Here is a 129,992-nt window from a genome sequence, read left to right as displayed (position 1 = left end):
TGTTTAAATTATATCTATTCATCGCAAAGGCGTTATACATACTCTTAAACTCTATATCAGTGGTTCTCAACCTTTTTGTTCTCGCGACCCGTTTTAAGTTTTCGATAACTTGAGCGACCCCCCAATTATAGCGTGTAATACATAAACCTGAGTAAATAATAAACACACTTTAAAATTGCCAAAATTCATAAGGAAAAAATCCAGTCTAGAATTGTATCGAAATTTGGCTAAAATGCGGTATGCACAACAAGCTAAAGTTACGGCTTGAGCCAGGGTTGCCCGAAATTTGCATTTTAGATCAAATAATATTTAACATAAACCTAGTGCGAGACCAAAGGGAATCAATGGAAGTAAGCAGCCAAAATTCCTTACAATTTACAAAACGGATAGTCGGTAACAGCAGTGCAGTTATAAAGCTTTCTGTAAATTCTATTTCCGTTTGCCAAAACGGCAACACCAAAATTTTATTACCGGCATTCTGCGGGTGTTTGGAAAAGGCTATGTAAAAAGTTATGATACCGCTGAAAAGTAGAAATACTTTGCCTGCAACCTATTCTAAACCTAGCACAAATTTTATTGTTATTTGACCTAATTTTCAATTTGCAACCAATAAAGCGCCCTATACTATACCTGACGATTTTGTACTGCACAAAATTATTGTGAAAACACGCATCATATTCGCGCGAAGCGCGAACAATTTTTTGAATTTGCGTTGGTAAAGTTGGTATAAACAAAGTTTGGAGGCCTCGTGAGCACATGGTTTTACTTCATCCCACAGTGTTTCAAATAAATTCGGCCAAATTAGGACAGAAAGCTCACTGTCCTTAATGATTTACAAACCGCCGGACACAGCAGTTAAATTAAGACAATTTATTGTTTTTGGTCCAAATTTTAGGCCATCTGGCAACCAGGGCTGGGGAGCCGGAGCCGGAGCTGGAGCCCGGAGCTCGGAGCTAAGCATTTTCTCTGGAGCCAGAGCCGGAGCCGGAGCCATTGTTATTATTTTTGTGGAGCTGGAGCCGGAGCCGGAGCCATTTTTATTATTTTTGTGGAGCTGGAGCCGGAGCCGGAGCCCTTTTTATTATTTTTGTGGAGCTGGAGCCATTTTTCAATTTGTGGTGCTAAAGCTAAGAAATTATATTTTGTTCCATCTCCAATGTTAGTTAGCCAAAAGCAATTTGTAAAACTTGCCATTGAATAAGTGACTGGTGGCACCGGAGCTGGAGCCGGAGTCATTGGGTGTGTGTTTGATGGCTCCGGAGCTGGAGCCGGAGCCAAAGGATATGAGTTTTACTACTCCGGAGCTGGAGCCGGAGCCAAAGGATTATGTTTTACGACTCCGGAGCTGGAGCCGGAGCTAATGCAATTTTGCGGTGGCTCCCCAGCCCTGCTGGCAACCCTGACTTTGTGTGCCCATTCATTTTTATTAGACTTTGTTTGACTCAAGCTACGCTTGATTAATTAAGTTAAAAGTGTAATGGTGACATCATAAGTGTAATGGTGACATCTTAACATGTTCACTTCAGCAAAAGCCACACAAATATTAGCCTGGCGGTTGCTTTTGCTCCTTCTATACTGCTAAACTTTTAGTTCATATTGCCTAATTCTTTCTTAATGCAATTCTACATGGCGACCCCTCAGACAACCCCTTGCGACCCCCTTGGGGGTCGCGACCCCCAGGTTGAGAACCACTGCTCTATATAGTCTAATTTCTGTTACATTAAATACCGTTATTTCAAAGAATATTTAAATTCTTAGTGTGACGTGTGCAACCTTTATATTAAAGTTTTTCCACTTTAAAAAAAATAAACGCAATATTTTTCTCGCAATTGGCGATTACACTGCATTTCAGCTACAGATTTGCTTACAAGTTTGCTGAACAACAGTTGTTTAACAATTTTTTTTATGTTACAATATGACGTAACTTATTAAAATCATTCTAAAAAAATGTATGTGCCCAAATAAAAATCCTGGATCCACACAGGTTGGCTTAGTGGTGGAGTGGTGGTTTCTTCTAATGGGCCTTCAATAGCTCTTACAAAAGTGGTTAAAACCGGGACAAAAAACTTTGTCGACCACTGGGCTAATGTATTGTGGGCTGCTTTAAAAATTGTTTTAGCGCTGTGGTAAAATTCTAGACCAGCGCCATAGTTTGCAACTAAAAAGTACCTTCTTCTTCACAATATTTGGGTTAAGGTGTCAGTTAGTGTTTGAGAAAGGGGCGCTCTTTCACTATTGTACGTGAAAAGTTATGCAAAAAAAAAAAAATAATAATACCGCATACCACAACGCATATTGTTTGGGTTAGGGTGCTTGTTTAGGGTGGGTAAAGTAATATTTTGTTTATTATTAATAATAACTTGACCCACCCTCAACCAAACGCTAACCCACACCCTAACCCAAACAATGTGTTGTGGTATGCGGCATTTGAATAAAAAAATATTTTTATTAATTTTTACGTACAACAGTGAAAGAGCGCCGAGTAAGGGTGGTTCAAAGTACTATTTTTTTATAATCAATAATGTTTCTTAACCTACCCAAATCCAAACTCTAACCGCACCCTAACCTAAATAATGTTCGTTGTGGTAGATTCTTATAGACCAGGGCCGAAATTTTCCCAAATTCTTATTTTTGAAGGTCCGCAGATACTTTTTGGCGCGACCCAAAATTACTAGTACCGAGATCTAGCGACCCAAAAACTTGATGTTTTCAGTAATATAGCTTTGATAAAAAAAAGTGTAATTTATTGTGTTTTTATTTAATAAGACAAATCTATGTTATGAGTTTTGTACATGATTAAAGAGAAAGGGTTCTGTAACACAACTGAAAAGAGGCCTTGAGTTTTACTACTGGTGATGTGTCATTCGGATAACAAATATGATTTAGCAACCAATATGTGTTTTGGGGGTTGCAGTCCGCCATCAGTGCAATATTTACTAGCAAGGTGTGTAATGATTTTTGGTGCGACTCAATAAAAATGCCCGAATTCTTGCAATCGTTTTAGGAAACTCAACAATATAAGCTTGACATTATAAGGCGCGATTTTTTTATAAAAAAAGGCAATATAAATTTTAAGACACAGGTCGGTCACCTTTACCAAGTCGCAGGCCAAACCAAACTCAGCAAGTTCTCGGCGGTCCGTACTAACAATTTTGTTATAAAAACGTGTGGCCTTTAATCACTGTAATATAATAACTCTCGAGCAGGGACGAACCTAAATGTTCAATCCAGTTAAAATGAGTCTAGATAGAAAATGTTCAATCCATTTAAAATGAGTCTAGATAGGCTACTAGAACAGGAAGCAACGCGGGCCTTTGTTTTAAGACATAATGTAACAAGATTAAACCAGAACGCGACGTTTTAACACAAGGACGTTAAACACCCTGCTTTGTCCAGCCTAATTTAATGCTCCAAGCGCAACGAGATTGCTTGCAGTTAGCAAAACTTTTTGTCTAAAAGATGGACGACCATTGACCGTCTTATAATAGCTTAAGTTTATATCGTTAAAGTTCGTGAAAAACTGCATAACTTGGTTAAGCAGTTTTTGTTAGCAAAAATTGTATTATTAATAGAGACAATAATGCTCATTACATATCGTGTTAAGCAAAAAAATTATTTATCTGATTCAAGTTTGGATATTCTAATTTTAAGAGAACAACATGCTCATGATGCTTGGTTACAGAAATCGGACTAAAAAGTTGTAAAAGAGGGTAACACTAATTTACGGAATGATGAATGGTTGGAACGCCCACAGTATTATTATTAAATATAATAACACTTGACCCACCTTCACCCAAACGCTAACCCCCACCCTAACCCAAATATTTATGCGTTGGTTTAATAATTGTTCTAACGGGATTATTAAACCAATGCACAATATTTGGGTTAGGGTGGGGGTTGGCGTTTGGGTGAAGGTGGGTCAAGTGTTATTGTATTTAATAATAATACTGTGGGCGTTCCAACCATTCATCATTCCGTAAATTAGTATTACCCGTGAAAGAGTTTTTTTGAAAACACATAATGTACTAGGAAGTAAACCCAGATTCCAGTTTAGCAGATCCCAGGTTGGAAAGTTTGGCCTGGATAAATCCCCCGCGCAGTAGCACTTTCAGCTGCGGTCACAGCCGCGCAAATCTGACTCGAGCAAACGCGCAAACGCGCAAACTTCTGTATGAAACTTAACAAGCACAAAAAAATTGGCGGGCCACATACTGAAGTTGCATAACATTTTTCGCTAGTCTATAAGGCGTATATAATATAATGCATCATATAGAATCTCCTGCGAAACGCTAAAAATGCACAGTTCGGCGTTTTGGTCACGCATCAGTGGACAACGGTCACATGTATAGTGACGTCAAATTAGGCAATATCGAGTAATATTGCATATTAAATGCTACACTATCCAACTTTTTAAATATTTACCTGCGCACTGCACCCGCACACCAACCAAAAATTGCGCAGTGATTCAAGTATTCTATGAACGCTGTAAGTTTAATATAAATTCGCAATTTACAACTTTCGGTAGCATGATGGTTTATTTTCAGCCGCGCAAGTTCAAGTCGAAATTTTATTTTTAGCCGCGCATTTTTTTAGCTGCAAAACATCTCCCCCGTGCAATATCCAAAGTTTCCAATCTGGAGCAGATCAGTTTGGTGTTGCAGACTGCAGTAATGGCCAAAATGGGTAATACTAATTTACGGAATAATGAATGGTCGGAATGGTCGGAACGCTCACTAATTTAAGTGTTACCACGTTAAAACGATTATTAAACCAACGCACAATATTTGAGTTAGGGTGGGGGTTAGCGTTTGGATGAAGGTGGGTCAAGTGTTATTATATTTGATAATAATACTGTGTGGGTTCCAACCATTCGTCATTCCGTAAATTAGTGTTACCCGCCAAAATAGTGTTGGATTGCAATTTGCAAGTGCTATTTCCCATCACCTAGATCGAAGAAAAGTCTCACAACATCTAGTCGCGTTCAAAGTAAGATGGCTCTCTTGTATATAATTCAGTGTACTTTAAATGGCAACAATTAAAAAACTTATAGGCCGCTATTTAAATATATTAAGGCTTTGGCGACCCAAATTTGGACCCCCTATTTGCGAACCCCTGTTCTAAGGAATGAGAAAAATTCGCATATAAAATTACTACCTTAGCGGCAAATTTGTGACGTCAAATTTAGCGACAAATTTTGCGCACCCTTATGAATACAGAATGTTAGTGATGCTACGCCATACTAAAAGTTAACATTTATGATAAGGATAACTTAACGGTTGAGTCTTAACCTGACTTTTTTATTATTATCTTATCCTAGTTATGGCGGGAGTTTTATAAAATTTTAATCCGGACCAATAGTACCGGTAGTAATCTTGTTCATAGCAGTAGCATTAACTGATTTTACATATCTAGGCATAAAATTCGACGAAATCCATAACATGACAGTGAAACATGTCTAGTCATAAAATTAAAATATGAGCGTGCCTTGTGTTTTGTATTATTATTCATTAGCCTACCATTGTAGGGTGCTCGTGTCATCGAACTCTTACAGCACGATTGAAGTGCAACAAATTCATAAGACATTCGAGACTGGCGCTCCTAGAGCACGAAGCAAAATGAATGAAAAAGTCAGTTATGCACAAGCGGCAGGCGAAAGTGCAATGAGTGCACTAAAAAGGCCAAACTGTTTAAGCTTTAGCGGAGCTAACCAGCTTAAAAGAGAAGATTTATGGAATTTAATGAAAGAGGTTGATTTTCCTCAAAAGAGGTTGATTTTTCAAAATTATAGGAATTGCAGAAATGAAAGGGACTCTAGAAGTAGACGTGACGTGTACGTCCAGGGAAAATGTACTTGACCTTCATAGAAGACTACTGAATGTGTCATACATTCGGAATGCTCGTCTTTACGAGTCCGATGTGATTAATGTGGGAATTGGTTGGGTACCAATTCCACTCCCGAATGAATCTATTGAAAGCCGGATTGAAGAACAGTTTGGAGAAGTAAAAAAAATGACGCACAGAAAAGACAAACAAGGATTGTTAACCGGAATGAGAATTGCAGCAATGAACAAATTAGAAAAAAATCCAATACCAAGTTATATACGAATGAACGGTTGTGAATTTTATGTAACCTACCACGGACAAAAGATTACTTGCAAGTATTGTGGCGAAACTGGCCACAAACAAGCTGATTGCGCAAAACGAAAAGCTGATTACCCACAGCTTCACAGTAAAGCAAACCAATCAGCAATTGCGCCAGGCCAGATTACCAGCTCATAAACGCCTCTGCGCTTAAAAGCGGGTGACAAAACTGCAGCGCAAACGCACGAGAATAGAAACGAATCACTGCCCGGGGTTGATGCAATCCCCGTTGATAACCAAAACAACGCAGAATCTCCGAGCTTACAACTACAAACATCCCGAAAGCGACCCCGCACCAGTCCACCTTTTCTCCCTGACAATAAATCAAGAAGCATGAGCGAAGTTACCGTCTCACTGGATTGCCCAAATTGTCACACGGACAGTCTTCTGGATCCCCAATGCCGTCAGTTTTACTGCTGCAAATGCAAATAAGAATATAGAGTTACCAACGCATGCTGTGATGACACCGTCTTGTTTTTGGTGCCCTTGGAGGAAACAGTGGCCAACTGCCCCAAGTGCCAGGCCAAAATGAGACTTATGCCCTGCTGTGAGGAAATACAACAGGAGTTTCGAATGGACGGCGATATGTTCGAGTGCATCCAATGCAAAAGGTACGCAATAACTTGTGTGTGTAACACTGTAAATGCCCTTCCAAACATTACCATGTCCAAGGAATGTTTAAATCATTTATGCAAATATAAACTGACTGCAGTTGCGGGAAAAATTCCGCCGAGGTCATTGAACCGAGTCGGCCATATAACTGCAGTTGCGGGTTCCAATATGAATGGGATATCGAACTAGGAGTACAAATGAACAATTAGATGTATTATGGTAACTCTTTTGGTGTATATTTTTTGTTGTTGTATATTGAGCTTCAATATCGCATCATTTAATGTGGGGGGTATTCTAAATCCGCGCAAACGAAAGCCAATCTTTAACTTTCTTAGAGAGAAAAACTTTAATATTGTCCTTTTGCAGGAAACACACTCCTCAGTAAGGGACGAAAAATGATGGGAAATGGAGTGGGGATCTAAAATATTATGGGCACATGGCTCTACTCGCAGTAAAGGAGTTGCCATTCTATTGACAAAAAATACCTCGATGTCGATTAAGGAGCTAGAAATAGACCTCGAAGGGAGGTATCTAGTTGCCTAGTTAACGGTTGAAGGCAAAGAGTTTAAATTGTGCAACGTTTACGCCCCAAACAAGGACGAACCTAAGTTTTTTGATCGACTATTTTCGAAACTGGCATCTATTGACAACTCGGAGTTCATTTTGGGGGGTGATTTTAATACGATTTTGCAGGGTAACTTAGATAAAAACCAGGGTCCCTCTCATTCTAACCGAAACTCTCGTGCCAGAGTTGTATCGCACATGCAATCCTACAAGTTAAGTGATGCGTTTCGATATTTGCATCCTACGGCCCGCCAATACTCAAGGTAAACCCCATGACCGCCACTCGTATTGATTTCTTTTTAATATCGGAGTCATTATTAAATTACCTAAATTCCGGAAATATCACACCAGGCATTAAATCAGATCATAAAATAGTAACCCTTTCGATGACAGTCTCGAGTTCTTCTCGTGGCAAAGGATACTGGAAGCGACACACAAATGGCGCACAATACGTGATTATGTGGCCAACAATCCTAAACATGAGGTGAATCCACACATTCGGTGGGATGCTCTTAAAGCAGTAATCCGTGGGGAGTCCATTAAACACAGCGCCAAAGTAAAACGAGCAAACCACAGTCAACAGCAATAACTAGAACGGGCGATAGAAGACATTGAACGAGAATTAACGCTGACAAATCAACCCAACACGGTTCAAAGCGATAAGTTGGCCAAATTAAAACTGGAGTTAGATGACTTGATTGAAAGATGTACACAAGGTGCTATTATTAGAAGCAGAGCGCGTTGGGCAGAGATGGGTAAAAAAACACAAAGTACTTTCTAAACTTAGAGAAACGCCACGTCCAAAAAATACAATCAACCGCCTAAAAGTGGGCGATCAAATCCAAACAGATCCAAAGAACATTCTAAAAGAACTGGCCAATTTTTTTGAAAATCTACACAAACGATGCGATGCTAAATATACTAAGACACAAATTAACGTATACACTTATCGACATTAAATCTGCCGAGGCTAGACGCAATGCAGAAAGAATCGACCGAACGCCCAATCACGCTTGAGGAAATTCTAGCGGCAACAAGGCCTTGATGGATTGCCGGTAGAATTTTATCAGACTTTTTGGCATGAGATAAAAACCTTGTTTTACGACGCTTGGATGTATACTGAAGAAACCGGTAAATTTAGTCAAAGTCAAGCGCAAGGTGTAGTAACACTGATCCCCAAGGCACATAAAGATCCTTCGCTGATAACTAATCACCGCCCCATCTCTTTGCTTAATGTGGACTATAAAATTATGTCAAAAGTTATGAACAACAGGTTAAAAGCCAATATCGAGTTCCTAATCAGCCGAGACCAAAATGGCTTTATGAAGGGTAGATATATCGGGGATAATCTCCGCCTGCTCTTTGATATTATCGATTCCTCCGATTGTTATAAAATTCCGGGTTCCATACTATCTTTGGACATTTACAAATCGTTTGACACTGTTGGTTGGGATTTTATTTACGCAGCATTAGGAAATTTTGGCTTCGGACATAACCTAATAAACTGGATAAAATGTTGTTATGCGGAACCTATACCTGTAAAATAACCAACAACAACAACTTTTTTTCGCGCAAATTTAAAATCGAAAGAGGTGTCCGGCAAGGAGACTCATTATCTCCGACGCTTTTTTGTTATGTATCGAATGTCTAGCAACGGCATAAAAGACGAATTTGTAGGAATACAACTGAATAACGACGAATTTAAAGTATCTCTACTTGCTGATGATACGTTAGTCTTTTTAAGAGGCGAACAGAAAGATTTTGAACGAATATTTGGTGTGCTAGATAAATTTGGAGACATGTCCGGATGTAAAATCAATATGCAAAAATCGCTTGCATTCCATGTAGGAGCCAATCGCTCTTCGGCAGAAAAACCTTACGCGAACAAAGGCCTCGAGTGACCAGAACACTCATTTAAGTACTTAGGTGTAAAAATTCCACTAAAAAACCCAAAGGAACTGTTTCCGCTTAACTTTGGTGAAGTTATAAATAAAACTAGTGCAGTCCTAAACATTTGGTCCGCTCGGGGGCTAACTCATCTGGGACGAATTTGTATCCTAAAAAGCTTAGTGATTCCCACACTAATTTACAAAATTAGTGCTCTTCCGGTCAACCTGCCCGAAGCATTGATGCGTAAACTAAAAACGAAATTATTTCAGTTTATATGGGGGTCTAGATGGGAGAGAGTTAAGCGAACAAAAATATGCGCAAATACTGAACACGGAGGAGCAAATATGTTGGACGTTGACGCATATATAATGTCGCTGAATATTAAATGGGTGTCAAAACTTTTTGACGACGAGTATAATGCCCCGTGGAAAACGCTTGAAAAAAGCGTTCTAACAGACAAAGAACTCGAATGCTGGCTGCGAGGAGACTTATCCGTCGCATCGAGGCAATGTTCTAAACCAGGGGTCGGCAACCTTTTTCTAGTCGCGGGCCAAAACCAAACTCAGAAAGGTCTCTGCGGGCCGCACAAAATGTTAACTGATAATTGTGTTATAAACATGTTAGAAATGTTAATCAGGCAGGCCTCGGATCGTTTTTGCACTTAAAAACGTGTTTAATTACATTTGAGGAGGCAGTAAAGTGTTGACGCAAAGCGCAAAAAAAAGCGTTTGTTTGGTTTAAAATTAGAGTTCACACGTCGTCATCCGTGCAACGAATGAAAAGTGTATTAAAACTACTTTGATGGAACGCGATAACATTCACAGGGAATTTACAGTTCAGTGTTTGTTAACCTTTTGGGTCAAAGTAGAGCTGGCGAGCGAAGCGAGCGCGATTTTTTTTGTTGTATACGGGCATTTCTTTTAAATTTCTTGCAAGTTTTCATACATTGCCGAAAATGAAAAATAAATAAAATATTTAAAAATATATGTCCAATATTTTAGAATAAGTATGTTTTCCGTTTTTCCGCGACGCACTTGGCTGGCCGGATCCGGCCCGCGGGCCGTAGGTTGCCGACCTCTGTTCTAAACTAATACCTTTACGCACTACTAGAAAGGCAATATCAGACTGTAGGAAGTATATGACAATAACACAATTGCAAACACTCAAGGCCCGTTATGGGTAAACAAAAACGTCCGACGCAAGACAGAAACGTTTTATGTAAAGCCACTTATCAATGCGGGAGTTATTGACCACAATGACCTACTAAACCCCTCGGGACACTATATGACCTATGACCAACTGGCAGTTAAGTACAAATTCCACCCAAACAATATAGCTTTTAAAACCTTTATTAAAATGATCGCTGCTCTCCCACCTGAGTGGGACCACTCCACGGCAGGATCTCCACCCGATACTAAACTAGTCACCACTTTAAGGCAGATACTTCAGGTACATAGCTCATCAAAAACTTTATACAATGAGATAAAAACATACACTACTGATTGTCCGCATAAAGAACAACGCAAGTGGGAACGGGATTTAAATCTTGTACCAAACACAACTCCTTGGGACAGGTTATATGTAAACACTCGTAAAGCCACAATTAAAACTAAACTGCGATCCAAATTAAACTTAATCTTCGTGAGATTGTGACCAATGATGCGCTATTCTCTTTTGATATAACTGAAACCAACCGGTGTGTATTTTGCAAATTAAATGTTGAGACAATTTCTCATGTGTTTTTTTATTGCGAACATGTTGTAAAGTTTTGGGAAGAAGTCACTGCTTGGATTTCATCAAAACTTTTTATATCCATACAAACCATTCCAGTAACTGTTTTGTTTGGTACTGTAAATGAGGATGATTTGCTGAACTGTTTACTGATTTGTGCTCGCTTTGTGATTTATGGATGTAAATACGCCAAAAATTTGCCTTCTTTATTAATGTTCAATAACATGGTAAAAACAGTGAAAAAATCAGAATACCATATTGCGCTAGGAAATAAGAATCTTGCTGCTTTTCGAGTTAAATTGGCCAGTCTGTAAACGTATACCTGTCGCTTCTTATTAAGTGCTATCCATATTTTATCTCTCGTGCGTCATTTTCTTTCGCCGTGTAACTTATTATCGCGTAATAATACCAAAAAAAAAAAGAAGTGCAACAAATTCAGAGAAGGGTGAAAAGAGAGACTTTGAGTGCGAGTATTGCAAATGGGGGGACAGGCATTATCAATATAGATAATTACTTGTTAGCCTTACATACAAAATGGATCTATACACTACTCGACGAAAACGCGGAAGCGGATTGGAAACAAATCGAAGGCCCCTTTATCCAAGGTAACAGATTGGAAGCGCTTCTTAATGGAAACATAGGAACAAACAATGCAATTACAAGGCATATACTCCCCATGCGAACATTACGTTTCGCAATAACGGCGTGCAAACAACTCCTGGAAATCATAGATACAAAGTCAAACAGCCGTCCGCTTTGGCTAAACAAAAAAGTATGGCCTACAACTCAAATGTTTTTTTCATGCCATCACTTATAGATTCCAATATAATTTTTCACCAGGATGTATTGAATATAAACGGTCAATACCTACAATATGACGCATTGGTAAATAAACTTTACTCCTAACAACACAGATCTGGTAGCGCAACAAGGTCCTGATCGTATAGAACCCAAACATTAAAAGTATTTATCCAGCAGTATAACTCCACCAAATCGGTTTACGAAAAAATACAAACATCAATCCTCTTTCCTCCAAAAGCTGAATTAGAATGGCACCGGACCTTAAGTTGCGGGAGTGCACGTCTGCCATGAGAAAAAAATTACCGCAACCTCTACAATTCAACAATCGAATACAAACTAAGAAGCTTTCAGATAAAGTTTAACTTGGGCGCAATTGTTACAAATGACTCCCTTTATTCGTTTGGTAAAACCGAAACTAACCAATGTACTTTTTGCAAAAAGGCAACGGAAACCCTGTACCACTTGTTTTATTTGTGTCCTGTTACGTGTCTATACTGGGAAAACGCGAGTGCGTGGTTAAGTACTAAACTACGAATATCGTGTGTTTTTTCCCGCGAGCAATTACTCTTTGGAGTGCACAAAAACGAACCGTGCAAAACATTTGTGAATTGTGTCCTTTTATGCGCGCGATATGTTATTTATCAATGTAAATATGCCGACACTGTCCCGACTATGTTACGCTTTTTACTGTTGCTATCTTCTGTGCATACTTCCGAGCGATATTCGGCTTTAAAAAGAGGAAGTATGACAAAACACAAAAGTAAATGGTCGTTAGCTGCCTGAGAGCTTTACTATTTTGATTTGTTTTTCTTGTTCGTTATTTCGCTATTTATTTTATTAATAAAAAAAAAGTGCAACAAATTCAGATTTTGTTCTATTGAGAGTATGACGACTTATTAGGTCTAGGTATTGTCAGATAGTCAAATTGCTTTCGTACTTACGTGCATGACGTCTGTACTATTTTGCAAGTTTCGTGTTTGTGGCAGATTTATGTCTTTCGCTTTTTGCGTCGAAGCCATGTTAACCACCCTATTGTTGTTGTTGTTTAGCGTTTTCTTGTGATCATCTCTCTGTTGTCAACAGTTGAGCTTGTGTATTTAAGATATGCTTTCCGCTTAAAAACTAAACTTCCTAATTATCGACTTGCGTAGTGAAACTGTGCCGATATATTTCTAAGTGGCATCTGCTTTATGATAATAGTTTGAAACTGGTCGTTCCTGTTTAATAATTAATGCCATTCTAACAACCTTCATATACGGTATTGTGGTAGGATCGCGAGTTAGTCAAGAAAGCGTCAATTAGAACGCCCTTCTATAGAATCAACAATATAAATTTAACCAAACTAACTCCAGCCCCACACTTGTGTACAGTTAATGTACGCCATTCAAGTTAGTTTCTTGGGAAATCATAGTCAAGAACTCAGCGAAAATGCTAGTACGGTAAGGGTAATGTAAGCCAAAAAAAGTTTGGAACTTATTCAGATTATGACGAATGCGACTATTCCTGAGACAGGCAGAAGTAGAGCTGTGGAAGTTTTATTCATATGAATTGTTATGTTGCTGTTTAGATTTACTATGTCTAGCTGACTTATAGGTTATTAAAGCTTAACGTATTAGTCATACTAAAGTCTTGTCGAGAGCCAACACCCTATTACAAATAAACTATACCAATTAGCATTGAAACACCATGAGTTACGCGGTGAAGGGTACCTTGAATTATGCCTTACTTCAATTGTTGAAAATGGCATGTTCAGACCTCAATGTATCTTAGTTGTTAAATACTGTATTAACCGGGGGCGAGGCCCCCTAGGGGGGTATCTTTATTTGCTACTTTTGACGACTAACTTGGCTGTGTTTCGTCAGACAAATATGGTATGGGGGATAACGATCTTATGTTGTACACAGGGGTAAGGTACCATGCTACCCCTTGTACAAACTGTGTTTTTTTCGTAACTTTCCTATGAAATCGCCAATTTTTGTTCGCGCTTTGCGCCAAGATTTCCGTTATACTTTTTTGTCATGCTTTATTAATTTTTTTTATTAAAAAGTCTTTATAAATACACGTTTTCTGTCTAATAAAACTACACATATCACAGAACGTATAACGACTTGGGCGCCCCCAAAGGGGAGGCAAGGGGGGACACTTACCCTCTTTGGAATTTCAAAATGCGATTATTCTTTTTGTTTATGAGTGTAATATGTATTACTTATGAACGTTTGTTGATAAATTTATAGGAATGAAAATAGTGATAAATAAAATTTAAAAATACTACATACTTTAAATAATTAATTAGTATGACAGCGAGAATTAAACTAGATTTAATTTCTCTGTTCATGACGTAACAATGTAACTGTTTTCCCTTCAAGTTTCGCAAAATGTTGCTAGCGAAAAGCACATGGCGCAAGTTCTGAACATACAGTGAATATTATGATGAATTCGCTGCAGTCTTGCCACGTAGGCCTACTAAATTTTATCCCGCCATTCGCGGTGCTTTATTGATTCTGCTGACTTTACCAGCAAACTACATGCACTATATCTTAGAAAGGGTAAGAGCGTTAGCCTAAAGTCACAATGAAAACCACTAAGACAGGGGCGGGCAACATACGGCCCGCGGGCCGGATCCGGCCTGGCCGCGACGGGATTTTGAGCGGCCCGCAGACAGTTTCTGGTGTTACATGATAATGTGGCCCGCGGCCACATTTTGCCACAATCTCCCACTATTTCCTTACTACGTCAATTTATAGTGATTGGTAGTTATTCTTTAGTTCTTTGTTTTCGTTGTGTTTTTAGATTCTTAGTTTTGGGTTAAAATTTTTATCAGTTTACAATAAGAATGTTGCTATGAAACGTAAAGTTGACAAGGAGTGTCGCAAAATCAAAGGATTCCTAATGCAGGGCGTAGCGTGGGGGCGAAGTCTAGGAGTCTTGAAACTCAAACTATGTTACATAGGAAACATTGCACCTGGCATAGAAAACAAGTGGGTGCTTATCTCCGCCGCCTAATGACCACTCGTTATTGTTGTTCCAATTAGCAGTTCGCCTGTCACCGACTCAAGTAATCTCAAACAGGCCTGAAAACAAAAAAAGTTTTTGGTGAAACGAAAAGCCTTCTCAACGACGTAAAGAAACAGGCGTGTAAGCTACAGCAATGCGCATTTAAACTAAATTAATTTTAATCCAAATTTTTTTGATATGAAATCCTGAATATTATTATCAACGGAGTATTTAATTTTCCGGTGTTCGTATATTAGCGTTAAGCCGGTCAAGCGTTCTTCGCCGCATGTCGCTCTATTGAACGTTTTTATTAGCCTCTTGTAAAAAAGATTTAAAAAAAGGAGCGCTCCGCCGTCGTATAGTTGTAACAGGCAGAGTCATTGTATACGCTTCATACAACCGGCGAAATCTAACGACAAATATCACCAAAAAAAATGTTATCCTTGGATTCCAATCCAAAAGGGATTCGTATCCAATTCTGCAGTTTATTTCTAGTAATTGGAACCAATATAATTTTAAGTTTTACCGCCATGGTAACGCTTAATTGTACTTACGCGAGTGGCAAGTTTAGATAAGGCCTGTCGCTGTGGCAACACATTGAAAATGTAGTCGGGTAGTGCAGTGTCAACGTTTTTTCGGGCGACGAATTATTTTGTCTCGCAATAACATTCACCTAATAATTAGGTGTCAATCAAGTGGTATTGGGCGAGCCACTAATTTCCTTAACTGCGTTAAGTTGCAAAAGTAACATTCCCTCGTAAAACGTGCGGCCCTTCATCAAAATGCGCTACAGGGTTATTTAAGGCCACCTTTAGGCCAATATTCAGCGAGGTTACGCGCAGCGTAATCGTGACTGTGGGTCTAGTGTAGGTGTAGGATATATTTTAAAATTAATCCCTCCTTCAAACAAAATAAAGGTTAAAATATAAGAAAATAGATTTTCGAAACCTACAGTTTTTTGAACACCCAACAAAGCGCAACAGTTTCTGTTTAATACATCACAGAGGCTGTTGTGACACCGCAATTCCATAGCGTTTCGCGCGCAATTGAAATCATGTGAATTGAATGCGTCAACGAGGTGTTGCGTTTTTTTAACGTCGAACAGATAATTTTAAACAGCCGTAAGCTCCCAATAATCGCCGTTTACAGCGTCTAGACTCTAGAGCAGACCTGGACAACATACGGCCCGCGGGCCGGATCCGGCCCCGCCGAGCAGTTTAATCCGGCCGGCGGCGTATTTTCCTTGAAATACATAAGCGAAAACAAGGGTGAGTTTCTACATGTTTGGTTGTACCGTAAACACTTTTTCCAGGGACGAATCTAGTCATGACCCCGCCAAATTACATTTTTAGCCTGTTTCAAATCCTTAACGGAAATAGTTTTCGCGTGCCACGCGATTTTTAGCAACTTTACAGACAAATAGCGTCCTCTGCACTGTGACACTTCCCAACGAAAGTTTAACAAACTTAGCCTAATATTTATATATTTCTGCCCTTCGATTAACAGGATTCCGTATTTAAGATATGAACGAAATATAGACCGTTTTCTTAAACCTGAAATATACTGATTCACATTTTGTCAACCTAACTTAGTAAATGCCATTTTGTGTGTTTCTTTCGATTTATATCGTCTTTGCAGTATGGCCGTTCTACCGCAGGTGACACATTGGTAACTTACAGCTTAAAAAAAAACAGAAAATTATTTTTGTGCGAAATATTTTTACTTAAAAAAATATAATATAATATTTTTACGTATTTTAATCCTAATTTTTGGATCAACCAGCTTAATAAACGTCAATATATAAAGCAATAGATATTTCGCGAAAGCGCGAAGCGCGAAAAAAGTGTGCTTGCATTGAAATTTGTCAAACGTAATATTTTTTGGGGCATGGCCAGGTGCCCCCTCTGGATCCACCCCTGCTCTAATGCTCTTAGCCAATCTAATGACCAGCAATGATAGACGAATGTCTGGCTGGCCTATAAAAACCCCGCCTAATTTTAGACCTGTCTCAAATTCCAATTTTAGCATTTTTTTTCTATACTGGCATTTGTTTTAAATTTCGTGCAAGTTTTTATTACATTGCCAAAAATAAAAAAACAAACTAAAAATATATGTCCAATATTTTTGAATACGGTTTCCGTTTGTCCGCAACCCATTTGTCAGCATTCTATACTGTTCAACGGTAAAAAAGCGCTGATCTAGTTCAAAAGACAGCCTCAAAACGTAAACTAAGCGAACGTAGAAATATCAATCGCGCGAGGCGCGAAAAATTTTACGCAGTTACCTATAGTTAAAATAGTCAAAAAGTATTTGTAATGGACTCGTGTCTAGTTTGTCCAAAGAGGCCGCGGGCCGGATGAATTACATTAGCGAGCCGATCCGGTCCGCGGGCCGTAGGTTGCCTACCCCTGTCATACACTGATTTCTTTGTGCATCCATTAAAAAAAACTTGAATGAAATCAAGTTTTTTTAGCGCACATAAGAATTCTGTTCACTGAGAATGTAGCGAAGAGCCTAGCTCACTGATTTAACTGCAGTCCCTTAAGTCGTAAAAAATTATAATCTGCATTTATATATCAACCATTAACGCATGCCAGCACGGTCACCACATGCTTATTAAAATACGTGTTAACGGCCGCACAATTTTTCATCGACGGCCGCAGGTTGGACACCGTTGCTCTAGACTCTAGAATACACGAAACGTAAAAAAAATGAATACGGCCCGCCAAGTACTTCAAGACAATACTTCTCAGCAGCGTGATATATTTTATCGTTTATTTATTTTTTTTTCATTAATAGTAATTTATATAGGGTCATACTTTTTATTTAATGTTCATATCAAAAGACGAAAACAAAATGCAAATATAACTTATAAGTTTGCAAATCATCCATTTTAGAAAGTTACATATAGGACGCACTGCGGCTTTTCCTAAACTGGTCTAACACATACCAAAAATTAGGCGTTCTTGCCACCCCTTGGGTCCGAATTTTGTGAGCGATAGAAAACTGGTTTATTTAATGATATAACAGGAAAATGTAATCATACCCAAACAATTACAGTATGCTTACTGTTCGTTGATCACTCATATTTCTTTGAACCTTCAAAGGTATTACAAATAATTCATTACAATAATTCCGCATTACAATAATTCAACAGTGTTCGCGGGCCACGAAAAATGATGTCGCGGGCCACATGTGGGTCCTGGGTTTGGACCACCCTGCACTATAGAACGATCATTTAGTAAATTACGAAGAGTCAAGACATGGCTAAGATCAACCATGTGTTCGACTCTCTACCTTATCCTATGCGTTTTCCCAAACCGGGGTCCGTTCAGCAGTTTCAGAGGGTCCTCATGGAGAATTGGAGTTTTTCAACATTGGGATTTGGCGAATGTTTTTAAACATTATAGTCTATGTTTCAAACGGACCCCAGCCCTAAGACTGAGATAAGAACATCATCAACAACGTCGGAATAAAACAAAGTTCGGAAAAAGACCAAAATAGGACTAATAGCCTACAATCGTCGTAGTACAGTTTAAATTGGAATAAGACCTAAATGGCCAGAATCAATTAAGCCTATACAACATTTTACCTAACCCTATACCCCACCCCTAAGTACATTACTAACTCCCCTACCGGTAGCCTACTAATTTCAAGCCTAACCCTTTTCTAACCCCACACAAGGTCAAAAATCCAATGCAAAAACAGTGGCATAACGTCGCCGGTCAAACTAGGCCACTAATTGTCGTCGACATATGCCGTCGGCTGTAACATGCGGCTTCAGCAAACTTTTATGTCACGCCAGTCTAGAAAGCATTTAATTAATTCGTAGTGCAACGCTTAGCCATAAGAAAAACTGTTATGCCCTTTGAAAGCATATTTTAATATTTATTTTATTAATTTATATAAGCCAGAGTCATTCTGTAATCCATTCAAGCCTCAAAATTTGTCGAACTAAGGCCTAATTAAATGCCGAAAATAACGTCTTAAACTTTAGGGAGAGGGTATGGGACGATCGGGGGCCAACAGTCTGGCATCGTCCGTTTAGGTGTTGACGTTTGGACGCCCCTAGTTTGATCGGCGCCGTTAGGGCCCCGCTGTTTTGGCACCGGATTTTTGGCCCTATTTGTGGTTATTGATGTAACCCGGGAGCTAGCAGAGATTTAAATAGCATGTCGAGTACAAAAGGTTTGACATTTTAGAGCATATAAGGGCCCCACATGGACCCCCAAAAGGCTGGTCTTAAGTTATGAATTTGGTGCGTTTAGATAGGGGGACTGTTGAAAAAAACCCAAATTTCGGTTTAAATATCATGTCGAGTACACTGATCAAACCTATCTTAAATGTTGCGCCACATATCAGTATGGTCAATAAATAGCCGATTTTAAGTGCGGGAAATGGTGCAGAACCCATTTAAGATCACCCTTAACAGGGTCACCATGTCACGTTTAAATATCATTTCGAGTGCATTAATTGAACCGGGAGAAAAGAAACTTTATATCCCCCTGTAACAGGAATGGTAAGTCTTAAGTGGATGTTTTGGTGCAAAATACATTTAAAACCGGGTCAAATGTAGCATATGTACCTTCTCATAAATGCCGATAGAGGGCGCTATGTTTATTTTTGTATTAATTCAGATTTCCCCGTAAACTGAAATGTGGTTGTTTTTTGTCGTTCTTTTGATAAAAAAATGTTTTGAGATCGATTACACATAACTTTATTGTCATGGTAAAGAAAGAGGAATGAAATGCCAATGAAGGTGGTTGTCGAATCTTAACAAATACAAAAAGAAGAAATCTGTCTGATCAAAATGCCATCATATAACATAATTTTATTTGAACATTACATAGATTCGTTTGACTGGCAACCTGTTTAAAATATTAATTTGAATTTTAATGTCAATATTATTCATGCTATCTCCAGCAACGGGTATCTGCCAGTACCCCTTCGTAAGATCCAGTTTAGTAGAGTATTTGCTGATAGACAGTCTTTGGAAAACCTCTTCGCCTGTTGGCATCGGTTCCGGATCGAACAGGGATGTCTTGTTCAACTTTCTATAGTCGATACAAATCCGATTAGAACCTTTTTTGAATCGTCGTTTTATTCCCAGTTGTAACATCTCGTCGTTCTCGCGCTTTAATTCGTCCCTCATGTGGTAAGGAACAGTATATGGTTTTGACCGCACCGGCCGATCATCCTTGAGCTGAATACGATGTTCGAAAAAAACAAACATTTCCCGGTTGATTGCTAAAAATGTCCACGTAAGCATTTGTCGCCGCCAACGCCCCCAACAACGTAGTGTGTATCTGTGTGTTCTCTTCACTGGAAGGATGAATAGGGCCAATGAGATCCACAGCAACTCGCCGTATGCAGAGGGACCCTAATCACACTGCCTTTTTCCGCCGTCCTCTGACAAAATGTAGCACAATCGACAAAATCACTTTACATCGTCACGCATGCCAGACCAAAAGAAGTTCCTCCAAATCCTGATGAGTGTTTTTTAATACCCATATGCCCGGTCATAATGCAATCATGGGCAACCTTAATAACGCTTTCTTTTAGATTATACTTGGCACAACAAGTTGTTTTGATTCATTCACCTCCACCTCGGCAGACACGATAGAGCTGTTGACCAGCTTGATGAGGCCTGGCCTGTCAATAATTTGGTCATCTCGAACAAAAAAATTCTATCAACCAGAACACCTGTTCAACCGGGTCTCTTGATACATTCACCGTTTTATCGCCAACTAAACCTTTCGACAGAGGCAAGTTGTATCCGTGATCCGACTGTTCAACACTCCTTGGTGCGCATGCGGGTTTGGTGCGCATGCGAGTTTGAGATTCCCGTCAGCCTCGGCGACATAGCGCTCGAATTGCAACCCTTGGCTAGATGCCCTATCTTATCGTATATAAAGCACCTTCTCGTGGGTCTGGTCTGCAGTATTATACGTTTGACAATTTTCACACTGACACATGTCCTGGGCCAACTCACGGTTGTGTGCCGCCTGGAACTGCTCAGCAACACTGGTTATAGAGACTCCAAGGACTTCGGTGCTTGTTCCTTTCAGCAAGTCGACAACTCTTTAGGACACGACTTTCGAAATTGCTCTTAGACGAATAGCTCACTCACATCGAGTCAAAAATTGATTTCGATAAGTTTATCCACTTCTGCAGGTAATTCTGCAGACGCACCGCAAGCTGGGAAGGACTCTTACCTATTTCGGGTTTTGAACTGCTTCAGTAAAGTAGTCCACAGCGTCAGCGTCTGGAATTCTTGAGTATGCAACCAATGCTCGACCTTGCAAAAGGGCGCTTAGCGTAGTCGCCCACTCTAACTCATCCCACTTGCAGGTTACAGCAAAGCGCTCGAAGCGTGGCAGATAGCTATCCAACTCAGCTTCCCTGGGTATAGGCGTAGCTTTTCTTTCTCGAACGCCTGCTGTTCTTTAACGAACTTCGCCAAATCGGCTCCAGTCAAACACAGTTGCTAGCCAACTTCAGCAATCTTTTCCATCTTGTTTTTACTGCTTCACCACCATATAAAGCTAGGTCAACACCCAACACAGTTCAATACTTAGGTCAGATATCCTAAAGTTGCTTTTCTGTGATGACAAACCTAAATCTTGTACAGCAAAAACTGCAGATGTTTTCCTTAGCTTAGTTTATGTAGAATCCTACGCCACGCCTTGCCAGTGCCACAAATTGACGTCAAAACAACAGGTTACTACAGATCAGCTGGTCGCAGTGTGACAATAACTATGCGGTTATTGATAACTTTAGATAAACTTACGTATTATATGTATAATTCTAGATAGTGATCGGAATGTAAATGATATTTATCCGACTGTTTCTTGTGTTTGATTCCTTTATTTTTTATTAATAAAATAGATAGCGAAAAAAATGAACAAGAAAAACAAATCAAAATAGTGAAGCTCTCAAGCAGCTAACGACCATTTACTTTTGTGTTTTGTCATACTTCCTCTTTTTCAAGCCGAATATCGCTCGGAAGTTCGCAATAGTAAAAAGCGTAACATAGTCGGGACAGTGTCGGCATATTTACATTGATAAATAACATATCGCGCGCATAAAAGGACACAATTCACAAATGTTTTGCACGGTTCGTTTTGTGCACTCCAAAGAGTAATTGCTCGCGGGAAAAAACACACGATATTCGTAGTTTAGTACTTAACCAAGCACTCACGTTTTCCCAGTATAGACACGTAACAGGACACAAATAAAACAAGTGGTACAGGGTTTCCGCGGCCTTTTTGCAAAAAGTACATTGGTTAGATTCGGTTTTACCAAACGAATAAAGGGAGTCATTTGTAACAATTGCGCCCAAGTTAAACTTTATCCAAAAGCTTCTTTTGTTTTCGATTGTTGAATTGTAGAGGTTGCGGTAAATTTTCTCCCATGGCAGACGTGCACTCCCGCAATTCAAGGTCCAGTGCCATTTTAATTGAGCTTTTGGAGGAAAGAGAATTGTTGTTTGTATTTTTTCGTAAACCGATTTGGTGGAGTTATACTGCTGGATAAATAATTTTAATGTTTGGGTTCTATACGATCGGGACGTTGTTGCGCTACCCGAATCCCATTCTTCTGGGAGACTCGATATTCATTTTATGAATTGGACAAAATCTGTGTTGCTAGGTGTAAAGTTAAATTTATTTACTAATGTGTCATATTGTAGATACTCGCCGTTTCTATTCAATAAATCCTGGTGAAAAATTATATTGGAATCTATAAGTGATGGCATAACAAAAACATTTGAGCGAAATTTTACTTTTTTGTTTAGCCAAAGCGGACGGCTGTTTGACTTTGGATCTATAATTTCCAAGAGTTGTTTGCACGCCGTTATTGCGCAACGTAACGTTCGCATAGGAAGTATACGCCTTGTGATTGCATTGTTTGTTCCTATGTTCCCATTAAGAAGCGCTTCTAATTTGTTACCTTGGATAAAGGGGCCTTCGATTTGTTTCCAATCAGCTTCCGCGTTTTCGTCAAGTAGTTTAGAGATCCATTTCGTATGTAAGGCTAACAAGTAATTATCTATATTGATCATTCCTGCCCCCCCATTTGCAATGCTCGCACTCAAAGTCTCTCTTTTCACCCTCTCCCATTTGGACCCCCATAAGAATGTAAAGAGGATTCGTTTAACTTTTGAGATAAAGCATTTGGGTATATTAACCGGGACAACACTCATTTTAAAGGTTAAGATTGCAATCATGAGGGTCTTGATAACTGTTATTTTTCCGAGAAGAGAGAGACTCCTCGCGGACCAAATATTTGATACTATTTTAATTTTTTTCAGAAGTGGTGTGAAGTTTTTTTCAATTAGATCGGCGTCGTTACTCGAGCTAGTGGGAATTTCAACGCCTAAGTATTTGATAGTACCTGATGGCCATAGAAGGCCACTTTGTTCCATGGGTTTGTGACAGTTTTCACGATTTGTTCCGATAAAAAAGGCGTTTGATTTGGACATGTTGACCTTGCAGCCTGACATTTCGCCGAAGTCGTCGATAATCCGAAAGACTTCTGTAAAATCCTGATCACTACCCGATAGAAATATTGTAGTGTCGTCAGCAAATAGGGACACTTTAAATTCTTTGTCATTTATTATGATGCCGTTTTGGCGGCCCTGTTTTAACGCAGCGGCAAGGCATTCAATGAACAGGACAAATAAAGTTGGAGAGAGAGGGTCTCCCTGGCGTACGCCACGTTCAACGTTAAACGATTTTGATAAAAAGTTGTTGTTAACAATTACGCACGAAGGATTTTGATAAAAACATTCGATCAATTTAATAATCTTGTCCCCGAACCCGAAAGCAGCTAAGGCTGTATATATGAAGTCCCAGTTTACCGTGTCAAAGGCCTTGAACATGTCTAAAGACAGTATCGCGCCAGGTATATCGTAATAGTCGGCGTAGTCAATGATATCGAACAAAAGACGAATATTAGTGCCTATGTATCGTTTTGGAATAAAACCATTTTGCGCAGGCGAGATAATGTCGTTTAGTACCCCTCGGATCCTGGTGTTAACTACTTTTGAAGCAATTTTGTAGTCTACATTCAAAAGCGTTATCGGTCTAAAATTTCCCGGTTGAAGATGATCTTTATAAGCTTTTGGAAGTAGAGTTACCACTGCTTCTGACTGAGAAGCTGATAGCCTACCTGTATTTACTGCATGTCGCCAAGCTGCCATATTGACGCATTTGATATTGTCCCAAAAGGTGATATAAAACTCTGCTGGAAAACCGTCTAGCCCAGGGGATTTATTTTTACCCATGTTGCAGAGAGCAGTGAAGAATTCCGCTTCTGCTGTTTCCGCTTCTAATAGTTTTGATTGTTCTGCCTTAATTTTTGGGAGATTTAGTGTTTTTAATTTTGAGGCGATTAAAGTTTTGTTCAATAGATCTCCGTTTTGCTTGTAGAGTTGCTTGTAAAAGTCAACTAGACCGTCCAAAATGTTGTTTTGGTCAGTTATTATTTTATCATCTACAAAAAGTCTGTTAATACCCTTTTTTTCGCAATGTCTTTTTTCCAAATTTAAAAAGTATTTTGTATTTTTCTCGCCCTCCTCTGCCCAGCGAGCCCTACTTCGCGTTATGGCGCTTTTAGTTTGGCGCAGCATTAGTTGGTCGAGTTCCGATTTAAGTTTGGACAATTTTTCGTGCAAGGGGCCTAATTCTGTTTCAGGGTTCTTTAAAATAGCGTCTTGCGTCTCGCCAATCAGTTTTTCCAAATCGATTTGCTTAGTATTTAGCCTTCGTTTTAGTTCGGCCGCATATCTAATAGTTTCTCCCCGAACAACCGCTTTCAAGGCGTCCCATCTTACATGTGGGTCGGTTTCGCCTATATGGTTTTCTGCTTTATAATAGGTGACCTTTCTTATTTTATCCTTGTAACGCTGGTCATTTAATAGTGATGTATTAAATTTCCAGTAGCCTCTACTAGATAGTGATCGGAATGTACATGATGTTTATCTGACTGCTTCTTGTGTTTGATTCCTACATTTTACGCTATCAAAAATAAACATAGCGCCATCTATCGGCATTTATGAGAAGGTACATGTGCTACATTTGACCCGGTTTTAAATGTATTTTGCACCAAAACATCAAATTAAGACTTACCATTTCTGTTACAGGGGGATATAAAGTTTATTTGTTCTAAAAGCAGTCGTAAATCTTCCGATATGTTGGCTAATGTGGGACAAATCGAATTGCTAGAATTTAAAGGAAATGTAAGTAGGCTACTGTAACTGCTATTTCGCCTGGGGTTAGTGAATCGCATGCATTAACAGGCTCTTTTCTTAATCCTAATGACTTTAATACAGTTTCTTCGATCTACTCTTCATACCAAGTAAGTTTCGTATTTTAATGGTAGTATTTCGGCTGTTGCACCTTCGATTTACTCGCAATCTGGTTCAGCTAGCACGTTTAACCCTTTCGAGATAACAAGTTGCACGTCATCGCAGGGTACAGTTAGTTCAACTTTTACGAACATGACCCCTAATTTAACACAACAGACATGTTTGGTCAAATTAAATACACCTAAATATTATCAACAAACAACCTCTGTAGGACACAGTAGCTGGCCAATCCAAACTCAACCAACACCAAACGTTCAGCCGATTTTTCAATTGACTCCTAATCAATTTCAAACTAATTTAGGTTCCACGGCCAATGTCTTGCGCAAAGTTTTTACCTGATTTTTGGCCTCAGGATGTTAAACTTTGGCTTGCCTCAATCGAAGCAATCTTCAAAAATCATTTAATTTTTGGTGAGCATGAACGTTTCAACTTAACAATTTCGGCCTAAAAACAGCCTCAAATTACCAAAATTGGGCATGCGATTCAAAATCGCTCAACAGAAACACCGTACATTTCTCTCAAAATAGCTCTTCTTAAACAATATCAAGACAATGACATTCGTCGTCTTGACAAACTTTTACATGAGACTCAACTCGGAAGCTCCCGCCCTTCCGAATTAATGAACAAAATTAAGCAATTACTAATTAATGGTGGTGAACAAAATTCAACAACAGAAAAGGTTTTAAAAAATCTTTTTCTTGAGCGAATGCCAGAAAACTTTCGCTTGGTCCTCGCTGCTGATTACGATCTTTATTTAGACGCCTTAGCAGATAAAGCTGACAAAATCATGATGATTGGAAATCCAAATGGTTTACCTATGGCCCCCGCTGTTAACTAAGCATTAACTCAAACAAAAAATCAGGTTTGGTGAATTCTCAAACCTTAATAAACAACAATTTTCAATTACAATTAAGCAAGATAGCTGAAGACTTGGGTGCCTTACGCACATTACACACCACTCAACCAAACGAAAAACAACAAAACAGTTTCTCTAATCAAAGGCGAGATGGTTATAACAACCGCTTGTATCATAATCCTAATACTTACCGAAGAGGCAACTCTCTTTCGCCGCCAAACAATCAACAGCAACTTGGCATTCTCAACCGCCTTTTTGAAATCACAATGAAAGATCTTGGGATCACCATGACCCACCTAGGCGCTATAATTCTCAAACGTATGGCGCAAGTTAAACGCGTTTTCAACAACCGAGCTACTTTTCAAAAAACGTGTCCTTCGCGTCGGTGAAACGTTTGAAGGACAAAACAAATATTAACAATGACACGTTCACCGTATTTGACTGCTCGAATCAATTATCTCTCCTCGTGGATTCGGGAAGTGTTATAAGTTTAATTCCCAAATCAATGGTAACTGAATTTTGTCGTTCTAAGGCAGTGAATATGAAATGCGCGGCAAGAATTTTAAATCTTCTGGCGAAGTTGTTCTAAATCTGAATTTGGATGTTGGTTCGTACAAATGGAAATTTTAAATTTGTGATGTTCAGGAATGCATTATTGGTGCAGACTTTTTAGGCCGCCATTATCTTTTAGTCGACGTAAGGCTCAAGCGACTAATTAAATCTAAATCCAGTACAAACGCGTCGCGTGTTAATACTTCCGCCGTTACTAAAAAGTCACAGCCGACGCCTGATAAACCGCCGAAAAATCGTGGCAAGAGCAATTGCAAATCTGTCAAACATAGGAAATCTGAAAACCGCACAGATGTTAATTCTTCCGCCTTTTCTGACACGTCGCCTGTCAAGCCGCTTACAAAACGTGGCAAACTTATTAGCAAATCTGCGAAACGGTGGAAGTCTGTAAAACGCACAGCAACTGTTAATCTTTCCGGCAGCCAGTCGCGGAAATGCTCCATTTAGCCTGAATGCACGGCATTCGTGACATGCCTGTTCTACTTATTAAACATTGTCAGCTTGTCAATTCATTCTTTGATATTCATCGCGACTCGTTCCGTTAACTCTTTCTGCCCCAGCGCCAATTGCAAAACAATTCAGTAATTGTTGCGTTACTTTAAAAACGGCTGCTGTTTCCTTATCTGCGAACCGGACGTGCCTCTTAATCAATTCGAGAAACTCCTCGATAATTTTCCAACACTAACCCAACCGATGTCAGTCAATCGGCCGGTAAAGTATGACGTCACACATGTGATTGAAACAAAGGGTTTACCAGTTTCTTGTCGCCCGCGTCGCCTCGCGTCCGAACTGTTGGAAGTCGTTGAGAAACAGTTTGGCGATTTACTTGAAAAGGGTATTGTTGAGCCAAGCAATTCTCCTTGGGCTTCACTGCTTCACATGGTAAAAAAAAGGATGGTTCTTACAGATGCGTTGGCGATTATCGTCGCCTTAATTTAGCCACTGTTAAAGACACTTACCCAATGCCTTTCCTGCGTGACTTTTCTTACAATCTTTACGGAATGAAGTTTTTTAGCTCAATCGATTTGCTACCTGCGTACCATCAAATACCAATGCATCCAGACTCGATTGGTAAAACTAATATCACTACTCCTATTGCCGGTTTTCAATACCGTAGGATGAATTTTGGTTTATGTAACGCTTCTCAAACGTTCCAACGATTCATCAATAAAGTATTACGCGGATATGAAAGCTTTTGTTTTGCTTATGTCGATAATTTTTCGTAGCTAGTGCTGACGAGGAAGAGCACAAACGCCATCTTAACATGATTTTTCAACGGTTAACAGACTATGGCATAGTGATTAATCGTAAGAAAAGTAAGATAGGCCAAACCGAACTTGATTTCTTGGGCCACCGAGTTACTCGCGAAGGACTGCGTCCTTTAAAATGTCGAGTCGAATCTGTCAGGAATTTTTCTCGCCCTCGGACTGTTACCAACCTTGAATCATTTCCTGGTCTAATTAACTACTATAAATGGTTCCTCCCACATATATCAGAGTCGCTGCGACACCTGAACGGCATGATTTCGAAAAAAAGGGTTGCACTAAGGCCTTAGAATGGTCGTCTGACGCTGTAGATGCTTTTGATAAAGTCAAAAGTCAACTTAACGACCAAACTTTGTTGCAATTTCCTAGGCATAATGCGAGATTTTCTCTCATTTGCGATGCCAGCCAATTTGCAGTTGGTTCTGCGTTGAATCAGTTAGATAATGGGGAGTGGAAATCCATAGGTTTCTTTTCGACAGCCCTTACCGCACCCCAAAGGAAATTTTCGACTTTCGATCGCAAACTTCTCGCTATATATTTGTCCCTTAAACATTTTAAGGACATACTTCAAGGTCGATCCTTTAATTGCATATCTGACCATTTCCCTTAGTGGAAGCCTTCCGCTCAAACAGCGAAAATTTCACTCCTCGCCAAACGCGTTATATGGATTTCATTGCGCAGCATACCAACAATGTTGAATTTATGAGTGGTTTTCTGAACACCGCCTGTAATGCTCTTTCGCGCATTGAAATTAACGCTGTCTCTTTAGCTGACAAGCTACTTCCTTTTAACGGAAATTGCAGACAAACAAAAAGGTGAAATGTTTCTTAACACTCTTTCAGATGATTATGCTTCTTTGCGCCTACAAACAGATATGATTCCAGATACTTTCGTCCTGTTGTTCCCCACCAGTTGCGGAAACGCGTGTTTGACACCTTTCACTCGTTGTCACACCCAGGTAATAAAGCGACGCAGCGTCTTATCGGCGATCGTTTTGTGTGGCACGGTATGAAGGCAGACATTCAAAAGTGGTGTCAAACTTGCATTGCTTGTCAACGTTGCAAGGTCATTCGGCATAATAAGGCTCCTTTAGGTAAATTTGTCGAACCTTCTTCTCGATTTAGCGATTGTCACCTGGACATCGTTGGACCTCTTCCTCTTTCAAAGGATATTCTTATCTTTTAACATGCACTGATCGATACACGCGTTGGCTAGAAGCCATACCGTTGCGTGACATTTCAGCATCTACTTGCACCGACGCATTTTTGCTTCACTGGGTTGCGCGTTTCGGCTGTCCAACACGTTTAACTACCGATCGCGGCACACAGTTTTGCTCAGCTTTGTTTACAAACTTTTGCAACAATTTAGGCATCAAATTGCAGACTACAACCGCTTACCACCCAGCCTCAAACGGAGCGATCGAAATAACGCATAAATCCGCTCTGAAGGCTTAAGACGATCCACTTAACTGGCATTCAAACTTAGGCTTAGTTTTTGTAGGCCTACGTTCTGTTTACAAACTGGATATTGATTGTTGTTCTGCTGATTTAGTTTATGGATCAACCCTTCGTTTGCCAGGTGAATATTTCGAAACTTACGTTCCAAATGTGCCTCAACATGACTATTTGCAGCAACTGACAAGATTTATGTCGCTTCAATCTTTCATTCCTCGCAGAGAACAAAAAGATACCAACGTGTATCTCGACCCATCGTTGTCATCCTGCACTCATGCTTTTGTGAGGGTTAATGCTAACAAAGGCAGTCTTTATCCTCATTTTGACGGTCCTTATAAGATCTTAAATAAGCATCCAAAATATTTTACTCTTGCTATGCGCGGACGCAGTAACAACGTCTCCATAGACAGGATTAAGGTTGCCACTCTTTCCAGACTTTCAGATTTTGTAGCTCTTCCTGACTCGCCCAGCATTCTTCCTGAAGAAACAGATGTTGATAACTTTCCAACATCTTTTGAAACTAATGAAACAGTTTCCAACGACAAGCCTTTGCGTTATCCTAGACGAGGTCGTCCCATTCACTTGCCTTCCCGTTTCTGGGATTGATTCAGCAATTCCTTTTCTCTTGCTCCTTGCCTCTCACTACTTGTTACCGACTATTTTTCTGTTCTGTTACCTTTTTGTTTAATTTTGTTTGCATGAATTTATGTTTTGTTGTGGCACAGAATTACAGATTATAGTAGCTTAGACTTAATATTACAACCTTGTTAGAATCCGATAACTGCGTTCAAGCTTTTAATTGCAGACTCTTTTGGAAATCAACCCTCGGAGGTGTTCGACTCTTCATGTACGATAGTTGATTGATCGGAGACATCTCGACATCTGGAACATGGATTTTCGTCTCAACTGGTCATCACAGCTGTGTTCCTACATCTACATTCTCATTTTCTCATCATGGAATCCATCACTGCAAAGAGCTCACCTTACCACTTTTTCAACCTGGAATCTAAACTGGAGGAATTCATCATTTTGAACAATGGTTTTAAAAGACAAGAGGAAAAAGCAAAAGAAAAAGCAGACGAACTTCTTTCGGACATTTTTTGGACAAGGGGGATGATTTGTAGCTATTACAGCCTACAAAGCAATATAGCCTAACTATTAATTTCGTTTAGATTTAATTTCTTAAGTTTTTGGTTAAGCATATGCCTTATGTTTTAAGCTGTATGCATTTAATTAATCGCAGCTGCAAGCTAGCTTCCTGTGTAAGCTGTCACGCTTGTCAAATCGAGCGAGCGTTTGTGCCTGGTCTATTTCCTAAGCCGAAAGCCCGTGACATTTGTCAATTGAGAATAACTCCCAAACGTAAAACTTTAGGTTGCAGCAGCAATTGCTTAGACTTGCTTGATAGCGTCATGTTTAAGCAAATACATAATCCCGGTGCTAAACTGCGTCAAACGTGAGAAAAATCCTCATTGACAAACGGCTTTAAAATAAAAATTCAATTCTTCGTAAATTTGCGAACTCTACCTAAACTTTACGCGGTAACAGGCATCAATAAGTTCCTAAACATAATAGTCTTAGTTGGAAACATTAAAATTTTACTTTTTTACTAAGGAAATATACTTACTTTTATTTTTTTATTTCCCGGCAGGTAATTGCGCTTGAAAAAAAGTTTTGCGCGGATACGTTAAACTTGGACTATCTTTTACTTAAACTCTGCCTAACACAACAACTTTTAAATATACCTATATTAAATTAACTAACGCTGGGGCCTGGGATACGTGCTAAAACACAATCTTGGTAAGTGTAACGTTTTGTGAATCGCATCGAGTGTGACGTAACACTGTGATGCAACACATTGTAAAAAGAAAGTGAACATTTCAACAGTTTTCCACCAGTGAGGTTTGAACTCACGACTTTTGGTTCACGAAACCAGTTCTCTATCACTGAGCTAAATCGGGGCAAGGTTAAATTGCTCGAATTTCCTATTATAATCATCACCGACTGTGCGAACATCTTGCCACACACTTACATCTTACATCTCACAAACTTTCTCTTTTATTATGTAGATATCGGAGATCTTGTTGGAGCGAAGTTCTGTCAATCAAAGTGAGTACTGTATATTATAACGCTATTATATTGCATGAAATAAATCTGATTTTACCCCCATGTTATACGAGTCTAATTTTATTCTAAATGAGCTTAACACCTCACATCTCTTTAATACGATCTCTTACTGGTTGGCAAACTTGCCTTCAGCCCAGTGAAGCGACGAGATACTTCTTATTTTTTGTACTAGATATGCTACCCGGTAGACAGCAGTGTTCGTGCCATTCCGCGACGACTGCACAGGTGGTCCGTGGCTTTAAAAAGTTACGCATATACGTTGTACAGCAGGGGTCGACAACCTACGGCCCGCGGGCCGGATCCGGCCTGCGAATGTAATTTATCCGACCCCCAGCCTCTTTGACAAACTAGACACGAGTCCATTTCTCATACTTTTTAACTATTTTAACTATGTAAGTGCGAAAAAATTTCGCGATTTGCGTTAACGATATTATACATCAGGTTTGTTTACGTTATGATGCTGTCGTTTGAACTAGATTAGAGCTTCTTGCGCTGTGGAAGACTGACTACCAAGTGCCAAAGTGCGTCGTGTACAAACGGAAAACGTATTCAAAAATAGTGGACATACATTTTTAATTTTTATTTTTGAAATGTAATAAAAACTTGCAAGAAATTTGCCGGTATACCCCCCAAAAAAAATCACGCTCGCTTCGCTCGCCAGGTGCGTTCGAACTTAAATAGCTTAATAAACACTGAACTAGATTAACCATCAAGGTTATCGGGTTTTCTCAAAGTGGTTTTATTACACTTTTGAATATGAATAACGACGTGTGGACTCGAATTTTAAACCAAACAAACGCTTTTTGTCCCGCTTTGCGCCAACACTTACTGCCTCCTTAAAAGTAACTAAACTCTTTTTTTAAGTGCAAAAACATATCCGAAGTCCGCCTAATTTACAGTTGTTCTAACATTTTAATAACATAATTCTTAGTTAACATTTTGTGCGGCCCGCAGAGACCTTTCTGAGTTTGGTTTTAGCCCACGACTAGAAAAAGGTTGCCGACAACTGTTCTACAGTATGTGTACTCTTTCAAAGATAATTAAATTGCCGTAGTTATTCACAACTTATTGATTTTGAAAGCTTTTGCTATCCAGTATCGTAAATCTTAATGTTGCGCATTGAATTTATGATGAATTGATGATTTAAGCATAGGGAAGCAATCCCATCCGTCCCATTATTGATGTTGTCAGTTTTGTAAATATATAAAATTTGGTTTTATTTAGTTTTTGCTTTGTATAGAGGTTCGCGAAAAAACAGATTTACAAATAGTGGTCCGTGGTCCATAAAAGTTTGGGAAACCCTGCCATAGAATACTCTATGATGGTAGGGCGTTGCGTGTCATTCATGCGTTACGGAATGGGCCTATCTATATACAGGCGTTGGTGGACAGTGGTCGTGGACCTTCTGTGCAGAGAGATTTAAACCAATGAGTTTCTATGGTAAAATCAATGTATTGGTATAATTAAATTAAATATGGGTAAAATACTTTTACCAACTGTTAGTCGGGATAAAGTATGACATAATGCAATGCTTACTGCACTTATTTATTTGGGTCAGGGTGTGGGTTAGCGTTTGGGTTGGGTCACGTTAAGTATTATTTTGTTTTGGTTTTTGGGTTTGTGTCAAGCATTATTATTATTATATTCATTCTCCTAGACAACAGATGTTATTTGGGTTCCATGAGTTGTGCTAAACTCCCGAATAGGGTTCGTCTCGGGAATGTTTCGACGGAAAATTCCCGGAATTTCCTGCGAATTACCAATCCGGAATCCCGAAAAATTTTAAATCCCTTTTATTCGACAACATAGCAAAACTTAAAAACAATTGTCGTTTTTAACTGATATAAAGAAAATATTACCAACCCTGTTAAATTTGTTGCCTGAGTTGCTTTATTTGCGCTAACCAGCGGAATAACTTAATTACATTCATTCTACCAAAAAAAAATTTTTTTTTTTTAAATGAAAACAAATTAGGGTGCTGACTTTATTACCACAAGGTCTTGTAAGATTGCAAAAGCAAGACTACAGAACATAAATGAGCTTAATTAAATCTTTGGAGCTAATATTAAATAATTTTAAACGTCATAATGACGTAATTTTAGGTATAATTTTTTTGTTAGGAATCCTGGGATTCCCAGGAATTTTAATTTTTCATCCCGTTTTCTGGGAGTGAAAAAATCTTGGAAAAAGAGGAATCCTACTCCCAACGTCAGGTGTGCATAAAACCTTAATTGCACACCTCAAAAATTTCGCTTTGCACAGGCCTCACCTCGGCGTGAACTGACATGAAAATTTTATCTTTTTCCCGAATTTTTTCACTCTTTTATATATGCTCCAAAGATTTTATTAAGCTCATTTATTTTCTGTAGTTTTAATTCTGCAATCTTTCAAGACCTTCTTGTATTAAATCCTGCACCCTTTTGTTTTTGTTTAAAAAAATTGCATGCATGGCGCATTTTTATTGGTAGAATAAATTTAATTATGTTTTTTCGCTGGTAAGCACAAATAAAGCAACTCAGGCAACGACTTTAATAGTTATGTATTTTTTTCTTTATAAAAAAGGAAGTTTTTTGTTTTGCTATGTTGTCGAATAACCTGGATTATAAAACATTTCCTGAGAGGAACCCTACATGAAATGACTGGCACCTAATGTAAGTCATTTTTTGCATGTTTAATTTTTGGGGCTGACTATGACAAAATTTTTATTTTTATAAGCATTTTAATAATATTTTTCAGGAAGGTTGCTGACTAAATTTGGTGGCATTAAAGTAATGTGTAAAAAATCAAATAGTTTTTTTTTTAGGGATATTACACCATGAACTTTTAAGCTGTGTGCTTTCCTTTAGTGACTAGCGTAAAGTTTCAAGTTTGGTAGTGTGCATGTTAGACTATGTTTGTTTCAATTATGACTCCACAGCCCTGGGTTCATGCCTCCTTTTTAGAGATTTACTTATTTTGTTCCCTATTATTATGTGCATGGAAATTAAATTAATGTGAAATAACATAAACCTAACCAATTGCTGTTAACTAGGACCATGTTGTAGTTTGGATAACACAATCCTAAAATTGTCTAAAAGTTTCATAAATTACTTGAACACAAGAAAAATGGTGACGCCGGAAACACGATAACTGTCAACCAGTATGGCAGAATACTGGTGACTTGACAACTTAGTTAGCTGTTGAATCAGCCAAACACCAAAAAAATATTGCAAAAAAAATTTTAAAATAATTTTTGTTATTTTTTAATATTGAATTGCGTTGGTACACTGATTTAATTTAGGGACACGTTAAAGCAAAAAAATCTCAGATATTTGTGTGAAAATGCTTGTCACCATAAAGTTGGCAAGATTCTGCCAGCGTGCTATCAAATCAGATTCCAATGGTGTGCCACATATTGTAAGCTGTGTAGCCCTAATAAGAACTACATGTGGTATGTCCTAAAATGGTAACAGTTATAGAATATCATACTTCCAAAGTGTTAAAAGTAAAAAGCCTAATATTCACATGACCTTAGTGTTGGCACCACTTATTTATATGAAGATTATATGTTGATTATATAGCTATTCTAAAAGTGATTGAAAAATTAACTCTATATTTAAATTTATAACCCTGCTACAGTTAAGAATTTCTAATAATACTTAAAAATGTTTGCTGGGACAAATCCTCTATCGAGCAAACCAACTCCTAAAGGTTTCAAAAACTCTCTTAAAGATTGGTTTAAAAATCCAAACAAAAGGTAAATATAGACATAAAATTCTATTTATAGATGTATTGTATACCTGCATACTTTTTTTAGTTTATTGAGGAATGTATGATGCCATTGGAGCTGGTGCTATGTAGTATGTATATGCTTTTTTAGCTTTGCCTTTCTGCTATTAGAAAAATAAAATGACATCTTTAACTAAAAGGCAAAAGCAAATTATTATCCAAATACACGGCTGACATTGTCTTTGCACATTATGTTTTTTTTTCAAATGGTATTAAAATATAACACAAACTATAAGACATCTTAAAAAGCATTTAAATTGCAATGATGAAATTGTGTCAAAACTTTAACATTCTAGATGTGAAAACTTGTTTAAAATACAACACTTGTCTTACTTTAACGTTATCAACCTATTAACATATTAAAATAATTATTGAAGATGCTTGGATAACAAAGATGTTTGTATGATTTCTGTCTGATTTCTGTCATCCAACTTAAATTTTAGTAAAACCTTAATATCGTTACATCATAAATGGTTGTTTATTTAAGAGTTGGAATTACACTAAGCTTTAATGTCATATTACAAACAATTCTTAGACAGCAATACCTTAATAAAATCTTATATCATGTGCATAGCCCCCAAACTTTCGAAATTCCAGGGCCTGATTTTATACCAGTACGAAATGCTTATTAAACACCCAACACAACATAATTGTTTGGAAAACCAATTTAACATATCAGTTTATCACCCCCTTGTAATTCTGTCATTATTAAACGTTTTTATTTAAAGCAGATGCATGTTTGGTCCCGCAATTAAACAATGAAGGACTATTGTCGGGTTGTTTAACTAAATTGTGCTAAAAATGTCGTGGAGCTATGACAGTAATTTATTAATTTCTTCAAGGTGGCATGGCTGTAGATCAGTGGTTCTTAGCCTTTTTTTAGCCGCGCCCCCCTTTGGTAATTTTCTCATGCCTTGCGCCCCCCTATGAAAATATTTCTACATTTTGCAATTAAATATCACTGAGAAAACAGTGAAGGGTGTTGTTGGTCGAAAAATTTTGAGTTTTATGGGGTCGAATTGGCTAAATTGCGCGAGCTCGACACATTGATTTTATCAAGCTGATTTTGACAAACGTGTTGCGAGGGCATTTACTCTACAGTTGTAAGAGTTATGATGTCGAGCGCAAATATCAAACATTGTGTTAACGTGTTTCAAAAGATGTAACGACACACAATACAACGGCAATATTGCAAAAACAATATAGTTTCTCAACCTTTGTGGTGCATTTTTGGATCCTAAACTTTTAATTAATCCTATATGACTTATAAAAGGTATTAAAAACTTCTGGAACTTTGTTATTATTCCACAGAAAGTTGTTGATTAACATTACGCTTTTTGGAGCTGGCGTCATCCTGAGCTCAACATTTAAAGAACTGTCTTTTGAAGCTCCATCAATTCCGTAAGCTGGAGGAATTGAAAACATTGTTTTTGTTCGAAAAAACGTTGTACGGTGGTACTAGATCAACAAAAACGCGTAACACAATGGATATGTGTTTGCTCCTGTTGTTTTTCAGTGAACATATTTAACATAAAAATAAATCACAGCCTGTTGTTTGTAATTTATTCACCAGTTGGACAATGAGTCAACATAACCTGTGGTTTGAGGGGTATGAAAATATTTGACCTGATGTCACAAAACTAACTTAAATAAACCTGTAGTGTCGGTTTATGATAAGATGTCGGACTATTGGCCTTTTATTGACGATTTAAAGTAATTACCGTTACAATCAGTTTGGGTGGTTAAACAAAATGTAGGGAGCCAGGGCTTCTCAATCAGTGGATTTTTAATTTAGCAATATACCTTTATTTTAACGTTATAATTTTGTGCTAGCTAGACTCATGTGAAATTGGGTCACAAAACTGGCATACGTGCGGAGCAGTGGTGAAAATCAGCCGTTCCTGTAAAAGAATTGCTGCAGGAACGGCGTTTCCGTAAAATATTTCTTTACGTCGGTAAAAAAGCTCTATTTTTAACATATCCTGTCCTTTTTTAACTAGTCCAGCCCGCCAGCTTCTCAATATGTACTAAAACTATGTTTTAGTTGCATATTTAACCTCATCTCTGAACATTTATATGCGGTTTGCTAAAAACGTTTTTTATCGTTCCGTTTTTTTTACGTTTCAGTAGGTTCACGTATAGGTGCTCGTCAGATGTAATAGATTGTTTAGCGTGATAACGGGATACACTTCTGGGAGGTTCTCTGTGCCTATTTAAGTAATCGTCTTTAGGCTTTTGGAGAGGAGATTTGAGTAAGGGAATTCGCGATAAAGTAAATTGTATTTCTGCTACAAATTGTGGCTAAACCGTTCAAGTTCTCTTCAGATTTAGTACGCAGTAGACTGCTATGGAATTAGCATCCACAATTTTACAAATAATTGATTACAATAAATAAACAGTAAATCAGTTAACTGTTCTCACGAAATATTCAGAACGCACCCTAACTCAAAAAGAATAGAACGATAACAGCCGGTTTTACATTTTTTACTAGTTCTTATATAATGTCAAAGAAAAGTCTAGTTGTAGTTATGACGACGAGCCTAGTAGCGGTATAGAAGACTGAGATGAGGGATCATGTTGTCGTCGTGAGAAACAGTCGAACATCCTTTATGCACGTGGTTTCACGGCATATACGCTTTAGGTTGATGAGGATAATAATCGATCTGTGTAAAATACTTACACAATCAATTAACAACATATAAATACAAAAAATGTAGCTTGCAATGCAGACATATATCCGTAAGTAGCCTAACGTAAATTTAATATAGAAAGGTAAAGCTGCCAGCCATATATGCTTCGAGTCTAGTAAGCCAAAATTAAGGAAACTCAAACCAATTTAACGCCTTTCCCATATTAAATGTAACCCCTAAAATGACAGACATTTTAACTTAAGTAGTACGGGCCGTAAACTACGTCGCTGCAGGAATGTGCAGTCACTGCCTCGCCTGCCAACATCTGACAAAGCAAAAGTTATATCAAAGAGATGGTTATTACAGAATATATATTACTTGCTAAAGTATAGTAAACATTGCACGTTTTAGGTGCTTTAATTTGTATGAATTGCTGTAGTCGTACTCCCTCTCCCGCAAATTTTACGTTTCTATACCTAAAGCGTGCTTTATTTTTTAAATTTCTGATGCCTTATTCTCTTATTCATATCAAGCGTCCACGCGGTCAAAATCGTTAAAATACCAGCGCCAAGCCGTGCCTCTCTTCAGATTATAAAAGTGCCATACACAGCATTATGCGTGCCCTTTTCTTTCACAAATTCTCTCGGAAAACATGATGAACTATTTAGGTATGATTTGAGGCAGGGAGTCAAACCGGAACTTTATGAACCGGTTTTGGTCCAAATTTTTCCGAACCGTAACCGAACCTGAACCAGTTTTTTTTTTTAAGGAGCCGGAACTGAACCCAATATTTTAAAAGAACCTGAACCTTGACCGAACCTGTCAACAAAAGCGGTTCGCAGCAGCATAACGTCACAACCTCTATTTTACAGAGTCAAGTTACGCCATGTTCGAAATTTTATGAAAAGAAACGAATACTGATTAAAAAAACCGTTGTTTATAATTTTTTAGACATTTCAATAACGAGCTGCTTGTTTACGTCACGTATAACTCTACATTTATTGACCCACATTTTCATCTTATATTGCATCCGAATAAGCTGAGAAGATTTTTTATACATAAACTTTCAATCTACAGTTGAAGTCATAGGCAGACCTGTTCCAGATTTAAAAGGTTTGCATCAGATGACTGGACAAAAAAAATAACAAAACAGATTGGTAAAAAAGGAGTGGATGTGTGGCTGCCATTGGCGTAGCCAGGGGGGCACAGGGGCCTTGGCCTCCCAAAAAATTATAAATATTGTACTTTTAATAATAATTTGTTTTGTAGCATTTATGAGCAGTATCATAACGGTCGATCACAGGCATGCCGCCACACCTTCAATTGTTATACACTGTAACGTAATAAACGATGTGGTTATTATTACTTTTGCTATACCATACTTATTAAAGTAGTTTTACTAGTTTTTAGTCATTTTTTTGCTCTCTGAATGGTTTTTGAGTATTGCGCTAAAACTCAGTTAGTTGCTGCTCGAAAAGGTTTACTAGCATATTTATTTGTGTTCGATACGCAGTTCATACGATGGCAAAAGCTAAACCAAAAAGTTCTAACTTGTTGCCCCTTAAATTTTTGGCTGGCTACGCTACCGGTGGCCGTGCTTTAAAAATTGCCTTTTCTATTTTCCTTGCTTCTTGTTTTCAATTTTTTAATATGAAAAGCATGTTGCTTTTTATTTTCATTAGTACGATACCTTTTTTGTGGTTGTTAAATAAAAACGTGACTTAAAAAATTAGTGCCTCACAGCACGTCACTGCGTCGCTGTCACCCAGGGGTAAGTAGGCTATGTCACCACCACAAAGTATGTATTTTTTTATATGTCAATACAAAAATCTGTTAAATTCGCGCGAAATTCCATCCTTTTTTTTACTATGTTTTGTCCTTTTTTTTCGTAGGACCTTGAATTACACACTGAATCGGACCATAGCGTTTTGCCGTCAGTGCATGTTTTTTAATGTAGTGAGCAAAACCCCTCACTGGGTATAACACAATGACAATGCTCAAGCACAATTTTATGAACCAAATTAAGTTACGTTTACAGTCAGTATGCCAGCCCGGTTATTATTACTAAAAACACGGTGGTTTAGAATAATTAATAATAGCGGTGTTGTAAAGCATGTCGTAACTTATAGGTAACTACGAGGCTATTAATCCCGCTTTGCCAGCTGTCTGGATCTCTGAAACTATCCAAGAAAAATTTATTCTACTTTCCCACTAAAGTAGACGGTATTTAGCTAAAAATAGGTAAACATAACGATAAGTTGAATGAAATGGTTCATATCACAACTGGGGTTGCTTTGTTTTATTTCGAGGCCATACTTTGCAAAGTATAAAGTTTGGTAGTCCATATCTGATACCAAATAGTAAAATACGTCATAAGGCCCGAAATTTGATGAAATTATAACTTGGGTACGAAACTTATAAAAACAGGTTGGTAAACTACAACGTGATTTAGAATTAAAAGTTTAGTGAAGTTTCTAACAAGTAGAAAGCACTGAATGTCAAAGAATACCTAAATACCTATTTTAATACAGTTTACAATCACAACGGACTGGATACCTCTCTAGTACTAAACGAGTTAATATACTACTACCAGTATCGCTGCTTTCGTTTAAGTAATATAGACAAAACATTTTGTCAGCCAACGAAGCAAAAATTTTGGTTTTACATACAAAATGTTGTTGTTTTATATTTAAAGCAGTTAGTGCAAGTTAACATCGAAGATTTGGTTGTTTTACCATGTTTCAGTCAGCATTTAGGCTCGAGTGCCTTGTCAAAGGTAGTTGTTCATTGACGTTTGTTTGCTGCTGGTCGGATTCACCAACATTTTGTTGCAATGCAACAAGATTTATTCGTGGTATTCTGTTTTGGCTACCACCGATGGGCATTTGACGCTCATTTTGAGTCGGCTGAACTCTTGGTTGTGCTCTGGCACTTGAATTGCCATTGTTTGCATCCACTTCATCATACATCTGTGATGTACTTTGTCTTTCAGCTGATGGACTCACGGTCGCAGTATTGTTATCGCAATTGTTTTCAGGCGATATTGAAATGCCTTCATTAGCGCTATGCAGGCCTGCCACGCCCTTTTTTGGAATAGTCATCAGATCTCTTTTGATGTTTCGTTTCCTAGAAGCATGATGTCTCTGGTATTGAACTTTATTTTCAAAGTCGATCACATATACAGATCCAGCAATGAGAACATCAACAGATTTTGCCTTTTCAGTATATGCAGTCTCAAGTTCAATGCAGGTTCGATCATCATACTGCCACCAGCCGTTATATCCCTGGTAATACCAGGCATATCTAAAATGACAACATATATATTAAAATATTTATCATCTTTGACATGGAGTAAGAAATTTAAAAATAGAAAAACCATAAATCAACGAGTCTACTAAATTAAAATAAATAGACAAATTTATAAAACAACTTTCTTTGATTGTTATTTCCTTGTGCTTTGGTCTCGTGAAACCAATTAAATAACATGGACAACTGAATTCAATTCAATACATAAATACTGCCTGACAGTGCAAAACAGCGGCGCACAGACGTCAACGACAAAACGGCCACCACCAGGAAGGCAGCGCATAATCAATCAATTTTTGTAAGTCTAGTACTATAAAAAATTCTAGAAAAGTTTAACGTCATCTCACTTTACTGTGCTGTTTTATTACAGGGTTGGATTTTGCCATTTGACCGCCACTCCCCGAATGGCGAGTGCCCTTCAGTGAAAATTGATTGTTGTTTTCAGACCTAAGGTTTTAATTTACTGATCCGTAACAAATCATGTTTAACTTCAACGACGGAAGCACAATTGACTTTCAAAGAGAATTTATCGATTGTTAGAGTCTTAAAATGGGAGTGTTTTAAATGCTAATTTTAATTTTTAGTATATATGTCATGGTTTAGAAAAACGCCTAATACAGAGGTCCAAGCGAAAGACAATAGTATATTTCAAGTGCAGCGTTTCAGGTAAAAACAGCATCCTAGGCGGATTCCCTTAAAATTCCTGTTCCCGCCCCTGCTGCGCATGTTAATGACTTGCTACTAGACATTAACCAAATCATCGTTATTGGATGTAACAAACTAAGAAATATTTTTTTGCCTTAACCAACGTTTTGTTTTAACACTATTTTCTCGCCCTTGGTAGGCATTTATTGTACGTTTTGTAACAAACGAGCTTTTACATTGCTTTTTAATGTTACTGACTGCATGTTTAGTAGTTGCAGTCATCAATATCAGTTTATCTTCTGCCGTGCTAATTGTGTAAGCCTGGGTTCTTTTTGAAAAATCGGCACACGCTAAATGGAACGGAAAGGTCTTTTAGCTAAAGTTCATACTAATATTGAAGTTTCCAACCCCTAAAAAAAAAAACGGCTTCCAACCCTAAAAACATTTGCTTGGCCTCTTTAAATTCTTTTTTTTTCATAATTGTTTTTTCATTTTTATTATTGTCTTTTTCAAATAAAAATTTTGTATTAGACAGTTGACGACGCTAAATCAAGCATTCTCTCTTTTTTTGATGCAACGTTCAGTTTAGACGCAGGTAATGTATCTGGTTGTTCGCTATCCGCAATAACATCCGGTAATGGTGTAACGGCATTTGTTTTAACTAACGCTCTTAAAAAGTGGTTTGGTCTAATTTGTGTTTCTCGTGCGCGAATTGAAGTATCCATTTTTATGTAATGCTAGTTACATTTTTTTTGTTTCCTATATAAGCAATAGGCATATTTTAAGAACCCTTAATATGTGTGCAATCGACGCAAATCTTGTATTTTAGTTGACTTGCACGCTCCACGCAGATGTTGCAATAATCGTGGCATAATAACACTCGGGGAAAACTCTGTGTTTTGTATTGCAGGTGATAAAAGGCGTGCTTGCAATTTAGCGTAGTCCTAATAGTGGAATCAGCGGCGCATCCAGAAAATCAAAAAGGGGGGTCCTGAACTTTCAACTTAGGGATTTCCCCATTTTCCGTCTATCGGTAATGAATAATGATGTCATAAACTAGTGACGGGTATGACGTTATAAAATAGTGTTTCTAATGACGTCATAAAAAATAATCAGACACAGCCAATTAACGTCCAGCAAAACGAACACGTGCGTCGAAACCGCTTAAAGTGTGCAATCGTTAACTTCAGGCGAAAAACTAAACAAGACGCAGTGGCGTAGCCAGCCGAAAATTTTTTTGGGGGGGGCAAAAAAGTTTGGACTCTTTTGTTTAGCTTTTGTCATTGTATTAACTCCTGTAACGAACACAAAAACAATGCTAGCAAACCTTTTCGAGCAGCAACTGAATGAGTGTTAAACGCAATACCCAAAACCATTTAAAGAGCAAAAACTGTCTAAGGTCGTAAAACTACATTAATGTATAGCAAACTTAATATTAACTATATCGTTTGTGACGCAACAATGCATGACAATTAAAGGTGTTGTATGTCTGTGATCGAATGTTATGGTACTGCTCATAAATGCTAAAAAAAAAAATATTAAGAATACATTTTTATAAATTTTTTTGGGGGGCATGGCCCCTCAGGCCCCCCCCTGGCTACGCCTATGCTAAGACGGTAACAAGTATGTGTAATTGATTTTGGTAGAATCATGTTTAGACTATATCAGCAGCGCATTTTCCTAAGTTCCATGTAAAGGACCACGCTAAATTGCAAGCACGTCTCTCACCACCTGCAATACTATACGAAGATCGGTTTTCCCGGGTGTTATTATGCCACGATTAGCGCAACATCTGTGCCGAGCTGTGTGCCAAGTCAGCTAAAATATAAGCTGCGGTTGAGGGAAAATATGTTGTGTCAATTACACACTAAACACGTGGTCTTAGGAATAATTTTGCGGTGACAATCATTAGATAAAAAATATCACTTTGAAAGTCACAGTTAACCACCTCTTAAGAAAATCTGCTTAAGTTAAAAAAATGCCGTTGTTACATCAACATCAGATATTAGCGCGAACAGAACTCAGCGTTTTAACGATAAAATATTAAAAAAGCTTGATGTGCGTTTTCAACGCACGAAAGAGAAAAAATCTCCTGCGTTTACTGTCGACCAAACACAAACAAGCGACGAAAAACGGCTTTACGTTTGATTTTGGTTTTACACTAGCTTAAGACGCGTGACCAAATTACATTATAAAAAAGGCGTTTAGGACGCTGAACCCCAACAAAAACGATAAAATCACTAACGAAAAGGGGGGCGGGGTCCGGACACCCAACCTTGAATTCCAGGGAATCTAAAAACGCTCTGCACACCCACGTTCGGTGCCCATGTCTGGAACCAAGCATTTTCTCTGTAGCCAAGTTATTTTTGTTATGTTTATCGGAGCTGAATCATTTTTTAAATTTGTTTGGGCTAAAGCTACAATTTTTTTATCGGCCCCAGATTCCGTGTGAGGTATCCTATAGCAAACTAAATCATCATGCTTTTGGTAAAAATTAACGAAAAAATGTACAGCATCGTCATACAGCACAATTTAACAATTTTACAACAAAACATCTTTGTAGCTACTTGCATCTACAACACAATAAAGCCTATACAAATTGGATTGTTATTTGATGGTATGTTTTTAAACATTTTGAACAGTTTAGTGAATTGCGAATGTAAAAAAAAGTAAATTAAGGCCCCTGAGGAATATACATTACAGCACGTCGCTACCGAACCGCAGCAATTGAATGCTCCATATCTGGAGCCATTAGATGTGTTTAGTGGTGTATAAAACATAATATACCATAAGGCATACCTAGGCTGGGAGAAAGCTTCTTCTTTACTTGTGCCGGCCACATCTGGCTTTTTGAACATGAAAGGTTTTGTTATAAAATCATCTGGAATTGGAGCCCTGCAGAGGGCACATCGCCGACTTTGTAAAGCAGTCCCTTTAGCACACAGAAAACAAAAAATATGACAGCAAGGAAGCTCAACTGGCTGCATACACTGCTGAAGACATATGGCACACTCAAGAGAATGTTCATGGTGTAGTTTACTTTCAGAAGCCATACTGAAAACCAACTTTTTTATAGTAAGTACACCTCAAATTGTTTAAACGTTTTTTTATTTATTTTTTTTTTGTTTATATTTTTCGTGAATTCAACTGCTCTCACGACCTTTTCTTCTAAGTGCCTTTTGTCTTCTCATTTCATCCTTAAAATCCAAATGTTCATCCCTTGAAAGTAAATACAAAATTACCATTACAGTTAAAATTTAGTCATTGAACTATGAGTATGTCAACAGCAACTTACATAGAATTGGAGACTGGTAAACTTTAGTGCAAGTTTTTAGTAAGTTTAGTGCAAGTTTTTAGTAAGTTTAGTGCTAGTTTGCTTTTACCAGATAACTACTAAATAAGGTTTTTGAAAAAGTTTTGTTTCTAGTACTAACAAACTTTAATACTTTAAATACACAACTTTGTTAAATATGCAAATTTAACAAAGGAAATTACAATTCAAGTATTAGGCATACAAAGACATTTCTTTATTCATTTGCAGCATAATTTTCTTGATAGATTAATGCCTTAATTAGCATGGTCCAACTACATTTTATTGCGACCATCAGAGGCAACCCATTTCGTTTTGTGGTTGCAGAAGCTCAAATTTAAGAGGGGGGGATGAAAAAATCTAACATATGATTCACAACTGTTCCCACTCAAATGCATTTCTTTTACTTGAACACTTTTCCTCAAATGTTGTTTTTTTACAAAATTTGATTTCCACTCATCTCCTGAACCCCAAACAATTACCACTTGGCAAGGATCGTAACACCTTCAGTACCCCATGTTTATGTCACCAAAGTTTTAAAAATGCCGAAATTAATTTCATTTGAGCTCTGTGTGGACAAAAAACACCCAAATTAGCTTTATTCAAGCTACATTCCCAAATTTCTTTGTTCAAGCTTAGCTGTATGAACTAAAAAAATTTGAAAATTAGTTTTATTTGAGCTATGTACAACCAAAAAACTGCCCAATGAGTTTTATTCGAGCTACATGCCCAAATTAGTGTTTTCACCCTTACATAAGACCTAAAAAGTGCCCAAATTAGTTTTATTTGTGCTACTTACGATCAACAATTCATCTATGTAAACCAAAATTCTCATAAAAATTTCAAAAAAGATGAAAAATTTGGTGGGAAGAAAATTTGCAGACAATGCAGGGTTGTTCCTAAGCAAAAATTTACACTCGCCAGTCGGGCGAGCGGCTATCAATCAGCACTCACCCGGTCGAAATAACACTCGCCAAATATTAGCAAGCAGTCTTCGAATTTCTATCCTAGCGCAGTCATTTCTTGGGTTATCGTTATGATTTCTATACGCAAACACCAGATTGGAAACTTTTGATTTTGCGCAAGGGAGACTATTTTTCAGCTTCGAATTGCGCGGCTGTAATAACGTGATTTGTAAAATTTGCTCGACTGAAAATGGATTATTATACTGATTCGTGGATGACCGCATTTTATGTTTATTTCACCGCGGCCGAGCTAGAACTTTCCAACCTGGCGTAAACATTCGTTTTTATAAAAGTCTTGTCGTTAAGAAACATTGTTTTTTTGCCGAAATATGTTTTACAATCTTACACTTAACACGTGATCTTAGAATATGCTTATAGAGAATAATTTTGCGTTACTGATTATAACGGGCGACTTTGAAATCCGCACGAAAGTCATCATTATACCACCTTTTAAGAATCTGCTTCAGTTAAAAAAAATCCGCCAAAACCAAACAAAAACCAAAACAAGGTTTTGCGTTAGATTTTGGTTACGCATTAGCTTGAGACGCGTCATGACCCAATTACATTAAAAACATTGCCGCTTCGGACAGTTTGTTAAACCCTGACAAAAACGAACAAAACAAGATAATATCACTCACAAAATGGGGGGGGGGGGGGGTCACAAACCCCAGGCCCACTGGATACGCCACTGTGTCACATGATCAGTAGCCTAAATCACCTACATCAGTGGTTCTCAAAGTTTTTTTTGTATTCCTCCCTTAAAGACTCTAACAATGTTAATTCCTCCCAAAAAAATCTACAAAAGGAATATTGCCAAAACTGGATATGATGTGCAAGGAGCGTTTTTATGATTTATCTCAGAGATAACAGTGAACATTACAAAAGTAGGGTATAATTAAAAAAAAACAATACAAAAATGCAAAGAACAATTTTACCGAACAAAATATACATAAGGTATTTACAAAGCGTTAGTTATTGTTTATGTGAACTATGAGCTTCATGTTTAAACAAAACAATGAAAATTGAGGAGAAAAGCATATCAGTTTTGCCCGAAGATCACCGCGTTTGCCAATGTCAAGTGTTTCTGTTTTTTATAAATATCTGTAATGGCACTAAAACCACATTCAACTAAATATGTAGTCGGAAATGGAAAAAGTGTTTGCTCTGCAACCGTTAATTTGTCATACTTAGCTCAAAATTGTGGATCCAACCACATTAGCCGTTTTTTAAACGAATAAATCGGTAAAACTCGCTTTTGAGCATTTGCTTTGGAATTTTGAAGAATTTAAAATATATACCAAACCTGGATAACCTTATGTTTTTTTAACCCTTTCTTTACTTTTACGTATTTACAACAATGCTAAAACAAACAAACAGGATAAAACAGACACCTGGTGCTAGTGAACTTACTTACTGTAATGAAACAATATATATTGTAAACCAAACAGAGTCTATTATGACGTAAGTTAACACAGTTAAAGCAGCATGAATTGTCTTCGTGTATATATGCTATTCTAAGTATAGTAAGTAACCTTCCCATTTAAACATTGTGCAGTTATATAAATATAATATGCTTTAAATATCAAATAAAAAAGTGAGCCATTTTCATCCACTTTTCCTCCCCAATTCCTCCCTGGAACAAATTTCCTCCCAAAAATTTAAAATTCCCCCCAAAGTGAGGCAAGTGGCTCCCTTTGAGAACCACTGACCTAGATGGTCTGGGGTGTGTGTTATAAACACCCCTAGCGGGTACGGCGGAAACTGAATGACGCTAAAAACGGGGATTATTAGGAGCTTACGGCTGTTTAAAGTCGTCTATTTGACGTTAGAAAAATTGCAACACCTAGTCGGCTTATTAACGTCCGATTGTCAAGTGATTTCAATTGCGCGCGAAACGCTATGGAATTGCGTCATAACAGCCTCTGTGACGTATCAACCACAAACTATTGCACCAGCAAAATTAACGATGCTTATCAACAAATTTGGTGATATTTGTAGTTTAATTTCGCCGATGGTATGAAGCGTGGCTTTAAAATTGCCCTTTTTGAACTCTGTATAATTAGTAAACTATTCAGCTGAAACTGTGCAAGAAAAACACAAACATGGCTTATTACTGAAGTTAAGACGGACATTTAATATAAGTTTAGCGGGAAGCTATAGTTCGCCGACGGTTTAATCTATGTTTCAAAATGCGACGGTCAAGCGCTCGTTTTCAAGATTGAAGCTAATAAAAACATTCAATAGAGCGTGTTTGAGATTATTTGAGTCGGTGACAGGCGAACTGCTAAATTAAATAACGATAACAAGCGGTGATAAGGCGTCAGCGGCGATAAGCACCGACGTGTTTTCAATGCCAGGTGCAATGTTGCCGATGTTACATTGCAGCAATCACAGTATTAGTTTTGTGATAATTGTTTACTGAGGTTTCAAAGGGGAGTGTCAAAACTCCTAGACACCCCCGACGCTAAGCCCATGTTTACAACTAAACCATTCTTTCGCAAAGTTAACAACCATATGTACCAGAGGTTTTGTGCTGCACGGCACCCTGTAGTGGGTTGTTCCAAGGGTGTCCCCAATGGTTTCGGTTTGTATCTAAACTTCATTGCGATATAAAATATTCACAAACAGTTATTTTTTTAAGCTTTGGCTTGGTTGACTGCTATGAACTCTAAGAGGTCGCAACAACATACTTACGTAGACCAAAGCGATCATAATCTCTTTGCGTAGACTAATTGCTAATTCTCACCTGTAGGTACACAAGCAGGCGATATTCTAAAATATTGTAGCGTTCAGTTAGTGTTCACTTTCCAAAGGCGTCAACGACCGGATTAAACATTAACAACGTTTAAGTTAAACAATAAACCTCTTAACTATTTATAACTACAGCAATGACATCTTTGATTGTTTGCCGGTAAACGATTTTTTAAAATGGGATAAAAAGTCTTTATTACGATCATTGCTTCTATCATGACCTTTGATTAACCTTATTATTTGTGTAGTGTAGAATGTATTTGCGCCTTATTGTTTATGAAAAAACTGGCGCTAAGTAGTATTTCGCTTAGTAGTGGTGCTTTAAATTGTGGGCCACGTCCCGAATGTAGGCCGCAGAGCCATTTTTAGTGGGCCGCGAGTTACTTTTGATTAGTTTAGTGTTGCCAGGGTTGTGTGCCGCGTGATAGCCGTACATTGATTGCACTGTTTTTTAAAATTAGGTATGGCTAAGAATTTTTATATTGTCTCAGCGTGCTTTGGGCCCGCTCGAGAGTGCCTGTCAACTTACATTTTGTCAATTTTAAGTATATATACTAAATGCAAAAAATTTACACGCTTCGCACGTATATTATAACAAGGCGGTGTTTCGTCATAAAGGCGCCGTGTAATATTTTACCTTTTCTTGCTTAACACATGAACTTAAGACTTCCTGTAAAATGCAATTTTCTAACAAAATAATTTGCAATATGGCTTTTGTATCACGACTAACATTTATCCATATTTTAAAACAGGATTAACGTAATGGATTCCTTTTATTTTTTCAAGCAAAGGTTTTGAGTGATTGCAGGTGCCACTATTCAGCAGTAGAGATGATAATAGTGTTAATCATTTATGCATAAAGTACACGTCTAGATACTTAAACCAAAATAGACGTACAGCATTTCTTGCGTTTCGCGCAAAAAAACTTGCTTTAGTTGCAGAATACCACACAGGTCGGTTCGAGAACAACAAGTTTCTTAAGATACTTGAACTAAGACGTCAAATGCTGGATTCTTTTCTTTGTAGGTGCTATCTTTAAATATATTCAGCCCAAAAGCAATATTTCATAATTTCTAGCATGCCGTTATTTCAAGCAATATTCAAATCCTTTTATGTGCCATATGCGTCACGTATCCTCTTTGGTGAAGTTTTGCCAATTTGAAATTAAACCCATTTTTCTATACTTGAAATTTTCATATTTAATAAAACTTCATATTTGCGCAAAGAGTTCGTTCGAGTATAACAAGTATTTCTAAGTTTGTGACGTCACTCTACTGCCACCACTTTAAAACAAATATTCTGACACTGCTTTCGTGGTGGTTTTACGTAGTGGGCCTTCAATAGGTCTGAAAAGAGTACTTTGGGCCGCGACAAAAAAAGTTTGCCGACCGCTGTCATACACCAACTAATTAAATTTCTCACCGAATTATAATTCAATGCAACTCCTGATATGTGTAGTTTTTTTAGATGTTCAAATGTCAAAATCTACACTTTAACCTGTGAGCACAATGTTTTAGTGTGTGTTTTTACTGACAGTGTATACATGGCAATATTAGCAGATATTAACAAAAAAATAATAATAATAATATTATTTCATCAACATGCAATTAGCTGTATTATCCACTTGTGCATTTAAAGTTTTATTTAAGTGTGATTTCTGGTTAGTAAACATAAGATCTCGGGCCCCCCAAAATCCGTGGACCAGTAGTTGGACCATGCTGGTTTAAAGTATAACTTACACGTATAGTCCAAGGTATCTCAGTTCTTTCATCAAAATATCAATATCGTGCATTGGAGGGTAGTAGTTAACAAAGTAGTTGTTTTTGTAATATGGTTTTTGCTTCAGTTTCAACAAAATCTCTTTAGATGGCTGTTTGTAAACTGGATCAATGTTGCAAAATATCCTGGCACTCAGTCGTGCCATATTAAGGGCATATTTAGACTTTGTGTACATACCTAAAACTAATATCACTCATTACACCTAAACAAAAACAAATATTTGATAAAGAGCATTTATCCACCTATACAAGGAATGAATGGTATTTTGTTGTATTCTTTGAACACGGCAACACTTTCATTGCACAGCAAACATACTGTTTTTTGTCGAATTGAGTGAAAAAGTATTTGGGCATTCAACCCTTTTAAATAGCGACACTCCTCGTCAACTTTACGTTTCTAGCGGTGCTGGTCTAGAATCCTACCACAATGCACATTATTTGGGTTAGGGTGGGGATTATGAAATAATGAATATAATAATACTTGGACCAACAAACAAATGCTTACTCGCACCCTTAGCCAAATATTGTGCTAAATTAATAACTGTGGTAGGATTCTAGACCACCGTCAAAATAACTAATAACAACTATTATTTGACGTAGTAAGTAAGTAGTGGTGGATTGCGGCACACTGTGGCTGCGGGTATATATGTCATGAATATTTATATCGGTTTTTGCCAGATTAAACCCTTACTCCCCAACAAATTTCAACTAAGCAAAGCATATTTGGAAAGGTGAGATCAATGTCTATACAATGCTTTTTGGTTTCATCCTGGGATGAAAATTATTTGTGCCCATTTTGGTCGGATGTTTTGGGATAAAAAATCGCGATATTGGGCTATTAATAGACAAATACGAAATTTTAAAAACCTTTTTTATTTTTATTTGTTATTCGACAAATTACGCCTTTAAAAATCAACGTGTGAAAGTTTTGTTCGATTGTGGTTTTTAATGAGGGTACTAGAGACTTTGGAAAATTATCGCGATATATGTTATAAATATTAATATCGTTTTCGGCCCAATTGGCATCATTAGAAAGGTTTATTCTTGGGCTACCCAAAAAATCTAGTTTCAACCTGGGATGAAATTTTTTATTTGATTTTTATGGTGAAGATCAATATTTTTTTTAATATTATTTTTTTTCCAAACTTAAAAAATATAGACCAGAAAAAAATTATACCTAAATAAGTTTATTTTGGCATTGAAATAACCTGCCAGAAATTATTTGCTGACTAGCTTTTGGTGCCGCAGGCCACATTATTGTAAGAACGGAAACTGTCTGCGTGCTGCTCAAAATCCGGCCCGCGGGCCGTATGTTGCCCGCCCCTGCCCTAACCCCAATATTGTGCATTGCTTTATAATTGTTTCAACCCTGTGTTGGATTCTAGACCAGCGCTAAAGATATTTTTAGTATACTATGCCTGGTAGCAACAGCATATGCTAGATTTATACTAAACAGCATTAAAAAAATGTAAATAGTGTTAGCAATTGCTATTTGGTCAGGTCTCTCACAAATAAAAACCTAATCTAAATCGTAATCTAAATCTGTTTTTTTTTCGAAACTACAATTCGGTTAAGACTTACTAGTTAACAAGTTATACAATAGGATTTGCAAGAAATCACGAAAAATACCCCCAAAATCCTTAGATTTGTCCCTAAAAGTTCCAATTTGGAACTAAATCCCTAAAAGTGAGACCGCTGCATTTGGACGAAACATTGAATTTTAACAGAAAAAACATTTTATTCAAAACTTTACTTGCGCATACCACAAATAGCAGAACTTTTTTTGCCAAATATAATAGTTTAGCAAAATAACGGGTAGGTTTTCAAGTATGAGCTATTTAAACGATTATCTAACCTAGCCTTTCATTAACAATACGTGAATATGTATAAAAGAAGATACAATTATAATCAATTATTAAGCAAAAAATACAAAAAAGCCAATTTTTTAATAATAATTCTAGGAAACTCCTAGCATAACTACTAGGGATGTTCAAAGTAAAATATTGAATCCAATTCTGCCGTTTATTTCGGGTAAGTGGAACCGATATAATTTAATGTTTTACCGCCAATTGTTGCGCCTAATTATACAAACGCATGTAGTAAGTTGGCCTGTCGCTGCGGCGACCAATTTAAACAGCACACAATTGCTAAAGAGTTCTGTGTACTGTGTGCAGTGCTGCATTGTAGTCACTATTGGCAATAATATAAGTTTTGGCAACAACCTGGACAGTTGACATATTACAGTTTACAGAACTGTTTCAAATGACAGTTGTTAAGAATGTTAAATATATGGCACTTTTTTTGGTTTAGTATAATGTACACATGTTAGCAAATTGTTTGGGCGATTTATTGCTGTGATTGTGGGTCCTGTAGATCAAGGTTGCCAGACTATGAAAAGCTTTTAAGGCCAAAGTAATACAAAAAAAGGCCAAATGAATATTTACCCGTTTGTATTCAACATAAAGGGGCAAAATATAATAATAAGTAAATATAGTACACCGACACCAGCTACAAATTAAAATTACAGTAAATTTCTAGTTTTTGTGCAAGCTTGAAGTCAACTAGAATAACCACAATAATAAATATAAATTGTGCTTTTTAAATGTAGCCTATATATTAAATAGGTTAGGTTAAAATAATAGAACTAGATAACTAAACCTGCATATACATAGTTCTAATATTTATTATTATGGTTGTTATCCTAGTTAAATTCCAAAAAAAAGGAAAATAAAAAAAATGCGGTGGGAATTATCTTAGTAGGCAATATCTTAGCAAGGCCCAACAGGAAAGAGTCCTTGTGTTGAACAGAGCTGAACACTTTTATAAGAACGCCAAAGCAATCAATATTAAAATGTCATCAATGAATCAAGCTAAGTTCATCATTGTATTTAGGACTATGTGAGTAGCCTATTACCACCTTAATTAATATAATTGTTACAAACGAGATTCTTTTGTGAAAAACCAAAAAGGATTTCTCGCACTGTTGGTGTGTCCAAGAAGATGACACTGCTACACCAACAAGATTCTTTTTTAACAAGTCTATGATCATGAATGTTATTTACTCATTACAAAGCATCACAATAACGGTAATTTAAAAGGTATTGCTTAGCAACTGATTTCTGAATTTGGCCGTAAAAAGGCCAATCTGGCAACCCTGCTGTAGATTAGGATTAATCTCGTCCCCAAGCAAAATCGAGGCTAAATAATTTAATAAAAATAACTAGAATTCGCTATTCTGGATTCGTTATTCTTGATTCGAAACCAATTATTCTAGAATACCTAGGGATTCTACTTTAAACAACCCTAATAACTACAAATAAATCTCCCACTGTTAATGCAGCGATGGAGACTAGTTTTCTACCTTATCCCACTCATAGTTGCCATTTTTTTCTCACAGTAATCATTTAGATTTACCAAAAATATAATCTAAAAACATCTAGATTTTTATGGAGAAATCTAAAAATGATTTTTGAAAATATTCAATACTTAATCAACGCCTGAGGCGTTGGCTTAATGCCGTATAAAGTTGCATAAAGGGACTTGCTTGATGCTTTAGATTTAAGATTTCGGCGCTCGTCTAGAATCCTACCACAACGAACATTATTTGGGTTAGGGTGCCGGTTAGCGTTTGGGTTTGGGTGAGTCCAGTAATAGTGTTAAACAATATTACTTGACCTACCCACACCCAAACACTAACCGACACCCTAACCCACATATTATGCATTGCTTAATAATCATTTCAACGTTGTGGTAGGATTCTAGACCAGCGCCAAGATTTCTGCTTTATAAAACATTTTACTGAACTTAAGATTTCTGCTTTATAAAACATTTTACTGAACATGACGAGTTACTAAAATTTCGATTTTATATCTCATCATTTTTTTTTTCGAATTGCAAAAAAAAAATTTTGAAATTACTGAAATATTTATCGTCAATAGCGAATCTGTCACTAATTTAGATTATACAATATTTTCACCCGATCCGTTAGAAATCAGTGCATTTCTAAGCAAAAAGGTCTACGACAATCAGGGCATCCAATGGCAGAAAAGTCTAGACTTTTAGACCTTGAGGTCCTGGCAATGCACTGATTTGGACCTTTAGGTAAACTCCCGGCGTAGATTAATTAAAAATATTCATTAAAAGTTCAGAAAAGATAACAAAAAGTATGAGATAGGATTAATAACACTTGACCCACCTAAACCCTAACGCTAACCCGAATCCTAACCCAAATAATGTGCGTTATTTTAATAATTCTTTAAATGCTGGGGAAAAAAGCCCAAACTCGGATGGGCATAAGATGGTTTCTCGTCAATTGCATTTAAGATCATTACGTCACAAATTGAGGTATTGGGGCCTGAAGCGTTATAATTATTAAATTATCGCACATTATTTGGGTTAGGGCGCTGGTTAGCGTTTGGGTTTGGTTGGGTCAAGTATTGTTAAACTTAATCTTCTTATGCACATTTGTTAATGCAAATTAGTGCATTGTCCAAGACCTAAAAGTCGGACTTTTTGATCCTTTGAATGCACTGATTGTCGTATACCTTTTTGCTTAGAATTGCACTGATTTCTGACGGATGGGGTGAACGCTTACAAACCAAATCTGCATAGGGCTCACAATCAGTGCATTGTCCAAGACCTCAAGGTCTAAAAGTCTAGACTTTTCTGCCTTAGGATGCGCTGATTGTCATAGACCTTTTTGCTTAGATATGCACTGATTTCTGACGGATCGGGTGATATTTTTTTATAATAATCTAAAAAAAACATCTAACATCTAGATTGTATAATCCTACATCTAGATTTAAACCAAAACATCTAAATCTAGATTAAAATAATCTAGAATGGCAACTATGATCCCACTGCGTTGCCCAACTTGACGTCACAATGCACGTGACCACCACCCAAACCTTGCGTTCTCGGCGTTTCGCGATTTATTCTACCTTATACGGCTTGTTGTATATCTATTTGTATTTCTGTCGGGAAAATAATAAATTAGATAGGCCAGGGCCTACCCTTCACTCCCCCTGCTAGGAGGAGTATGCATGTGTGGGAGTAGTGTGCAAAAAACAAGAAGACCTTACTATTTGTTAGCTCGAAGAGCAAAATAGAAAAGAGTAACAAATAAATGACACAAGCATTTATAGGTTGGATAATTGCCAATTTACACAGCGCAGACGAATAGTAATCACCACAGGCAAAACAGTAATGAAATGCGGAACAATTAACGAATCACGTGACTGTGAAACACGAAGCGGGACCACAACAGATATTAGCGGTTTAAATCATCGTGTAACGTTATCGTGTGCACTAAGATTTGGATATATACTCAAACAAGAAATATTAACTGAGCGAAGTTATTCTGTCTATAGTTCAAGAAGTTAATGACAGGTATTTTAGCAGCCTATTCTTTGGAGTCAGATACACGGAACGTGTAACAAACTTATGCAGCCGTTGGCTCTCGCTTTAAGAGCCATCGCCCACTTACCCGTAGCAACTACTACACATCGTATGCTAAACTGGTGACCACCTCGTTCTTCAGAAAGTATCGGAGAAAAGAACTGCAGCTTAAAACAAGCAAATGCCAGAAATGCATAGGAACAAAAGTCTTCAAGATGACAGAAGGAAATTCCATGGGCAAGTTTACCCACAATAAAGTAAAGAATCGACAGCCAATTGTTTCTCTTCGAAGACGCCAGGTCGCTCTCCTATCAGCCACATGATCGAATACCTTGCAAGAACAGCCACAAATGCTCAGACCTGTTTAGCTTTTCTTAGCAATCTCGCGCCCCAAAGATATTTCACGCACCAAAGTGTTTGAATGGATTATTTCGCACCAAAGATGCCCTCGCTTTCCAGAGGTCTAGGCGAGGGACCCTGTAGGGTCGTCTTATTTGTTCTATTTTGTCGCGGTCCTGTCACCATAAATTTGGCCGCGTTAAGTAACACGAAGATGTTATTTCCATGCCGTTAAGTTAACACCAGGGGCGGATCTAGGGGGGGGGGGGACGATATGGCCATGCCCCCCCCCAAACTAAAAAAGATGTACATTTTTTTTACTTAATAGGCAGCTTATTTTCGCGGTTCCTTAGGAAGTATGGCCTATTTACGCCAAAATAAGACATATTTTTAAGCTTTGTAGTGGTATACGAGCTTATGGCGCCATATAATGAATATTTCAAAAAAAATTAAAATTCGTTTCGCGCACTCGCGCAAAGCGGCGTTTTTCAGATTTGCAGAGACGGCTTAAGTGACCGTACGCTGACCTCGACTATATAATAACTAACTTAAATCCAAGTACAATTTAAAGCTTTTTTGTTGTTAATGCAATCTGTATCAGAACCAGCCTGCCAATATACTTCATCCGGCCCGCCGCCTCTTTGACAAATTAGACACGATTCCATTTTAAATACTTTTTGACTATTTTAATTGTGTAAATGCGAAAAATTTTCGCGCTTCGCGCTAATGATCTTTATACATTCAGTGTGTTTACGTTTTGATGCTCTTTTTGAACTAAATCAGCGCTTCTTCACTGTTTCGCCGTGGAAAGCTGCCAAGTGCGTCGCGGACAAACGGAAAACGTATTCAAACATAATCGACAAATATTTTTTACCCATTTTTTTTTAAATGTAACAAAAACAAGAAATTTAAAAGAAATACCGGTATACCAAAAAAATCGCGCTCGCTTCGCTCGCCAGCTGTGCCCCGAATGGTTAACAAACACTAAAATAGATTAACTATAAAATTTATCGCGTTTTCTCAAAGTAGTTTCATTACACTTTTTCAATAGTAGTAGGGGGATGACGACGTGTGGACTCCAATTTTAAACCAAGTATACGCTTTTTTCAGCGAATTTGCGCCAAGACTTTACTGCCTCCTTAAAAGTAATTATAAACACGTTTTAAAAGTGCAAAAAAATCCGAGGCCCACCTGATTCACAATTGTTATAAAGTTGTAATAACACAAAATCTCATTTAACATATGTTGTGCGGCCCGCAGAGACCCTTTGAGTTTGGTTTTGGCCCGCGACTACTACACAAAGGTTGCCGACCCTTGTGTAAGGATTTGAATAACCTATCCAATGTTAGGATTAACTCGCTGCATAAAGTTTTGCTCATTTCAGCAATCTTATTTGGCAAAAACCAACTACAGTAACTTAAAAATTGAGAAAGTGTCATGAAAGAACCACAGCTGACCGCAGCAGACAACGCTATAGTTTTATTGCGACGTGGCCTCGGCGCTTTTCGGTGGCATGTGCGGTTGCTCTCGCCTTTTCGGGAAAAAGCAAGATGTGTAGACAATAGACATGGTAGCGTCTTTCAGCGATATTCTTCATACCGGGTCAAACTAGGAAACCGGCCCACTGTAGAGGCTAACCTTATTACTTTTTCGTGCTTTCAAAAGGTCTGTTTTTCGCGTTATTTTACAGGAGTTAGTTTATTCGTCCAGCCGATGTTATTTTTACCTGAATTATGACGTCACGCAATGGTATACTTTTGTGATGTCATATCTGAAAAAATTTTGACGTCATATCTGAAAAAAATCCATGGCCCTCCCCAAACTGAAATCCTAGATCCGCGCCTGGTTAACACGTCTCTGCTAAACAATTATATGACAAAGCTATGTGTACAAAAGCCAAACGAGACTTAGCGAAACGGATCTTAACTTAATCAACTGAACGTAACGGACATAAGTTATTAATTATTATGCTGGACCGTTAGTTCTGTGCATGGACCTTAAACTATTTCTGTAAGTTGATTGCCGTTCTGATGTTGTTAAATAAACTCAGGCACGTTTAATACCTTGCTGTGGCTAAGCTGTTGGAACACGCAATCTTCGAAGAACCTTTAACAAATGAAGTTATTATGCTAGACCGTTATTATGGACCCTTTCGCTATCAGTTTAGCCCTGCAACCCAATAGGGAACGCTTACATGGAAAAAAGCGCAAGATATCTTTCTGCGTATGGAACAGTTGGAATATAGGATTTCTACATGACAACCCAACACCCCAGTAAGACTTTTAAGTCGTTTGACACTATAAATACAATGTTTAACCGTTTAAATTTCGCGGCAAATGCTAAAGCAAAGCAACAAATCGAGATGAAATTTTCTGTTGCTAGAAAGGGACTATTTTATGTTCTCATGACGTAATATTTAATATATAATGTGCAGTGCGTTAAAACCCGACTCCGCAGCCCTGGTCCTCAGTAAACCATCCCTCATCGGATGTTCTGGTCTTAAAAGTTGGCATACTAGTATCCTTAAAATCTAAGAATATGATCACAACATGATCCAAAGTTCTTCTAATCGCCATTTCTAAGAATATCACTCGTGGCTAGCCAGTAGGCCTACGCTGAACCAAATGATTTAACTAAATTTAAACATGTACCTGTAGCTTCAAAAATGTGCGCACTTTTCTTAAACAATGTGCGCACATTTCGAACTGCCTTCAAAAATGTGAGCACTTTTTTTAACAATGTGCGCACATTTTAAACTGGCTTCAAAAATGTGCGCACATTTTAAACTGGCTTCAAAAATGTGCGCACTTTTTTTAACAATGTGCGCACATTTTTACGCTAGAGTTAGATAGGGTTAGACTTAGAGTACAGAGTTTAGCTAACTCTAACCCTAACTCAAACTCAAACTCAAACTCAAACTCAAACTCAAACTCAAACTCAAACTCAAACTCAAACTCAAACTCAAACTCTAACTCTAATTTAAAAATGGCGCACATTGTTTAAAAAGTGCGCACATTGTGAAAAAAAGTGCGCACATTTTTAAGGCAGTTCAAATGTGCGCACATTGTTGAAAAATGTGCGCACATTTTTTGCACATTTTTGCGCACATTGTGCAAAGTAACGCCACGTCCCCTGTTGCGTACCACAGGTTGAGAACCACTGCTGTAAACAGTTATTAGTGTTTGTGCGGTATATGAAAGAGAAAGAAGTACCTTGTGGAAGAATTTCAATTTTGCACTGTTTTAAATTCCAGTTTAGTTGATATTTAAGAGTTGTTGCTGAGGCATAATAATTGTCCTAAAACTTAGAAAAAAGCAGTTATGTCTAAAAAGCGTAACTGGAATGAAGACTATGTGAAATATGGGTTCACTTGCATGACGGAAAAAGATGGAACTGAGAGACCGCAGTGCATTTTATGCAGCAAAGTATTCGCAAATGCAAATCTCAATAAAAAATAATCGACATGGGGGTGAAAAGTCAGGAAATAATTTAAGTACTTTGAAGATCATAAGGGCACGTTTTCATCAGAGTGGTACCTTAGTAAAGCATGGATTTTTACCGATTGAAAAGCCATTGTTGCTAGCATCTTATCAAGTTGCGTTTTTGTGTGCCAAAAATAATAAGCCACACACAGAAACAGAAGAGTTAGTGAAACCATGTGCAATGAAAATGGCAAAAACAGTATGGGGACTGAGGCAGAAAAAAAACTAAGTTTAGTACAATTGTCAAATGACATCATTAGTTCCAGGATTCGTGATATGAGCAAACATATTTTGCAACCGGTGATTGCTGACATCAAATCCAGTCCTATCAAAGTGAGTCTATACAGTTGGATGAGTCAACAGACGTCAGTTGCTGTAGTCAGTTATTAGTTTTTGTGCGGTATGTGAAAGAGAAAGAAGTTCTGGAAGAATTTTTATTTTGTGAACCATTGACAACAACTACAAAGGCAATTGACGTATTTAATATCGTCAAGGAGTTGTTTTTGAAAAATAAAATGACTTTTGGCATGTGCGGTTCACTTTGCACCGATGGTGCACCTGCCATGCTTGGAAATAAATCAGGCTTCGCTGCCCTCGTAAAAAATGAGGTATCTTACATCACAGTCACACACTGTATGCTACATCGTCATGCACTTGCAGCCAAGTCATTACCAGAACAACTTAAAAATGTGTTATCAATTTCTGTGAGTACAGTCAAATACATCAGAGGAAATGCCTCCAATCATCGTCTGTTTAAAGTTTTTTGTAACGAGCTTGGGGCTAAGCACAACGTACTTCTATACCACACCGAGGTGAGGTGGCTTTCCCGTGGCAGAGTGCTTACTCGTGTGTTTGAACTCCACAAAGAAATTGAGCTTTTTCTTGGATAGAAGGGCTGTAGCATTCTAGAACATTTTAAAAATGAGGATTTCATTTTGTCCCTGGCCTACTTGGCAGATATATTCAGCCACCTAAACGACTTAAACACCTCCATCCAGGGTACAGGGGTAAACATGATCATTGCCAGAGAAAGGGTATCTGCCTTTACTAACAAACTTCAAATCTGGAAACATCGAATTACCTGTGGGAACTATGCAAATTTTCCGAATCTTGATAAACTTTCCAATTCAACAAATTCATTTCCTGAACATTTTGTGACTCAAATAAAAGCAGGGACTCAGAGAATCTTTCCAGGGATACTTTCATCATGGAGAGGTTTCTGTTTCTCAGGGATGGATACAAGACCCATTTATTTTCAACTATAGATGTAGTTGATAATGAGTACTCATTTAATTGCCTTTTGTGTCTCGATGTACCAAACTTACAACTACAATGTAGATACTGCATTCAAATTGAAATGTTCATCTTCTGCTTCTAACATACGAGCACTCCAATTGGTTCCTTGAGTAACAGACAAGACTTTATTCGATACTGATCTTCATAATAACGAAATCTGCTTCAGTCACAAAAGCACTCGAGTTTGATGTCTGGGTAAAAGCCCGTTGTATATTGATTGAACACGCTATTTATAGACGAGAATCAGTTAACAAAACTTCTGTGAACAAAAAAAGGATTTACGTCATTTACGTCATTAATTCTTACAATATTTAACAAAAGGTCACGTGACAAAAGGGCGTTACCAAACCTTTTTTTTACACTTTTGCCTAACGCGAATATACAATTTTTACGTCAAAATGCGATTGCGAAACGTACTCTGACTTCAGTCAAATCATAACAGTTGAATATCACACGGCCAGGGAAACTAATTTATGTTTACACCGCGGCGTGGATCGGCGTTTTGAAAACATATGCTAAAACGGATGTGGATGTTATGGAAAATGCCTTGACGCATAAAAAATGGTGTCAAAATGTATCGTTTGCACATTCGCTGCAAAAAACGCAAACATTGAAATACGGTTGCAATAAATCTAGGTAACGGAATTTTACCGAAAACTTTCCGTTAGACACAGCGATTAAAACAAAAATTCTCTGTAGCAAAACAACAATTAACGAAGTGGCTGCTATACAACCTATGTTTTATGGGTGATAATGACCAAATGAAAGATGACCTCATTGAAATGAAAGCTAGTAGTAAAATCAAAATGGAGTTTGATTTAATGCAGTTAGATGCCTTCTGGTGTGCACAACTTGACCCATTTCCCCAGTTAGCAAAAAAAGCTTTAGAAATCCTTGTGCCTTTTGCGACAACCTACCTATGTGAAACGGGGTTCTCAACTCTTGTAAACATCAAAACTAAGCCGAGAAACCGATTGGGTCCAAGAGATGATATGCGTGTGTCTATCTCAAAGAAAGAACATCGATTAAATATGATCATTTACGAAAAGCAACAGCAAAAAAGCCATTAGTAAATTGACTGATTTTTGTGTGTTGTAAATATTGTTGAACTTACAAGACTGTTTTTAATGCATGTATTCAACACGTTTTATAAAATACACTTGGTTTAATTTTTATTATTTTATTTACTTTCGACGTCCATTGTAGACAGGGGGTACGAGAAAATTTCATAAACGCTCGAGGGGTACGAGCGCTAAAAAGGTTAAGAACCACTGCATTAGACGCACTAAAAACTTGCAATACGCTTACCAACTGATTTTACCAATGATGCGTCCTCATACAATACATCATTGCTTTTTCGGCGATCCTTTACCAGTCATTAAGCATATTTTTGTTATGCTTGAGTTCCTGCGTTTAGGGTACAGCATGTTTGGTTAGCTGAATTGTTCTCCTAGGCCAGTGTTTTCTCTGGCTCTTACGGCACCCCTCAGAAATAATAAATAGGTTGCGGCGCTTGTATAAGATTTTTCCGAAGGCATTTCACTAGAATAACACAATAAACGGAACTGGAAAAACACATATTAACTCTACGAAATGTAGGAAGTTATACTTGGATTTATTCCACTTTAATCTTACACAAAAAGTTGTAAGAGTTAAGCAAAAATCAGATTCCTAAAGACTCTCAAACATGTCGCAACCCTTGAGGATTAGAAATGGCACCCCAGGGTGCCGCGGCACCTCGATTGAGAACCACTGTCCTAGGCAGATGAGAAGATCTGTAAGAATGTCCACTCTCACTTCCGGGCATTATAAGTAATGTGACTTAAGGATTAATTTCTTCAACTTTTGCAAAATTTCGAATAACGTTTACTTCCGGGTCCAATCAGGTACTCGGGTAAACTATTAAAATACTCGGTCCTCTTATCAAAAACTTCACCAAGGTATCCAACCATAGTTTATTTTTAACCACACGCTTTTAATGCTTGAATTGGCAGGACGACAAGTATGCAGGCGAGTGAGTGGTTTTCTAAAATAAACGAAATCGCAAACTAAATTTACAGTTTACAACAGCAAACAGCAGTGTTGTAAACAAGTCATTTCAAAATTCCAAGTCAAGTCATTTGTAAATTAACTCAAGTCCAAGTCAAGTCCCAGTCAAGTCATTATGCGAGTAAGTCAATTTCAAGTCATGTCATTGACTATAGTCATTAACTCAACTAAAAATAACAAAATCGAAATAACAAGCAAGCTTATTACTTAACGCACAAAATTTGAAATAAATAACCCAATTTTAACAAAAAGAGATTTAAAAAAACAACTGAAGTGTTTGACAAATGACTTAAGATTAAGTCAAGTAATTTGTCCAAAAGACTTAAGTCAAGTCATTTGAAAACAGTGACTTAATCATTACAACACTGGCAAACAACAAAAATACTACGTCTGATTAAAACGTTTGTGCCTGGGTCTTCAATTCAATTTGTGCAGTTAAAAAGTAACAATGTAATCAATATTTATAAAGTTATATCAGGCTAGTTATTGTTGGCACAATGAAAAAATCACCGTTACAATAAAAACAATAATGACAACTCTTAAAAAATTTTATATACTGAGTTAACGTATACATCAACATCTATCGCAGTTACCAAATATTATAGCTAGGGGTTCCATTAACATTTAAAGATACGGCAAATGTAACTCGGCGCAGTTAGTTATAAATTAACCTTTAGAATACTTCAGGAAAGGCATTAATATGCGCAGTGTAATACCTTGCAAAACATGTCGCCTTCGTTTGCAACTAAGTCTGAGACGACTTCGTGACCGCATGGGGCAGTGTTTTTACTAATTGAATAATACAAAAGGGGAACTCTTTACAAAATGTAGATTTGCGATCTAACAATCTGTAACATCATGTTCCCACGTAAACAATTCACAGAAAAAGAAAAACATACGTATAAAATACTGCTAGCAAATATTATTAGGGATAAATGACTTAAGCAAATCGATAAATGACGCAGACAAACCTTAACTGTAACTTTAAGTACTTCAGTAGGTTTATGCCGAAAATCCGGAAATTTATGCAAATTTTGAGACGGTCTGTTTAGAAACATATACTTCATCTATTGTAGTTAAAACAGCTCCCTTTTGCTTTTAACACTCGATCTGTGGTAACCGTTAGCTCCGCCACTAAAGTAAGAAGTGCTTCTTAATCTTTTTTATTTAAACGACACACCTGTAAAGCTTTATAATCCTGGCGGCGAACTAGCAAGCGTAGCAAGATCTTATTGTTTGGTTAGACCACTAGGCTATTTCCGTAGACTAGATATACTTAAAACACAAGTTTTATATTTTAGGATATTTTTTTCACTTGCCCGCAGCGCACCTGGCAATGTTCCAGGGGAAAAATTATAATCGTCCGATCCGTTACCAAAATACGCCATTTTGCTGTAGTCAAATAAGCAACATTGATAAAATTGAACGCATTATATTTTGGGTAGGTAATATTAGTAACATAGGAATTATCGTTTGTTGCTGTTATTAATCGATTCTATTTTTTTCTAAAAAAAGCCACCTTTGCAAGTGGAAAACGTTAAATTAGTTTGGACGCTTATTATCTATACTACTACTTGGAATCGGGAATCGTTTGTTAAAAATTGTCTAATTTGTAAAACTTACTTCTCACCACATACTTATATATCGTTTATTTTGTGTTTACACGGTGATTTTATACAATAATAACAACAGTTATGCGACACATTAACAGTGATAAGGCTGGCACTGATTGCCAAACTGGCATATAAGGAAAAGCGGAACACAAATTGATAAGGCTATTTTTAGAGGTACTTTTAGCTAATTTAAAAATATGGAAAGTTTAATTTGCGTATTTAGATGTGCTTAAAAACCAACAAGAGCTAGTATCAATATAAACTACTTAATTTGATGATAAAACACGATTTATTTAAGTTGACTGGAACTTTAAAATTGTATATCGTTTTTATCTACTGGACGGCACCGTCCGTTTTACTAGTTGGTAAAGCGATATAATGTTAGATTACTAATATTCTTATGTGTAACAAATATTGTGTTTGTGCATTTCTGACTTGCAGACAGGCTTATCCCCATAAAATCGTACAAAAACAACAAAAACAGAAATAGCAACAACAAAAAATCTCGTATGTGTATACACTTTTATAGTTTCCGAAAAAATACATCAGAAATGTTTGCGTTCATTTATTCAAAGGTACAATCATGTCAAAAGCTAAATGTCACAGATCTGGAATGTTAGAAATCCTTTTCTTTCTTGGATAAAAATGGTAATACTATATGAATTATTCCAAAATCGATAACTCTGATTGTCGGCTAGTTTTTTAGTTGAGCAAACTGAGGATGATTTAAAGCAGACTCAGTAAACAGGGCAAGGAGAGGGGCGTGAGGTTACACCTTTGTTTCACCAAGATTGTGCGAATAGCATTTTAATCTGGTTGAAGATTCGCCAAGCAAATCTCACCCGCCAAGCAAATCTCAATTTAATTGGATAGTGATTTTTCAATAAAAAGTGTGGCCTAATTTATCACGGCCTAATTTATTCTCTAAGTGTTCTGACAAAAATACTAAATATATAAAACTACTGGTGTGACAAAAACTATTGCAATACCATTAGTAAAGAAAATATTGTTGAACTTCCACGACGGTCGTCAAAGAGGACAAAAATTACTTGTTCCAAACCCTAGTTAAACTTCCAGCGAAAATATAGCGAAAAAACACCAATTAAAAAAAATTAAAATTGGTCGTGAAAAACATGGTTTTACTTGATATAGAAATAAAACGAATTTTCTGAAATTGGTACATTGATGCAATGCAACAGAAACACTTTTCATAGATACTTAATATTGGATACTGATACCCGGTTTCGTTTTCTGTCCATGTTTACATTATGTAGCAGGAGGAAAATTAAACGCGAAAGTTCGCACAACTTGGACAATTTTTTGCTGACATATTCTGATACTAAAACCACTTAGAGAACACTGATGTACAAATATAAAATAAGGCGACAAATTGAAGATAAGGTTAAGAAATAGGCAAATGTGATCAATGCACTTGCATAAAAAATAAAAAATAAAAATTGGAAACGAAGTTTTATACTCGTTGTTTTTTTTTAGCCAGAGAATATTGACAATCGTTTAAAAAGTCGTGCACTCAAAGCCTATGAGCGCCAAGCAAACTCAATAAATGTACAACACTCACTAAAAATAAAAAATAAAATATAGCAATGTAGACAAAAATCGAGGTTAGAAAAAACAACACTTATTTATTTAAAACGCACCGAAAATAAAACAGGTTTAAAAATTATACGAACACCTTTAGTGTCAGCTGACAAATTGTATTATTAAATAGAACTGAAACCACCATCACATAGAATGTTCTTTGCGCAGAAAAGCATATCGTTCTTCTATTCAAAACCCGCTTGAATATTTAATCCATTCTTGTTTTATAAACGTACCCAGACTCACTGAGCAATATAGTGATGCTGAACAAGATATGTCCAGACAACTTTAAGTTAGTTTGAGATTATATGAAATATTTTGTTTCCGTTTATATCGTCCAGAGATTTTTTGCCGAGTTTGTGTCGCCGAATATGTTTCGATTGCTCCATTGTTTCCATATCGTTGTCAGAGAAATTTTCTAGTGCTATTTTCGACAAATCAACACCCGTGTGTTTAATAGGGGTTGGTGGCGTTTCTTTGTTGCTGGCACCATTGCGCACAGGGGCGGACAGTTTCTCATGGTGAGCTAGAGAACTTTGATACAGCCTCGGGTGTCGAACACGTAACCTCAAGCGCAACATTTTAGGCCTCATTGACAAGTTATAAACTCCTTCCAGACTAACGGGGTGGTCTGGGTCGGGCAAAAACTCTACTAGACTACAAATGGTGGTAATAAAATGAACAAGAAGTAACCGGGACATTTCGCCTCCCGGACACTTTCTCATTCCGACTGAGAATGCCAGGTAGAGGTCGTGCGGTTTGTCTACCAATGATCCGTCCGGCTTCAGGAACCTTTCCGGCATGAATAGTTCCGGGCTTTCCCAAGCCTCGGGATCATGATTTGCCGCGTATTGATTCACAAAAATAATAGAACTTTTAGGTATGTGATACTGGCCGAGCGTGGTGTTCTCTAATGTGCTGTGGGGGATCGTAGTTGGAGTAAAAGAGGAGTGGCGCAAAATTTCGTGAAGTACCGCTTCTGTGTATGGAAGGCGATCGCGATCCTCGATGGTTGGTAATCGTTGACCTCTAAGCAAATCGTCGATTTCTTTCTTTACCTGAAATGTACGCATTTTCCGTAAACTTATAACATATAACCAGTGTTGTTTAAAGAAGAGGGGCGTTCTAATGAATCCACAGAATCTTTAAATATCAATTGATATAAAAGCGTTTATGTAATACAATTCATAGAAAAATGAGCGTATAAAATACCTTTTGCTGATGCTCAGTAAAAAAAGTAAGATAAAGAATGATCCACTGGATGACTGTAGAAAGAGTATCCTGGCCTGCGCCAAACACATCTGTTGTTAATGCGGTGATTACTTCCTGGTCAAGCAGTTTGTTGGGGTTGTCAATACTTTCAGTTATGTAGGTGTCAACAATATCCCGAATAACCCCATATATGTATGTTTCTCGGTGTTCATTGCTCCTGTAACGAATTACGTATTAAATTCAAATTGAGGATTGCTATTTACGAAGATAACAGTTTGCTTAGAATAATTGTATTTATGCTATATTAAATTGACAAATACTATATTATAATCCAAACAATTTGTGAAATATTGAAAAAATGTTTCCTACCTTTCTATCATCCAGTTATTGGTACGATTGTTAACAAAGTTAAAGGTTTTTATCACGTTAGCGAATTTCGGTATCACCTGAAACAACAAATCGTTAAAGTAAGTGTCTTTGCGTGGATACATTAACAAACCTACCATTATGTTACAATTATATTTAGGAATTTTGAAGGAAAAGGCTTAATTTGACCCAAAAAACCATTGCCAAGCAGACATATCAGTTGAGTATATACGAAGCTCATATTGAGGAGGATCGTTTTTAATAGTCTATTTTTTAATGATGTCACCTATGCAGATAGTTTATCGAAGTTTTCTTTCTGCTTTTTGACGTACGTGTTGCAGTCAACTATTCTGAGCCAAAAAAACGCTTCAACCTGGCAGGGACAGTCAGCGAGATTCTGGTCGCACATTAGCTTATCTTCTGGTAATTGTAATCAACTATGCCTGGTAGCAACAGTTTATATAAGGGCTTATGGATTTACTATTAGGGAGATCATCCGGGCTTCGCTGTATAGTCCGTTGAATCATTGTATAGATTCTCATTCATTGTATAGATTCTCATTCACCCAACCTTCCTTCCTGTGTGTCAACTTTACAACCTTTACATACTTTTAGGATTTCTTCTGCTATGAATTCACTGGATAAAGGTACCGACACGAAACCAACTGCAGTATTAATCTTGTCGCTTTCATAAAATTAATCACATTTGACTGGTTCTGCTGAACAGCTTCCTACCGAGTTCCAGTACAGTTTTAGTGGTGCAAGTTATATCAACGTTTTGGCAATGGCATTTCTGCAATTTCAACTAGTTCATTCAGTGGAAACTTTCAATAAGATTCAGTGTTTCATCTCTTCTCATTTCAGTTAACGGTCGTTATACTTAGGCCTTTTCGGCACTTTTATTCGCTGCCTGAGTGTAACATACACTCTGCTTGCCATTTTCGCTCCACACGCCAGTGCTCTCTATATCTTGGCACGAGAAAATTCGGAAGTTTATTTCTATGTCTTCATTCCGTTTTGTCTAAAATCCAATCATTTCCCTCTACCCGTTTATCATCTTTGCAATGTCGACGAGCCTGTTGACGTACTTCTGCGCTTTTTGTGCCTTTTCGAAATATGTTACCAACCGCTCGTATAGGATGAAGCCAGTTACGAGCGATCGTAGCAAGCATAGCAGCTTCCACGGTCCCCCGAAGAACCTTCTAAAAGACGAACCATGTGCCATTCCATGCACTTTGTTTTTTTAAATTTCCTATGAAACTTATTCGAATAGAATCAAGTTTTTCTTTGCACGCCACAATTAATCTGCGGGACAACAACATCACCTTACCAGTATATCATGAATCAAGATATTCCATTTTTCACAAATTATTTTACAAATTTTACGTCATATTGTGACGTCGTAAAACCAAAACATCCTTTTGTTTACGAGTAAACTTGTGTGGAAATATGCAATCGAATTTCATTCTAATCAGGCGAAGATTGGAAAGAAGAGGAAGACTTAAAATATTTTAATTGTGCAGGGACATGTTTATTTGCCATTGGAAGTTCATGTTTCCAAAAGCTTGATTTCAACACGTCAAAGTGGATATCGTTAGCCCTCTTCCTACATGGAAAGCTACAATACTATATTTGCTAACGATGAAAAGTGGCCTGGGACAGTTCCAATTCCCGACGCTGCCACAGTAACTCGTGCACGCGCGTTTGCTTTTTTTTATTGTCCGTTTTGGCATTCTAAATGTCGTCCGATAGAAGACTACATATTGTCCTTGTTGATATTAGGCGTAGTTTTAAAATTGTTTACCATGCCTAAGCTGATGCTCACGTCGAAAGTTTGAAAAAAAATCTATTCGCACGAATGCGTGGACCAAACTGGACAGAAGAATCGCCTTGTGTTTTCCTCAAATCGGCCAATGTCAAAAGAAGATTAAATCTTTAAGCGTGGTGTTAGTTATTTGAAAACATACTACCCTTCCTGACAATTTTGTTCTGAACGTATTTAACTGGGTCGTATTAATGATTTTTTTTAATTAGTTCGGGAACTCACTGGGTAGCCTACTTCCTACGAAAATATTTAACATTACAATGTTACCCTTAATGTACCAAGTGTCTTGTCAAATTGTGAAGATGTTTGTGTTTGCAAAGATTACCATGTTCCTCTTAATCCACCACTGTATCCATTCGCTATATGAGAGAAGATTTAAAAGTGAAGAGCGTTGCGCTTTCAGGCCTCACATAAAAATTTAACGCTACTGGTCCGAACGGCCAAGCCACGTACGAATTTTAATCCCGCTTCTGAGATGAGTTATGTTGCCATCAATTGTTTCCTAAAGGCGTTACCTCGGCATTTACGTACATGTTTGCCTATTTTCGCTAACTTTTACGACCTGAATGCACCTTTTTTGCAGTTTAATTGAATGGTTTGCCTATTTAAAGGAATTCACTGAAGTCCGAAAGTGCTGTGGTATTACCCTTTTCATCTGTTCACAACCTCGCGCTGTATGGACTTGAGTAGACGATTTAACTTACTTGAAACACAAGTTCGTCCTAGAACATCGAGCTTCTTATAATTACTTGAATTATGAAGTCACAATACAGCGTAAATGATTTTTATCCCCCCATTTTACGAAAGCCATCATTGATGGGCGCATGCGACTTGCTTTAATTCTCATTTAAATTGCAAAAAGACAGATTTTCATTGTATATATTGCCTTTGCGTTTGACTTAAGATTTTAATGAACGCTTAGATTATACGTACTTCGGGGTTTGCTTGTCGTTTGTAATTCTCATTACGACCAATGGGTCCCAGTAATGGAGTTAACAAAACTCAAATATTTTCGAAGCGTGTCGCACGCCCACAACGCGTGTCTTTATGACATGCAAGTCTCCCATGACGAACGCAAAACACAAAGTGTGGCTTTTTCCATTCGCTGTAATACAGTTGGACCCGGTAAGTGGAGTGTATAACGTGTCTGGTCGTAAATATGGTTTTGTCGCAATGAAGGGGCACTTATGTTCAACGACAATTCTTGACAAAATTTAGTGAACTAAAATACCTTTTTAAAGACAAAAACGCATCGTATATTAATTTGCTGCAAACCGCAAGTTTCGGATATCTATAGCTGTACAAGTACATACTTGAGCTGTACAAGTACATCACTTGACGGCGTAACAAACTCCTACCTTTTTGTTTTTTTATAATGGAATTAAGTAAAAATACTAAAAAATGGCAACTTTATCTTAAAGTTTAACGCTTACACTAAAATACACAGGTATGCTTGGCGACAGGTATGCTTGGGGACAAATTCCAATTGAGAGTATCATAACTAGGACAGAATTTCTTATCGATTTTCCCCGTAACCGCCTAGTGGTAGACAGTGTCACATATAGCTAAACCAGGAACTATCAAGCACACGCGCCGTGCTTTACTATTTATTGGATGACCTTGCAGCTAAGCCGTGCTTAGTTTTCGCCTGTTGACTTGTTTTCTTTTGCCTGTTGAGTTCGAAAGGCACGTCGTGTTTATATTTTATCACAATTACCACTGCCATTCAAGCTAAAGAAAAACAGCTTTGATAAGGAACCATCTGAACATATCCGCAGCGTTTGCATAATTAATGCACATCGACCACAACATTAACAACAGAGTGTAAATTGCGCGACACGAAATACATAAAGCCCTTACCTAACGAAACCAAATCTGAAAGTGGCTTCAGTAAAAATGGGTTTATTTCTAATCCGCACGAGACGCCGTTGAGCCAATGGCCGAAAAAAATAAATTGTCTATTTCAAATAGTCACGTTTAAGGCGTTTAGGTATAGGCTATATATGTTGTAATTAACAAATTTTACCCTTTATTTGAAAAGTAAACTCGAAAAGAAATATCATACTCTATTCACGGCTTTACGTTATATTACTAGTTGAGCAACCTAATTTATATTTTTATGGTAGTGTCCTAGTTTTGGGTGACAAAATTAAACTCAACATCTAATTCGAAGTATGTGTGTTAACTTGAGCACAAAGTTGTACAATTGTTACCAAAAAACAGACTTAACTTTTTAAAACAATGAAATATATCAAACTACACTATTCCTTAAAAACGAAATTAACTTTTAATTGCTGTTGAAATGGTTACGCATTTTTTTAAACATGTATTGCTAGTCATCACACATAGAAAAACTCTATCTTATTTTTTAAATGAAATTTTGAGAAATATAGCACGGTTGATGTTGTACTCTCGGGCGTAAGCTTTCGATGGACGCTGTATTAAGCAGTCATTTCTACGCGGCAATTACGCACGCGACAATCACAGAATCTGTAACTTTTAAATCACGTCGCTGGGGACAATTGGTGTCGTCCATTTTCCTCGCCCGACGCCCGTACATCCTAGTTCAGGCTATAAACGCGACCAGGGCTAACGCTGGCACTTATAATTTGCCCAACGCCACCTCGTCATAGTTAATGATAGGAAGAGACCGCCGGGCTCTTGTCACGCGATCGTGCCAGACTTTTAGAGCAGCGGAATACCAGCGCGGTGAACTCGCACAGGTTCACAGGTTTATGAACCCGATAGGTTCACCGCATGTTTCGGACGGTGACCGTTACACTTCGATAGGCAAAAGGTGGTCACGTGAACAAAGCACAGGATGAACTTATACTCGTATGTGGTTGGTTAAGGACAAAAATATTATTTTACTAAATTTAAACAGAAAACAACTAAAAAAAGGCGAATGGCGCAGCAAAGTTGCTGATGTTCGACGAAATGAGGGTTTGGTTTTCCTGTGTGTCGCTTTACATGCGCGTGGGTCACTGGAAGTTCAGCGATCCGTGAAGAGTAGCATGCTTCTGGCGATGGCAAAGTGCTATCGATTGGTGGCTTTTTCGCAGATAAGAGCGTACAGCAAATCAAGAGGAAAAGAGAGAAAAAGATTAGCATGCGATCCCGATTCGGAGAAACTATGCAAAATATTCACATCTAAAGCGCGGCGCTTTTAGACTATACAAAACACCTATGGCGGTTTAAACAAAGCTAAACTAAATGAATAGTAACTTTGACCCCTGGAATTTATTTATTTGCTTCTACGACAACGATTCCAAACTTTTAATGCCAATGTTTAGATGATATTGTTTTAAATATTGTTTTCGATTTATTTTCAGGAAAATGTAATAACGGATATGCCAAATGTCATCTAAATTGCAGAAAGTATTTTATTTAAACTAAAACGAACCTTAATCCAAGGCATGACATCAATTTGACTTCCAGCTCCAATTACTTTTCCGAATTCTCTATTGAGGCTGACGAGATTTTGAAACTCCTGAATAAAATTAAAAAATCTAGTTTTAGTTTATAATAGAGCGAAAATTAAAAAAAAATATTTTCCAAAAGTAAGATAAACAATGTTGTCTATGCTTTCTAAATTGTTGATGGTAGAACAGTATCATGTGATAAAATGCCTGACCAATGTTTTATTCTTTAAACGGACGTTTCTGCAGCTGATATTATGCAGAAGATGTGTAATTTTGTTGCGTTAAATTGTTCTCAGTAACATATGTTACTTAGAGGAGAAGCAAACTTTTAGAACAAAAAACGTTGACGACGAACAGTCATTTTCATATTGGAAAATAAACTGACAAAAAAATGGCGATAGGCAATAAAGGTAAATGTTAAGTAGTTGCTTGTAGTTTTATCAAAATTAATACTTTCAGTGTGATGATTGTTTTAGCAATAAATTCATTTGTCAAAAACAACATATTAAAACTTACTTTTCCCAGAAAAAAATTAAGCGGCACGTGGTTTGATACAAGACACACAAGTTCCACACAATATGCGTCAGAATGATTTAGCGTCAATTTGTTTATCTCCTAGACGAGGTTTATTAAAGTTTTAGTTAGCAAGAAAAATATTATAAAAGTATGAAGACATCCCAATAAGTGTTTTTTGTATGTCGATCAAAGCTGTCGTGAGTGTGGAGTATAGACTATGCTATAACACGAATAAGCCGCTATTATTAAGACGTCTATGATAGATAAGAAATAACGCTGCTTCACGTACCCTTTTCGTCAAGTAAAAATAAAAATAAAACAAGATATGTCCCGAAAATAAATTTTCGGCCCATATAATTATTATACACCTTTAAATTTTTTGGTCTGTCCACATTTACGGTGAACATAATTGCGAATTCTTCATATAGTAGGTACTAAAGTAGTGTACTTCCAATCAAAAATAAAATAATGCTTTTGTTTTCATTAGTAAAACTTTTTTATATTTGATATTCGTGTATGCTCGGTCACTATACACTTTGTTTTTTAAATTTGATATTCGTGTATAATCGGTCCTTATACACATCGATAAATCTATAGCAAGATTATAGGTATGCTTACGATGGATAAATAACAACTAGAATAAATTTAGATCATTCAATAAGCGCTGCTGTGGTCAACGGAATGACTAATCTTCACTAAATGCAGCAAGTTTTAAACCAACAAACAACTTAAAAAACGAAATTACATCAATTTGCCTAGAAACGCCAGCAGTGCTGTTTCATGAATGTGGAATCAGGACAAAAAACAGTAAAAAGCAATGGGAATCTCCCTTGTACGATTCTGCCAGTGTAAACGGGCGTATTTGCGGCCAGTAATGGTCAACATCTTGAATACGTCAATAATAAATCGGCTTAGAGGTGTTCGCGCTTTTGTCTGACTGTGCTTTGCTGTCGAAAAACGCGTACTTAACTTGGAGCAACTGTCACTGTTGTTAAAGCTTGCCTGGAGAAGCAACTGGTTGATTTTCCTACCCAGTCTAAGTTAAACGTTAACACACGTCAGGTTACACATCCCTCCCCTCCTATTCATAGTAATTTTCCGAAGTTTCCTATTGGTGTTTTAAACTAGTCCACTTGCACCAAGACGTCTTCATATAAGAAATAAGGTATTACGAGAGAGTTGCATTTTTTGCCAGTTATGTTTTTTCAAGAAGTTAATACGCAACTATACACAATGATGTTTTGCTTTGGGGAACATTATTATAACCCGTTAAGAAAAAAACGAGAATCAATCCCTTTAAATATTTATGCGTTTATCAAAAGTTAAGTTCTCCTAAACAAAATGACGGTTTATACGAATGGCTTTTGAAAGGGTGACGGATTAGAGTCACTAATACTTAAAGCCATTTATACGATTTGCATTAGCAGTCACAGCGACCTGTTACCCGCCCACGTTTGTACAGCTAGAATTGTAGATCACTGAACTGATGCGGGTGGTTGCTAGCTGCAAATCGGATAGCGTCTCATGTTAAATTAAATGACAGTTATTACTTAAGATATGTCATCGTGGAAAGTAAACTTTGCCAAATGCCTACCATAAGAGCAATGTTTATTCCTGCACCCTCATATAATTTGTATGGAAGTTAAGTACCACACGCTTTTCGGTACTTATTTTGTTAGACAGAGTTATAGTAATGATCATTGAGGAACACAAAATAAATATTATATTTTAGCTTATATTTATCAAAAATAAATATTTTTCATACAAGGAAATATTCGTTCGACTAAAGTGAAAGTGAAACGCTTTATGCCAAAAGGCTGCAAATTAGTTGAAGATTTGAAAGGGGTCGAATATTAATAAATTTTATCATGGACGTTAGATCATGGACAATTAGATCATGGACGACCAACCATGTAAACAGATGGGCCAAATATGGAGCATGTCAAACGGCTGCAAATCAGTAAGCGGTAAAAAATAAAAATAAAATAAAAATCAGTAAGCGGTTTAAAAGTCACTACTAATCGATGAAGGGATTTCGTGCACCCAATAGTTCGATAGATAAGCTCGCCGGCGTCCGTTAAAAAATCCAAATTTTACCGCCAAGGGAGTTGCCAGGCTATATATATATACTGAAGAGATTTCAAGTGATCGACAACATATCAAATTGAATTAGTGCTTCTATTCTTGGTAAATTTGCGGATGAAAGGCTTGACGATTTGATTTAGCAAAAAACACGTATTTTTATTCGGTCATAAACCACTTGTCATAGTTTTCGTCTTGCGAGCGTAAAAATCGAAGCCTGCCGCGGGCAACATATTTTTGTTCTGCGGGCTGCGATTTGCCCTCGGGCCGCAGATTCACACAGCTGTTTTAGATCAAAATTGTCCTTATCCACAGCGGCTAAGTTAAGACAAAACATAACAAAATATGGGGGCCAATTATGGTGACAAACATTTATAATTAACAGGCTATTCCCAAGTTTTGTCATTATAGATCAAGGTAAGGTGCCCGAAAGTCGGGTAGAACGGTAACGCGTGTTTGTAGAAGCGGCCAATACCTAAGTCGCTTTTTGTGCGCTATACCGCAAGATAACAACCACTCACAACAAAATTAAAAAAATATTTAAAAAAGTTACAATATTTGTGGTTTTTAATCCAAGGAACAACTAAAGTCGTGTGCATCGAGCACTAAAGAAGTTTTATCAAGTTTCGCAACGCCTCTTGCCAGGACTAACATATATTTTCTAAATGTATGATTTAATTTTTTGCAGTAGCGTCTTAAATATTTAGCCATGCACAGAAATTGTTGAAAACTGCATGTAAATAAATATGTGGATATTGGCGATCTGACGTAGCCATTATTTGTGAAAAAAATATATAGTTATAACGGTAAGTTAAGTACGTATGCTTTGCCTACTTTTGTAACCATACCATAGAATATTGATTGAAAAACACTATGGGTATCGATTACTTAACGTCATCAATTGGTTATCTCTAGGCCCAGCAGCAAAACATTGGCAACTTCAGTGATCCTTGGACACATAAATGTGTCAATATGGATAACAGGAAAAATAGCCTACATACGTGACTATGGATTTGTGACCTTTGTGCCCTTTTGTGACATCGACGTACCTTGGTAACAATCTAACTTTTTCGAAACAAAATGCCACAATAAATTCAAATAAATCCGATACTACCATTAGGCACAACTGTGGAAACAGGCTCTAATAGTCGCGAGTTCACTAAGGCCAGATAATTGGCGCAATCTTACTAAGAGCTTGCACGCAACCGAGCTATAAATAAGTTTGACAAACAATTAGAGCACAAGTTTGTCAATTTGGCTCAACATAACGGCATTCACGTTGAAAGTATCACTAAATGCATGCATACTAGCCACAATGCACAGAATAATGTTTCAATAAGCACAATAATGAAAATAACATTATTAACCTTATTTAGTCGCAAACCATGTGTATAGGGTATTGTGGTTGCATTTCAGTATTTAAAATTATGACGGCCAATGATCAACAATTTAGTTTTTTAATTGGAGCCTGTCAACAAATTTAACTATTTGGTGACCTAATCTTGGAATGTCGAAAACATCACAGACTGCAGTTGTGTGAGTACTGTTTTGAGTTAATTGTGACACCATTCTGTAAATACTATGGTCTACTGCCTAAACGTAAATGTAACAAAACAAAAAGTCAGGTTGGTTCATTTCATCCAGGGTCAATACATCAGTTTAAACATATTTCAAATGCAAGTTAGAAAATGATAAAGCTAAGTAAAAAAACTAGACAAATAACGAATTTTCATCAATAGAATTTTAACACCGCAAAACTTTCGATACCTGAAATCTGGGAAAAAAACTGTGCAATTAAATCATAAAATATTGTATCATTTGTTTGGCGAATAACAAAACTTGTTAAACAAGGGGATGGTAATGACGATAAAAGATATATATATCAATTTGTCCAATACATTACCTGGGCGAAATATATCAGTTAAAACGTTTACGATTTGTAGGAAACGGATAAATACTTTGCCATTAAACCATGAATTGTAATTAACTGAAACCAATATAATTAGTTTGGCGAAACTGTGTGTGTGCAGTTTGGAACAAATCACCTGATGGCAGATCAGGCTTTCAATTCGCGATTTTTAACGTTTTGACAACCCGAATGTGCAAAGTGTAAACCAAGACCGCGATTGATCTTTAGAATCAACGGTTGACCTTTGCCCAAACGACGCTCTCGAGGACCGAGAGCATTCTGAATCAATCTTGCCTTTTACGCGCGACGTTAAACTTTTCACGCTCGCGTCAGGTGGTTAACGACCTCGCTAAGGGTTGCATGCCAATCGTGTAACAGTAGAGCAGCCCCTAGGTACCTTGGCACGCAACCCGACCAGACCACATAAGAAGAGCGATGATAAGAAAGGCGACTCGGCGGCACTTGGCGAGAAGGGGTTCTCACTTTTCGTCTCCGCGGCTTGGTTAAGGCACACTTCAAACCACCATCGTTTGAAAGTCCTACGTTTCTGCGTAACTTTGCTTCAGTATTTTTATCGTCCATATTACGATTATTTTAAATATATACGTATTGAATTAAAAACCAGTATTTATCGTGTAACTTTTTGCTGCAATAATGTTGGTCATTTGTTTGTTTGAAGTGACAAAAAACGAATCTAAAAAGGGTATGTTTACAAATGATTTAGTCAAACTGTTGAGTTTAACTGGTAAAATATTTGGTCATTCATGCACACAAATATACATACGTACGTACTAAATAATCGCACACACTTACACCTACGCATGCCCAAACGGCAACCTCACACATTAACCTATCAGGGGGGAATCCAGGATTTTTGTGGGTGGGAACGGCTTTTATTTGGGTGAATTCGGCAAACTTTTAAATGTAAATGAGACATTACCCATTGAGCAGAAATTTTATTTTTTAAGTTTGTCAGTCAAAACAGCGCAACATAAGATAGTGTACACGGAGCTTTGTTCTAAAAAGAGTTCCAAGGTAAAATACATACTATGAAATTCAAAAAGTTCTCGATTAGAAAAGGTAGCATAAACACGAGACTAGACTAAACCAATACATGATCTAGTCCAAACAGTATGTATTTCTTTGACAGTATATCTGCATATTTAAAAATTCTGAACTGCATGGCATTATAATTTGATGTAGACAAAACCAATTACCATTTTAAAAATGTTTAGATTGGCTCGAAACACATGACACAGTGGCTTTCAGAGGACTTTGCAAAGGAACAAAACAGGTTAAAAACAGATTATTCTCGAAATATATCATTGGTTACGAAGCCCATTAACATCGTGGCAACCTAAGCGACTATTCATTATTACAGTGATACATAGGTGCAGCGATGCGAGTCCTGGCCGGAATAAAGGTCAACGAAGCAGAACGCGTAGCCCTTTATCAACAATGCAGAGTTATTCGCTATTGAATGGTGTACTTTAGTTTGTTTTAATGGGCCTTTCATTGTTCAACAACTGACCCTGTTAAAATCGGCCAGCTGCATTAATCCGCGAATGACCGTTAGCAGTACAATATAACTCGTCGGTAGTAGCAAATTCTTTGAACTTAATAAATGCTTCATGAAAAAAAAACAGTTATTAAAGTAATATGTTACAAAGAAGTATGACACTAAACCAGTGTTTTTTAAACTTTTGCATCTTGTGGCGCATTCGGCCAGCGCAATCTTTTAATGTGGCCCGTGTGCGGAGTCTGCGGACCACGACGTAATAACATTTTTCGGTTTACAAATTCTATTTTAAATAAGTGCGAACATGCTTGTGTTTTGCGAGATAATATAAACACGCCGTAATAATTGGCGAAAACAACAAAGCGCGTAGTTTGATATTGCGTATAGTAGTTAAAGTGACTATAAGCGTATACCAATTAGGTGATGGAAAGATCAATTGATGTGTGGCAAACTACTCAGCTCGCGGACGAGTACGCGGATAAGTCTGGGGCCTAAACACTGTCAGTTTGTAAAAAAAAGAATATAATTTCCTACTTTTTCAATAAAAATATTAGTTTTAAACTTCTGTTATTAATATGTTTTTCTCCGTATTAAGTTAATCTATTCAGCCCAAATGCGTTGAGGCATGTTGCATCGTATGACTCAAACTCTACAATTTCTGTAAATTTAGAATACGAGTGCGAGCAAAACGTAAATCTCTTTTATGTGCCTAATGTATCCCTAAAAAGACCGACAAAGGTTTGTTTTTGCTTGTTGCGGCCCTTGCAGTTTAGTTGTTCAGGTCTGCTCTAAAGTAATATAAATAGAAAGGGTTATCCAGTGTTGTAAACAAGTCATTTTAAAACGACTTAAGTCTAAGTCAAGTCATTTGCGAAACAACTTAAGTAAGAGTCAAGTCATTTTCAACAAACATTTTGTTTATATGTTAACACTATTTTAACCAGGGGTGAAAGTAGAATAATTTTCTTTTTGTTACGCTTAAATTATGTCACAAACTATAGGCTGAAAACATTAGCCGATAAACAACTCATACAATAAAACAAATGCAAGGAACTGATATGACATCAAATTTTACATTTTAGTAACCTTTTACTGAGCACAAAAGCGACCTTACGAAAAAGGCGATATCTCCGGATATGGAAGCATTTGAAGAAAGCAAATACGTCATAATTCTTAAAAGGCTGTTTTACGCAAATTAATAATACTTTTGAGCATAGTAAACCATGGGTTACATGGTCCGGTGACTGAACATAGAATGACCTTTGCAGCTATTTAAAAAAGTTGCGGATTTTCCTTGGCCGGATTTTGGTTGATATATAGACCCCAAAGGAAACAAATCAGTTCAGAAAACTTGGTTCTAATTTTTTTCAGATAAAGTGAAAATCAAGGATACTATAATAATATACGTTGTTTACAGAACTCAACATATATCCACATATGTTCTTTGACTGTGAAATCTACGCATTCACGTAAACAAGGTTATGATGTTGTATATTGCCAAACACCGATTTATTTTATATTGACGGACCGTAAAGTATTTACATAGAATAACTTGCAAAACATAGGTTGGGACAGCATTAATAACCGAACTTCGACGATTATTGTATCCAAAAAAGCAAACCCTTAAATAGACAAACATAACACTTAAAAATCGTGAACGCTCTCCTTCGATTGCTAACAGAGATCAACATATCGCCCGGGGCCTAAATTTAAGTGCGGAAACTAAAATGTGGCCCAAAAGTGCAGAATGGGTAACTGCTTTTTCTGCACAGTCGCTAATCCTGTAAGTGTGACTATGTTTTCTTTTATCTCGAGCAAGATTGCTTCACATCGGTCTTGTTAGCATACCTTATAGTCGCTTGTTATATCGCCAGGAGGGCTTGAAAGCGACCGCATATGCCAAGTAATAGCGACGGAAAACGTGGCAGGGCAGGAATTCCGATCAAACACGATAGCTTTAAACGTTACAAACCGTTATGATTAATAAAACGGTAACTTATGCAAATAGCACGCAATGAAAAGTAAGACGTTATGGCGGTGCTAAAAAACTTTGAGCAATCTTTATTTGCGTATTCTACAAATACGGGGATTATCGAAATCTGTGTCTGTCGACACCAAGGAACTTTTAGGGGTCCTATTTTAATGAAGAAAAAGTCTTACCCACACAACACTCAACTAAAAACAAACTAATTAAAGTAATAACCTTATATTCCAAACGTTAAGGGTTTTTTATTTCTACAAATTTTATATTTTAACTGGAAATGTAAGAACTATGTTACGAGGCGTATTTTAATTAAAAATTGAGAGTTTATATCCTACCCGGCAAAAACCAAAAATTAGAAGACAGCAGTTAACACACAATGACTCAGCGATTAACAATTAATTTAAATGAATCAAGATATCTTTGGAATCGGTAATTGATTCGAAACTCAATTCAATTTACAAAAGTAACAGTTTATAGTAGACAAATTAGTATTAGCGACCCTTTAATAATCAGACGTTACAATACACAAGTTTATGTACGATAGAGTGTTATTCAGGACTCAACTTTCTGGACGTACCTTATTTCCGTAATCGTAGCGATGTCCAAACATTATGGCGCAAACCAGGTTTGCAATGCCGACTTGAATAGTGTCTTCCGGTTCAATAGAACGTGATGGATGCAAGCTGCACAATTTAAGTAGCTCTCTCGTCATCATCAAAGTTTCCGTTCGAACATGACGACACAGCAGATTCCTTGTCCTTTGTTCAGATACAAACTTGTGCAATAGTCTGATAATAGTGTTTTTTCTCGCCTGCCACATGCCAGGTTGCGTCGCTTCGTCGTTAAATACGATTCCCTTTCCTTGGGAAATGTTACGAAACGAATTGAATTGCGGTCTGCCCGAGAATACCTTCCTCTGTCGCACAAGGGCGTCTTTGATTACCTTGTAGCTATTCAACACCACCACGTCGGCGTTGCCCATCTTCATGAGGTAAATGCTACCATACCTAGAAACAAAATATTTTGTTGTAGCATGATTTGCACTAACCGATGGTGAACCTGTCAATATTAACCGATGGTGAAAATGTCAAGATTAATGTGAACATTTGAACCGCACGGTACAATACCCCTTGTACCTTCGGAACAAAATTAGAACCTATAGAAGTCTTTGGAAGTGATCGAGCAAAGCACGCACCTTCCATTATACAGCAAATAGTAATACTAAGTGAAAGTTTAAATGTGTCCCTTCACATGCAAAACCCACCTTTTTGCCATTGCTTGCATAGAAAGTTGTGGTTGCTTTCCCAGTGATAGAACGTTACCAATGATCGGCCATGGAAAGGGCCCAGGAATTTTAGGCCGTGATTTTAAATAATACGAAAAGTGGGAAATAAGCAGCAATATAACAATAGCAATTACAGCCTCCGTCATATACGATGAAACATACCAAACCATAGCTTCGCTTAACGCCATTGCTTTGTGGTTTTGTGTAGTCAGTGGTTAATTAATTTTTTTTGATATTTCCAGCTTTACTTTCGCTATACTGTATGAATAAAAAAGAAAATAAATTTAAATCTCGTCGATTGACTTTTGAAAGATACCGTTGGAACAACAGAACATAGCGCTTAGTGTGATTTTTGTAAATCTCCATCCGCCTCTATAAAAAGTTATACTGAAGTTTTATTTAGTCGTCCCTGCATGCTGCACATAAGGTAAACGCAATTATAACTCATTGACATTATAGGAATGTGCCCACGATTGATTTCGGCGAGTGACGGACTGTTAAGAAATATATGGCATAAACCCACCAAGCCATTCAATATTACGACACAATGATCCATTAACCAAGCTGATGGACACTATCAAAATAGATGAGTGTATCATGGAAGCATTTATAACAAAACATGATTTCAACGTTAAAAAGCAATAGTCTTTTGCGTAGCCGCTTCTTTAGAATTCTCGAAGCGCAATTTTATTTAACTTGTTGACTGACGGGTTAAAAAGTCGTACTTCAATCGGAGAGAAGATTTTAATGAATCTTGTAACAGCAAAATATAAACCTACTAGAGGTGCTGTTAAAAAAACTAGCTGTTTAATTCCTATACCGAAAGCAGAGCGGAAATTGTTGTGAACTTGATTCAATTGTAAAGCCTATTATTCGTCAAATTATTGCGATGTTCATGGTGAAAGTAACACGCAAGACCACTATTGATTTTATTTTAATTAATTAAGCTCACTTGCCACAACAATATTAAAAGAGCTGAAAGGAATAATTTGTTTACAGAAAGACGACAACTGTGGTCATCAACATTTGACTGGCAAATAGTATTTATTGCGACATTTATGCGCTATGATAATGGAAACCACATTCTCTCGCTATAACAACATTTACGGAATATTGTACTCGCAACATGCGGCGGCACTAAGTTAAGAAGATCGATAACCCAATGTGACGACCAGCTAATATAAATATTTCACATCAACATACCTTTTATAACTAACAATATCCTTTATCATAGGTCCGTCTCTTGTAGTATGTATAACAACAAATATACCAGTACTTAACTGTTCAATGAATAAACGATTCACCGTTTTTGTACAGAGTTTACCGGAGCATCTTAAGGCCAAAAGCGCAATGCTGCCAAAACACACACATTAAAGACACCGTAAGTGTGAAACAACAACTTATTAAATCTAGGTCAGTTAGCGATTTTCTTTAAGCAAATATTTGTTTAATATTCCGTTTCGGTAAGTCGTCAAGTATTACGCATCCATTGCTTTCAAATTCAATAAAACTTCTTATGAACATTACTGAAACAAGTTTTATCTAATTCTAAAATATAAACAGTATTTGCCCTAAAACAATAAAAATCGTACCTAACTGTCTCAGAACCGTCGAAGATGTTTCACCAAAACTAACTACAAATTTAACTAATTGTAGATGTTTAATACCAATCAGATAACTATAGCGCAGAGGTGGGCAATCTTTTCAGCAACGCTACTCGCAGATAAATATTAATAAGTTTGAAGAACCACATAACAATCAACATGGATTAAAGTTTATTTTTGTGCCATCACATGAAAGTGGCTTCTGTGGGCAACAACAAGCCAGTTATTAGTAAATTAATCACCAACGTTAAAAGTCGTTAAGCTTCTGTTGATATTTACCTGGCATATTATTGACTCTTCTACACACAACGCAGACGCAAAATATACTTAAACGACCCAGCCAAACAACGTCAACTGATATACATTCTGTAACTTCCCACAATCTGATTGCAGGGCGGCCTCAAAAGTGAGAATAGAATACGGTGTAAGCTTGGGTAAACCAAAGCACGTCCCGCAGGCGAACACACAGGCACGCAGAACCTGTTGAAGTGATAATCACGGGCCGTTCGCACGCAAGTCTAAGGGGAAAAAGGCGAAGCGGTCGCTCTTGCTGCACCTTTCTGCGCGCCGCGCTATGCGATAATTCGTACAAAAAGGGACGTTGCTTCCTCACTCAGCCGCCTTTGTTCTTTCTTGTTAGCACTGCATTTCGCATGTTTTTAAATTAACGATGACCATCACATTATCACAAAAGTTTAGGAAACACAACGTCAAACATAATGTGTTGTATTCATATGTATTACTTGCGGGTTATCACCAACTCTGCATATTGTAACGTAATTGAAAACTGATGTTTTACTTTACTTAATGCAAAATAATAAAATTGTCGTGTTTAGTTGTCGAACAAAACTGTTTTCACTGTTTCATGCAACATTTTAATGCGTTTCTTATGTTTTTCGTAATAAGTTGTGACACGCCAAGTAATTGTATTATGGAATTGTTTGGTAATATGCAAGAATTACAACATTTTTTAAACGGTCTGATTCCTTGTGATTGTTTTTTGTACGCCGTAATCCTTTTCCAAGGCTGCTCGCACAGAAATATATTTTGTCGAATTGTCTGAAATTTAAACTTAACTTTGAAAGATCTATACCTCAAAACTAATTGCTTTGACAATAATTTTTTTCTTTTTATTATTTTAGTAGAAATAATAAGAATGAGGTAAAATAGGCATCAAGCTTTTAACTGATTCGTTGTTTTGTATAGAAAAAATATATTTTGTGGTCGCAGTAAACGTGGTTGTAAACTAATAAAGTACAAGTTTCGTACTTCCAGGTAACAGAGATGTTTTGGCATAGGGCGTAAATTGCGATCGTTTTACCCTTCACGCTATTTTTTAACACGCAGCAACCAACCCACACAATCGGCATGCTACGTTTAGTCGTACACAATTGAACTGTTTCACCAACGGTCGTTAAAGATCACTCAATGCGCTATGTAGTGTCATCTAGTGTTTGACTAAATAAGTATGTATTAAACTGGGAAAAACACACAATATTGTTCTGTCTAAACCAGTGGTTCTCAACCAGTGGGCCATTGCTTACTGGTGGGCCATAAGAACATTTGAGGTGGGCCACAGACCAATTTGAAAACGCTAGATTTGGTTTCATTTGTGTCACTATATTTAATTTTACAGGAACAATGGCTTGGGGAGGAATAAAAAGTATAGCTGCAAGTATCTCACTAATGCAAGGTTGAATAGATAATCTGTTTTAAAATATGCTCTGTTGTGTTTTGTTCTAAACCAGTGGTGCTCAAAGTTTTTTTCGTATTTCTCCCTTAAAGACTTAAACAATGTTAATTCCTCCCCAAAAATCCCAAAAAGAAGTATTGCCAAAATTTCACAGTATATGGATATGATATGCAAGGAGCGTTTTTATGATTTATCTTAGAGATAACAGTGAACATTACAAAGTAGGGTATAATTAAAAACAGTACAAAAATGCAAAGAACAATTTTACCGAACGAAATATTTATAAAGTATTTACAAAACGTTATTTATTGTTAATATGAACCATGAGATTTATGTTTAAAACAAAAAAACGATGAAAATTGAGCAGAAAAGCATGTAAGTTTTTCCGAAGATCATAAAGTGTTCCCCCCATTTTTTTTGTTAAAATATCTGTAATGGCACTAAAACCACATGCAACTAAATATGTAGTCGGAAATGGAAGTGTTTGCTCTGCAACGGTTAATTTGGCATACTTGGAACAAACTTGTAGATCCAACCACATTAGCTGTTTTTTAAATAAATGAATTGGAAAAAGTCGCTCCCGAGCATTTGCTTTGGCATTTTGCAGAATTTAAAATATGTACTGGATCTGGGCAACCTTATGTTTTACCCTTACTTTACTTTACTTTTACGTATCACTTTTACAAACATGCAAAAAGTTAAAACAAACAAACAGAATAAAACAGACACCTGGTGCTAGTGAACTTTACTTACTGTGACGAAACAATAGGTATTGTAAACTTAACAGAGTCTAATATGACGTAGGTTTAACACAGTTAAAGCAGCATATTGTCTTCACTTCGCATAAGGCTACTTTAAGTCTTATAGTAGGTAGACGTTCCCATTTAAACTTTGTGCAGTTAGTTATGTGTGTTAATTATCAAATAATATAATGTGAGCCATTTTCATTCACTTTTCCTCCCCCAATTCCTCCCTGGAACCAATTTCCTCCCCAATATTTAAAATTCCCCCGAAGTGAGCCAAGTGGCTCCCTTTGAGAACCACTGTTCTAAACCTATTTACAGTTTTTTTCTTTCATAAAACTATTGGGCCACAGAATTTCTTTACAACGTAAATGGGCCACGAAAGAAAAAAGGTTGAGAACCACTGGTCTAAACACAGTGATACAAAATGTAAAGCGTATAACTTGACATTGCGTTTACTTTTAGGAAACGAAAATTTAAAAGCACGCGAAAGGCTCTAATCGTCCCTATGGTATTTATATCGATGTTTTAATAAATAAGTCTCTTTGTATGCTGGAACTAATAAACTTGATTTTTAGGAGTAATGTTACGAAGTGCGACATTTTTGACAACTTTAAAAATAATCTCGCTGCTGTAGGAAACGTTTATCAGTCGCCTGCATATCAAGACAATCTTTTTGCTATAACCACAGTACTGTATGTATTTTGGTTTAACCCACTTCACCACGCATTTATCTAGCTCAGTGGTGAGACAGGCTTGCCTTATTATGTGGCTCATGTATTCAATACAGTACCTACAATATTAAATGTTTACGCAGACGACTTATTCTTTTAATTAACTTTTTTACACGAGGTCAAAATTTGCAAAAAATTATTTCAAGTCAATTTCTTTTAAAAAAATACACAAAAATCGTTTGCATAATTAACAAGAACTGTAAAGACCTGTTTGAAATTGTCGTTCAGTTTAATATCGACCCATTGTTCTTCCTTTGCGACCCATGTTTTGGTCGCCACCCATAATAAAATATATACTTTTCACACTCACAATTCCAGATTAGTAACCCCGTCTATTCGGAATAAGTCCTAAATCCGTCGAAATAAAATCTTAAAGGTAAGAATCGGGCCAAAACAACACTTTAACTAACCTCAAACCCCACCCCTAACTACATTACTAACTCCCCTAATAATTTCAACACTAACCCATGTTTTAACCCCACCCATTACCCACCAAGCCACCATCCAAAAACCACAAACAGGACCAAAATTCCAGTGCCAAAACAGAGGCGCCCTGACGGCGCCGGTAAGACTAGGGGATCCAAACGTAGTTACCAAAACGGTTGATGCCAGACCGATGGTCCCCAATCGTCTCATGCATACCTTCTACCTACAGATTCGGGCGTTAGTTTGGCCATTTAGGCATTCTTCCGGTGAATTTAGGACTTATTCAAATGAAGTACACCGAAAGCCATTGCAGACTCACCGAATCTGTTGTTCTATAATGCAAGCAGGGAACGCTAGAAAAACAACTAGCCTGCAGTGAGGTTCGACGAACTCACGACCTCTGGTCAAGCCGGGACCGTCGCTCTACGAACTAAGCTATGCAGGCTCAAAGAGAGGAGCGAGTCGAGAAACAACCATACGCCAATGCTTGCTCATTTTGTTAATACATGCAATTCAATTGAAGAGGGTCCACAGTACCATATCATTTATTCAATGAAACATGCACACATATGTGTGTTACCAATTGAGATCTAGGCCTTCTGAAGCTGCTTTTTGGCCAACGATTACGGCTTACGTATAATTAGTACACCGAAAGCCATTGAAGACTCATACAATCTGTTGATCTATGATGCAAGGCAAGCAGAGCAGGCTAGAAAAAAACAACTAGCCTGTAGTGAGGTTCGAACTCACGACCTCCGGTCAAGCCGGGGGGACGGTCGCTCTACCAAATGAGCTATGCAGGCTCAGAGAGAGGAGCAAGTCGAGAAACAACCATACGGCAATGCTTAGTACAAGCAATTGAATTGAAGGGGATCCACAGTACCATATCATTTATTCAATGAAACATTCACACATATGTGTGTTACCAACTGAGATCTAGCCCTTCTGAAGTTGTTTTTGACCAACGATTACGGCTTACGTATAGTTAGTATACCGAAAGCCATTGAAGACTCACCGAATCTGTTGATCTATGATGCAAGCAGGGCAGGCTAGAAAACCAACTCGCCTGCAGTGAGGTTGGAACTCACGACCTCCAGTCAAGCCGGGACCGTCGCTCTACCAACTGAGCTATGCAGGCTCAGAGAGGAGCGAGTCGAGAAACAACCATACGCCAATGCTTGACCATTTTGTTAGTACAAGCAATTCAATTGAAGGGGATCCACACTACCATATCATTTATTCAATGAAACATGCACACATATATTGTGTTACCAATTTATTCAAATTAATTTAGGACTTATTTAGATAAATTTGCACCTTATTCCGAAAAACAATTCGGCCTTATTACGATGAATTTTAGACTTATTCCGATGAAGTTAGGCCTTATTCCAATGAATTTAGGCCTTATTCCGATGAATTTGAGCCTTATTCCAATAAATTTAAGCCTTATTCAGATGAATGTAGGACTAATTTCGATGAGTTTAGGCATTATTCTGATGAATTTAGGCCTAATTCTGATGAATTTAGGCCTTATTCCGACAGATTTAGGTCTTATTCCAGACGATTTTGATCTTATGCTGTACTGGATATTACTGTCTATTTAGCTGTATTGGGTCGTTCGTCTTAATACTGTGGTTTTATAGATTTTCTGCTTTAGGTATTGTTACTTTTTAGGTCTTATTGTGTGTTCCCATTTTTCTAACCTGTGTCACGTGACAAATTTTCATTAATGTCCCTAATTGATGTCTTAAGATAAAAATCACAACGTTCTTTTTTCACTACTTTGTGTTTTATTGAGCTGCAAAAAATATATATTTTACTCGGTTGGGCGGTCTCAATCCAAGCTATATATAAGGTGTCGAGCAAAATAACGCCTATATCATCAGGTGTGGCCAACCAGTCAGAGACCGAGAGCCACATTTCTTACTTGGTTGACCGAAAAGAGCCACACCTCTAACGTGGGCAGCAGTGAATATTACCCTGTTTCTTTATTTATTGTACACATAACTTTTCTCATATTTAAAGATGATGCACCCAGTGTTCCCTCTAAGGAATTTTTCTACTGCGCAAATACTTTTTTTAATGAGCAAGAATATTTTAAGGCTGAGTAGATGGGGCACGGGGCAGATCAATGTTTTTTTTATTGGGGCGAGTCGTGAAAATTTATTCTAATTAGAAATATAGGATATGTGATGCCTTTAGCACACAATAAAGATTCGTTATACTCGCTCAATTGCATTTATTAGGATGATTTTGCCAATTTGTGAGGGACATTCACCCAACAGCACTTATATGACTGTTATATCCTGGTAAATTTCAAGATGGAGAGGTGTTACCTAGAATACAATAGAATGGCGATATTACAAAGGGCTATAGATTGGCTCAAATCGCGAAAAAACACTTAATCGATATACTTGACAGAAATTGTATTTATGGAGATCTGTAAGTCAACGTTGCGCTAGCCCAGGGGTCGGCAACCTTTCTTATACAGTGTGCCAGTTTAGGATTAATTTTTAAATATCAACAACTCGCGTGCCAAACAGTTTTCTATGTATGGTTTTGCACTGCCAACCAGGGCTGCGGAGTCGGTTGAAAACAACCCGAGTCCGACTCCGGCCAAATGTGCATTTAATCGAGTCCCGAGTTCGGTTCCGACACTACAGCCTGTATTTCACCGATTTACGTAACTAAAATAAGACGGATATTCAGCAATCCACTCATCGGGATCATGGAAAATATGTCACCATATGCTATTCCACCTTAACGATTTACACTTGGCTTCCATATCAGTTTCGAAATTTGGTACTGCGCATGCCCTTTCGTCGGCCTCTGGTAGTTTTACCTATATCCTTACTCGAGTCCAGAGTCCGACTCCGCAGCCCTGATGTGATTTGACACCTATTTTAGGAATGATCTGATATTTAATTTACGCATCTTGGGAGACGCCATTAAACTTAATTTCATGAGTTGAATTTTGTAAAGAAACCCTAACCCTGCTGAAAAATCGAGCTGTCACGAACACAAGCCCGCTATTTTGGGAAGTGTTAACTATCAGTTTCGCTTTTAGCTTGGTTTCTCAGTCGCACAAAAACACGTGCTTACTTTTAATGGGGAATGCCCTGTGAGCAGTACCACAACAGTCGATCACAGGCATGCCACACCCGTTTTAATCTATAGATGTTGTGTTCATGGGCGATAAAATGCAGTTGTGCTAAAGATGCCCTAAAATGCATTCCGGTTTCATAAACCCGAATTATTGTCAAACACTCCGATCCACTGCTGTGTTCAGCACTCGTCTAGACTCATTGTTCCTTTTAGCTTTATTTTCCTGTGAAGACATTGAATTCTACATGAGATAAAAATAATACACAGCATGTATGATGATTAGACAAAATAATTGGCAACAAAGACATATATTACGTCACAATAAACTATAATACTTTATTTATTGACTTGAGTTTAGCTACGAGCATCAATGATAAAAAGGCTATTGCGAAATGGTCGAAATTGTAAAAAATGAAAAGATTTTTAGCTTCTAAACTGGGAATGATAGTAGTGCGAAAAGGCAAATTTTACTGCGCTAATTGTCTGGTGTGGCAGTGCAATTGCGCAGTTGCGCACCTTTGAGGGAACACCATGGTGTTCAGTTTTGTGCAGTGGTTCTTTTTTTTAGCTTACGGGACCGGTAAAGTTTGAAAAGAAGTTTTGCGGACCGGTGGACCTTCAAAAATAAAAATCAACCCAAAATTTAATAACGCAATAGTTGCAACTAAAACACTGTTATCTTTCACATACAACTGGTCTTAAAGTTGAAGACTTAAACGAGTTGTAGCCTACTTTTAAACAGTTGGCCAAAACACTTGCTGACAATGCTGCAAATTACGGAGCTGGCGAACTTCCTAATTTGATGGATAAGCCTTCAACATCTTGAGTTTTGCAATTTAGATTTAAAATTGTAATACATTTTAGGCGGGACCGGCAGGGGAGTTGACGCGGACCGACACTGGTCCGCGGACCGGTGGTTGAGAACCACTGGTTTTGTGTAAGCTACATTTAGGTGATTTATATTTTCTCTAAAGTACTTTTTAAATTAATGACTACGCGCTGTCGAAGCTTCTAAAATTTCTTAACTTGACTCTACAAAAAGGAAATAGAATCTAAGCAGACGTGGATTCCGTATTTTTTTAGATGGCATGGTAAAAAGTCAGAAGTACGACGTGTTTATGCTGACAAGATTTCTTGAAACGGGCTGCAAACGGCCAATGCCGAACATGTGTCCCCCAATCATCCCATACCCTTTCGCTACAGTCCTGGGCGTAATTTTATCTCATACCGATTAATTTGGAGCTTAATTCGACATGTTTAGGTCTTATGTAGAATATTTTAGATCTTATTCTGTCGTGGTCATTAATGCGAATTTGGCGTTATTATGTCAGTGGTCTTGAGTAATATGGTATTATGGATAATCGGATTTAGATATTGTTCCTTTGTAGGTATTCTTGTGTTTTCTACTTGAAACTACTGTGGAATCAATGAGCTAAGCCTAATAGAAAAGTAAAAATACATGTTTATATATTAAATTTGCTCGTTGCGCACCTGGTAGCCTTCCGTGGCGCACCGGTTGAGAAACGCTGGCTGAGAGTAAACAGGTCTTAGCAGGCACACCATAGTCACAAGTGAAAAAAATGCGGAGCACTGCGCTAGCATATTTTCAGCACCCAAAAAGAGGATATTTTTTCCGGCAAGTAAAACGAAAATAGAATTGTTACGTTAAAGTTTGATGATGTGTTACATTTCCTTGGTAGTTCCAGGCAAAAGTTACAAAAACAACAAATCAAATTGACTTTTCAGATTCAGCCAATGAATACTTTGCGGTTTCCTTAACTTTTGCCAATAATGAGAATTATTATTTTAAACGAGAACGTAAAATTGTTTACACGAAATATCATTGAAATTATATACAACCTCCAATACATTAATTTTTCGTAAATAAATACATCTCGCCTAAAAGTCTTGTTGAAAGTATAACGGACGTTTGAGAATTTCTGAGCGTCCTCGGAGGACCATTAACTTTTCTTGAGAAAAGAGGACACATGGTCTACGCTAGATAGCAGCGCATCCTACCTTCGTCGAATCTACTTTGTTTTGCTGGAATCGGACTCTAGTAACACTACTCTAGGAGTCTTAAGTCCGACGTGTCCATGCGCAGTACCAAGTTTAAAACTATTAAGGCCGCAAACTGTAAATTGTAAGATAAACAACATATCGTGGATTGGGGAATTATATGACAGCCCTAGATTTTAAATTGCTGAATATCAATCTTCTTTTAGTTATAGGCTACGTAAATGGGTGCAGTAGTCGAAGCGAAAATCTTACATTTTGAGGGTAACTTTAAATGGAACAAGAGTTGCTCACATACCACCACTAACTTGCAGACATGACCAGGTTCAACTTTATTCGTTACATAGCTAGTTATCGGCCAAGATATCCATTCGAAATAAAACGATAAATAATACAGGGTATTGTCTTTTGATACAAAAAACAAAGTTAGCCCAAAGAGAAACCACGCAATGCAAATAATCCTAAACAATTTCTTACAATATACTTTTTAACATTGTTAGAATAAAGCAAGCGATGGATTGTTGTTTTTTATAATTAAACTGGGTATAAATATATCATCCATAGAACGAAATAAAAAGAAAAACAATATAAAAGGGGGAAAGTGTAGCGATGATGGACACAAAAACAAGCTAAGAAAAGCATTTATTGTAGATTATATTTCAACAAAACAGCTGGTTAAAACGTTACTGTGTGTTACGTAACAACAACTCTCGTGGTAAAACGCAATACCAACGACAATATTGAAAGGGCTAAAATGTGGTTGGTTTAACACATGGTTAGTCATAATTTCACTAAAACAGTATATTGAAACTACTGTTCTGATTTTATCAACAATCACTGTTCCTTATAACGCTTCTTCTGGCACCGATCGATGCAATTTTGCCACCAGATGGCCTTTGCTTTAAGAGAAGAGCATATTATGGAAATGGTCTTTTTACAGACAGAAGGGAAAACAGTCTTTCGTAATGGCGCTTCCCCGTGCTCACTCAATGATGTGATCAGGTTCTTTGCCCGCCTCATACCGTCTCCACATTTTAAATAAAAGTTCTTCCAAGTTGTTAGCGTAAGTCTGAATGTTGAATAGCGGGCTGTGGGTGCGGCGGTGCCATACCTTGGCACGCATCCTCTTCAAGCTGAGTAAAATAGGGTAATGCAGTGAAGAAGAATACTATTTTTTTTAAATACTACCCGCAACGCGGTAAAATAGAAGCAAAACAAAAAAATAAAATTAATTCTTACTACTCGGTGTCGTTTCCCAGTTTCACTGCTATATCTTCGTATTCCGCAGGCGTTGAAGCTATAAGCTCCGAGCAGCCGAGACAAGCAAGTTGGGAAGAAGCCACTCTACTGGCAAGTGTCTCTTTCGGCAGAGTCACCATTGGACAACCGGCCCACAACACGTCCATGCCTAATAAAACAACAGCTAATAAAAAAATATTCTAAAAGTAAATCTATCTACAGACCAAAATAAGTGCCAGAAACTGACCTGTTGTGTGACCGTTACATAGTGGAGTATCGAGGCAAACATCTGCCAATTGACCTCGTCGCACATGCTCTTCCTTCGGAGCAACGGGAGAAAATATTATCCTATTGGGATTAATACCACATGTCTGAGTGGCAAACTTTTTTACATTGGCTTCACCTACTGCCGGAAAACGAAGTAGCCATAGTACACTGTTCGGCACTCGCTTCAAGATCTGTAAACCAAAGTGTAATATTAATGGGTTGGCTTTAATAACTGTAAACATCATTTTTGTTTAAGTACAAATATTAAGTTGTTTTAAAGGTTTTTTTAAACTGGCTTTCAAATTGGAAATATGTTATTGAAGGTGTCGTGGACCAACAATGTTAAGCAAGTTTGTGCAAACAATCATGTATCAAACATTTTGATAACAGTTGTTGTACTTACATTACACCACATAAGCAGTGTATTAGGGTCAATTTTGTATAACTGGTTAAAATTGCAGTAGACAACTGCTTTGGCTGGAAGTCTGTATTGGGATCGACTGGAAGCAACAATTGCTGATGGTGGTTTTTCCCCCGTTGCAGCTTTGCTGTCCAACTGCGTATAGCAATATCAAATTTAACAAATGAACTGTAAGTGTTTAAGTGGGTTGTTTTACTATTTACCTGAACAAGTGCAAGCCCATTATGGACCACTTTCGTATCATCAATTTGAACAGACAATTTTCCATTTTTAATCATTGAAACAATGTTCATGGTAGTTTGAGTTGCAGCAAGAATAGGAGTTAAAACCTATGAGCAAATACAAATTAAAAAAAAATTATTTGTGGATAAATATTGGAAGTATTATTATTGAATTACTGTATTACCTCTTGGCTTTCATTATCTTTTACAACTGCAGAAGAATATGATACATTTCCAAAGTATTCCAGGGTGCTACTCATGCTGCAACTGTTCACCACACACAGGTCATCCGTTAAATTCTCGTCACCACAGTTACTAACATCTATCAAGGCTTTTTCCTGATCAGAGTAAGATGTTTAAATTGAGAATTGTTAAAACAATTGGGTAACCTTAAACACAAACATTTTGGAAAAGACAAGTGTATATAATGTATGGAGGTGGAACATTCACTTTATCGAAACTTAAAAGAACAGCTTTTTTTCAATTTTTTTTTTAAAGAACAGCAAGTTTAGCAGTGTAACAAGTTTAGCCTGTGTAACAGGCCAAATGTACTCCTCGGGATCAATTCAATATTAAGTATAAATATAACAAACCCTCATATGTGGGAACATTTGTGCATGGTCACCAATAAAGAAAGTGTTTGGCATGTAGGCAAGTTTTTCACTGTATTGAGAGTGCAGGTGATATGGGGATGTTACGACATCTGTGATGGTGTAATCCATAAAAGAAGCTCCACTTGTACCAGGATAACCCAACCACATTGCCTTTAAAAAAAAGGCTAAATAATAAGTTTTAATGTCAAAGTGAAACTGGGATGACAAATTTCGTTTTGGAAAGATTTGTCAACTAAATTTGACAATCTAATAGAATTCATTCAAACTAACTAAATGATGCAAATAAAACTACAATTAGACATTAACAGTAACAACTATTATATAGCCAAAAATCAATCACAAAACAAAACATATATACCTGAATTGGTGCAGGCCTCAATGAAAATATCTCATTCCTTGCACCTTTGGTGTAGCCATTCATGTTCAAAAGAACGTGAATTCCATCTTTATGAATTCGATCAGCAGCCTGCAAAACAAAATCTTGGTTATTTTCCTCTTGGGATGTTTGCTAGGCTGAGACAAGCAAATTATGATGGGTATATTTGTTAGAAATTTAAGTATGACGTAAACTGATAAACAAAAATAAAAAATGTAGCAAAATAAGCCGCAGTTACCTTTCCATTACATTGAATCTGTGAAAGATCAATAAAATGCGCAACCTCATTAGAAATTTTTTTTCTAAAATTGGTTCCATCATCAGGACTCAAGGCATAACAAAACACCTGTAAGAGTAAAGCAATATTATATTTTCCCATAACTAAATGGCTATTCCTTTAACCAGTTATTTTCATGCTAAAATAAGAACTTTAGTAATTTTCTGTAAATGTAAATCATATTTATCAAAGCCCATACAGAAGTAGGTATCATTTTGAATGTTTCGAATAACTCTTTATTCATTTTCAACATAGAGAGAAGTCACTGATGGTAAGTGTATATATAGTGCTAAGGCAGACATCAGAAAGAAGGAAACGTGGATAGATACATAATCTAAAAACGTTCAAAATGATACCTACTTCTGTATGGGCTTTGATATTCTTATTACATCTTACTACAACCTCCAACCATTATGCTCCTAAATCATATTTGCTTTTAAACAAGCAATGTAGTGTTGAGTTGCCCCAAAAAATATAAAAAGAAGTATTGTTTTCTTCTTAGGCTTTCAATAACACTTCCACAATGACATAACTTGGGTTTGTGAAATTATTTAAAACTAAACAAAAGTAAACTAACAGCACTTCTTTCTCAAGTTAAATTCCAAATTAGTGACAATATCACAAATAGCTTGTGGGAAAATACATTATTAGTTCTCGACAAAGTTAATATTATATTTCACAGTGTATTCTAATAAGCATATCTTACAATTTAAACAAAGTAACAGGAAAATTACTTATTTTATAGTAGCTTATTAAAGAAACAGCAGGAGATAATTTAAAACAAGCCTTAACACAGTACCTCAACTTTATCCAAATTGTGCACTCCAGGGATGCTTTGCATAAGATGAGAGGTTGGGTGATTGCCAAAGTCTGAACTCACATAACCAATGCGCAGTTTACCACCACTTAATTGAAGGGTTTTGGGGTGATCATACCGAGGTTTGTGCAAGATGTTTATCTAAAAAGTTTAATTTAATGATATTAGATTTTGATTTATATGTACTTTGAATGTGTGTGCAAAAAGTTCATGTAAAAGGAAACACACCTTGTCCAAACAAAGTGCTCCATGGCGTGCTGCAATGGCTTTTCTAAACTCATGAGTTAACGGGTAAAGCATGGAGTGATGTGGATGAACAGATGGAAGGCGATTCTTTGCAAGTTGATCAGCGACAATTGTAACTAGTTTTTTCATTCTCTCATCATATTCACTCCAATCACATATTATCTATTAAATTTAGCAATATATTTTACATATTCATGAACTATGTTTCAGGACATAAATTCTAAAGAATATTAAAAAGTATTATCTTAAATTTCTACCTGCAGGCAATGAGCAAGGTTGCAATAAGCATCTGGGAAATCTGGTTTTAACTTTAAAGCAGTCCTGTAGGATTGTATAGCAGCTGGGATGCTTCCACTATCTTTATGCACGGATGCTAAATTGCTGTGAGCATCTGCGAATGCTGGGTTGATTTGAATAGCTCTGGTGTAGCACTGCAGAGATAACACAGCCAATGTTTACAATTTATAGTAAGTGCATTGTTATTTGGAGAAAACAAACTATAGTGATGATATCATGGTAATTGCAAAATGGCATTATAAAAAAAAAATGAACTGTGATTTTGTCGGTATAATTTATTTAAATTACAACATACACATAATGCAACAACCACTTTTCATCAGATGTTGCAAACAGTGTAAAAAAGATATATTGTACATTTATTAACTTACACTTTGATACAAATGTTAGGGACTTTAGTTTACAGAAACAAGTGCTTCTCAACCAATTTGTGTCATTATGGATTTATCTTACTGCCAATACTAGTTATATCCAAAGATAACGCTATGCAATATGCACAATAATTTGCAAACTCCATGAGAATTTTTTTTGAGGGGGCATAAGCACATGTTATTTGAATTATTCGCCAGTTTAGCGAGTTGCACTAAAGTTTGAGGTTTTCAGTATGTCTTCATAAAACTACCTTGTGGCGTTTTGGACTGAATTTTTCCAAAACATGAGCTTAGATTGAACAATCAGGGCACATATATAATGATTGTTTGAGAGAACTACTAAGTGAAACAAGAACTCTGCTGTTCGTAAGGCAACATACAAGTTTGTAGTAGAGCTTGCGCCTCTTTAAGAATTGGTCTGCACTTTTTTTTAAGTACAATGATTTACTTTTTACTATAATACCATAACTTTAATAATAATAATATAATTTGAATCATTTTCACCATAGAATTATATGGCTATCATGGTGAAGATGCATTAAAGCAAAATTAAAAGACTACCTGAATAGCTCCCTGTACATCTTGCATTTCCTTTAAAGTATTTCCCATGTTGGAATATGCATCAGCAAATGTCGGGCTGATGCGAATTGCTTCTTTGTAGTGCAATAAGGCTTCTTGTAGTTTTCCCTGTTGCTGTAACACACTCGCTAGATTGGAATGAGCTGCTGCAAATTCCGGAAACACCTTAGTAAGTTAGAAATGTTTGCTGTTAGCTTTTTCTTTTTGCTGAGACTTTATTGCCAATTTTACCTCTAATGCTTTGCTATACAGGCCGATAGCTTCTTCTATGAAACCTTGTTCACGTTTTATGTTGGCCAAATTGTTTAGAGAATCTGCATGCGATGGACACAAACGAAGTGCTTTGTTATAGCACTCTTCAGCATCGTGCACTTTTCCTAAAATATTAATATAATGCAGTAAATCTAAAAAAATATGATTGCTCTCAAACAACATAAATATTTACCTTTTTCTTTTAAAGCATTTGCAAGGTTGCAATAAGCATCAGGAAAGTGTGGTTGGAGTTCAATAGCTCGTCTATATGTGTCAATTGCAAGATCAATTAAACCTTGTTCATAGTATACGCAAGCAAGATTACCATGGACGACAGCATGATTAGGAGAAAGGTTCAACGCTCGTAGATATGCAGCAACAGCTCTGTTAGTATTTAGATTCCAACAACGGGTTATTTAAGAAAGTAAAGGCTTTTTTAAGCCCTATTAAATTCTGGATTTAAAAGACACAAGCTAATGTACAAATGCACGTAGTTTAAAACAACAATATGTGTGCTATTAGGTTCTCTGTCTTACAGTTTAAAGGACTGCACAACCTATCGTAATTATTTTTTTAGCTTGGTGACTGGCCCATTATCATAAAAATAAATAGTGTATGTCCTACTTACCTATCAAAAATTCTTGCTTCTTTCAAAACGTTACCGAGATTGATATAGGCATCCAGAAAATTGGGATCCAATTTCACAGCCTGATTAAAACAATTTGATTCACTGTAAAAATATTCTATAACTATGGATACCAGGCTAAACTTATTTTTTATTTGGTTCATTTTTAGGTAAATATTGCATTCTGAAACTAAATAGTAAACCCATAAACCACCCCCTTTTTTGATTAAGTTATGCATTCAAACCTTAATTGTCTTGGAAGGCATTCAGATACTTTTGTGCAGATTTAGATTCAATTTATATCTGTGCGATTTGGGAAACATAAAAAGGCATTTAAAAAACATACATGGACAGAACTTTTGATCATCCAGTTAAGTATCCTGGTTTTGCTTTCAATATTTGTATTTTTTAATCTGTAAACTTTTTTTTTGGGGGGGGGTATTTGTGCAGTTTTTACCAACTGATGATGCCGCCTTGGGCATTACGACAGTATTCTGTCTTTTAGTAAAGTTGTTTTAGACCTTTCTAACCTTTGTGGTTCTTGGGAGTACCAAAATCAACCACACATAATTCACAGTCTTGGTGTTATGTTTCCAAATGAAACAAACTTCTTCTAACTAATTTCGCTGGATTTAAAATGGCTATTTCTGATTAGGATGTTTTCCTATGTTATGAAGTCATTAGCATCAGATTGTCCCGATATGTTCGCACGGTCAGTCACTGGCAGAGCAACTTTACGGCCATCTAACAAAAGGAGAGGTGATGTCACTTTGTGCTCCGCTCAAGTTAGTGAGTGAATCAACACCTAACAAAAAGGACTGACGACGTCAAAGTGCGCTCACACAACATATCGTAAAATCTTAACATAACCGCACAAAACTTTTGTTTCCAGTGAAATTATCTGCGTGGACATAAAAATCAAATTCAAATTAAGTATATTGCCTTAATAAAAATACATTTTAATGTTTAAGTATAGTCACTTACGGTAAAAAAATATTTGCTAAAGTTGATGTAAAAAAAAACAGTGCCATCACACCCAGTGGCATATTCAGGGGGGTTTTGGCGGTTCTGACTCCCATTTTCGTATGTAATAAAATATTTTTTTGTTTGTTTTTGTCAAGGTTTTAATGTAATTGGGTCCTATGTCTTAAGCTAATAGGAAAACAAAATAAACACAAAACACCGTTTTTTGTCTTTTGTTTGGTCGACTGTAAACACAGGATATTTTTTTCTTCGCCTTTCGTTATTCGTTCAGGTTGGCTAATTAGAAAGGGTGTATTCGACAAATGACAACGCTAAGTCAATTCTTTCTTTTTTTTTCACTAAAAAACATAGAGTTAGGCAAATATTTTTTGCTGTTTGCTGTCTGCGCTAATATCCCGTAACAACAGCATTTTTTTACCTGAAGCAGAATCACCTAAAAGGTCTAACTGTGAGTGTTCAAAGTCGCCGCAAAATTATTCACTATAAGCATTTTCCAAGATCGAGTGCTTAGTATGCAATTTACACAATTTATTTTCTCGTAACCGCCGCTTGTATTTTAGCTGACTTGGCAACACTGCTCGGCGCAGATATTGCGCTAATCGTGGCCTAATAACACCCAGGAAAAACTCTTCGCTTAGTATTGCAGGTGGCGAAAGGCATGCTTGTAACTAGCGTAATCCCCTACACAGAAACTGCGCTGCTTATATTATAAACATGGTCTACCAAAATCAAACACACATATTTCACTGTTTTGGTTTAGTTTTTCGACTGAAGTTACGATTGCATACTAAGTGGTTTCACGCGCACTTGTTCGCTTTGCTCTTAAAGGTTCAATTTGGCTGGACGGTATTTGGTTGTATCTAATCATCTTTTATGACGTCATTACAATCCTATTTTATAATGTCATAGCCATCACTATTTTATGACATCATTATTTATTTAAAAATAGGAGAATTCCCTAGTTTGAAATTTCCGGACCCCCCATTTTTGATTTTGAGGATATGCCCCTGATCACACATTAACTAATGTTTTTTTTATTAATTTCTTTTTCAAATAAAAATTATTTTGCCAGATGTTTTAGGCTTTTAGATATTTTGTTGTATTTTTTACGACAATCGAATAAAAAAACAATGTTTTTTTTTTTACTACCCCAATGGGTTTGTTTAACAAAATTTATTGTGCACTAAATATACCTAGCAAATATATATCCATACCAAAGCTGTATATTGGAAATTGTTTGTAGACCATGAGCTAAATAAAACAAAGGTAGACAACCAACAGGCACGTACTTGAGGTAAAACAACCAAACTTGATATTATTTTTTTCAGGTTTATTGATCAAAACTTGCCTAAACATTAAGAAATTAGTTACCTCAAGATGATAACTTTCTATAAAATTACCACAGTAGAAAATGTATTTTTAGAAAATATAACATGTGTCCCAGAACCTAAACAAGTGTAGATCACAGTTGACTTGAAAAAGAAACTCATATTGTTGAGGTACGCAAATACTTACCAGTGCTAACTGTGCAAAGATACAATTTTAATTAACCAGGGACAAATTATTGCTGAAAAGTTTTTTACCTGCTGCAAATTCGGGTACCATAATGTAGTCACAAAAAATGTTTTTTTACTCAAATCCTCTTTGCAATAAAAGATTTTTTCATGAAAAGTGTGTGTTGTTGAGGCTTTGATAGAGTATCTTTGGTCTACTTGCTTTATTAAAGTCAAACCTGCTGCTATAAATTATTATAAATGGCCCTAATATATATACAATTGTTTTTTCCCATGGCATTTTTTTCTTTTTATCCCTTTATGATGGAAAAAAATCAGATTTTGCAAAATATTTTTTTAATTTTACAAGCAAATTAAAAATCTTTTATGTGATTTGAAAGGTAGAGCTATCAGTGCAATTAAAATGAAGAATTACACTTCTGTTGCTAAAAACAAAAGTTGGGCAGTTTTATATTACGAATTTTCAGTTTGAAAACAGGATTTTACTTACGTTGGACGCAGTATGGTACCAAGATAACGTATTTGCTTGAATGTCATGCAATGCGAACATTGGCTGCTACAACTTAAGGTTTAACCTATCGATATATGTCACAGGTTTTCATTACGCTAAAGATGTTTGACAGGCTTAGGCGTTAGTTGTGAGTGGTTTCCGATCGATATATGTCACAGGTTTTGTTAGTGCTTAGCCGTTGGGGTATTTAGTCGTTCCATTTCAAACAGACACACAATATTGCAATTTGGCAACATAGTACTGTTTTAACAAAATGTAAAATTTGTGGAGAATCAAACATCGCGTTTTTTGGCACAGTTCGAAGAGTAAGCAAACTGGTTACATTTGCCTGAAGTTATACACAGCTTCTGCATAACCGTAGTCAATCAAATTAAAGTCATATGCCAGGTATGTTACCTAGTAACATATAAGCAGAAAGACTTTTCTTCAACAAACGACCATATATAAACAAAAGAAAAAATAATTTACCTACCTTTTCAAAATGATGAATCGCAAGCCAGATTTCTCCCTGACTGTTAAACACACATCCAAGATTACTCCATGCTACAGCAAAGTTGGGTTGGGTCTCTATAGCTTTCAGGTAGCAAGCCTAAATGATATCAATCAGAAAATAAAAGAATATGGTTAACTGAGAATCATGGCAGTTTGTCATGAAAATGCAGTGCAAAGGAAAAACATAAAATGGCAATCACAATCATGGCACTTGTGTGTTTAAACAGATAATCATCTGAATAACACAATTCTACAAGGGAAATTTTAGCCCAACCACCAAAACTGCAAAGTTAAAGGGTAAATGAAAAAATGGTAAGCTCCAAAGTGCCATCAATGAGATTAAGCGAAGAAGCTGAGAGAAAAAGACATTTGCATCATAGCATTTGTTACAAAACCAAAACTGTCAAGTTTTTAAAATGACAAGAAATTAGCTGCGTGTGTAGATGCAAATGTCTTCAAATTGTGCAGTATTTGAGGGCATTTTTTAAAGTTGCTAGTCAGTAACCAGCTCTATTATTTTTTTCCCTATGCACATTAATCAAAAATGCCCAGAGCACACTAAGTGCTGCTGCACAATTTGCTGAATCGCAAGTGGCGCATATCCAGAGCACTGCACGCAAGTTGGCCGCAGCAGCGCGCTCGCAAAAAAAGCATTTTTATCTTTGGAAAATTGTTCCATTCATTACCCAAATAACCAAAATCAGTACAAGTTACACTAAAAAATGGATTCAACCACTTTCAAAATCTAGTTGTGCTATTTTTTTTCTTGTGTAAATATTTTTGTTAAAAAAAGTTTTGACCCCAGGAAAAATACTATACCGCTGCCTTATATGGACGCTGACTATTTGTTCAGAGAACGAGTGAGCATGTGCAGTACCATTCCAGTTTATCGCTTGATTTGCTTCCTCATCGCTGATCGCTGAAGTAGGTAGACCGGTCATACCTTTTGCGCATGGTTAACACAAATAGCGCAAAAGAAATAAATTGAACAGATGGAGTTAGTTTATGATTTTGATGTTTGTTTTATAGGCTAAAGAATAACCTAGGGCTATTCCAACAAACTATACTTTTTGCATGAAATCAAAACAAAACACTTTATTACCAAAATGAAACCAGTGCAAATGTGATAATAGTGCTTTGTTTCCAATTCATGAGACAGAGTTCACCACAGATTGCATTTGAAACACTGCTTTTCTAAGCTGTTTAAATTGTTACCGTTTTCTTTTTCTGGAAAAAATGCTAGTAACACCAACACCTGCCAAATTTACCAAATAACTGGCAAAGTGCAAGAATAATGACAAATAAGGTGGACAATAATATTAAAAAGGCTAGCAATCGATAAATATTAATGAAATTGTGAAGTAAAGGTGTCCAACTTAAAAGTCATTATCTTTGATAATATTTTTTGAAGCGTTTTGCAGTAACACACCCTTGTGCAATTAACTAGACATCAGCAATTCGTAAGGTTTTTCTGGCATGCAGTTAGCTGTGCTGAAAAACAGAGATATCAGCACAGCTATAAGTCAGACCTTAATAGGGTTTCCGAAATGTCGCTCTATTGCAAAATCTATAGGGTTTGTGTTTTGATCCAAATTTCGCACAAGCGCAGCAAGCAGCAAACAGCATGGCTCATCCTAACAAACAACTGACACTTAATCAATGCTTAAATTGTAACACTAAATATACTTAACTCTTGCTTATTAATTTTATTATTGAATATTCAGTGGGATGTTGTTGGAGAGCCAAACTGTTTTTGAGTAAGCAGCATTTCATTTTGGGATAACAATGAAATGCTGTTAAGTGATATCAGCTCTGAACAACTGTTCAGAGAATATCAAAAACCTGAAAATAAATTTGCTCTATTACACCCAACATTAACTTTTAGGTGGCTATGTTTTGTGCATTAAATGCAATCCGTGGTCTTCCCAACAATGCAGTTAATAACTTAACAACAAAAGGGCCAAAAATTAATTTTGACAAAAAGCATGCACATAGATTGTTATATGCTTCCAATACAAGTTAATAAATATGGAAGTCACTCCAAAAATGTTTAAATGAAACAGTTGAAAATATTATTTTCTTTTTGTGCATTGAATTATGGGTATTCATTTTCTATTAACAGCATTGTTGAAAGATACCACTCTGTCATATACTTTAAAATAACAATACATCAATTTCTTGAGGCAACTTATTAAATCTCCAGCACAATACCTTAGCTTCTTCTAGCCTGCCTAAAGCTTTTAAAAGGTTGCCCAGATCGCTTCTTACACAATACAGGTCCTGCGAAAAGTAAGACAAACAGCAGTTAATTTTAAGGCTGCAAAATGTTAATATTAAAACAAGCCATATAACATACTGGGTTAATTTGAAGAGCTGAAAAGTAAGCGTGAACTGCCCCTTCTAAATCCCCGGCTGTTACAAGGGCAGCAGCTAAATTGATGTAACCATCAATGAAATCTGGCTTCAGACGAACTGCATGCCTGCAAGTTAATATATTTCTTTTATCACACAGAAAAAAACTGGACACCTTTCATTCAACCTCAGCTGCAATATGGGTGATACAATGTATATGGTGCTGGTGTTCAAATTGGAGGGAACACTGGCTGTTTTAGTAGTTTAATTTATAATGGTGACTGTCATACCTATAATGTTCCAGGGCTTCTTGTAACTGCCCCCTTTCCTTGAACACATTGCCAAGGTTGGAATAGGCTTCAGCAAGCATGGGGTTAGATTTAATAGCATGTTTTGAGAAATAAGCTGACCTGCAAAATAAATCACAAGAATTAAAGAAAAATAGATGATGTCTATCTTATTACAAGTTACTTAAACGTTTAGTGTAAGGTAGCCACAAAAACAGGTTATTTATATATTGAGTTGTAAGCATAAAACAATAACTTAATTTAACTTATGTTGTCCTACTTGTTGTAAAGTAACTACTCACTAAATTTAATCTGTAAAACAAACATTCTTACTTGTCCAAACGTCTGCATTGAAAATGGATTGAGCTGAGTAGAAGTAAGACACCAGTGTTGTCTGGTTCCTGTTGCCACAGTTGCATGCAATGACGCTCAGCATTTTCATAGTCACCTGACTGGTACTCTCGGTGAGAAAGCTCGGCCAGAGCTACGAGTATATTTTTGAGTTTGGTAGTTAAAAAATTTATCACATGTTCAAGTTTACAAATAGGTTGTACAGTATTAGGGAGGTAAGAGAGACACACAATTGTAGTATTTAAATATTGCGCATTGAAATGTGTATTAAATCGTACACTTTGAAAAGCATTGTAAAAAGTTGCACAAATGTATATACAATAAGTTCTGTTAAAATTGTGCTGCTGCAGCCACAGTTGGGGAGAGTGCAACTGCACAGGGAATTCATTCTAACATAGTTATATGGGGACCACATATCTTACTTTGAAGTGGGTAAATGTTTATACAAAATCATAGAAGATTTTTAAAACTTAAGATACATAACACTATTAAACAAAATAAAATTGGGGTAAATGGAATTCTCTCCCTATGCTTCTAAAACTGTTTTATCGGCGCTGGTCCACATTTTTTTGGTGATAAAACCAGTTGTCAAAGGTACAAATAAATAAGGGAGTATAAATATAATAATATTAATACTTAACACTAACCATGTGCAGCAAAGATTTAACGCATTAGGCTCTAAATATAAATGTGTGCCAGAAAAATGTTATAAACCCATGGACAAAAAATATTTTAAGCCCAACCAAGGTTAACCTTCCACTATGAAAAGTGTGTGTGCGCTGGTCTAGAATCCTATACCACAGTTATTTTAAAGCTAACCCCCGCACCCTAACCCAAATAATTTGCGTTGATTAAGTAATTGTTACAACGCTGTGGTAGGATTCCAGACCAGCAAGCGAAGATTTATTCTGAAGCTGTTTGTAAGGGGTAACACTAATTTACGGAATGATGAATGGTCGGAATGGTCGGAATGGTCGGAACGCTCACACTATTATTATTAAATATAATAACACTTGACCCACCTTCACCCAAACGCTAAACCCCACCCTAACCCAAATATAGTGCGTTGGTTTAATAATTGTTTTAACGGGGTAACACTTAAATTAGTGAGCGTTTCGACCATTCATCATTCCTTAAATTAGTATTACCCGTTTGTAAGAGGACTTAGTCACTTACCTGCTGAATCCATTATTGTGGCTTGTTGGTTACTGATCATTATTTTTTTTGAACAATCTTCTTTACTCATTTGTGAGTACATTTCCCAGACTTTGAACGCCAAATTAAAGCTTTTATTTTGCCTCAAATCCCTTGACTTACAAGATCTGCGTAACCATCGGTTTTACGGTTTCTTACCATTTGATCATGAATCACGAGAACTCACGCTGATCATATTACGTCACAAAAGAAATGTATGTTGTATTCATCCGCCGTTTTTTTAATACAAATTTGTAAGTAACTTTATACAACAAATCTAAAAATAAAAAAATAAAATACTTAAAATAACATTTATAATGCCAATAAATTGTTTGAAATACAACAAATATTATGCATTATCATTATGAAATCTACTGATTTTTATAGATATCAGTGCATATAACAAGAGAGTTGGTGAATAACCAAAACTTATTGTAAAATACACCGTAGGCAACTGCGATGATTACATGTTCAGGATGATTTTCAACAGAGTCAGTATTACAAATATTAAGCGAAATACACTGCTGAAATGTTTGACTAGTTTTATTACACATTAATAAAATGTTTAACAAATAAAAAATTACTAAAATCAGGGCGGCTCCAGGATTTTAGTTTTAAACATAGAAACTTTTAGAGCTGACGTCACTACTAATCTTAAAAACTATTTTCCTTTACGATGCATTAACGTTACTTCCGCCAAAATTCGAAAAAATAAATAATAAAAAAACGATCTTAACGAAAATATACCTACGACCAACGAGATTTAAATTTTGTTGGCAACTTCTATTAGAATTTTGTTGTCCTCATTTCCAAAGTCACAAAGTATTCTATTAACAACTATAATTAATATTTTTTATAAATTTTCTGCAAAACATCATTGTGGTTATAATTGCGCCGAAACTGAACCTCAAAATAGGCTAAAAGATCTGTCATGCGTGCTTTTGGTGCCGTTACCCTTCCACATGTGTCATTATTTAGTGCTGAAATAAGTGAGCCTTCTGAAAAATTAGCTTCTGGGTCATTGAGATCTAAAATAATCTGTAAATTGGACTCTTTTTTGCATGCCTCAGATAATTTGTGCAAAATATTTCCACCAATATATTCCAAAATATGCCGGTCATCAGCAGTAATAGAATTTGTTTTGATTTGTTTCCAGATCTAACTTCTCAAACTTTGCTATGTATTTATCAAATAATTTTCTTTGTTAAATCCAAACTGTCATCTCTCGATAAATGTTGGAGGAGGTTAGGAATGACAAACATTCCATTTATGCTGAATTTTAAAAGAAGAAAATTGCCGTCTGGTTTTGATCTGACAATATTAAAAAAATATTCCCAAGCTTTATCTGGCATATTTAAAGCTTCTCCCCCAACTTGGCTCCACCACATCTTAATCTCCTCCACTAACAATTCTTCGCAGACCTCCTCCACACTCTCACTTTCAAATTTTATCTCTACGACATTATCGTAGAAACTGACCCTAGATTTCTTTGAGACTAGCCTCATCGCAATCGCGTAAGTTAATCTGATCCTGTTTATATTCAGCGAACCAATCAGCAGAAATAGATGTGTTTAGTACAAGTTATTATAAGTAGGCCTACTGTTTAATTCACAATGTCAGCAAAATAGCGCAAAACATTTAGAGTCATAAAGGCGGAGCGCCGAGGGAAAGCTAGAATTATATAGGAAGCTAAAATGCATACGTTTACACATTACACGTTCTTACAGTGGGTTTAAATAACGCAATTTTACCAAAACGCACGTTGCTACACCATCAATGCGTGGTTGTCAAACTGTGCGTCGTTTCAATTTTTCAAGGACGTTCCACAAAAGCTGACAATCAATTTTATAAACCCTGACTTGTAAATTTCAGCTTTTTATGACCAAATTGAATCAATCCCATTAATGTTTGAACAACTTAATTACACAAATCTCATTTCTTTCGTGTAATGTGCGTTATATTTATCTCTACACCTGAGTGGCTGAACCGAAAACACGAGAAAGTTCGCACGAAGCGCCGAAAGCATATATTGCGTTTATCTTGTATGAAGAGTTGAATAGGTGTAGGCTACAATGGTCATATTGCAACATTAAAAAGGTAAAATATTGCAGGATGCTTTCAGGCATTGGAATGCAGTGTCGCAATGACTTAAGTCAATGAAACGACTTGACTTAAGTGCATTTAAGTCACTGATTTTAAATAACTTGAATTGACTTAAGTCGTTTTGGTAAAATGGCTTAACTTGACTTAAGTCTTTTAGACAAATGATTTAATATGTACCTAAATCATTGAGTCAAAAGATTTGGGTTAAAATTAGGTGTTTTTATTAAACATTTAACTATAAAATTGAGCTATTTATCTCAAGTTTTGCACGTAAACCTCACTGCAGGCTAGTTGTTTGTCTGGCGTGGTCTGCTTGCTTCATTGTTCGACAGATTCGGTGAGTCTGCGATGGCTTTCGGTGTATTAAGGATAAGCGTTATGACTGAAGCCATTGACTTTACTTAAGTGCACTGAAGTCACTGTTTAAATGACTTGACTTGACTTAATTCCTTTGATCAAAATGATTTGACTTTGACTATTTTTTTATAACTTGGGATTAAATTAAGTATTTTTATTAAAATTTATCTCAAGTTTGCACATTAAACACTTTTATTGCTGTATATTGCGTTTGTGTTATTTTTTGGTTAAATTGTTGCTTATAATCGAACGAGTTTACCAATTTTAATAGTTTAACAGTTTACTTTTATGTCGATCACATGACTTGGAATGGACTTGCCCTCTTAATGGATTTAAATCATTTCAAAATGACTTGTTTACAACACTGTTAATGATAGGCAAGCCTTAATCATTGGTCAAAAAGCAGCTTCAGAAGGGCTAGACGACAGTCGTTAACAACTTAACACAGTGTGTGCATCTTTCATTGAATATTTCATGTGTGTTAATTCGCTGGATCGGAAATCATGTAACCTATACCTTGCAAAGGCGATGATTGTCCCTTGAATGTTGACCGCTGATTGTGTCTTAAGGTTTCATAAATGTTTGCTGAAGCCGCATATGTTACAGTCGATGATTTAAAAAATATTGTGACAATTTAATATGCAACCAAAGTACGTTACAGAATTGTGTGTTGTTTCTCTAATGTTACGACATAATACTCGACTTTAGCACACAACACTTGGCTAAGCGTGTCATACAACTTATAACTGACGAAAACCCGTGACACGTATCGGTTCAGAATTACCAGTGTTGCAACTTAAGTTATAGACTTGACTTAAGTCACTCCTTTTAAATGACTTTACTTGACTTAAGTCTTTTGGACAAAAGACTTCGGTTAAAATGAAGTGTTTTCCTTTGGTATTTTTGTTATAAAATTGAGCTATTTATCCTAATTTTTGCACATAAAATAATTTACTTGCTATATGTTGCCACGTTTTTGTAGTTTTTAGTTTAATTATTGTTTATACTCGTACGAACAATTCCAATTGTTTAAGTTTCCTTTTTTATTACAAGGACGTGACTTGATATTGACTTGATTAAATTATGACTTGACTTAGACTTGACTTGGAACCAAAATTTTTTTAAACCAAAATCAATAAATCTAACCATGTGATCTGCTGCACTCGGCGAACAAATTGGGGTCGGCTCCTATAGGTTAAGAAACACTGATACCAACCAAAACAATGTGGCCTGGGAAACGCCGCCATTTACGGCTTTTGTAATGGCAGCCATGCGAATTCACCAGGCCAGGTAACCCGTGGTTTAAGATTGACAAATTGCGAAATACCTTCTATATCCAAGAATATATGGCCCTTTTCATTTTCATGTTCCTAAAAGCGTAAATGAAAAATGAAATTTGGTGTCATGTGAGTTTCTAGCATTTTATCTGTTACATGACTTCCAATTTGATTTAAATAAGTTCTATGCAAACGCCATTTTAACCCATCTTCAAGACATCCGAAGTATGAGCTATAAAACAAAATTTGCAAATTTGTCTACAGGCGATTACGCAATTTCGACCAAAAATATTTAAAAATCATCTTAAGTATGACAAAGTGTGAACCAGGTAAAACCTTCGACATTATTCCGGTTAACATTATTTTGCAACGTTATATCTATTTATAGATACAGGCTGACCATGCAAAATTATTAAGCCAATAAACATCTAGATTCGTACATAACAAAGTGTAATGCGCGCTACTTACCTAGGCATAAGTAATCAACATCAGCGTGGGGAAAAGTACTTGTCGTTAGGGATAATGAAGAGTCTAGTCCCTAACCGGCAGTTACGGCCTTCGCTCGATATTTTTCGCCGCGCGTAACCTGATTGTTTAGCTGCATAATCGTATGCAGATTTGTGGCCTTGCACTGTGTATCCACGACTTATATTACGTTCAATCGAGATGTTTGTTGTAAAGTTTATTTTTAAGCAGCAATTAGAACATCCGTAGAACGTAGTCGAATTATTTTGGTCAGTTGTATTAATAGTGACGACCGACACTTGTGCAAATAGTTATTGACAATCGATCGACTTGATAAAACTGAAGTGGTTCTTATCGAAGTAAAAAGATTAGTCAACGTCTAGTGATACGTTGCAGATCGATTGTGTTAAGCATTAGAATTGTTAACCCCAGGATGTAGTTAACTTATTGGAGTTGGATATGTTGAAAAAAGTAATCAGCCAAAAAGCTCAGGCAAAGTGTAATATTCCACGAGTAAAAAATTAGTCGCCCTAAAAAGAAGAAACGTTTTATGACGAAACTGACGCGACAAAAATGTCAATTCAATAAAATATGGTTACGTCATACGGTTGCTTAAATAAAAATACGTTAATTTTTTCTTTAATGGGCTGAAGGTAGTTGCATCAATTTTGCTAAATGTGTTGGACATCCATTCTGCCTACGTTGTAGTATGCGTCTAGCTTTGGATGAAGTATAGCATAACAAAACATTTTAGTGTTTAGAAAGGGCAAGTTTTCACTTGTTTTAAGCTAAATATTTGCACAAAGTTTCAGTTTTAGGTTGGAAACGCTATAAAGGAAGAATGTAATACACTTTTACAAAGTATGGTATGACTACACAACTTATTTCTCTTATACGATATGATGTCAAATCTGCCCCTGAAGTCAAGCTGGTTAATAAGTATACACACTAAAACAGTGATTCCCAACCAGTGGTCGCGAAGCATTTTTAAATGTTACAGTTTTCTATTATGTAACTGTTAATCTTATTTCTAATTAGTTGCTTTTTAAATTATTGCTAAACAAGGGTTAATGTTATTTATTTATACTCTAATTTAAAAAAAAATATTTTTATATCCACTAATTTTGTTTAAATATTTTTATAACCACATATCTCATTTGTTCATATGACATATCGTTTGGTCGTATCTCATTGTGGATCGCACAATAAAACTTGCATTAAAAGAGCACTGCACTAAGTGTAGCCTATTGGATGATTGTAAAGATAGCCATTTCTCTAAAACCACGCTATTTTTTATCTTTAAAGTGTCAGGTATGTTGTAGGGAATGATAACCACAAAAGAATTAGCTTGCAGGGATAAGGATCAACGGAAAAAAGGTAGTAATTTGTTTGAAAACACGGTTCGACACAACCTTCGAAGAATCCAGCAAAGGCTGGACAAATGTTCCAGTTCCAGGTTACAATGTGAACGAACAAACAAGATAAAATTAGCACCGCTTCAGTGGAATGTACCTGAAAGTGTCCTCGAACATTCACAAAAAGATTATCAAAAAACAAATGACTTAGCACCAAAAGAAGTTCTTGAATGTTTGTGTTATAATACACAATCTGCCAATGCAACTTTTTCCCACCAAGGTTGTAAACCGCATACAAATTTAGAAACAGGAAATTCTCCTCGTCCGTGTTTACCTACTTCTGTTACCTCGCCACTTCAGCAACGCCATGAAGTTGAATATTATCATATGCCAGGCAACCCCCACCAACAGCGATATTGTATTTTATCAGTTGTAAAGTACGACATTAAATCTGATTCAGTCGAATGTTTTTCAAGGCAGTCAATCGATGTTGAATCGTCAGTTGGCACAAAACGCGAGCCATCACAGCTCAGTTCCTCATGTTACTTTCCAGAGCCGGGCTTCTCAAGGGCAGAGAAACGTGATGCTAGAGTACATTTCACACGTTGTGAACTAAGCAATCCAATGACAACACTGAGGAGACCGTTAAAGCGGGAAAGCAGACAAAACTTCCCTGTAACAGTAACACGAATGTTTGGATATATAAAGGACAAGGTATTCTTTCGCGAAAAAAACAACAACAACTCAGAACTGTCAGAAGGAAGTGTTTCCAAGGGACATATGCAGAGGACTTGTTCAAGTTCAAGCACAGCATTACGATCTTATCTATGTGGAGGATGTTTTGATCTCAATGAGGGAGAGGATGGCTTAAGTTCGCTAAATTCCGGTAAGATTGCAATTAGGCTACCTGTTATGATCTTCTTAGGTTTTACGTTTTTCGCGAGACGTTTGTAATCGGCCTAAATTTTGCCCGTTTTAAATCAAATAAAAAATATTTTGAAAAAACTTTTATAGGCCTACTAACAACGAGATTAAAACAAACGACTACAAATACGGGACCACAATATTATTTGCGTATTTTGTGCGAGTCACACACAATATAGGCTGTGAACTTTTGTGCTGATATTTCTCAATATATATTTTTATAGTAGCCTAGGCTATATTTTTAGATTTTCTGAATATATTACAAACTTACAAATGACCTGACCTGGGGTTGAACCACTCTAATCTAGTTAGAAATTCAACTTAATCTCTAATCTAGTTGGGAATTTACCAAATCGTAATTATATGGAGTTTTGTCACCGTTGGTTGTATTACTGGTGCCAAAACTAGTTCATTTTTAGCAAATGTGTTATTAGGACAGGTGCTATCTTTGCGTGGTCATGTAGTTGTTGCTTTGCTTGGCCATGCATTCTAACTAAACTTAAATATTACACAACTGTGGGGCCAATGCTCTTACAACTTGTTTGAAATCAGCTTTATGTTTTGCCTATATTATATTTGGATAATTAATTATCCATTTTATCGAGCAACAGTCTAATCTTTTTTGGACAACACGTCATGTAACCTCTAAAATAAGTTCTCCGGTTAAACAAAGTGTTTTCATTTCACATTTTTTTTTATAAAATTGGGCTTTTCAGCCCAATTTTACACGTAAAACTATCACCTGCTTCAATTTTTTTTTATTTTTCTATCGGAGATTTGACTTGGATTGCCTTGCTCTTTAAATGACTTGACTGGGCAACTCATGACTTTGGCAACTAGTGAGTTCGACTGGGACTTGATTTATTATAGTTTTGACTTAAATTATCTATCAAAAGACTTGACTGGGACTAAAGTAAATTTAAAATAGATTGTTTACAACACTGAAAAATAATGTTAGTAACCAAAACGTGAATAACAATTGTTTCAAAAAAGATTGAGGAGTAAAATAAGCCAACATATTTTTAGAGCCTACTTCAGCGCTGGTATTTTTGCATGCGAGACAAAACTTATAAGCGAAGTGTGCAGTCGAATTTGTACGTCGCATTGCGCTCTCTTTCTATTCTTTACTACGACAGCATTTATAGCTGTCATTAAAATAACATTCAACAAGTTGATTACCATTTATTTGGTACTTATTTAGCGGCTAAAAAGCTTGCAATTTTAAAGAGGTTAAACTGTCTTCGTAATGACATATTTACAGGTGCTGATTGTCTAAGGCAGGGGTCCGCAAATACGGGGTCGCGACCCCAATTTGGGTCGCGGGACCATTCAGTTTGGGTCGTGAAAACCTTATTAATAGAGGCCTGTATTTTGTGCTTGTTAATAGAGGCCTATATTTTAAGTTTTCTAATTGTTTCCATTAGTACACTGAATTGTATACTAGAGAGCCGTCTTACTTTGAGCGCGACTAAAATTGTCACGGGAAATATATACACTGGAACCCCGTAAAAAGTCGTGAGTGTTCGTTCGATCCAGGTGATGGCAAAGAGCGCTTGCAATCCAACACCATTTTGGCCATTACCACACCAAACTGATCTGCTTACCGCAATCTTGGTTTTCTTCTTCGTATACGTTTTTAAAAAAACTCTCTTTCATTATTTTATCCCGTTTCTGTAACCAAAGCGTCGTAACACGTTGTTCTCTTCGTTACATCGTGCTTCGGCCCACAGGCCGGGTCCGGCCCTCCAGTGAAAATCATCCTGCCAGCAAACTCTTTCACAAATGTACACAAGGCCAGCATGCTCAATATTTTTAACTGTTTTAACTATACGAAATTGCACAAATTTTTTCCCCGCGCGTATCAAATTTGACTTTGAATTACATTGGCGTTTTGATGTAGTCTCTCAGACCAAAGGTGACGTGCGCATGACAACTATAAGTAGGACATTTTTCGTAGGATGAAACCATCTAAAATCAATTTTTTCAAAATTAATTCGCTGATATATTATTTAATGATAAACATTAACAAAAATCGCATAAGAAATATGTTTGTATTTTATTTCGTGTGTGGAAAATGCGCCACGTCTACTTGTAAGTTTAAAGGTTTGCCAATTTAAACATTTGTTTTCGCGCTTCGCCCGTTGTTTCCTTGTTGTAATGTAAATAGGCTCATTTTCACTGCATCAAACATGGTTTGTCCCTGATTAAGAGTTATGATATTAAAGTGCTTAAAGGCAGCACGTTTTTATAAAAAATTGTTAGCGGAAATTTAATACGGCCCTCTGAAAAATCCTTAGATGCGAGCCTTATAATGTTGAGTTTCCTAAAACGATTGCTATGAGACGTCGGACATTTTTATTGATTCGCCCAAAAAATCATTACACACCTTGCCAGTAATTATTGCACTAAGAAAGCGCAATAGCGGACGCGGGTTGAAGGGGTTATGGCCGGAAGTTGGTGGGGCTGCAAGCCTGCAACCCATATTGCTAAATCATATTTGTCATCCGAATGAGACAGTAAAACTAGTAAAACTCAAGGCTTCTTTTCATTTGTGTTACAGAAATCTTTCTTTTTAAAAACACATAACATATAGATCTGTCTTAATGAATAGAAACACAATAAATTACTGTTTTTTAGCAAAGCTATTTTATTAAAAAAATTCGAAGTATTTGGGTCGCGAGACCTCGGTACTAGCAATTTTGGGTCGCGCCAAAAAGTATTTGCGGACCCCTGGTCTAAGGAAGGGGATTAGTTTTAAATATAAACTTAAGGGGACCACCGCGGGATAAGAAAGGTTGCGAACCATTGGTTTACGTAAACTATATGCGGTTAACATTGCACAATTAGTTTGCAAACCCCTTTATATTAGCACGAGTTGACATAACTAAACACGTTGGAACGTAAGTACAGGTTGGTAAAATGTATATAATTTTATCATAATTTTGGTACTTGTACACTACAGCTTCATGCGGAATAAAATAGCTGTTTTTGAATAGTGTTTAATTTCGGCAGTTTGTTCATGCGCTATTTCGACGCGGTTCTAGTCAGGTAGGAACTTGTAGTTTAGGGTTTGGGATTATCCAAATTCTCAATCCACGGCAGTCATCGAAATAACGGCAAAGAATTTCATGACACACCAGTTTTCGCTCTCAGCGATAATTAAAGAATGTTTGTTCTCATTACCACGATTGGACACGCTGTTATAACGCTATTACTTAAGCACACCAAACGAAGTATTGATTACTAGTTTTTAAGTATGTTTTTGAGGCACGTTCGATATAAATAGCTCGTGCAATAAGACGGAAATTTAAAGTCATTAACGTCAGGATTAAAACCAAAATCGAAATGAAACCAAAATTACACCAACAAATTATTGTCTGGATGGGACCTAATAAATCGGAATAAGCCTAAAATCCATCGGTATAAGACCTATAGCGCCAGAATTAGTAAACAAGCTCTTACCTAACCCGAAACCCGACCAGTAACTATAACTAACTCCATCAATTACTTGATTGCTAACCAAATTTTTAACCCTATTATACCCACTTTTAATAATTAACAGTCATCAAGCACAAACAGCGGTGTCTTAATTGCGGAGATCAACCAGGACGCCGTTTTATTAATGTCGGCCTGTCTTCTTACTATATGGTCTATACTGCTTAATGTGCCTTAGATATTGCTCATTTAACTTATTGTGTGTTCGCGTTTTGCGGCAAAGAGATCGCGGTAAAGCACTGTCGCGAGGCACGAAAATACTATAGTGCTAAGTATTTTTTACCGAAGAATATTTCGCACAAAAATAGCTATTAGGACTCCTTAAAAATGACGTACAATAGGGACAAGCAATTAACCCAATCCAATGACTTGGTATTATTTGCCTATGGCAGTCACTATGAAGAAGAAAAAATAAATTCAACACTCAAAAGGTCTCGACAGGAAAAGGTCGGAAGGTCTCGGCAGGCCGTACGAAATTTCCACTAATTATTTTGTTATTCAAATGTATTAAGCAGTATAATGTAATATCTTTTAATCAGGGGATAAAAAAAAGTTTTTATTAACTAGGATTCCTAGTGTCAAAAGAAGGCGGTAGTATAAATACTTACGCCATAAATTTAACTCTTTATCTATATTTTGCATTAGGTTGTGTTTATAAAATCCAAAACCATCGGCGGCAGGTTTTAGCCAGTCGATCACTGCTCCGCTGACGCGTATATTAACAAGTAAAACTCATAGTTAAACACATGAGTAAAATCAGGATCAGACGTTTTGTTTAGAAGAAAAAATATATTTCGCCAAGTGGCATCCTTAATTCGAATTTATAACGTCTGATCCTGATTTTACTCATGTTTTAAAATCAGTTTTACTTGTTATCTATTTTTTGGTGTACGGTAACTTTATATTGGGATGACATACTCTCGATTTTATAACATATTTGAAACCCGAAAAGTATTTACGCAAAGGGCTAAATTGTTTTGGTTTTGTTTATATACAGTAATCTCCCGGTTAAGTCCGCAAACTGAATTTTTTAGGCTTGTGCAGACTTAACCGGTATAGGTGCGGACTGAACGTTTTTAGTTATTTTTTCGGGTACACACAGTACAGTGGATAATAATAATCATTAGTGCGTGTTTATACGTCTTTAAAAATTATAATTCCTAATGTACATTTTAACACGTAGTAAATATTTATGTCAAACTTGACATTATTAACTATTTAACTGCGTGTTACGTAACGTCGCTTCAAGACGCATATTACAAAGGCGAGGAAAAGATTGATTACCAAGCGCCAGATCACAAAAGCATAGCTTAAAACAGGGTGGTCCAAACCTAGGCAAAATATGTGTGCCAGTAATTAAACGTTGTTTTCAACCTTGTTGCTCAGTTAATATGCTGTTACAATCTCGCTTATTGTAACGTATACAGGTTATCACTCAAAAATACGGGCAAGGGTGTCGAGAAACTATATATAATTTCTGCAGGGTGCCTCAATCCAATAAAGGTTTCGAAACACTGAAATCAAAGTGACCAGCGAACAGCAAGCATGTTCGATATGTTTGGTTATCATTACATTTTCCGGCTACAACATTAAATAAACCAGTTTACTGTCGCTCATCAAGTTCGGATACAGGGGGTGGCAAGACAGACTAATTTTGGTATGTGTTAGACCGGTATAAAAGTCGCAGTACGTCCTATAACATAACTTTTTAAAATGGCTGTTTTGCGAAATTGTAAGTTATATTTGCGTTTTGTTCTCCGTGTTTTTAATATGAACATAACATATAAAGTACTACTCTACATAAATGACAATTTTTGCAACTTAAAAGTGAATAAAAGATAAAATATATCGCGCTTCTGGAAAGTACTGTTTTTTTACAGGATTTCACTTTGACTAAAGACGCCCTTTCTCTGATGCAATTTCAGCAAAATTGATCTATAGTTAAAAAACATTTCACGCTTATAAACATCTGAGTTTATTTGCACAAAAGTTCGGCGAGAGCAGCAAGTTTATAGAGCTTGAATTTCTTTCGACGATGCTTTGTGACGTTATCTTTAAACATTTATGCCCCGACCAAACGAAAATCAATTATCCGCCCCTAGCACGCATATAGCACTTTATGTGGCCCGCAAAGAATATGCAAGAAATATTGTGGGCCGCGATGCTTTCAACCTTGGACCACCCTGGCTTAAAATAGGCAACATATAAAACTGTAATTATTGTTTTAGATTATTTGAAACTTTTGAAGCGAACAGGTGGCAAATTTGTAATAAATTAAAATCAGAGTTGCCCCGTTAAATCGTATAACGCGTGACGTTAAGGTCCTACGCTAGTAAATTAAGTGACCCAGGTCATCCTAGTGAGCGAAGTCTTGCAAATTACCATGTAGATAAAAAATTTATCCAGGCGGTTGGGAAAATAGAGAAGCTATTTGAAAACGCTCTGCGAAAACTATCGGATGTCAGAAGAAAGTAAAAGAAAACAACTTCGAGCATCTATTGTTTGATTTACTGAGCTAACACATAAGCTGTATCTTTGAGTTCATAACATGCGTCAACCCAGTCTTTCGGTTCCATCTTTAGTGACGGTTTTTAAAAAAAAGCAAATCGCCGAACAGCTCTCGAAATTAGATAATTACTCTACAAAAATTAAAAAAAAATATTTTTGATAAACTTGAATCCCGATTTTTAGAGAATTTTTTGCGGACTTAACTGGGATGCGGACTTAAACGGGTGCGGACTTAAGCGGAAGATTACTGTAGCAAAAATCAAAGGGGCATTGCCTCGTTACATAGTTTGAAAAAGAGGCGGCGGGCTCGAAGATTTACGTTGCTGCGGGCAGGTAGGTGCCCACCCCTAAGATACACGCTTTACTAATTAAAACATATTATTTAACGTCAATTTTATGAATTGCTGAAATAACAAACATCGTCATCCAGTAAAACAACTTATAAAGTCTATTTTGGGTGAAATATTTTATCGTGGAAAATCATATAAAATAAATAATATTCAGCGCATATTAGGATGTCAAACCAACACATATAGGTTATCAAAGCTTGACAAAAATATTAAACATCGAATCGCCTTTAGCCGACCTTTAATTGCTTAAAACAGTACACTACGGGCTAGTTGTTTTTCTAGCCTGCCCTGCTTTCATCATTGAGTCTCCGGTAGCTTTCGGTGTACTAATGATAAATAAGTCGTAATCGTTGGTCAAAAAGCAGCTTCAAAAGGGCTAGATCAGTTGTTAACACACATATGTGTGCATCTCACATTGAATAAATTCTAGCAAGCAAGACCGGAGGTCGTGAGTCGAACCTCGCTGCAGGCTATTGTTTTTGGCCTACCCTGCTGGCATCATTAATCGACAGATTCGGTGAGATGACTTTCGGTGTACTAGTGATACGTAAGCCGTAATCGTTGGTCAAACTTCAGAAGGGTTATCACAATTGTTCACATACATATGTTTGTGCATCTTTTCAGATCTTTCAGTGCTTAAATTAGTTTGGTATCGGATACCTAGTATGACTACCAAAAGATAATCTTGGCTTAAATTACCAATATTATCTATTGGTAGTCATACTAGGTTGGTATCGGAGGTTTGAGCTATTTTTGTAAAATTACATTGTAAAATATCTAACCACAGACTGTCACCACTGCAATGTGATGGTTTTTTTCGACAAATATGTAGTTTAGGCTTTTTATGGCTTTTTTTCTTAAATATGTTTTAACTTCGCGGTTTATTGCGTATTTTGGTTATACAGAGAGTGGCAGTGACGGAGGCGACGGTTCAGATGAGGGAGGCGATGATGGAGATGGTGGTGATGATTATCTAGCGGACGATGGTTCAGACATTGAAGCTATCGAATATTCCAGTGATGGGGGTGGAAGTTCGGGTGGAAGTAGTAATTCAAATGATGAGTAAGTGCCCGTAAAATAAAATGGAACAGGGCAACTTTCAGGCCTCAGACGCAGCCACAAACCTATTCGATGCATGTATCATCAGACAAGGGCAGATCGATGGCCACGTGCCCCCTTCTTAAACTGCATTTTTTGGCAACTTAACTACGGTACCAAAAGTTCAAAACTTTTGTCTCTTCGTGCGAATCTGGATTGCGTAGTATTGGGTCTTGACCTATTTTCATAAACTTGGTGTAGCTCAACGGTGTCGTGCGCCCCACAACATATAAAGGAATTTATTTCGCTTTGCGCAAATCGGGAACATCTTTGTAACGTAGCTTTTGTATTAAAAGTAACACCTCTGTGACCTCTCCAACCTAAAACTTTAACAAACCAAAACGAGCTGTGTAATGTTCTAATGATTAACTCTGTGTGACGTCAATTAAGTCATCTCTAAAAACATTTTCATAAACCCCTAAACAAAAATCCTAAATCCGCGCCTGACCTCAGACGGTGTTTAACTGACTTAATTTCCACTAGTAACTGTGTTACAAAATACTTGCTGGAACTGGCTTTTACTAAGTCATTAATTCTATACTTCAACGGCGTATACGCTGGACTGAATGCAAATTGGACACAAGACTTCCCCGTGTGTGTTAAATGTTGTGTAGGAGATGGATATTTAGTTTTAGGAAACAAACATCTAAAACAATTATCCAATACAAAATAAATTAAAATACAATACATTTTTAGCTCAGGGCACCAAGATGACATCATTAATGACGACATGTACCAGCAGGATTTAAACGAAACAGACGAAGACGATCTCATGAATCACCTCTATCACGAGGCCAACTATAGCGATGATTGGTACGATGAATTAAGTATAGAAGATGAGGAGGAGAGAATTAGAAACAGTAATGCCAAAACTCTTTATTTTTTAAATATAGGGGTGCTTGACAAAACAGTTTATTGTTATTTTAATATAGAGGTGCTTGGGAAAAAGGATTCAGCAAGGAAGTATGGCATCGCGCAAATTGTCTTTTTTGCCAATTTTAACTGGGTAAATTTGTTTTTGGGGCGCTTTAGAGCGAACTATGTTTTTGGTATGTCTTACGTTGCCTTTATTCTGTTTTATAAATCTTTTTTTGTAGGGCGGGATGACTGTGGTCCAAATCGCGGGCCGGATATAGAATTATCTGTCGAAGTTTACTAATTTGATTATTGTTAAATGAAGGAAATATAGATGACTGCTGGGTAACAAAATTGTAGTGAGCCTTGATAACTGCGGTCTAATTTAAAATTTACGAAAATTTTGTTTAAAATTGCATCCGAGAGATTTCAAATATACTCGATCTTAATTAGGAAAATGCCGCGTACCGGCAAAAATAACTCCGCGGACTTTTCGTGACCCCTGGCCTAACGTCTATGACTCCAAAATTCAATTTATGCCAAATTTGTCCAGTTCAAGTAATTTTTGCATGCTTCGATAACATTTTGTAATGTGGCCTTTGTTCGATGAGTAACATCTCTCCAACCTACAACTTTAACAAAATAAGCGTAGCCTATGATGTTGTTCTTAGTAAGGACTCCAGCTATAAGACCGAGATAAGCACAAAATCGACGTCGGAATAAAACACAGTTCGGAATAAGACCAAAATACGACTAATACATAATAGTCGTAGCACAATCTAAATCCGAATATGTCCTAAATCCATCGGAATAAGACCTAAATGGTCAGAATCAGGCCTAAGCAACAATTAACTTAACCCCAAATGCCACCCCTGAGAAGATCACTAACTTCCCTAATAATTTTAAGCCTAACCCATTTTCTAATACCACCCATTATCCACCAATAACCTCAAACAGGGCCAAAAATCCGGTGCCAAAACAGCGGCGCCCTGACGGCGCCGGACAAACTATAGGGCGTGCTAACGTCGTCACCAAAGCGGTCGATGCCAGACAGACGGCTCCGATCATACCCTCTACCTACAGTTTCAGGCGTTATTTTGGCCATTTAGGCCTTATTTGGATGAATTTAGGACGTATTCCGGCAGATTTGGGTCTCATTCAGACGATTTTGATATTATTCTGTACTGCATATTTGGCTGTGTCGTTGGTCTTAATTTAATATTATAATAGGGCTACCATATTTTCAGCACCCAAAAAGAGGACATTTTCTTGCCTGCAAGTAAAACCAAAGTAAAATTGTTGCGTTTGAGAAAAACGTGTCATATCCACAAGTATTGCATTCAGCTTCGAAATTAACACGTCCTTTTCTGAAACACGGAAATTTCTGGCGTAGCTCATCAGTAAACAGAGATTTCCTCTTCAGTATTATAATGTATAGGCCTATCTTATTTTGCTTCATTGTTGTCTAAATTTAAAGAATAATAAAGAAAAATGAAAGCATCTGCTGAGAACCACCTGTATGTTATAGACCAGTGGTTCTTAACCATTTTTCAGCCCCTCTCTACGAAAAGCAATTCGGCATTTGAGCTGATTTTGGCAAACGTATTGTGAGGGAATTTACTCCACAATTGTAAAGGCACTGGCAATGTCGAGCGCAAATAAAAATCTAAGCGCAAAAATTAAACTTTGCGTTATCGTGTTCAAAAGATGTAAGGACACACAATATAACGACAATATTACAAAAACATTAGCGATTCGGTTTGGGTCCCCTGTTGCTGGCCCGTTATCCAATTATATAAAACCTGAATAAATAATTGTTCCAGTGGTGGATGAATTTCATCGTTTATCTATAAGTTAGCAAAATTGTAATTAAATATGGCCGTTATACCTTCAATGATATGAAAACATGTAATGGCACTCAAAAAGACTTTGTTCTCTAAAAATGTAACATAACTAGAAAACAGAATATTTTTTACTGTTTTAATGTTAAAGTTGGCAAAAACAGAGTTTGTACAGCGCTGTAGGAGTGGTGTACAACCAACAAAACCATTAGAATCACTGCAAAAAAATATTAACTTAGAGCTAGCGCTCTTTCCGTTCTGGGTCTTATTGTGTGTTCCCTTTAGTAGTACTTCTATAAGATGTTTTGTTCGACGTACAACTGTATGGCGTTACGTTTGTCACAACTTTGTGACGTCGCTATGTAACGTAACCCTTAACATTTGTTTCGTAAAAAAACAATTATTTGACATTTGAATAGTTAAAGTTAGCAAAAAGATATGCTTTGGGGCATGCGGTTTTTGAACGTAGTGCCTCCACAACTTCACTGTACAATCTACATCAACTACAATTGCCGCAAAATGCAATTAGCACATGAACGATTTAAATTTAGAATTTAGACTACAAAGGGTCTAAAAAACGTTTTTTGCCCTAAAAGACAGAAGACCCACAATAAGACAACCCAAACGAAACAAATCCAACCAAGCAATAGCTATAGGCTAACAGTTGCGATAACCTTAGCCTACTATTTAACCTGGCAGGTCTTCGCCCAGATCAGGGTGCTATTGACGGCGATGATGTTTGCGATGAGACGAGATACTATGTGAGCAGGTCCAGCATCTCAGAATTAGATGTGCTGGATAGTTTCTTTAGATTATAGTGTTGCCTTTTTTAACTGTGCTTATATACATTTTTATTTTTTATTTTATTGTTTTTAGTTAAATGTGAATATAAAGCTAGAATCCTTCTATATTTGCATTAAATAGCACATTCAAACCAAAAAATATTTTTAATAAAATTTATAACTGTTCGTATTTACTTTTCCGAACAGTATATTGCGGTAACAGGAGTCAAGCAATGTTTTGTGCGCTTTACTTTCAACAAAAGTTGTATCGTCACATTATAAATAACAATCGACATAGATCAACATTAAATAGATAAAGTTTGGATTATTGCTTATTTTAAACACAATAACAATTGTAATAACTATTTAATAGATGCTTATTTGCCTTAAGAAAATTAACACCACTTAGCTGTGGTTGCATACGAATGGCGGTAATAGAGAGATTACCACACAACATTAAAACACATTTTTTTCTGTTGATAACTAAATTCATAAGCAACATTTTCAATTGTTTTAACTCATACAAAAACATTTATTCCGCTTTGGCTGCCTTGTCAGTATTAAAAAACATAATTAAAGCAGAACCTAGTAATTTTGTCCTAACCAATTTGTTGAACATGTAAATTTGTTCAAACATTGCAAATGTGGTAACATGCCCGAACCTTTTACGTTTAACAAAATAGTTAAATGGTGATAAAATAAATAATTTGTTTAATGTGCATATGATTTAAAAAGTAAACTGTTGTTGTTGGTGTAATTTAAGCGAAGAATTGTTATAGGTTATACTATTTAGCTCACTTCTTGTATCACATCAGTTAAAAACATGTTTAAAAATGAGTATTGTTAATATATATGCTGCAGAACTTTGAAGGATATGAATATAATACTGTGTTTTAAAAATACATACAAACTTTGACCTTCAAAATTGGCTTATCTATATTGATATTTAACAGTATATTAAGTAAGTACATTTAGGTATGTTTGATAATAAAAAACGAAAATATTGTTAAGAGAACAGTATGTTTTTGTTTTTCAATGTTTACAAAATTTATATTAGGTTAATCAAAGCTAAGATGTGCTAACAATTTTACCATTTAAACAAAACTAAACCACAAAATACAATATGGTGATGAATAGGACACACCAAAAATAGAATAATTTCCATTTGTGTACAGTACACCTTGTGGAATTAACAGAAGTTCAATTTTATCTTGAAAGTTGTAGTTGCTTCTTCATTGTTTCTGATGCAAGTCTTATGGCAGTTTTGCCTTCCTGTAATTATCAGAAATTTGAATTGAATTACTTGAATATATTATACAGTAATGATGAGCCATTATATGTGACAACATTTAAATGCCACAAGAAGATGGTAACAAGCAATTTTAGTTTTTATATGCTAAAAAATGATAAAAAATACCTTGTTGGTGAGCGTACAATCAGCTCCAGCTTCAATTAGCAGTCTTGCTTCTGCAATTCGACTTTCATCACAAGCAAGATGTCTAAAAGTAAAGAACAGTTAAAATTTCAACTAAAACAATTTATTTCTAAAGTTTTTACAAGATACACAGAACAGGAGACAGAAACATGAAAAATTTATAACTATAGGCCAATATATTTAGTAAATTTTTAGACAACTTTGGTAAACTTTTTCATAACTATATACATTTAGTAAACTTATTTTTAGATGTTCCCGTAGGTGCTCACTTGCATTTCTAAGGGTATTTTTACATTAGATTTAACACAAAATGGTACATCAAAGCAGGCATTTTGACCGTATGTAATAATCCAGGTTTTTTATGAACTTTTTTAATGTTTAAAATTTGTAAAACCTATACGTTTAATTGCCAGAGGACAAATTTAAAAAGTGTTTTTTGAACTCGACTATCAGGAGTAAAAACATATGGCAATTGTTTTTAAACTTTACAGCACAGTGGAAAGAAAGATTTTATCCACATGCTTGAAACCAATAAAATATCATTGTAAATGTATTATTGGCATTTTGTGATTGATGAAATTATTCTGGGCCGCTATTTCGAAAAAAAGCACAATTGTCATGTAATATTTCAAATATGCTTTTAAAAGCCCTTAATGTTCTTTGATTCAGTATAACAAGGGTGTGCACTTTTCTGGACTTACCTAAAGCAGATTCATCTACAATGCCATAGCTTCGAGACAACAAAAAAATAAAGCCAAATATGCAGTCATTTGATTAAGTCTTATATAGAAGATACAGCCCGAAACTGTAAGAAGAGGGTTTAGGACAATCAGGGGCCATCAGATGTTTTCATATCAAAGTTTCGGCACTCTATTTTAAACGGCGGTTACAGCGATGCTGGGGCCCTGCTGTTTAGGCATTGGGTTGTTTGCCCCTGTTAAGGTTTGGTGGTGTTAGAAATTATGTTATGGTTTGAATTATTAGGGGGAGTAAGTGATGAATTTAGGTTGGGGTTTTGATGTGTTTCGTGAAATATTTTAAGCTCTGTTGGTGTCCGCAAGTTGCGGATGCGGTGCACTGGTTTAAAGCAATGTCATGTGCCCATTAAAAATGCTCACACTTTTTAACATGCAAAATTTTTGTATAAAATTTAGTCAACTGAGCATTGCATGGTTTCACTGGTAATAATACCTTAATGTTAATCATATCTAAATATGTATATATATACAGTCTGTACCTAATTATACAAACAGAACAAAAGTATTTTTGATATCATACAATGGTGTGTTTGCTTCAGAATCTTGCGTGTTGAGATTTGCATGATGGGCTATTAAAAGTCGAACTATCTCAGTGTTTCCCTTTGATGCTGCTCGGTGGAGTGGGGTTGCATGAAAACTATCCCAAATATCAGGGTTGGCACCCCTTGCTAGTAGAGCTTGGGTTGCTTCAAGGCGGTTACGCGATGCCGCATAATGAAGAGGAGTTTGGCCAGAATTATTTTGTGCATTTGTATCAGCACCTCTTGCGAGAGTTGCAGACAAAATAGTTTCATCGCCAGTCGAAGCAGCAATGTGCAATGGTGTCCAGCCACTCTGCAGGTAAAAGTTTTATATTAGCACCATATTTAAAGAATTGTATACTGAAACACGCACACTATCTGTTGAGTTGACATTAGCATTACAATCTAGTAAGAAGTCTGCAATTTCCCGTTTTCCACTTGAAACGGCCCAATGAAGTGGTGTTCTGTCCGTCTGAAAAACATATATATACAGGTCAAAAATTCAATAATAGGTTTGGTACTATTATCACTAGCATCATACAAAATCATCTTTAACATAATCGTAACTTATATTACAAACCAAGCACCAACATAGTTTGCTTAAAACCAAAACATATTACATCTAGCATGTTGGACTTCTATTCGATTGAGTTTCCAAAAATACTAGTGTATATTTAGGTAAACAAGTCATTGCAATAAGACTTAATATTGTGCTTTTTTCAGAAAATATTTATAATCATTCTTACCAGGTCTGGAGTATGGACACATTCAGGGGTCTGCTTTATACGATGGCTCAACAAGGCAAGTTGTCCATCATATGCCAAATTGCATACTTCATTATCTGAAACCCCACTTGTCATTTTATAGATATATATTTTCTGGATCATGAGTGAAAGAAAATTACAATAACTAAATTTTTAAAAAATAGCATCTATTATTGAATTTTAATAGCAAGGAAAATCATACATCATGTTTGTCTGAAAAAGAGTGGGTAGCAAAAAAACATATATTTTCAATTAAAAAAAAATATTTAGTAATTTCTGTATTGAACATTATTTATTAAAGGTTTTCAAAGCAGTGATTTGATAGTTGTCAGAATACAAAAATCAATTTATGAACCGCTAACCAGAATTTCTTGGGCACAATGCTTTACTAGCCAACTCAAACTAGTCTTAGATGATCAACCCTTAAAAAGGAGTATATTATTATACAGGGTTACTGAACAACCTGGAAATTTTTTAAATCTGAAATATTATTTTAGTATAATCAAGTGTAAGGCAACACAATTAATAAGACTTTGTCTGGTGGAAGGCCAAGTTCCCTTCGAAAATTACAGCAACAATAAAGCTATTTGTAAACTATGCTTGTGTGGTTAAAAACAGACAAACGCTAATTGAATTTGAGGAACACGCACAATATTTGGGTTGGAGTTTCGGTTAGTGTTTGGGTTTATTTATTATTTAATAATAACACTTGACCCACCCTAACCCAAACGCTAACCCGCACCCTAACCCAAATAATCTGCGTTGTGGTAGGATTCTAGACCGGCGCCAAATTTGGTAAAAAATATAGTTTGTCAACTGCAAAACTAAACAGGAGTTTTTAACGGGCAAGCGAACATTTAATACGGGCCGGTGGCTTGCAACCACTGGTTTAAAGCTTCTTGTTATTAAAGTTGGGATCAGGGTTGCCAGATTAAAATTTGAAAAAAAGCCAAACCGTAAATGAAAAAAAAGCCAGAAAAAGCCAAACATTAATTAAATAAATTCAAAACACATAAAAGGCAATAAATAATTGATTTGTATAAAAACAAATATCCTTTCAGCTTCAAACTTGTGTGGTATGGCAACATGACAAACATAACATGTTCCCAACATACCAAACAAAATGAAAATTTTTATCTTTGGAAAACTCCAATTATCCTACGATCTTTAGGCTGAAAATGTAATATTTTTTTGTCAAGCTTTCTATTGAAAAATACTTTGATTTGATGAGCTCATCCTAAAGCGCGGTGTTTCTCAACCTTTTCGGGATGCCTGCCAAAAGTAATAAACCGGGGCTATGCTAACTTAATTCACTTCACTGAACTGTGTAAGCGACCAATACTTTACGTAAAAAATCAAATTTAAATATGAGTCACTTTCTTTGTATTTCTTGCAATTTCCCAAGTGTGTAAAATATCTTGCTTAGAACCAGTGCCAATCTTAAAAAATCAAAACACGAACCAACAAAATCCAACGGGTTCGCGACCCATGGGTCGAGAAACACTGCGACATGGAGAGTGGAGACCTGCAGTAACGATTTATTATTTTAAAAATCACGCAAGGTAGGGCCAGTATAGATCGTATAACGAATTTTTTAGAACAAAAAAAGTAGACCTCAATGTAATTTGACTCGATTTAACAATCTTTTTCAAAAAAGCCAGAAAAAAAGCCAAAAAGCTAACTGAATTTTCTGACGCCAACCAGGTTCAAAAAGAGCCAAATTTGTAGAATTTGGCGTCAAAAAAGCCAATCTGGCAACCCTGGTTTGGATCTCTGACATCTGAATAGCATCACTAAATTTTCCATAGAAACTTAACACTATCCCAGGGAAAACTTCGTCATGGTTACCCGTGATTGTGCACTGAACCACACATATTTTAAAATAATATTACGCTACGCCGCATTGCGGGATAGTATTTAACAGGGAGTCGAACCGTTTGACTTTTCCGCAGGGAGTCGAACCGTTTCACTTTTCCCGGTTCAGTTTGGTTCGGGTCAAGGTTTTTTTCGGAATCCGGTTCAGTTCCGGTTTTGGTTAGGAGGAATTTAAAAATTCCGGTTCAGCTCCGGTTCAA

The 129,992-nt window shown here is 36.7% G+C and overlaps 5 protein-coding genes, 1 long non-coding RNA gene and 1 pseudogene across 6 annotated transcripts; 2 read left to right on the top strand and 5 right to left on the bottom strand.

The window, feature by feature from the left end:
• The first annotated feature begins 5,615 nt into the window (after nt 1–5,615).
• LOC146164222 (uncharacterized) lies at nt 5,616–6,962 on the top strand (annotated as a pseudogene).
• A 27,703-nt stretch (nt 6,963–34,665) lies between these two features.
• Nucleotides 34,666–36,691, top strand: LOC146164221 (uncharacterized). The gene is made up of 2 exons (XR_014494578.1): nt 34,666–35,110; nt 36,454–36,691. It is a non-coding gene; the product is annotated as an uncharacterized LOC146164221 (long non-coding RNA).
• A 3,104-nt stretch (nt 36,692–39,795) lies between these two features.
• LOC146164220 (E3 ubiquitin-protein ligase RNF146-like) lies at nt 39,796–44,776 on the bottom strand. The gene is made up of 2 exons (XM_083381689.1): nt 44,523–44,776; nt 39,796–41,075 (listed from the first exon to the last, which is right to left on the bottom strand). The coding sequence occupies exons 1-2, from the start codon at nt 44,774–44,776 to the stop codon at nt 40,514–40,516; spliced, it is 816 nt and encodes a 271-aa protein (XP_083237815.1). The 3' UTR covers nt 39,796–40,513.
• Nucleotides 44,777–44,802: 26 nt separating this feature from the next.
• Nucleotides 44,803–50,726, bottom strand: LOC146164219 (small ribosomal subunit protein mS33-like). The gene is made up of 2 exons (XM_083381690.1): nt 50,489–50,726; nt 44,803–44,942 (listed from the first exon to the last, which is right to left on the bottom strand). Exons 1-2 carry the CDS (start codon nt 50,701–50,703, stop codon nt 44,867–44,869), a joined length of 291 nt encoding a protein of 96 aa, XP_083237816.1. The 5' UTR covers nt 50,704–50,726; the 3' UTR covers nt 44,803–44,866.
• Nucleotides 50,727–64,762: 14,036 nt separating this feature from the next.
• On the bottom strand, nt 64,763–82,669 carry LOC146164218 (cytochrome P450 1A1-like). The gene is made up of 6 exons (XM_083381795.1): nt 82,401–82,669; nt 81,714–82,143; nt 73,108–73,194; nt 67,884–67,960; nt 67,515–67,731; nt 64,763–67,360 (listed from the first exon to the last, which is right to left on the bottom strand). The coding sequence occupies exons 1-6, from the start codon at nt 82,607–82,609 to the stop codon at nt 66,596–66,598; spliced, it is 1,785 nt and encodes a 594-aa protein (XP_083237921.1). The 5' UTR covers nt 82,610–82,669; the 3' UTR covers nt 64,763–66,595.
• A 10,381-nt stretch (nt 82,670–93,050) lies between these two features.
• Nucleotides 93,051–107,206, bottom strand: LOC146164217 (UDP-N-acetylglucosamine--peptide N-acetylglucosaminyltransferase 110 kDa subunit-like). Its single transcript, XM_083382689.1, has 22 exons — nt 107,012–107,206; nt 105,818–105,968; nt 105,488–105,607; nt 105,202–105,325; nt 105,057–105,125; nt 102,826–102,942; nt 99,348–99,427; nt 98,913–99,103; nt 98,699–98,844; nt 98,450–98,632; nt 97,478–97,651; nt 97,203–97,382; nt 96,957–97,115; nt 96,119–96,226; nt 95,863–95,970; nt 95,484–95,654; nt 95,076–95,228; nt 94,873–94,998; nt 94,652–94,804; nt 94,229–94,439; nt 93,982–94,150; nt 93,051–93,875 (listed from the first exon to the last, which is right to left on the bottom strand). Exons 1-22 carry the CDS (start codon nt 107,091–107,093, stop codon nt 93,725–93,727), a joined length of 3,126 nt encoding a protein of 1,041 aa, XP_083238815.1. The 5' UTR covers nt 107,094–107,206; the 3' UTR covers nt 93,051–93,724.
• Nucleotides 107,207–124,544: 17,338 nt separating this feature from the next.
• On the bottom strand, nt 124,545–129,631 carry LOC146164216 (uncharacterized). Its single transcript, XM_083381376.1, has 5 exons — nt 127,900–129,631; nt 127,527–127,625; nt 127,153–127,466; nt 125,857–125,938; nt 124,545–125,711 (listed from the first exon to the last, which is right to left on the bottom strand). Exons 1-5 carry the CDS (start codon nt 128,038–128,040, stop codon nt 125,646–125,648), a joined length of 702 nt encoding a protein of 233 aa, XP_083237502.1. The 5' UTR covers nt 128,041–129,631; the 3' UTR covers nt 124,545–125,645.
• Between the last annotated feature and the right edge of the window lie 361 nt (nt 129,632–129,992).

This window comes from Ascidiella aspersa, chromosome 2 (assembly GCF_963924565.1).
Source record: "Ascidiella aspersa chromosome 2, kaAscAspe10.2, whole genome shotgun sequence".
Taxonomy (NCBI): Eukaryota; Metazoa; Chordata; class Ascidiacea; order Phlebobranchia; family Ascidiidae; genus Ascidiella; species Ascidiella aspersa.
Note: the sequence above shows the minus strand (reverse complement) of the source record. Positions and strands in the feature narration are given on the sequence as shown.

What these genes read in the sequence shown, in the direction of transcription:
- LOC146164220 (XM_083381689.1), bottom strand. Translation starts at nt 44,776, where the DNA reads ATGGCTTCTGAAAGTAAACTACACCATGAACATTCTCTTGAGTGTGCC. An exon ending in GAAGCTTTCTCCCAGCCTAG is followed by an intron (nt 41,076 to 44,522) that starts GTATGCCTTATG and finishes TTGTCATTTTAG; the next exon opens with ATATGCCTGGTATTACCAGG.
- LOC146164218 (XM_083381795.1), bottom strand. Translation starts at nt 82,609, where the DNA reads ATGGCGTTAAGCGAAGCTATGGTTTGGTATGTTTCATCGTATATGACG. An exon ending in ATGTCATGCCTTGGATTAAG is followed by an intron (nt 67,961 to 73,107) that starts GTTCGTTTTAGT and finishes TTGTTGTTTCAG; the next exon opens with GTGATACCGAAATTCGCTAA. An exon ending in AATAACTGGATGATAGAAAG is followed by an intron (nt 67,732 to 67,883) that starts GTAGGAAACATT and finishes AATTCGTTACAG; the next exon opens with GAGCAATGAACACCGAGAAA.
- LOC146164217 (XM_083382689.1), bottom strand. Translation starts at nt 107,093, where the DNA reads ATGTACTCACAAATGAGTAAAGAAGATTGTTCAAAAAAAATAATGATC. An exon ending in GCAGGCTAGAAGAAGCTAAG is followed by an intron (nt 102,943 to 105,056) that starts GTATTGTGCTGG and finishes GATATCATTTAG; the next exon opens with GCTTGCTACCTGAAAGCTAT. An exon ending in AGATTCAATGTAATGGAAAG is followed by an intron (nt 95,971 to 96,118) that starts GTAACTGCGGCT and finishes TTTGTTTTGCAG; the next exon opens with GCTGCTGATCGAATTCATAA.
- LOC146164219 (XM_083381690.1), bottom strand. Translation starts at nt 50,703, where the DNA reads ATGTACACAAAGTCTAAATATGCCCTTAATATGGCACGACTGAGTGCC. An exon ending in AGATACCTTGGACTATACGT is followed by an intron (nt 44,943 to 50,488) that starts GTAAGTTATACT and finishes TTTACTTTCAAG; the next exon opens with GGATGAACATTTGGATTTTA.
- LOC146164216 (XM_083381376.1), bottom strand. Translation starts at nt 128,040, where the DNA reads ATGATCCAGAAAATATATATCTATAAAATGACAAGTGGGGTTTCAGAT. An exon ending in ATGTCAACTCAACAGATAGT is followed by an intron (nt 127,467 to 127,526) that starts GTGCGTGTTTCA and finishes TTTTACCTGCAG; the next exon opens with AGTGGCTGGACACCATTGCA. An exon ending in ATTGTACGCTCACCAACAAG is followed by an intron (nt 125,712 to 125,856) that starts GTATTTTTTATC and finishes TGATAATTACAG; the next exon opens with GAAGGCAAAACTGCCATAAG.